Source organism: Cavia porcellus, unplaced genomic scaffold (assembly GCF_034190915.1).
Source record: "Cavia porcellus strain 051 isolate PalLab524CR breed Dunkin Hartley unplaced genomic scaffold, mCavPor4.1 scaffold_17, whole genome shotgun sequence".
NCBI classification, from domain to species: Eukaryota; Metazoa; Chordata; class Mammalia; order Rodentia; family Caviidae; genus Cavia; species Cavia porcellus.
This window is the reverse complement of record NW_026947500.1, coordinates 25867551-26001767: the sequence shown is the minus strand read 5'-3', so window position 1 is coordinate 26001767 and position 134217 is coordinate 25867551. Positions and strand designations below refer to the sequence as shown.

The 134217-nt window shown below is 51.4% G+C and overlaps 12 protein-coding genes and 1 long non-coding RNA gene across 30 annotated transcripts; 8 read left to right on the top strand and 5 right to left on the bottom strand.

The window, feature by feature from the left end:
• Positions 1 to 623: 623 nt before the first annotated feature.
• Positions 624 to 10081, top strand: Tmem134 (transmembrane protein 134). Of its 7 annotated transcripts, none has more exons than XM_023564419.2 (7): positions 628 to 895; positions 1735 to 1799; positions 2243 to 2380; positions 2501 to 2577; positions 4498 to 4542; positions 4714 to 4737; positions 4811 to 5176. In XM_023564419.2, exons 1-7 carry the CDS (start codon positions 722 to 724, stop codon positions 4891 to 4893), a joined length of 606 nt encoding a protein of 201 aa, XP_023420187.1. In that variant the 5' UTR covers positions 628 to 721; the 3' UTR covers positions 4894 to 5176. The 7 variants fall into 7 exon arrangements, with proteins under 7 accessions (XP_023420189.1, XP_023420188.1, XP_023420187.1 ...); XM_023564418.2 differs by having other exon boundaries at positions 633 to 895; positions 4684 to 4737; XM_023564417.2 differs by having other exon boundaries at positions 635 to 895; positions 4681 to 4737.
• On the bottom strand, positions 7201 to 24502 carry Cabp4 (calcium binding protein 4). Of its 2 annotated transcripts, XM_063227625.1 has the most exons (7): positions 24304 to 24502; positions 13807 to 14059; positions 13426 to 13456; positions 13211 to 13354; positions 12030 to 12139; positions 11560 to 11707; positions 7201 to 11475 (listed from the first exon to the last, which is right to left on the bottom strand). In XM_063227625.1, the coding sequence occupies exons 1-7, from the start codon at positions 24321 to 24323 to the stop codon at positions 11447 to 11449; spliced, it is 735 nt and encodes a 244-aa protein (XP_063083695.1). In that variant the 5' UTR covers positions 24324 to 24502; the 3' UTR covers positions 7201 to 11446. The 2 variants fall into 2 exon arrangements, with proteins under 2 accessions (XP_063083695.1, XP_003468342.1); XM_003468294.4 differs by lacking the exon at positions 24304 to 24502 and having other exon boundaries at positions 13807 to 14338.
• On the top strand, positions 14349 to 20366 carry Gpr152 (G protein-coupled receptor 152). The gene is made up of 2 exons (XM_003468105.4): positions 14349 to 15020; positions 17062 to 20366. Exon 2 carries the CDS (start codon positions 17101 to 17103, stop codon positions 18499 to 18501), a length of 1401 nt encoding a protein of 466 aa, XP_003468153.1. The 5' UTR covers positions 14349 to 15020; positions 17062 to 17100; the 3' UTR covers positions 18502 to 20366.
• Coro1b (coronin 1B) lies at positions 22488 to 27735 on the top strand. Of its 2 annotated transcripts, none has more exons than XM_003468293.5 (11): positions 22488 to 22626; positions 23368 to 23570; positions 23931 to 24053; positions 24147 to 24276; positions 24502 to 24683; positions 24770 to 24889; positions 25494 to 25598; positions 25671 to 25816; positions 26062 to 26119; positions 26830 to 27099; positions 27244 to 27735. In XM_003468293.5, the coding sequence occupies exons 2-11, from the start codon at positions 23370 to 23372 to the stop codon at positions 27367 to 27369; spliced, it is 1461 nt and encodes a 486-aa protein (XP_003468341.1). In that variant the 5' UTR covers positions 22488 to 22626; positions 23368 to 23369; the 3' UTR covers positions 27370 to 27735. The 2 variants fall into 2 exon arrangements, with proteins under 2 accessions (XP_003468341.1, XP_013006280.1); XM_013150826.3 differs by having other exon boundaries at positions 22534 to 22633.
• Positions 27736 to 27919: 184 nt separating this feature from the next.
• Positions 27920 to 30669, top strand: Ptprcap (protein tyrosine phosphatase receptor type C associated protein). Its single transcript, XM_003468104.4, has 2 exons — positions 27920 to 28208; positions 29766 to 30669. Exons 1-2 carry the CDS (start codon positions 28206 to 28208, stop codon positions 30330 to 30332), a joined length of 570 nt encoding a protein of 189 aa, XP_003468152.2. The 5' UTR covers positions 27920 to 28205; the 3' UTR covers positions 30333 to 30669.
• A 314-nt stretch (positions 30670 to 30983) lies between these two features.
• Rps6kb2 (ribosomal protein S6 kinase B2) lies at positions 30984 to 37432 on the bottom strand. Of its 2 annotated transcripts, none has more exons than XM_005003024.3 (15): positions 37074 to 37432; positions 36710 to 36750; positions 36491 to 36611; positions 36141 to 36209; positions 34692 to 34803; positions 33362 to 33419; positions 33182 to 33282; positions 32990 to 33080; positions 32818 to 32908; positions 32603 to 32710; positions 32125 to 32187; positions 31967 to 32044; positions 31774 to 31881; positions 31561 to 31673; positions 30984 to 31411 (listed from the first exon to the last, which is right to left on the bottom strand). In XM_005003024.3, exons 1-15 carry the CDS (start codon positions 37224 to 37226, stop codon positions 31225 to 31227), a joined length of 1494 nt encoding a protein of 497 aa, XP_005003081.1. In that variant the 5' UTR covers positions 37227 to 37432; the 3' UTR covers positions 30984 to 31224. The 2 variants fall into 2 exon arrangements, with proteins under 2 accessions (XP_005003081.1, XP_003468340.2); XM_003468292.5 differs by having other exon boundaries at positions 34656 to 34803; positions 37074 to 37305.
• Positions 37433 to 37508: 76 nt separating this feature from the next.
• Positions 37509 to 46046, top strand: LOC134470899 (uncharacterized). The gene is made up of 2 exons (XR_010040105.1): positions 37509 to 37639; positions 42925 to 46046. It is a non-coding gene; the product is annotated as an uncharacterized LOC134470899 (long non-coding RNA).
• On the bottom strand, positions 38503 to 48321 carry Carns1 (carnosine synthase 1). Of its 3 annotated transcripts, XM_063227600.1 has the most exons (11): positions 48194 to 48271; positions 47790 to 47808; positions 47002 to 47066; positions 46326 to 46599; positions 45567 to 45656; positions 44830 to 45317; positions 44419 to 44593; positions 44244 to 44329; positions 43357 to 43588; positions 42985 to 43265; positions 38503 to 40848 (listed from the first exon to the last, which is right to left on the bottom strand). In XM_063227600.1, exons 3-11 carry the CDS (start codon positions 47005 to 47007, stop codon positions 39622 to 39624), a joined length of 2859 nt encoding a protein of 952 aa, XP_063083670.1. In that variant the 5' UTR covers positions 47008 to 47066; positions 47790 to 47808; positions 48194 to 48271; the 3' UTR covers positions 38503 to 39621. The 3 variants fall into 3 exon arrangements, with proteins under 3 accessions (XP_063083670.1, XP_063083669.1, XP_005003079.1); XM_063227599.1 differs by having other exon boundaries at positions 44830 to 45656; positions 48194 to 48273; XM_005003022.4 differs by lacking the exon at positions 47002 to 47066 and having other exon boundaries at positions 44830 to 45656; positions 48194 to 48321.
• A 10080-nt stretch (positions 48322 to 58401) lies between these two features.
• Tbc1d10c (TBC1 domain family member 10C) lies at positions 58402 to 64263 on the bottom strand. Of its 3 annotated transcripts, none has more exons than XM_003468291.4 (10): positions 64189 to 64263; positions 63782 to 63960; positions 62998 to 63097; positions 62702 to 62809; positions 62462 to 62568; positions 62148 to 62262; positions 61529 to 61594; positions 61222 to 61411; positions 59377 to 59531; positions 58402 to 59077 (listed from the first exon to the last, which is right to left on the bottom strand). In XM_003468291.4, the coding sequence occupies exons 2-10, from the start codon at positions 63931 to 63933 to the stop codon at positions 58736 to 58738; spliced, it is 1335 nt and encodes a 444-aa protein (XP_003468339.1). In that variant the 5' UTR covers positions 63934 to 63960; positions 64189 to 64263; the 3' UTR covers positions 58402 to 58735. The 3 variants fall into 3 exon arrangements, with proteins under 3 accessions (XP_003468339.1, XP_063083690.1, XP_063083688.1); XM_063227620.1 differs by having other exon boundaries at positions 64207 to 64225; XM_063227618.1 differs by lacking the exon at positions 64189 to 64263 and having other exon boundaries at positions 63782 to 64175.
• A 942-nt stretch (positions 64264 to 65205) lies between these two features.
• Positions 65206 to 68361, top strand: Ppp1ca (protein phosphatase 1 catalytic subunit alpha). Its single transcript, XM_003468289.5, has 7 exons — positions 65206 to 65368; positions 65827 to 65958; positions 66104 to 66334; positions 66871 to 66975; positions 67406 to 67629; positions 67712 to 67846; positions 67917 to 68361. Exons 1-7 carry the CDS (start codon positions 65314 to 65316, stop codon positions 68025 to 68027), a joined length of 993 nt encoding a protein of 330 aa, XP_003468337.1. The 5' UTR covers positions 65206 to 65313; the 3' UTR covers positions 68028 to 68361.
• On the bottom strand, positions 68138 to 133362 carry Rad9a (RAD9 checkpoint clamp component A). Of its 3 annotated transcripts, XM_063227621.1 has the most exons (12): positions 133213 to 133362; positions 126946 to 127107; positions 73385 to 73455; positions 72807 to 72935; positions 72365 to 72479; positions 72180 to 72279; positions 70681 to 70790; positions 70477 to 70586; positions 70334 to 70398; positions 70112 to 70249; positions 69165 to 69351; positions 68138 to 69074 (listed from the first exon to the last, which is right to left on the bottom strand). In XM_063227621.1, the coding sequence occupies exons 2-12, from the start codon at positions 127103 to 127105 to the stop codon at positions 68979 to 68981; spliced, it is 1281 nt and encodes a 426-aa protein (XP_063083691.1). In that variant the 5' UTR covers positions 127106 to 127107; positions 133213 to 133362; the 3' UTR covers positions 68138 to 68978. The 3 variants fall into 3 exon arrangements, with proteins under 3 accessions (XP_063083691.1, XP_003468336.1, XP_063083692.1); XM_003468288.5 differs by lacking the exons at positions 126946 to 127107; positions 133213 to 133362 and adding an exon at positions 73536 to 75768; XM_063227622.1 differs by lacking the exons at positions 126946 to 127107; positions 133213 to 133362 and adding an exon at positions 73536 to 75781 and having other exon boundaries at positions 70334 to 70586.
• Clcf1 (cardiotrophin like cytokine factor 1) lies at positions 86230 to 96868 on the top strand. 2 transcript variants are annotated; one of them, XM_003468287.4, is made up of 3 exons: positions 86230 to 87285; positions 93478 to 93644; positions 95450 to 96868. In XM_003468287.4, the coding sequence occupies exons 1-3, from the start codon at positions 87108 to 87110 to the stop codon at positions 95942 to 95944; spliced, it is 840 nt and encodes a 279-aa protein (XP_003468335.3). In that variant the 5' UTR covers positions 86230 to 87107; the 3' UTR covers positions 95945 to 96868. The 2 variants fall into 2 exon arrangements, with proteins under 2 accessions (XP_003468335.3, XP_013006277.2); XM_013150823.3 differs by lacking the exon at positions 86230 to 87285 and adding an exon at positions 87828 to 87922.
• On the top strand, positions 105118 to 106921 carry Pold4 (DNA polymerase delta 4, accessory subunit). 2 transcript variants are annotated; one of them, XM_013150824.2, is made up of 4 exons: positions 105118 to 105438; positions 105624 to 105713; positions 105950 to 106061; positions 106511 to 106921. In XM_013150824.2, the coding sequence occupies exons 1-4, from the start codon at positions 105399 to 105401 to the stop codon at positions 106533 to 106535; spliced, it is 267 nt and encodes an 88-aa protein (XP_013006278.1). In that variant the 5' UTR covers positions 105118 to 105398; the 3' UTR covers positions 106536 to 106921. The 2 variants fall into 2 exon arrangements, with proteins under 2 accessions (XP_013006278.1, XP_003468150.1); XM_003468102.5 differs by having other exon boundaries at positions 105125 to 105387.
• Positions 133363 to 134217: the final 855 nt, after the last annotated feature.

The following is a 134217-nucleotide window of genomic DNA, read 5'->3' as shown; positions in this document are numbered from 1 at the left end:
CTTAATCTTCAAATGCGCCTCCAGCCCTGATGCCTTCTCACCTGCACCTATTCCCTGGAGGGCCCAATCCTGTCTGACTGCCTAATATATTTCTACCTTATTTAGCTGTCTATAAGAGCAACACAAGTGTGTGTGTAACACAGATAGAAAAAGATATAATTCAAAAGATCACTTTTATTGCTGTATGGAGACTGGCCTGGAGGACTGTGAAAGTCACATAAACTCTGAACCTCAGTTTCCACATCTGCTAAATCGCCAAAAAAAACACCCACCCACCTAGGGCCTTGGTGCGGTGGGTAAACCGTCTGTTCCAGCAGTTTTCTTTGGCACTGGAGGATCGGGCTGGGAAGTTCGCCTCTCGGGTCTGGGTTACTGGAGCTCCCCCGGCCTTTTGAGACCACGTGGGGCCTGAGGATCGCAAAGGAGCGCGGCACCGGCGGTCGCTTGCCGAGGTGGCCGCTGGGCGGCGCCGCGGGCCTGGCCGGCTCCAGTCAAGAAGCAGCCCTGCCACCAGTCGGCTCGGCACTCGGCAGTTCTGGTCTGGAGAGGATTGGCAGGGGCGGGACCGTTGTGAGGGGCGGAGCCTCTGCCGGGGCGCCAGCCAGTCGGGCTCCAGAGGCGCCGGCGCGGAGGCGGGACCCGCGCGTGGGGGCGGGGCCGCGGCCCCCTGGGCGGTGAGCGCAGATGGCGGCGGCGCAGGGCGTCTGAGCGGGCGGGGGCCATGAGCGCCGCCCGGTCCCAGTTTAGCATCGATGACGCCTTCGAGCTGTCCCTGGAGGACGCGGGTCCTGGGCCAGAGTCCAGCGGGGCGGCCCGCTTCGGGCCGCTGCACTTCGAGCGCCGGGCTCGGTTCGAGGCTGCTGACGAAGACAAGCAGTCCCGACTACGCTATCAGGTGAAGGGCCCGGCCCACCTCACCCCTGCCCCAGGCCGGGCCCTGGAGAACCTCAGCTGGGGGAGACTCTGCCTAGAGGCCCCAGCTGGAGCGGGAGACCGCCCTCGATGTGACCCCCCCCGATCCAGATCCGTGCTCAGACCCGGTCAGCTTTGATTTCTGGAGCCAGCCAGCCCTGGAGAGACCGGCTCTGCTGCTTGGGAGCTCATCTCCCAGCCACAGTGGCGAGCTCTCCTGGAGTCCCGCGCATCCTGGGGGCTGAGCCCTCGCCCCCAAAGGCTTGGAGAGCCCTTCTATATCAGAACCAGGCAGAGCATCTCTGAAATCTAGGAACATGTATCTCCTTTTCTGCTCTGAAGTCCGCATCCCATTTCCTCTGAGCTGGAGGCTCCCGCTCATGACAACTCTGCTCACGTCCCTTGACTCCCACTGAACAGGAAATCCTCATTTTCCCAGGAAGCCACCACTACTAGAATCCTTTTTCTGGGCACCCATACCAGATTCCTGTGCCCTTAACCTGGGAATTTTGGGCCTTTCCCTACCACCCCTAATCCAAAGCTACTTTGCTGGGCCCCTGAAATGACATCCTCAGAACTTCAGAGGTCACCTACCCCAGGGAACCCTCCACCGACTCCTTCTGACCCCTGCTGTCCAATTCCCCTACCATTCCTACCTGGGTTTCGGTTTCTATGAATCATCAAACCCGTTCTTCTGGGAGGGTGGAGGGCCAGGTGAGCAGCTGCCAGGTGGCCAGAAAAACAGCTTTCCAGTCTCCCCAAGAGGGGAGTGAGAAAGGGCCTGAGGCCAGCCACCCCTCTGAACCCTGTGTTCTGGAACAGAACCTGCAGAATGATGAAGATGTAGCCCAGCCTTCTCCGGAACCAGATGGGGGAGTCTGCACCAGGTCAGGGCCAGGTGGGGACCCATCCTGTACCCTGAGCTCCATGGCCCTAGTTTCTGTCCACAAGGGCTTACCAGTGCATGATCCCAGTACACTTAGCTCTCCTATTCTGTCCTGTAAGGATTCCTAGCTCCACACCCATCTTGGGGTCTCCTGTCCAGCATGCTCATCCTCTTACCCTAGTGCCTGATCTCCCCACTCCCCCAACCCCTTCCAGATCTTAATGCTGTAGGAACCCTTAACCTGGCCTGGCCTACCCTCCCCTGCCTCCCTACAGGTCATCTGTGCTGCAGGAAACCCTAGCTTTCATTCCTAGTGTTCCTCCACCCCTAGCCCTGCAGAACTCCCGTTTTTGAATGCATCATTCCCTGTGCCCTCTCTGAGCCCTCAGTCCTTTGAAGGGCCATCCTTTGACCCTGCACCCATCCACATACATACTTCTTCAGGATCTCCTTCTTTGCTTCCCCCTGCCCCTCACTGGGCCTGTCCTGCAGGGATTCTGGCCGAACATCCATCCGCAGTTCCCAGTGGTCTTTTAGTACCATCAGCAGCACCACCCAGCGCTCCTACAATGCCTGCTGCAGGTGAGACCTTCTTAGAATGAGTCCCAGACTCTGAGTACTACTGGCCAATCAGCCATGACACTTCTCCCACCCCACCCCCCTTCACCTTTTTTGTACTCACCCTGCTCTCCTCCCACCCAGCTGGACCCAACATCCTCTCATCCAGAAGAACTGCAGGGTAGTGCTGGCCTCCTTCCTGCTCCTGCTGCTGGGACTGGGTGAGTACCCTGAGGGCCGTGGCCTCCCCTCCCTCCTTCTGTGTAGGCTGTTTCCCCCTGGTTCAGTGAGCATCTCGAGAGTTACAGGTGAGGGTTTGAGAAGGACAAACCCAGGCTCCTAGTCAGCCATTTACACAGACCACAGAACAGAACCTGAACCAGTGCTCTGAAGACTCTTTAAAGCTTAACCTGCTTAATCCATCAGGAGACCAAACAGTTACTGCTGTTTATTCTGTGTCCACTTTAGCTTTACAAAGGTCACTCACTAAATAAGAGGCAGGGCCTAGAACCTGTGTATAGAGGCAGGTGCTGAGAGCTGTGGGTGTCCCTGTGACCAGGATGCTGAGCACCTGCTAGCTCCATCCAGAGGCTGGTCACTTCCTCTTCTTTCTGGAGTCTGAGAGCTGACCAGGACTTGTTTCCTCCTCCATTGCTCAGATGCGAATACTGAGGTCTAGAGCAGGCCAGTCTCATAGCCAGATGTCTCTGACTGCCAGGCTCGTCATCCTGTGGAACAGAGGAGGCAGGGTCCCAGGGAGGATCTAGGATTGTGGTGAAGAAGGCCCTTTAAAGAAGGACTAGCTGTGGTTCTGCTCTAGCTCCCCCTCTTCCCATCTTCAGGAAAGTCAAAGCCAGCCAGGCTCCCTGGGCCAGAAAGCCCCACCCCAGCTCTAGGTGTCCGGGGCTCGAGGAAGCTACTGCTGCCCAGTACCACTGCATGTCAGATACCAGTGACACTGGCCATGGGCACTCACTCTCTTCAGCCCAACGAAGTGGCACCATTCCAGCTTCTACATAAGGACATGAGGCACTTGCTGATAGAGGGGCTTCTCAAGCTGCAGCTAGGAAGTAGGTGCGCTGGGATTTAAACCCACATTCACGGCTACAAGCCTGGGAGCCACCAGGAGCCCTTGCAGGAATTAAAGATGCCTCCTCTGAGAGGGCAGAGCACATAGCCCTAGTCAGGGTGCAAGGAGTGAGCTTGGGTCCCTTTCTGGAGTACTCTGCTGCACACAAAGCACGTGGTGGCCCTTTAAGCCTCCAGGCTGTATCCCTCCCCTTGCTGTATCTCCCCCCATCTTCCTATAACTGTGGACCCAGGAGTCTGGGTCTGAAAAGCAGACCCTACCTGACCTCTTTAGCTTCTCCAACATCAGTCATCCTTGCCCGGGGCTCCAGGCCCTACCAGATTCCTGTAGCCTAATCTCTTCTTGCCCAGTCTGTCCTTTTAGACAGGTCCAGTTCCCTCCGGCCTCTGGGCCTTTGCCATGTTGGGTCTAGAATTCTGTCTGCCTGAGGATGCCCACAGCAAAGCCTCTAAAGTCAGACAGTCTTGGCAAAGTGACTTCCTGTCTGTGCCTCAGTTTCCTTTTATGCCTGATTCCTTCTGTCAGAGTGATTAATAAGACAGTGTATGCAACATGCTTAGCCTGTTGCCTGGCATTCCTGGTGAACAGAGTCAGAGTCAACCATGATTGCTCTTGTCACTGTGGCCCATTCTCCATGTAGATGTCACTTCCCCCATGCAGCCCCTCTGTGGTCCTCTGGCCTCTCACACCATATCCTGATCACCTGCATTATAGCCTTGGAATTCTTGGTGATGCTTTTACTAAGCAAGAGCCACAGGGCCTGGGGCATACCTGCCTTTCACAATGGAATTCGCAATACCAGTTGTGCAGGACCGGTTCCATAAGTGTTTACTGAATGACTTAAGCCCATACCGGAGCAGAAGTCTCTTCTTTCACAAACATGTACTAGGGTCTCCAAGTGCCCTGCTCTGAAAACACTGAGCTTGGTGAGCTTCCTAGGGAGGTGGGCGGGGTCTCTGCTCAGGCCTAGTCTGGGGTTGGGGGTGGAAAGCCCAGCCCTCACCCAGAGTCCTCCCCGACTCCGTCCAATGGTGGCCCCATCTCTGTGCAGTGCTGATCCTGGTCGGCGTGGGATTGGAGGTGGCCCCCTCGCCAGGTAAGCACTCCCGACCTGTGCCCACAGGTCCTTGGCAAACCAGCCCCCTCCCAGAAAGAATCCACTTCTTTCAGCCCAGAAGGAGGCTGGCCCAGCGGTTCGGAGCCTCCCCCCATGAGCCACCACCTCTCCCCCCAGCAGGTGTCTCTAGCGCCATCTTTTTCGTGCCAGGCTTCCTGTTGCTGATCCCTGGAGGTGAGAGGGGGCCCCCTGTGCAGGCTGGGGGACTGGGTGGGGCCTCAAGTGCTGACAGGCTCCACCCCCACAGTCTACCACGTGATCTTCATCTACTGCGCTGTGAAGGGCCACCGAGGCTTCCAGTTCTTCTACCTGCCCTACTTTGAGAAGTGAGCCTCACCCGGATGGCCAGACACCCGTGATTCAAGCCCTGGGACACTGTGTCACCTCCATGGGGTGCTCCTCGGACCCTTCACCTGTTGTGCTGGCCCCATCTCAAAATCAGGTCCTCCAGGAGTGTTGCAATGCCAGCCCCCTCGGGAGTTTGCTCAGGAAGTTTGGGGGTGCAGGCCCCACTGGGAACACCACTCCTCTCTTGCTCTGTGCCTTAACATATTCTCAGGCCTGGGGGCAACAGGGGTGTTACTTTGTGCTAATAAAAAGATAGTTAATTCCATTAGGGACAATTAAGCTTTCCTGTTCCACCATTTCTGGCCCAGCCCTGGGAATGAAGGGTGTCACTGACCTCCCCATGAATGTTTAGACAGCTCTGATGCTTGAGACTTGCTCAAGATCGTGACATTCTAAGGACAGAGCCAGGACAAGAAGAGGCGCTTTCAACCTCCCCTACCCCCCAGCTCTGGGTTCGGAGGACACTGTCTGCCTAGGAAGGTAGCTCCAGCACCTATCCTGGTAGCCCTGGCCAAGGGCACTCAGATGACGTAGGGCTGGGGCCTGGAGGTTGCTATCCTGGTTCCAGCCTGGCTCTGGGGCCTTGGGCTGCCCCAGTCAGCCCTGAATGTGGGCCAGGAGGAGGCCTAGGCCAGCCCCTCCCCCCACTGCCCTACTTCCCCAGCTAGAGGTTGAGAGAATCAGGGGGCAGAGGGCATCCTGGCAGAGAGCCTCCGTGATCCAAAACACTTGGAGCCAAGAACATCAGAAATGGGTCATCTTGAATTTTCAGAAAATTGAAATACCTCCAAATCTCAGGAACCAAGAAATAGAATCTTTAGGAACCCAGAAATCTGAGCTCATAATAGCAACCATTTGTCAGGCCTTGTGGTAAACCCTGAACCCAGGCCGTGTAATGGAATCCCTAACTAGCTCAATCTATCTCATTTTACGTGTGATTTTTTTGGTGCCAAGGATCAAGCCCAAGTCCTATGCACTGAGCTATATCCCCAGCCCTGTTTTATATTTTGAGACAGAATCTTGTTAAGTCACTAATTTGTCCAGGCTGGTCTTGAACTAGTGATCCTCCTGTTTCAGTCTCCTAGAGTGCTGGGATTACAGGTGTGCATCACCAAACCTGGATCTCAACTCCATTACAAGGAGGAGGGGCCTGAGGCCCAAGAGGGGACCCCATTTTACAGAATAAGCACTGACTTGCCCAAAGACAGCCAGTGGGCCACTGACAGAAACTTAACCAGGCCCCTCCCATGACTGGAGGAGCAGGAGAGGGGAACCAGACCCTGGCCTGGAGCCCCTGAGGAGCATTCCGTCTCCTAATGAAAGCTGAAGTCCCACTAGACAGGGACCGCCCACCGAGTGCCAGCTCCAGAGTGGTGGGCACCTTTAGAACCCCCATGCGTTTGTTGAATGGTCACCCAAGCCTCTTACTCCTACTCTCCTGAACCATTCCGCCTCAGCACCCCACTACCACACTTTGGGGGGCCCCTTTTGGATGCAAGAACTCCTTAGCCAGTGGTACCCAAACTAGCTGTGGGCAAGAACCTATTTACATCCCTCATCTTTCATGGACCAACACTTCTGCAAGAAAATAAAAGAAACAGTAATATAGAGAATCCAAATCACCCCCCCCCCCAGCACGCACCCCTGCACCTGCACTGGTGTTGAACCCATGGCCTTTGCATTGAGCTACATCCCCAGTTTTTTGGGGTTTTTTTTTTTTGTTTTGTTTTTTTGGTACCAGGAATCAACTCAGGACCTTGCACTTGCCAGGCAGGCACTTGTGCCTGCAGAGCTATATCTCTGGCCCCCATTTTTTTTGTTTGCTTGTTCATTTTGAGACGGGATCCCACTTAAATCACTAAATTTCCCAGCCTGTGTTTGAAGCCTCCCAAGTGCTGGGATTGCAGATGTGTGCCACCCACCCAACTCAGGCTCACCATTTCGATTCTCAGAGTAGTCCCGTCAAAATCACATTGCAATAAATGTAAACAAAACAGACATGAAAAAGAAAAATTACAGCTGGGCATGGTGGCACACACCTGTAATCCCTATACTCGGGAAGCTGAGGCAGGAGGATCACCTTGAATTCAAGGCCAGCCTGGGCTACGTAAAAAGTTCAAGGGCAACCTGAATTGCATATCAAGACCTTGTCTCAAAAATAAATAAGTAAGGGGCTGGGGATTTAGCTCAGTGGCATAAACGCCTGCCTTGTAAAGCAGGCAGTCGTGAGTTCGATCCCTGGTACCGATAAAAAGGAAAAAGACAAAAAAATAAGTAAGTAAATAGCTATTTTTTTTTGTCTTTTTCCTTTATTGAAAAGTGAGCAGCAGACAGGCAGTTAATAGAGTCACTACGAATACTTTTTCTCATTCCATAATCTTTGGTGTTGGAGTCTGAACCCAGGGCCTCAAGCATGCTAGGCAAACGCTCTGCTGCTGAGCTACTTCCCCAGCTCTCATTTTACAACCTCAGCCAAACAGTTATTCCGGAAGTGGTGAGTCACAATGTACCAGAGTCAGCAAATACAGGCCACAGCATGGATTTTCTATGTTGTAATAGGTGGGGAATACTCAAAGTATAAGACAGCAGTATAGGCTGGGCATGGTGCTACCATGGAGGCTGAGGCAGGACGGCTTGAATTCAAGGCCAGCCTGAACTGCGTAGTGAGACCTTGTCTCAAAAATAAAATAAAAGGTAACAAGGGTTCATGGCATGTAAAATTATTTAAGCTCCAAATTTCAATGTTTTGTGAAGTTTATTAAATTTTCAGCATGCTGACACCTATTTGTTTAAAATGTTGACCATGACAGCTTTGCTTTACAAATGTAACAGCAGCATTGAGTGAACAGTTGTGACACACCTCAGTGGACCCTGACATGATGTTTGAAGCCTGAAATATTTACTAGAGAAAAAAAAAAGTAGGGGCCGGGGGTATAGCTCAGCGGTACGGTGCCTGCCTGGCAAGCACAAAGTCCTGAGTTTGATTCTGGGTTCAAAAAAAAAGTTTCCCAATCTAGTTATCCACTCCAGATATCAACACTTACAAAATGCTCGGGTTTTGTTACAAAGTGAGCTCAGTACCAGGAACTGCATAGGGAGACCTTGTCTCAAAAAGACAAAAAAAAAAAAAAAGTACTTAGGTGGTTTTTTGTTTGTTTTGTTTTTGTGTGGTGTTGGGGACTGAGCCCAGGGAGCGCTAAATTATACCTCCAGCCCTCTACATTTTTTCCCCCTTAGTACTAGGGCTTGAGCCTTTGTTGTCTTTTTTGGTACAGGGGATCAAACTCATAACCTACACTAGCAAGGTGGATGCTTAGGTCGGTGAGCTAAATCCCTGGCTCTTGAGCATTTCTATTGTTTATTTTGAGATGGTTTTATTAAGTCACTGAATAGCCTGCACTGAGTTTAAACTTCCAATCCAGCCTCAGCCTCCCAGGGCACTGGGATTACAGGTGTGTGCCACCATGGTCGGCAAGTTTGGCAGGGAAGGGAGGCAGCACTGGGGACTGAAGTCAGGATTTTTACACTGGACTACAGCCCCTGCTTTTCTTTTCTTTTTTTTTTTTTAGCTTTTAAAAATTTCAAAACAAGGTCTCTAAATTGTCTAGGTTGGCCTTTGATTTGCCATCCTCCGGCCTCAGCCTCTCAAATAGGTAGGATTACAGACATGCATCCCCATCATACCTAGCTCAATGCCTAAGTTTAAATGATTTTTGGGTTTTGGTGGTTTTTTTTTTTTTTTTTTTTGTGCTCAAGATTGAACCTAGGGGGCTGGGGATTTAGCTCAGCGGCATAAGCGCCTGCCTTGCAAGCAGGCAGTCATGAGTTCGATCCCTGGTACCAATAAAAACGAAAAAAAAAAAAAAAAAAGGATTGAACCCAGCCCTTTTCCCCACTAGGCAAGAACTCTATAACCAGCTACACTGCAGCCCATGGTTTGAAATTTTTTTTTTTTTTTTTGGTTTTTTTGAGACAGGGTCTCACTATGCAGTTCAGGCTGGCCCAGGCTGGTCTCGAACTCACAATGATCCTCCTGCCTCAGCCTCCCTAGTGCTGGGATTACAAACGTGAGCCACCACACCCAGCCACGGTTTGAATTTTTTTCACTAATTTATCTAATACTGGTCTGGATTGACAGCAACACTTTTCAGGGAATGATAACAATCTAAACTCTAATATATATTGTAAATCTATTGTATATTGTATATATCACAATTTGAGGATACATTAATAGGAAGGTGTAACCCAGGTGTAGTGGTAAATATCAGCAATCTAGCAGCTAAAGTAGAATCTTGAGCTGGGTGTGGTGGTGCATGTCTGTAATCCCAGCTCTCAAGAGGCTGAGGCAGGAGGATCATTGTAAATTAGAGACCAGTTTGAGCTACAAAGTGAGTCCAAGGCCAGCCTGAACTGCATAGTGAGACCTTGTCTCAAAAACACACCAAAAAAAAAGTAGAAAGGTCTTGAGTTCAAGGCCAGGTTGAACCATACAGTAAGACCCTTCTGTCTCAAGAAAAAGGAGGAGAAGGAGGAAAAGAAGGAAGAGGAAGAGGAAGAGAGGAGAGGGAGGAAAAGGGATGAGTGAGAGGAAGGAGAATTTCCTTAGGGAACAGTGCCTTACTTTTTGTTGTGTTTTGTTTTGAGACAATGTCTAACTATGAAGGCCAGCCTGGCTTTGAACTCCCCTGCCTCACCCTCCCAAGTGCTGAAATTACAGCTGTGAAACACCATGTCCCTCTGTACCGTCTTTTTTTGATTAATCTTGATAGTCTCTTTTCCAAGCCATCGCTTTCCCCTTCTAGTGGCCATATGCTTTGAGCGTGTCTCCTACAACCTCGACTCAGCTATGAAACGGAGCCTGACCTCTGCCCTTCTGTATCTGTCCCTGTAGGAGAACCCCTGGTGTGTAGCTGGGCACGTGACCTTCCAGATAAAGACTACATTTCCCAGTATCCTTGCCAAGCAGGCAAGTGATACGCTCTGCTTCATGGATATAAGTGGCCTTACTTCACACTGTAACCTTTTATTCTTTTTTATTGACCTCCATCCTACCACCAGGAAAACAGACAAACCTTAGGAAGGCAGGACAGCTAGCCAGGAACCTGAGTCCTTGAAGAAGACACCACATACAGACTTACTGTGGAAATAAATTTCTATTCTGGTAAAGGCATCATTTGTTTTATTTTGGTGTCTGTTACAAGAAATACAACCTAACAGGGATACTTTATTTTTGGAACTAGAGCTCTCTGACCTTTTGTGTCTGTTTGGTTCTTTTAGGGTTTGTTTTGTTTTGCTTTGTTTGAGATAGGATCTTGCCTTGTAGTTCAGATTGGCCTCAAACTCCAGGCAATCCTCCTGACTCAGCTTCCTCAATGCTAGGATTATGAGCATGTACTTTTTGTTTTGGGACTGAGGAAATCCAAGATCTTCACCCCAAGCTATGTACCCAGCCTTCATTTGTTTTAAATTTTGAGGTGAAGTCTCACTAAATTTCTAAACTGCTTAAACTGTGTTCAAATTTATAATTCTCCTGCCTCGGTCTCCCAGGGTATTGGGAGTAACAGGTTTGTGCCACCAAATCTAGCTGACTCTGACTTTTTTTTTTTTTTTTTTTTTAGACAGGGTCTCATTATCTAGTTCAGGCTGGACTTAAACTCACTTTGTAGCTCAAAATGGCCTCAAACTCCTAGTGATCTTCCTGCCTCAGCCTCCCTCATGGCAAGATTATAGGTGTGCACTATGCCCAGCCACTAATCAGTCGGCCAATGAAATCTGAAGTTAATCAACCTCTCTTTCTTTAGGACAACAACAAAAAAAGATTTCCACATGTCTAAAGCATCCTTTCCCCTCTTTCTCTTCTTTTGTCTCTGGGATTTATATCCACTTAAGACCCTAAATATCTGTTCCCTCAAACCTTCTCAGGCTGGTTTGTGGAAATGTTTTTTCACTCCCCTTTCCAGGAACAGGGCAGCACTATGAGGCCCTGGAATGGATCCAGATATTAATTTCTTGCCATTTAGACTATATGGGACTGTGGGCCTCCCAGGCCCCCAAGCCTTTCTCCAGATCTGAAACCCCCTCGGGGTCAGCCCCCTCTACAACTCCAGCCTTGGTCTTTGGGACCTAGGCTCCTCCCTTTCAAGTTCACTTTGTGTAAGTAGTGAGAGGAGGCCGGCCACCCTCTCAGTTCACTGTGTTACTATGGATCCCCCCAATTGTCCCTACTTGAATACTTCCAGCACCAGGGAGGGAGCTTTCTACCTGCCAAGGGTGCAGAGAGATCGAGGACTTGCTCACAATGTGGACTGGTGGATGCTTGAGCATACATTTTCTCCAGGTCACTCAAGCAGTGGGTGGGTGGTGAGGGTGAAGACAGGCAGGTGACTTCACAGACAGATTCTAGAGCAAGACGCTGCCCAGGGTAGAAGGATTCTGGGGACTGCTAGGTCTCTGCCATCCTGGAACCTCCTTGCATGCAGCCTGGTCCTGGTGGTATCTCGGGCCACAGTGACAACAGGTCCTCCCTGCAGGTGTCTCAGTGGGTAGACAACATCATCACAAACTCTGGGGAAGAGAGGGACAAGGTTTGGGCCAGCCCAGGTTCGGGGACTGCAGGAAGTGCTGGAGGGACAGGAGGAGCGGACTCACCATCAAAGTCTATGGTGCCATCCCCATTGAGGTCTATGTCTCGAAGCATCTCATCCAGTTCTGTCCCCTCCAGAGGTTCCCCCAGCAGAGCGGGTGCTACCTGCCTCAGCTCCGCCACAGTGATTCTTCCATCCTGGTCCTTGTCAAACTAGGAACCAGGCAGGGCTCAGTCACTACCACCTCAAGGTGCCTCTGTACCCAACTCCATTCTTGACACAGCCTGTAGGCAAGATGCTCCCACCACCATCCTGCCCCACACACTTCAGGCTTCCCTATCCTCCTATGCCAAGATGGTGCCCGCTGCTCCATAAATGTCCCCACTGGGAAGGAGCTGAACTCTTTTTGCCCATCCCTAGGCCTGGGGCCTCCACCTGCAGGGCTCTGGGCTTCTAAAGACAGAAGCCCCAGTCTCCCAGGGAGGACGCTCTTCAGCCATGCCACCCACTGCCCACCCCCTCCACAGGCCACACCTCTCGGAAGGCAATGCGCAGCTCCCGCACCCCCAGCATATGTGCCGTCTCCTCTCTCAGCTTTGGGCCTATCAGCTCCAGGAACTCCTCGAAGTCCACAAAGCCACCCACTGTGGACCCAGGAAAGGAAGTCACAGAGGAAGGCAACTCCCCCTCCACCCACCATGCTCTGCATCCAGAAGAGGCACCCTTGACCCCACCCACAGAGGAGTGGAAGGCCTGATTCCCAAACCCAGGGCTGCTGGAGGGGCTTTGGGACCAGGTGTGCAAAAAGAGGCCAGGCTCCGAAGCAGACAACCCAGATTCAAATCCTGGTTCCAATACCAGGACACACATGACCTTAGGTAACTTATCAACCTCCTTTTCTCATCCTAGGATGGGTCTGATACCTACTCTGCATGCTGCTGTGGGGTTCACAGCCCAGCAGGGGACAGAGAGTGGCCCCAGGTGAGCAGGCCACAAAACACCAGTGGCCAGGCAACAACTTTGGGGTGAACAAAAGGAGCTGGACACCAAATAGCCACAGCCACTGTAAACTTTGTGCCCATTTCAGAAATTGTGAGAAAAACCACAGGTGTCCCAAAAGGAAGGGAATCTGATATTGGCCTCAGGACAAACCAGCCAATGATAACCACACAAGGGCTGCTCAGCACTCAGGTCAGGGCTCCGTTACCCAGGCCTCACTGGGCCTCCGGAGACTGGATTCCTGGTGACTCTGACCAAGGCAGCTACCACCAGGGTACAGTGAGTGAGGCACAGTGAGAGAGAAGAGGGACAGCCCTTTGGCACCGAGTTACAATGAACTGGAGGCTGCGACCAGAGGCAGGTGGAAAGCCTGAAGGTATACAGAGGCGAGACCCGCTTCTCAAGGTCCCCCTTAACCCAAGCCCACTTCTATATCACCCTGCAGCCATCCTTGCCCATCTTGCCGCACCAACAGCTGGAGCTCGGACTGAGCATCCCTGCATCTGACGGGACCCATGTTCCTGCCAGTACCTCCTAAACTGTCACTCTTGCCTGCTTCCACTTTCACTGCCAAAAGACTCCTAGAAATCCCTTCTTGCCACCACTTAGCCCCCTGAACCAGGAGGGTGCCCATGCACTGAAAGGACCAGAGCCAGCCTGCCCTGCCCCACCCTGCACAGCCGGCCACCCCCGCCCTGTGGGGCTCAGACACTTACTGCGCATCTTCACATGCTGGGCAACTTCGAGGAGCTCCATTTCGGTGGGCATGTACCCCAGTGTCCGCATACAGTCGCCCAGCTCCCGGTGGCCGATATAGCCATCCTGGTCAGTGTCAAACTCCTCGAAGGCAGCCTGCAGCTCTGCAAGGGGAGGGAGGTCAGACCAGGTGGCCAGGCCCAGGGACACCTCCAGGCCCCCAGCAACCACTCACCTTCCAGCTCCTCGGGGCCCAGCTCACGGTCCTGCAGGAAGATGGACCAGCATGTCCTCAAGACCAGCCACAGCTCTGTCCTTCCTCCTCCAGTCCCTGCCTAGGCTGGCCTGCGCAGGGCCAGCTCACAGTGCAGGCAAAGTTCCATTCTCCTGGCCACTCCCCAACAGCAGAGAACTTCCTTGGCATCCCAGAACCCTGAGGCCCAGCTCGGCCCACTGTGCTGGAGGCCTAAGCCCCACCCCCACAGTGTAGGCTCCCCCAGGCTGGGCCAGAAGGGCAGAAGATCCAGGCAGTTAGGAGCAGGAGGGCTGAGACTGAGGCACGGATTCCACCCCCACCCCACCCCCAGCCCACAGCCCAGCCCAGGTTCCCCCTGACCTTCCCAAATATGCGGTTGAGCAGGGGCCCATAGGTCCTCTGAGCAGCATCCTGCTGGGGGTCAGAACGATGCCGGTGGGATTGGCGGCGAGAGGTTGGCCCAGAGGGCGCTGGTGATGGCTCTCCTTTCTTCTCTTCTGTCCTTGAAGGCTTTTTGCTGCTCCTCGAGGCCTCAGGATCCTGGACAGAGGTTTGCTCCCCAGCACTGCCCTTCCGGGACCCTTGGGACTTCTTTTCTTTCTTGCTCTTCCTCCTGGCCAGAGGGGGGCCCTCAGCACCACTGCCCAGAGACACAGCCTCTGCAGGGGGCTTCTGGGAGCTGGGGCCTGAGCCTGGACTGTGCTCTGTGGCCATGCGGGAGACACAGCCAGACCGAGGCCACAGCTCCCCAAGCACCTTTGGCTCTCAGGAGCCCCAAAGCTGCTTAGGTGCCCAGTCTTCCAGGTGATTGCCTGGGATCAGGCCCTGAGGGCGATTAGGGTAAGTGAGGTAGGCAGCTCAGGACCTAATCCCTGCCTTCTGCCCTGAATGTGTCACCAGAACAGTCCTCAGCAGCAAAGGGTGCCAGGACACCATTGCTGCTATGAACTTCAGGCTCCAGCTTGGCCACTCCTCAGCTAGGAGACCCAGTCAGTTCTCTGAGTCTCAGTTTTCTCATCTATACGATGGGGAACATTACTAAAGAGCTGCATTCTCAGCCCAGCTCTATGACAGCCAGGACTCAGCCGAGCAAAGAGCACCGAGGAAGACTTCTCAGGCAGGGGATGAGCACAGGCCTCTTACAGCCTAGCGCCACCCTCTCCAGGGGTGACATCCTGGATGGGGCCAAGAGCCTGCGAGACTCAGAAGGAGGCCACAGCACAGAGGTCTCAAATGCTGACTGAGAGGCAAGGGTGCTGTCGGAGGAAGTGGACTCTGGGGAGCACACAGCACATCCTGAGCTGGAGGGGCCCTGGGTGGGGAGAGGGCTCAGCCGTCTGACCCTATAAGCATGGAGGGCCCTGACTGGTCACTTGGCCCTACTGGGCCAGGGTTAGGGTTTCCCAGAGAGCAGCCCCATGAATGATTGATGTCCTCTCAGCTTGGGTTTCCTGCCCTGCCGCCTCTGTGTCTCCAGGTGCCATGCTGCAAGCCCCTGTAGGGGGCCAGGCGGGTGGCTGGGCCACTGGGCAGGCCAGCACGCCTCACTTCCAGCCAGCGGCCTGTGCCTCAAGGTAAGCCAGGTGTCACACTGGGACTTGGGGGAGGGTGCCCAGGTCTTTGATTTAAGGGACTCTGCTGAACCAAGAGCCTGAGGGTTGGGAGGCACAGGGGCTCATGGCCTGGTGTCTGCAACCACGGGCCCAAGCAGGATTCAGCCATGCTGTGGCATCGTGTCCCTTTCCTGGCTGCCCTGTAAGGCCTTCCTCCCCACTCAGAGGGACACTGCATCCGGGGAAGGTGGGGTGGAGACAGTAGACTTGTTGGGTCCTGGGCATGGGTGCCCCCAGACCACCTTGCCCTCATCACCTGCTGGTCCCTCTCCCCTCTTCTCTATTTAGTAGCTCTAGGGGACAAGTAATGGCACCTGTTCCCGAGCTCTGGGAGCAGGAAAGAGGCACAGGTGAGCTAAAGAGGCAAGAGCTGCTCCCAGACCAGGCTACTTGGGGTTCAGACCTCACCCCAAATTTCTGAGCCACCCTCTCTGAAGGGCCAGAGCGTCTGCTGCCAGCCACCTTTCAGACTCTTTAACCCAGAACCCTTCCGTCTTAGAATTTTAACACTTGAATCCAAGGCCATCGGGCATAAAAGGGGTTTATGAAGAGGTGACAAATTCATTTTTGTTTTTTGAGACAGGGACTCACTGTGCAGTTCAGGATGATGTTGAATGCAATATGTAGCCCAAACTGGCCTTGAACTCACAGGGTCCACCTGCCTCAGTGCCCCCACCAAGTGCTAGGATCACAGGCATGCACCACCATGCCCAGCTCTGAGTGGTTTTCAGACTGTAGTCCCTGGAGTTCTAAGAGTACTGTAGTCCCTGGAGTTCTGGCTTTTAATATGACACCACCTTTCAGTTCACATAGAAATTTCACTCTACTTTTTTTTTTTTTTTTTCAACAGGCTCTCACTGTGCAGCTTAGACTGGCCTTTAACTCAGTATGTAGCTCAGGCTGGCTTCGAACACATGTGATTTTCTTGTCATGGCCTTCCAAGTGCTAGGACTACAGGCATGCACCACCACATCCAGCCCACTAGACTTTATTTAAACAAGATTCACAAGCTTACCAATACTTTTAAAAGTCTCCAGTTTAAAGGGCTGGGGATTTAGCTTAGCGGCATAAGTGCCTGCCTGGCCAGTGTGAGGTTGTGAGTTCAATCCCCAGTACTGAAAAAAAAAAAAAAAAAAAAAAAAGTCCCCAGTTTAGTCTACTTGGATACAGATTTCATGTGATACAATGGTTAAGTCTGGGTTTTTTTTTTTAATCTGGGTTTGGGTCCTGGAACTGACTTTCCTTCTTATGACCTTAAGCAAATTACTGATTAGGTGAGGCTTCTGCTCCTTCCCTTGTAAAATCAGTTGTAGAACCACGTAAGGTCATCTATTTAAAATCCTTGGCAATTGCTCAGCAAGTGCAAGGTCATGAGTTCGATCCCTGGTACCAAAGAGGAAAAAAAAAAAATCCCTGGCAAGGACTGGGGATGTAGCTCAGAGACAGAGTGCTTGCCTAACACAAGACCCTGAGTTCAATCCCTAGTACCACCACAAAAAGAAAAAAAAAAACCATAAAAATAAATAAATAAGGGCTGGGGATTTAGCTCAGCGGTATAAGCACCTGCCTGGCAAGCATAAGGTCCTGAGTTTGACACCCCGATACCAAAAAAATAAAACCCCTGCCCCACCAAAGCTACATATGTTGGTATACCAGTAACCCCAGCACTCAGGAGGCTGAAGCTGGAAAATCACCATGAGTCTGAGGCCAATCTGGACTACACAGTGAGTTCAAGGCTAGCCCAAACTACATAGTGAGACCTTGGCTCAAAAAAAAGGTGGGGAGGGCAGGGATGTAGCTCGGTAGCACAACCACCTGCCTGGCAAGTATAATGTCCTGGGTTGGATTTCCAATACCAAAAACAAAACCAAAAAACTCCCTGGTGCAGGCCAACTTCCCAAAAGGTGACAACAGCAGCCCTAAGAGGGACAGTGATTTGCCCGGAGATGTACTGCACTCTCTCCTTCATGCTCAGTCATTCCTGCATCCATTCATTCACCAGGCACCCAGTCCGTGTCCAGCAGTACACTGGGGACTCCCAATGGACACTGCTATGGAAGCCAACTTGGGCGCTGCTGGCCTTGGGCCCCGCACAGAGCTCGAGGATGAGGACTACTACCCTCAGGGTGGCTGGGACACAGTATTCCTTGTGGCCCTCCTGCTCCTGGGGCTGCCAGCTAATGGGCTGATGGCATGGCTGGCTGGCTCACAGGCCCGGCATGGGACGGGTACAAGGCTGGCCCTGCTTCTGCTCAGCCTGGCCCTCTCCGACTTTTTGTTCCTGGCAGCAGCATCCTTTCAGATCTTGGAGATCCAGCATGGAGGGCACTGGCCACTGGGGACAGCTGCCTGCCGCTTCTACTACTTCCTGTGGGCTGTGTCCTACTCCTCTGGCCTCTTCCTGCTGGCAGCCCTCAGCCTGGACCGCTGCCTGCTGGCACTGTGCCCACGCTGGTACCCTGGGCGCCGCCCAGCCCGCCTACCCCTCTGGGTCTGCTCCGGGGTCTGGGTGCTGGCCACACTCTTCAGTGTGCCCTGGCTGATTTTCCCTGAGGCCACCATCTGGTGGTACGATCTGGTCATTTGCCTGGACTTCTGGGACAGCGAAGAGCTGCCCCTGAGGATGCTTGAGATCCTGGGAGGCTTCCTGCCATTCCTCCTGCTATTCGTCTGCCATGTGCTCACCCAGGCTGCAGCCTGCCGGGTCTGCTGCCGCCGCCAGCCTCAGCCCTCAGCCTGTCATGGTTTTGCTCGCGTGGCTAAGACCATTTTGTCGGCCTATGTGGTCCTGCGACTGCCGTATCAACTGGCACAGCTACTCTATCTGGCCTTCCTATGGGACATCTACCCCGGTTACCTGCTCTGGGAGGCCCTGGTCTACTCGGACTACCTGATCTTACTCAACAGCTGCCTGAGTCCTTTCCTCTGCCTCATGGCCAGCACTAACCTTAGAGCCCTGCTGCGCACCATGCTTTCCTCCTTTGCTGCAGCTCTCTGCGAGGAGCAGCCAGGTGGTTTCACACCGGCTGAGCCACAGACACAGGTGGCCTCTCAGAGCCCAGCGCTAACAGCAGAGGCCCAGACACCCCCTCCCCTGACCCAACCTCAGGTGAACCCCACGGCCCAGCTGCCCCTGAGTCCCGTGGCCCAACCTCAGGTGAACCCCACGGCCCAGCCGCCCCTGGATCCTGTGGCTCAATCTCAGGTGAACCCCCCGGCCCAGCCACCATTGGATGATACGGTCCAGCCACAGTCGAGCACAGAGGCCCAGTCCTCTGGTGCTGCTACTGAAACCACCAGGCCCTGTGAGGAAGCTTCCTTCAGCCCATCTCTAGATCCTTCATCTGAGGCCTCTGCGAGCCCAGCAATGCCGGCGGTCCCCGAAGGAGAAAGCCCTGGAAGTGCTCCACCAACAGAGACCCCCAATGCAGGCCCCACATGAGGATCTAAGAAGGCCAGGCCTGCCAGGGCAGCAGAAAAGCCAGAGGGAGTGGAGGAACCAGCCAGTTGGAGAGGCAGGAATTGCAGAGAACATCACTGTTGAAAACCCCACCAAGTCCTCTGACCTGGAAGAACTACAAAGGGAAAGTGAAATGAAGCAGCCAAAGGTCCCACAGGGTTAGTGTCAGCATCCACTGCCCCGTCCTGTCATGCTCTTCCATGGTTGCTGCCAACGCATAGTCACCCAATAGCCTCCTGAGCCATCTCTGATGGTGTCCTGCTTAGTTCTGTCCTCCAGTACCTCAGAAGCCGCCTCCTCTGTACTTTGGTCCTGCTGGAGGAAGATAGTAGGTCAAGCCTGGACACAGGGACAACAAAAAGAAAAATCCCTGCAGAAAAAGGAGCCCACCAAGAGCTGTAGCTCCAAGCAGAAGCCAGAGGCCCCAGTGGCCCATGGGCTGGCCTGGCCTGGCCAAGCCCTCTCTAACAGTACCCTGTCCCAGAAGACAGTGAGGCCAGTGTAAGATTTCCCTCAGCAAGGAAGCTGGAGAAGAGGCAAAAGTGGCCAAGCCTGGATTCAAATCTACTTCTGTGACGCCTTTCCTGGGTGACTCAGGACAGACTACTTTAGAGTTCCTGTTTTGTGGGCTATTTTGAGGATTAAATGAGGGAGCATATGAGGTACCCCCAAAGGAGCCATGTAGCTGGGGATCAGGGAGGAGATGTCCTCTCCATCAAGGGCATACAGAGATAGCCCTTAGGATGGCTGGCTGGAGGCAGGTGGGAGAGCCACCCCCTGGCCAGAGCACCTGGGCTGCTATGACTGGCCTAGGCTGCAGACACGTAGGTGGCCTGAGAGATCGTGGTGCTTGGACCTCTGCATCCTGCGGGGCAGCGAGGGGTTGGCAAGAGACTTCAAAGCCTGATTCCATTCGTCACCTGCCCCCAAACCTCCCAGGGAAGGCTGCACAGATTCTCTAGAGGGGCTGCAGGTAGAGGGTGCACTAGACCCAACCTCACCCAGCTAAGCTTAAGGGCACAGTGTAGAAGTTATCTGAGTGCACCAGTGGCCCCAGAAAGGGCAAAGGTTCCCAGAGGTCACCAAGCTTCTATCAGGCAGAGCCAGCTTCTTGACAACTGCAGAGACTGCCAGAAAAAAGAGGAAGCACTGCAAGCCTGTTCCCCATCTCCTGCCCCTAGTGTCCAAGACCACAGTCCCTACCCCACTCCCCCCACACAGTCCTTTCCCACTAGTTCAGCACTGGGATCTGCAGCAGCTGCGAGATGCCCTCCCCAGCAGGTATAATGAAAGTGGCATTTTATATGCTGCCCTTCCCAAGATTGTACCATTGTAAAAAGGTGGCATGCAGTTTGGGCAGCTGGGTGTGGTGCAGTGAAATCTGGGTTTGAGTCCTAGCTTCCTCTTGGCCTCAGTGTTTGCCTATGTCAATTCAGGATAATGTTTTTCTTGTCAGGTAGCAGGTTGTGGTTATTATCAGAGCCAAACATAGGAAGGGCATGGATTACAGGGACTAAGACAGGTGAGAGAGGGATTGCTGGGCAGATGTGAGTTATTTGAACCTATTCATCCAATAAGTATTTACTGAGCCCATGCTAGTCCTGATGCCTCTCTGGCTGGCCCTCCCTTTTAGAGATACACAGGTGAGGTTGAGGTTGTGATCTCTGGTGCTCCAAAAGAGTTATCTGAATCTTGACTCTAATATTCACTGTGTGTAAACTTTAGCAAAATTCTTGGTTTCTTTGGAACTCAGTTGCCAATCTGTAAAATGGAGATCATAACTGATTAATCTCTATGAAGTGTTTGGATCTTTATCAAATATACAATAAGTGTTCAATCACTGTTAACCCTTAGTTTGATTGTACCCGTGGGCACCCCTGGCCCAAGCCAGGCGTGAGACCAGTATAGGCCAGAGCCTGTGTGACAGGTAGACGCCTGCCAGGTTTTATTCCTCCTCCCTCACTTTTCCCGTTTTATTTTTTGAGGCATACACTCGCTGGGGACAGGACTTGGACTTCTGTCCCCCTTTTTCCTGGCAATGGTCCCAAAGCTTTTCAACATGGAGAGCAGATCAGTGAATAAAACCTCGGCACCAGCCATCTGCCTTGAGGACTGAGCCAACCCTACCGCCAAGGTCCCAAAGGAGACTCTCACTTATAGTGCGTAATTGCTATCCAAGAAAAACACTAGACCCTGAAGTGACCTGTGTGACAGAGAGAATTTTCCCAGAGTTTCACAAAGGAGGCTTATGTTGGAAGAAACAGGGCCTTCAAGCCTCCCACATCATCCCAGCACTCAGCTACTTTTGCTTTCTGGGAGACTCCTTCCATCCTTCTCTAAGGGAAAGACCCTCCCCTCTGTTCCAGAGGGGCCAGATGTTGATTCTGAAGATTTTTTTTTTTTTTTGTCTTTTTCATTTTTTATCGGTACCAGGGATTGAACTCACGACTGCCTGCTTGGAAGGCAGGCGCTTATGCCGCTGAGCTAAATCCCCAGCCCCTGATTCTGAAGATTTTTAACGCTACATTCAGGGATGCCACTCGTTCACCCGCTCAACCTGTACAAAGGGATCACTTGCTGGGTACTGGGTCCCTTTCCGGAAGCTGAGTGTTGAGTTGGGGGAAGGCAAAATCCTTGCCCTCAAGTTATTGACATCCTAGCAGGGAGAAGCATCTGATGATCCAACAGTGATCAAAAACAATGCAGTGGGAACAAGGAAGGGCCAGAGAGTGGGTGAGAGGGATGTCAGGGAGAGCCCCAAGGGAGGTAACAGGTGAGGAGAGACATGGGGTAAGTTGAGGTCTAGAGTCTTTTCAAGACCCAGGAGGAAAGCTTGCAGCCAAAGGGAGGGAACAGGATGCCCTGTCCTGGGGTAGGGGGTTGTTCAGGGATGGGAGAGGTCAGTATCATTGGGCCACAGGCCGGAAGAGGACAGTGGAGGTGCAAGAGGTGTTGGGTAGGGGTCAGACAGGTAGGGTGGCTGGAAAGACAAGGCGGCTGAGGATTGTGTCTCAATCAAGCCGTTGATGGGTTGGGAAGGGAGGCCACCCAGGCTGGTGTGGGCTTTAAACAGACTCTCCTCTGCTGCATCTGGTCCCCACATTCCTGCCTGGCCAGCCTAGGGTTTATGGAGAGCACTGGGAAATGTAAGGACTTTGAAACCAGATAAAGAGTGAACACTAGCTGTGTGCCCTCAGGGAAACACCTGCCCTCTCTGAGCCTGTCTCCTCCCAGGGTGGAGAGGGAATGAGATGAGACACAAGCCAGCCTACCCTCCAACACACAGCCGGGCTCCTTTTCTCTGCCTGTCTTTGCTCTTTTCCTTTTCGTTCTGGGAAAAGGACCCTGCCATCACCTCCTGGTCACTCAGGGTAGTAAATGCCTAAGAGGATAGGAGGGAGCCAGTGCCCTGAACCATGGACTTAAAAGTGGATCCCACAAGGACACCGAAGGCCCCGCGGTCAGATTGGGTGGGGTTGGTTGATCTGGGGAGGCCAGGCTGGGCTCCTTGTTAGAGAAAAAAAAGAGGCTCCGCATAGATGGTCCAGGGAGCAAAGGAAGCTGCAAGGGATCTGCAGCCCTCAATAAAGAGCCTGGCAGGACCCACGGCGTCCACGTGAAGAATGGAACCACTGGACCTTTCCCTGTCTCCTTCCAACGTTGCTTTACTTAGTCGACTTGTCCACGTAGACACCACCTGGAGGAGGCGGGGACAGTTACAGGGTGCCTTAGGGGCGCGCAGTCCGGATGGGGATTGGCAGGTTTGGCTTCATCCTAACCCCGCAACTCCTGTGCATGTCCTTGAACCTTGACCCTTGCTCCAGCCGCTGCAGGGTAACTTTTCACTTTTGGTGGAGAAGCTTTGGACCTAGCCTCTTCGGGGTGGGGCCCCTGCTGGCCCCGCCCCAGTCCCCCTTGACTCCGCCCAACTATTTCGGCGGTCCCACCCCCCGCGCGCGCGCGTGACTCGGCCCCGCCTCTCCAGCCCCTGCCCGGCCCCCTCCCCCGCCCTCGCTCCTCTGTCACTTCCTGATTCCCGCTTCCTGCTTCCCAGAGATCGGGATCCCAAGCAGTCCGAGGCCGCCGCCACAGCCCCCGGCACTCCCGGTGAGCGGTGAGCGGGAAACGGGGCGGGACCCGGCTGGGATCTCGGGCGAGGGCGGGGCCCGGGGAGGGGGGCTGCAAGTTGGAGGAGCACTGTCTCTCCCTTGCGCCCCACCCTCAGTCCTAGCTCCCCTTGGACGTCCAGCCTCTTCTCCTGAGCCAGGGTCCCTAGAAGTTGGGTCCCTGTTTCACCTTGGACCGTGCTCTGAGGTAGATCTGGGATGCTCGGCAACTGGCAGCGTCGTTTTGACCCCTGCTGCGTCCGGCCAAGGCCCCCGGGCCGGCGTTCCTGCAGCTCCCTGCACCTTTCCTGGGACTCAGAACTGGGGCCTAAAGCGTCCTCCAGCAGGCAGACCTTTCCTGCCTCCTGCCCTTCATGCATCCTCCAAATTTCTGGGCAGGAGAGGCAGCGCCGAACCGCCCCGGACCTAAAGAGTTATGCCTTCTTGGGGGGGGGGGCACCACAGCAGAGATGGGGGAGGGTCCAAGGAAAGTTCCTCAAAGCCACTCAGAACTCAGCGATGGCGCGCCCTAGAGATCCGTGCATTTACCCCTGCACATCGGTGCCTGTGGGAGGCAGCCTTTGTCTGCGCCTGTGACCCTGCTCTGTGACTGGGGAAACTGAGACCCAGGCTGGTTCTAATAACCAGCTTTGTTGCACCCTCTCCACCTCCCATCATGCAGCCCAGGGAGCGGTCAGGTCGCTGTGACAACAAGGTGATTCCCCACCTCTCTGCCCTGCAGACATGTCCTTCCGAAAAGTAGTACGGCAGAGCAAATTCCGGCATGTGTTTGGGCAGCCAGTCAAGAATGACCAGTGCTACGAGGACATTCGAGTGTCCCGTGTTACCTGGGACAGCACTTTCTGCGCAGTGAACCCCAAGTTCCTGGCTGTGATTGTAGAGGCCAGCGGTGGGGGTGCCTTTATGGTGCTCCCCCTGAACAAGGTGGGTCCCATCAAGGCTGGGAGGAGGGCTGGAGGGAAGACAGCAGGCACCTGAGCCACTCCTGTGAACTTTCTGCGTACCTCAGAGGCCTGCCTCGTTTGTCCCCTTCCTGCTGGCCACATATTATGATCCATATTTACTGCCCAGGAGGTGTGATCGAAGGTGCCAAAGTGTTTATTGCCACTGAGTCAGAGACAGAGGCTGCAGACATTTCCTGCTTATCTAGGAGGGCGGGATTGGGCACTGTCACATCTGGAGCACCAGTGATCCAGGCTCAGTACATCATCCTACTCCCAGGAGGGGACTGAGGCTCTGGAGAGACAAAGCACAGCCATTCTCACTATGCCTCCATTCCTGCAGACGGGCCGCATTGACAAGGCCTATCCGACAGTGTGCGGGCATACAGGACCTGTCCTAGACATTGACTGGTGTCCCCACAATGATGAAGTCATTGCCAGCGGCTCAGAGGACTGCACAGTCATGGTGAGCGCAGGGCTATTCGGACCAGGGTCTCAGGCATGGCTGGAGGCTGCTGGTAGCAGAGGCCTCAGCCCGACATCCCCATCCCTCCTGCAGGTGTGGCAGATCCCAGAGAATGGTCTGGTTTCCCCACTGACAGAGCCAGTGGTGGTGCTGGAGGGGCACACCAAGCGCGTGGGTATCATCACCTGGCACCCCACCGCCCGCAATGTGCTGCTCAGTGCAGGTCTGCGCTGCTCCCTACCCATCTTACCCCTCTAGCCCCCTCTGCATATGCAGCTCTGGAACATCCTTGCAGCCTCTTCCAGGTCCATCTGACAGATAGGGAAGCTGAGACCTGCAGCAGTTAAGAGAGTTGCTTCAGTCCCGGGGGAGTGGACAGTTAGGTCTGGCAGGCTGATGGCCCCCACCTGCCTGCCCAGGTCTAAGCTGACGGCCCTCTACCTGCCAGGCTGCGACAATGTGGTGCTCATCTGGAATGTGGGCACTGCAGAGGAGCTGTACCGCCTGGACACCCTGCACCCCGACCTCATCTACAACGTCAGCTGGAACCGCAACGGGAGCCTCTTCTGCACAGCATGCAAAGACAAGCGCATGCGCATCATCGACCCCCGCAGAGGCACCCTGGTGGCAGTATGTGGCCCCAGAGGGTGAAGATGGCAGTGGACAGGCCTGGGGTCTTGATCAGGGTGCTGTACTGACCACGTGTCCCTCCCCAGGAGCGGGAGAAAGCCCATGAGGGGGCTCGGCCCATGCGGGCCATCTTCTTGGCGGACGGCAAGGTGTTCACGACAGGCTTCAGCCGCATGAGCGAGCGGCAGCTGGCGCTCTGGGACCCAGTGAGTGGCCGCGATCAGCCTAAGGGGGCAGGCTTGAGACTGGGCCTACTCTGGCAGCATCGTCCAGGACCAGGCTGGCAGGGGTCACCATGGAGAGGACTGGCCCCAGAACCATGCCACTCTCTCCTGATCCTACCCTGTGCTCTCTGGCCTTCCCTGAGGCTCCCCTATCATCTCTGTATCTTTGCTACCCTGCTCCTGCTGATAGAAGGCCCTGTGTGAACCACTCAGCTGGTGTTTAAGAACCAATGCACAGGTTCCTCTTTCAGGAGAGCCCTTTCCACAAAGCGCTCTGTCCTACAGCTATGTTTATGCACAGTAACCAGGGCCTCTCTAAGGCAGAGATGGAGTGCCTGTGGTCCCCAGCATGTGCTCAGTGGCCTGCATAGAGTCTTAAGGCCTAGGGGAGGATGGAAAAGTAGGACCACAGAAGTGGAAAGAATCCCTTGATGGGTCACACTGCGTGGGTGGAGGCAAGGAGGTAGGAGAGAATCCCCTTCGTCTTGGGGCAGCGCTGGCTTGCATGTGAAGCTGCTTAATACCAGTCTTGATCGGGGTTTGAAAGGACAATTGTGGCTTGACCTGACTGCTCTCCATGTACCAGGAAAACCTTGAGGAGCCTATGGCCCTGCAGGAGCTGGACTCAAGCAACGGCGCCCTGCTGCCCTTCTACGATCCCGACACCAGTGTGGTCTATGTTTGTGGCAAGGTGGGGCTTGGCACAGCTGGTGGGAATAAGGGAGGTTTTGTGGTTTGAGCGCTGAGCTCTGTGCCCCTACAGGGTGATTCCAGCATCAGGTACTTTGAGATCACTAATGAGCCGCCCTATATCCACTTCCTGAACACATTCACCAGCAAGGAGCCCCAGAGGGGCATGGGCAGCATGCCCAAGCGGGGCTTGGAGGTCAACAAGTGTGAGATTGCCCGGTAAGGGGATGGGATTCATTCTGAGGCTGGACCTGGGGATGGGTCAGGATGGGGGCAGGGGGTTAAACCCAGGGCATCCAGGGTGAAATGTCACAGAGGGGTCCAAGTGTCAGGGCCCAGTCTATAGGAACCCTTGAGGCCACAAAGGTACCTAGAGTCAGCCTGTGGAAGGCTGGGTGAAGCTGGAAGTGGAGGCTGGGGGCTGCTAGGAGAGCTCTGCTTATGGGGCCTCCTCCCTTTCCCAGGTTCTACAAACTGCATGAGCGAAAGTGTGAGCCCATTGTCATGACTGTGCCAAGAAAGGTGAGGCCGCCTGCTTCTGGAACCCATTTGCTTTCTTCTCTAGTACATATTAGTGATGGGCCAAACGCATGAGAGGATGCAGTGGGTGGGCTGGACAGATGCCAGCATGCACTCGTACCCGGAAGGTAGATGGGGGCTGAGCAGGATGACACAGGGCTAGCTGGGGTCTGTCCCAGAGGAACTGGGAATGGAACGAGGGACGAGAGGTCTGGCTGTCATGGAGAGTTCCATGAGGACAGCCAGGCCACATGGGCTTTGGCATCAGATGCCAAGTGTCTCTGACACACTTCCATTATTCTCCAGCTGACATTTGCTGAGCGTTTCATTCAGTGTGCCAGGCACATCTGGGTGCAGAGCAGGGTGGGGACTAATAGAACCTGCTCCAACAGCTTAGTTCATGGGGCCCAAATGGGGCTCGCAGGATCCCACAAAGCCACATAGTTGGGACCTGCGGTTTGCAATCAAGAGTGGTGACAGCCCTGCTCAGGAGGGTTGGGGATATTGCAGAGGGAGCTGTTGGTATCCAGAAGGGAAGTGAAATGGCAGATTTGAGGTCACTCAGGGCCAGGCCATTAGAGGCTAGGTTAACAGAATGTCAACCCAGGGCCCCGAGGGAAGTGAGAAAGTGGCCACACAGGGTCCAGCTGTGAGCACCTTGGTGGGAGGACCCCCTGTCCCCCAGCTCATCTTGACTTCTACCTGCTGCGCAGTCTGACCTCTTCCAGGATGATCTGTATCCTGACACGGCCGGGCCTGAGGCGGCCCTGGAGGCTGAAGAGTGGGTGAGCGGGCAGGATGCTGACCCCATCCTGATCTCACTGCGGGAGGCCTACGTGCCCAGCAAACCGCGAGACCTGAAAGTCAGCCGACGCAATGTGTTATCTGACAGCCGGCCAGCCAGCTCCAGCCGGCCTGGCACCTCCACATCTACTGCCACCCCCGCCGTTGCCACCCCCAGTGGCAGCCTCACAGGGGCTGAGGTACATGCTCCCTAGTCAGGGTGATACTGGGGCCTGGGTGCCGACCCAGTCTGTGTGTGCCTCTTTGAACCTAAGTCCTCTGTCTGGTGGTTACTTTGAGGAGAGTTGTAGCTGCTGGCCACTGACTTCCTGTTGTCCCTGCAGGAGGCTGGGAAGCTGGAAGAAATCCTGCAGAAGCTTCGGGCGTTGCAGGCACTGATCAAGGAGCAGGGGGACCGTATCACTCGCCTGGAGGAACAGCTTGGCCGCATGGAGAATGGGGATGCGTAGGACCATGGCCCTTGGATCTACCCCCTTGATGCATACCCTCTTTCATCCCCTTCTCACTCGGCTTCTGCTGGCAGGTCACGCACTGGCTGCTGACTGATCAAGGACCTCTGTGGCAGGTCAGGGCCAGTTTGTACCTGACCGGGCCCAGGGCCCAGGCTGGAGTCACTGCCTAGCTGTGGTCACTGTTACTGTGGAGGATTTTTATACCACGGTCAGCTTGCTTATACTCTGAGGGACCATCTCCCCACCACTCCTCCCAGCCTCCTCACCCCGCAACTCCTCCCAGCCTCCCCACCTCCCATCCCCAGAGGAAGTGGCAGGGATGAGCTCTATATTTTCATTCCAAATAAAATTTTCTTTCTAAAACCCTGGCTTGACTGGCTGCTGCAAGCATGGGTCTGAGAAGGAAAATTGGGAAACCTGGGGACAAATGAGCATGGAAGTCATGAGTGTGAGAGGCCTGGGGACCCCGAGTAACCACACAACTCCCCTAAATCCCATCAGGCAAAGAAACTGAGGCAGAAGACTTACAGACCTGTCTACAGTTTCATCAGCTTTGAGCTGGACGCCTATTTCCTCCTTTTGGAGGCCTGGTGAGGCCCATGGCCCAAGCCTCACCAGAGAAGTTTGTGAGAATTTGATGTGGGCTGGAATGGTCCCGAGAGGCCCAGGTCCCACCAGGGTCCTGTGGCAGGCAAAAGCGGGTTGGGTATTGTGAACAGGAAGCGGAAGTGTTGGGTGGATAACCCCCCTAGCTGCAGTCGAGAGCTCCGGAGCTCACTTCTCAGCACATCTAGAGCCAGAAGTGGGCGCCCTGGGAGGAGGCCAGTAGACTGATGGTGAGTGTTAGGGCCTGCTGCTTTCTTGGGGCAGAGGCAGGGGCCGGGGGTTCCAGATTGGGGCTGGAATGTGCAGAAGGACTTCCCAGCTAGGACCCGGAGGCACAGAAAGGCAAGACCCAGGCCGAGCATCATCGGGCAGAAGCCGGGTCCAACTCAGAGCTGGGCTCCCTGGGACTCAAGAGTCCTCCGGCCCCCACTCCGAGTCCAGCCCTGAGGCCCCTGGGATAGAGCCTCACCTGGTCATCTCAGGAGCTGGACTCCAGCATGGCTCCTGCTGTGTCTCTGGGGCCTGGAGGCTGAGGGAAGGGCCATACTCACACCCTCCCCCTTCCCCTACACGCTCCACCTGCTTGTTCCAACCGCAGGCTTCCTCTGCCAGCTGCACCGGGCCGCCCCCAGCCCCAGCCCTGCTCTCTTGGGGCCCTCGGGACGGGCTGCTAAGCGGAAACTACAGTAGCTGTGGGAGGAAGAGGGGCCTCAGGGACCCCCATCCCAGGTCCCAGCCACGCAGAGGCCTGGGGTCTCTTCTTTGTTCACCCAGATCCCTCTATCCCAGCTCTGAGTCAGCACTGATGCCAGCTACTCAGGCCCCTTCTTTCCCTTCTTTCTCCTCTTACCAACCCTCCTACCCCAGGTGGGCAGTTTTGACACATTCTGCCTGTTTTTTTGGTTTCTGGAGACAGGGTTTTGCTCTGTAGTTTAGACTGTCTTGAACTTACTCAGGCTGATTTTCAGCTTGTGGGAGTCCTGCCTTCAGCCTCCCAAGTGCTGGGATTACAGGCATGAGGCATTTTTTGTCTCTTTTCTTTTCGGTACCAGGGATGGAACTGTCAAACACATGCTTATGCCACTGAGCTAAACCCCTGGCCCTTTTCCTGGTCTTTGAATGACAGTTTCACTGTGCAGTTCAGGCTGCCTTTGACCTCATTTTGTTGCCCAGGGTGACCTTGAATTCACAAGAGTCCTCCTGCCTCAGCCTCCCACATTCTGGGATTGTAGGCATTGCAGTATTGTGCCCAGCTAGCCTATATTTCTTGAGCATCTACTTTGTACCAGGTATTAGGTTTAGGTCTGTAGATCCCACAAATGTCTTCCTACAGCTTATTCTGATTAGGGAGGTGAGGTGAGGCAGACCCATATCTTGTGTACAATGGAGAAAATAGAGCAGGTTAGTGGGTCTGGAGAGTGCAGGGTGGGTAGACTACTGCAATAAACAGGAGTTAGCAATCAAGGTCATACTGGGTCTCCCGGGAGGTGAGCACGCAGCCATGTGGCTCTCAGATTTGTGGAATTCCAAGCCAAGAAGGGCCGGTGTGAAGGCCTCGGGCAGGAGCAGGCTGAAGGAAGCAAGGAATGAGGTGTGGGGCCAAGGTCAGGGTTCGAGGCAGATCACACTGAGCCAAGGCCTTGACTAAATAAAGACTGGAGCTTTTCGGCTCGACTGCTTCCATTTTGGTAGGGGTGACTGAGGAGCTTCTCAGTGGGGAATAGAAATTGATTTTGGTCACTCATCCAACTCCACACCAGGTGACAGTCCCAACCTGTCTCCTACAGGCTGTATTCTATGCCCTTGGGTTTGGGTTGCTGGTGACCCTGCCAGGAACTCTGGCCTCCGGGGACAGCGTGGGCTCCAGTTCGGTGACTGTTGTCCTCCTGCTGCTGCTATTCCTCCTGCTGCTCGCTGGCCTGGTCCTGGCCTGGCACCGCCTCAGCCGTGACTCGGGGGGCTACTACCACCCGGCCCGCCTGGGCACTGAGCTGTGGGGCCGTACCCAACGCCTGTTCTGGGCCAGCCCTCCAGGCCACTGGCTTCAGACCCAATTTCAGTTGGGGTCACCACACAACGCAGAGGGGCAAGAGGACGTACAGGATGCAGAAGATGAAGATGGTGTGGAGGAGGCTGAACCCCAGGAAGACAAGCAACAGCGCTGCAGAGCAGAAGCGCACCCAGAACAGGCCTTGGGGTGCACCGAGGAAGCACTCAACACTGATGCTGAACGGGGCTCAGGAGGCAGCGCTGAGGCCCTGCTGAGTGACCTGCATGCCTTCTCAGGCAGTGCAGCATGGGATGACAGCACTGGGGCCGCAGGGGCCCAGGGCCTCCATGTCACTGCACTATAGGAGCCAGCCTTGGTGTCCCAGCCCTGTCGTGGCATCTACTGCACCTCTGCTTCCCAAGCTGTCATGGTGGCAAACAACTACCGGGGATCTGTCATCGTCACTCCAACTCCCACGTGGAGTACCTCAGACCCCTTTCAGGTCCCAAGTCTGTGCAGCCCCAACCCCTCTATAAGGCTATCCCCCACCCGTGCCCTGGGCAGCCATTTGAAAGCAATGCCCTCCCCTGCTGCTTGATCCTAGCAATTGGTGATAGCACACTCTGGTAGGAAATGCTAATACATTTTACTGTACGAGAAATGGTACTAAGTTCCCTATTAAATTTACACTTAAGTTCAAATTACCTGTTTTAAAATGTACTGATTTCAGGGCTAAAGTATTATTACTTGGAAACTGCGTATGTGGAAAAACTGGCCTTTGAGCTTATTGAACGAAGACTATTGGATCAGAAACCTACGGGAGTACTTTAATCATTTTAGTGACAGAATAATAAATGATCCTGGTGACTCCATCGAATTTTATGAAACTGCAATCAAGCTAGTTAGATTAACCTAGAAGTATCATCTGTGACCCTGTAGTGTCCCCTCGCCACCCTGAGCAGGGGCTGCTCTTGGAATGACCACCTAATCCCAGACTCCAACAGAAGCCAGTCAATGCCATGATTCAGGTCTTTAATTCTACAATTAAATTCAGGTCCCTCCCAGTGGGACCCTGCTGGCAGCAGTCAAAGCCAGCTGCCTCCATGCGCATGATTCTGGGCCTCTGTCACCCAGGCAAAGACATGCTCCTTCCTGTCCTGCAGACACACCCCAATTTGTGGAGCGGCCAGGGTCTGGCTGTCCTTGCAGCCCACAGGGAAAGGGCCTCTAGGTTGCCCTCACCCATATCCATCCTCCTAGCGCCCAGGACGCCCACGGCCCTTCTTGGACTTCTTGGTCCCTGAGGGGGGACGGATGGGGAGAGGAGCAGTGCTTGAGGGTAGTGGCGGTGGTGGTGGCAGGAGTGGAGGTAGAGGAGGTTCCATGGGTTCTGGTGGACCTGGGCTGGGCCGGAATCCCTCGAAGGGAGAGAACTTGAGGGGACTGCAAAAGGAAACCAAGGCACAGTCAGAGCCCCCAGGCCCTGCAGGGTCTGAGCTGACCAAAAGCTATGGCCAAGGCCCCCCAAACCTGCGGCCTCCTGTCACTAAAGCCCCCTGTACAGCCACCCACCCACCTCTGCAGCCTGGTACCTGATTGGGGTCCGAGGACTGCTGTTGAGGCGCCGTGGGGAACGCAGCTTGGGCTGGAAGGAGAAGCCCTCTTTGATGCTGTCCAGCACTGAAGGGGCCACATATGTGAAGCCCTGGGGGGAGATGTTGGGCCAGTTGATGTTCAGTGTCCGCCACTCCTTAGCCACCATCCCTGCCTTGGTCCCCACGGTCCTTGGGTCCCGGGGCCCTTACCAGGAAGGCCTGATTAGCGCTCTCACTGAGGGCCGTGTCGTCTGGGCTGTCTACTGGCGTCTGCCGTGTGAAGCGGGTGTCAAACTGACTCACATCTTCCTCTGACTGCTGTGGACAGATCCACATGGGAAGGGTGAGGGAGTCTGAGGCGTGGGGGCTCCACCTGCCACAGGGCCACAGGACCGGCACTTACCAGACTTGGCCTGAAAGGGGGATCCACGCGGCGGGCCAGGAGATCATCCCAATTGATGTGCCGGAAGAAGGGGTGCCTCTGAGGGTAGAGAGCATTCTCAAACATGCCAACTGTTCACCTTTTCTGGCTCCCTCCCCTCCTTCTGGTCCCAGACTCACCTGCACATCAGCAGCATCCCCTAGGCCACCCCCAATCCGTTGGCTGGGATTCCGCTTCAAAAACTGTGGGACCGAGGCAGAAGGGAGGGCTTGGGGGAGGTACTATCACCTAGCTTGGGGTGGCTGGGGGAAGACAAGGTTAGGGGGTGCCCTGTAGGATGGCCTCCACTTACTGAGCCTCAGGCTTGGGTACAATGGTACCTTCTCCATGAAGCCTTTCCTGGCATTACCCTCAATACCTCGAGTCAGGATCCAATGCCAAGTCCTGAAGGAGTCCTCCCCTCCCATGCACACCAGCTGCTGGCCCCCTGGTGGAATTGGCTACCTTACTTCCTGATTATAAACTAGATGTAGGCTTGTCTACGGAAATCAGATGGTCTGGCAAAGCTGAGGCTTGGGCACACTGCACAGGCCAATGGCATTTAGGGACATACACAGAGTGGCCAGCAGGGTAAAGCCTTGGCAGGAGGGTCCCTACCTTTTTAACAAGGTCCCGGGCATCTGGGGTGAGGTAGGGGGGCAGCACCAGCTTCCCCTTGATGATCTTATCCATGGTCTTTTTCCGGTTCTCTGCAGTGAAGGGTGGCTAGAGGAGGCAGAAGGTGAGGGGAGCCTGGTGGCCTCCACCAGGTCCTGCCCCTGCTGGGAAGGGGCTCTCCCACACCACCCCTCTCCCAAGGAGGCTGGACTTGCCGATCCAGTGAGCATGTCGTACATCAGGGCCCCCAGGCTCCACCAGTCCACTGCCCGGTTGTGGCCACTGCGCACCAGAATCTCAGGGGCCCTGGGGGCCGGGAGGAACTGTCAGTCAGGCCAGGCCCCTCTGGCTATCCTCCCGACCACAGGCCAGCCAGGTGCTACTTACATGTACTCAATGGTGCCACAGAAGGTGTGAGTCACGGCACCCTCATGAATGGACTCCTTGCACAGTCCAAAGTCCGTCAGTTTGATGTGGCCTGAGGAAGAATAGCAGAGGATGGTCAAGGCCACCTAGCTGTGGCTCCCAGCCTCTCCCTGAACCCCCAGCAGCTGCACAGCAGTGTGCTCACAGGCGCACCCTGGCTGTTGAGCATGATATTTTCAGGCTTGAGGTCTCGGTAAATGATGCCTTGGGAGTGGAGATGGCCCAGAGCCAAGGTGATCTCAGCTAGGTAGAAGCTGCAGAGAGACAGGACAGTGTGAAGGGGTGGAGGAAGAGCCAGGTACCCTTGGGGAGAGAGACAAACTTTACACCCACCAGGCCGTGTCTTCCAGAAAGATGCCTTCTCGCTCTAGATGTGTGAAGAGCTCACCCCCTGCAACACAAACACATCAGAGGCTGTGTGCTAGGACTGGTCCTGCCACTGACTTTGAGTTTTGGTTTCTTCTTGGGAAAAAGGAGGCTTATAAACCCCACCCTACCTGCCTCCCAGAGCTGCCGTGGGGATTCAATTCAATTCAGCAAACATCTACCGCCGCCTATTCGGTGCCTGGCCCTGTGCTGGGTGAAGCTGGGGGCAGAGATGAGGAGACCCAGCCATTGCCCTCAGGATGCTCAGTCTGATGGGGAGACAGACACGCACACATTGCTCTAGGACACCAGACAGAGGCAACAGCTCTGAGAGCTTTGCCCAAAGAACCTCGGGATGGAGACAGCACGGATGAAGTAAATCCCAACAAGAGACAGAATGCGGGGTGGCTGTGGGGCTTCTCAGGGTGCTGAGATGGAAGGGAAGAACGCAGCACACACAGGTAGCAGCTCCCAGATCGCAGGTGGTACAGGGAGAGAGGTGGGAAGTGCAGACCTGAGCTATTTCATGGTGAGCAGGGTTGATGGGCCAGGCCAAGGAGGCCAGGCTTGTCTGGGTAGTTAACAGACTCAGAATGAGAGTCAGTTTTGGTGGACAGGAATGGCAGCACACACCTGTAATCTTAGCACTTGAGGGGGCTGAGGCAGGAGGATCACTGTGAGTTCAAGGCCAGCCTGGGTAGCAACTAAGTTCAAAACTGGCCTGAATTACACAGCAAGACCCTGCCTCCAAAAAAAAAAAAAAAAAAAAAAAAAAGTAGAGAATGACCCTGAAAGCTAGAGACACCAGAAAGTAGGGGAGCTGGGGTTGAGTGTAGAAACAACTGTGATCACTCCACATACACACACACACACACACACACACACACACACACACACCCCAAAATACAGTAGAAAGGACGGACAACACTAAAGAGGATGCAGGTAGATGAAGCCCAAACCACATGCAGGGCACACAAGGAACGAGGACAGAATGAGAAGGGGTTGCAGAAGTAGACAAAACCACCCTCTTGTCTTCTATCCCAATTCCCACCATTCCCATCCACCCCTAACACAGGCAAGGGACACACTAGGCACTAGACAGATGTTTGCTGAATGAACGAACGAATGAATGAATGAACAAATGGATAGTGGGTGGTGGTGGATGTGGGGGTCCCTTAGCCTTTCAAGCTTCCCTTGAGCACCCAGCACTGCCTGCATTGGTCCTTAGCCACCCACAACCCAACTGGACCCACATGCATACCACTGAGGCACTCCAGGATGAGGTAGAGTTTGCCACCTGTCTGAAAGGCATAGGCCAGTTCCACGATGAAAGGGTGCTTCACTGACTCTAGAATGTTCCGCTCAGCCCGTGTGTGTGCTGTGTCCTTGGCATTGCGCACAATTTTGGCCTTGAAAAGCAAAAATGAGTTAGAAGGTAGGGCACCACCGCACCTGGAGCTCTTTACTCGAGCCATTACTCTCTGTTGTTACTGTTCTGTGTCCTCTTTCATTGTTTTGCAGCAGAAAGCTCAACCCTGAACATACTGCAAAAATGTGGCTGTGCTACAAGATCCTAATAACCTCAATGAATGCCAACATAATACACCATAAACACAAGCTAAGATTAACAAGAATGAAAAGGGAAAAAGGAGAACTAGAGGAGAGAGGGAGGGAGAGGGAAGGGGATTTAAAAGAGAGAGAGCCAGGTGTGGCAGTGCCGGCCTACAACCCCAGCACTCAGGAGGCTGAGGCAGGAGGACTACTATGAGTTTGGGGCCAGCCTGAAACACACAGCCAGACCCTGTCTCAAAAAGAACAAAACAAATTGGCACTGTCAGCCTCTGGACTCAAGGTCTGCACAACCACAGAGCTGCAGTGATGTCATGAATGATTCCTCCCAGTGATCATCCCAGTGATCATAGTACTGGGTGCCAATAGGCAAAAGCCCCTTATCTAGAGCCCTCCCCGGATCTCTACAGAAATACCTGGCCAGGACAAAAGACAAGTGAAATTTCTTAAAGGTCAGTGATCCACAACAGCTAAGTATTCTACATAAGGTTCTTGGCTCTGATCCATTGCCCTTCTGCCATCTTTGGTCATTTCACTGACTTTCTTCATAGTTCTGCTGCTGTCACCAACCATCATTTTCAGGGTCTTGTTTATCCTCTAACATGGTGTTTCTCAAACTGGACATTATTGACACCTTGGAGTAGACAATTCCTGGGTACTATGTTTAGCAGCATCCTTTGTCTTTTCCTACTGGATTTCAACAGCACTTCTTTTCAATCAAAACTCTGTCATCAGGCGTAACGGCGCACGCCTATAATCCCGACAGTGAGGAGACTGAAGCAGGAGGACTGCTGTGAGTTTGAGGTCAGCCTGGGATATACAGTGAGTTCAAGATCAGCATGAACTACACAGAAACACCTTATCTCAAAAAACTTAAAAAAAAAAAAAAAAGGATTGCTGAAAGTTCAAGACCAGTCTGAACTACACAGCAAGACTCTGTCTCAGAAAAAACAAAACAAAAAATTGTCCAAAGATTGACAAACGTCTCCTAGAAAGCAAAACTGCCCTCACTTGGGAATTACTACAAAACAATATACATCACAATAGCTAACAAGCTAGCAAATTCTGAGCACAGAGAGCTTTTCCTCCACCATGTTTACTGCTATCCTCCAAATTCTGCGACAGTGTGCAAGAGATGATGGCCACCCCATACTTGCTGGCTGAGCAAATGACTCACCTTCCTCAGCACTTTCATGGCATATATTTTCCCCAAGTTAGTGCCTTGCACCTTTCGCACCTGGAACACCTGTAGGGCAAGGAAGACAGGATCAACTTCCCTCCCCACATCCTATCTTTAAGAAGCCCCACCCTCAAGCTCTATCACTGGGACAGAGAGGCCCAGGCTTACTCAAGGGTGGGGCAGTAAACTTCTTCAATCCCATTCTAGGAGAATCTGCCCTTCCTTCCTCTCTGCTAAAAGCTCTGAAGCCTACCGGAAGCTCTGCTGATTTACAGTTCTAATCTCTGTTGAGAACCTCAGTCTGCCTCATGGTGGGAGTTGACACCACGGGGCAGGGGTACCAGTACCTTGCCGTAGCCTCCTTTCCCCAGCACTCGCAGCAGTTCAAAGCAGTGAGGCCCGATGCGCTCTGGGCCGCGGTTCACACTGGACTCCGTCAGCTCCACCTCCTCATAGTGTCCCACAGGCCTATGGACACAAGAGGTGAATGGGGGACAAGGCTCCAATGCTTCCTAATTCCCCTTCCCTAGTTCATTCCCCCGTCCCCCATTAAGACCCTCACTCACTCCAGGCCAGCAGCCTTCAATTCGGCAAGGGGACACACGTCCTGCGGGAAACCGAGGGGTAAGAGGCAAGGGAGGTGCCTGAATCCCTCCTCTACCCCCAAGTTACGCTGTTTGGCTCAGGGATGGGAAAAGGCAGAAAAAGGGCAAGGGTTGAGGCGCAGAGATCGCAGGTAGAAAAGGGAGAATCAGAGCCAGCGGCTGGGGTCTGAAAGAGAAGGCGGGTCTGAGCTTCAGTGCCGCTGGATCTTGCAAAGATCCAGGTATGCAGAAGTCGAAGCCCACTCCAGCTGTGTAGAACCGAGGCTCGGGCTCGGCCAGATGACAGGCTGGGCTTTAGTCCATAGCGATGGGGTGGAGCACTCACCGCTGGGCTGAACTCTGGATCGCCTTCGCCCTCGCTCCCTTCCTCTGTCTCCAAGTCCAGATCAAATACGGCCGCCATGGCCGCGCCGGCCCCGCGGGCCTCTCGGCCCGGACCTGGCCGAGCTCTGACTGACAGCCCTAAGCCTCGGCCCATACGTTATCACTTTGCGACTGCGGGCGCGCGCCAATGACCTAAAGTTGCACTGCCGTCTTTGGGGCAGGTAGCTTTAGCCAGCGGGCAAAAACATGGCGCCTATTGCACGGCCTCTTGGGAGTTGTAGTCGCAGAGCACTGGGCTGTATATCCTGCAGCCTGTAGATCGCGCTTTCGTGAACCGACTCTTCTCAGCACCATGCTTGGGGTCGGCACTGAGCAGGAGGTTCCCTTTTGGGCGCAGGAGAGCGTATGAATGTGGATGGGCAGTGTCAGAGGTGCGCGAAGGTATAAGTGTAAATGCAATCCTCAGCTCTCTGCTCCTCAGCTCCTCTGCTGGAGCTGTGCACTTCCAGGCTGGCGGGGCAGAGAGAGGCAAAAATCCTGCCTGTTTCTTCTGTTTGCTTCTGCAAGGTAAGTAGTTGCGTTAGAGACTCTTTAATGTGCTTCTGGTCAGACATTTGCTGAGTGACCAGTTTACTGTTGAGCTGTTACTAGGCTCTTGTCTTTAAGAGTGTGGGGCTCCCAAATATGTTTTTATTTTTGTTTTTGAGGCAGGGTCTTGTTATATAGGTCAGACTGGCCTCAAACTCACAGCAATCCTGCCTCAGTCTCCTAAGTGCCGGGATTACAGATGTGCACCACTATGCCCTGCTATATATGGGCTTTCTTCAATTTAAGCACATTTAGTAATTGAATTGCCTAGTAGAGATGTAATAAATGCACTTTGTAAAACTTGGTTGAAAGAAACTGGATTTGTTCAATGAAAGAGTTAACATGCCAAACTTGGTCTGTAATTTCAGATTGGGGATGAATTCATGCTGAATGGGGCCAGTGAGGAAGGGGTTTGCGGGCCAGACCAGGCCTTGGTTGAGTTCTAGTAGTTAGAGACTGTCTGCCTTTTAATTGTATATGTAGGCTGGATATGAACTCAGATGGATAGAAGTCAGGGGTCTACAGGCTGATAGAGGGTTATCTTGGATGCAACCTCTGGTTGTAATCCCACCAAAGGAGATTCTCAGGTTTGGGCCCTGATGTGGGTATAGGACAGGCCCCTGCCAAAGGTCAGACCAGAGGCCCAGCCAGTGGAGTGGTTTTCTCCTAGCCCCTACCCATCTCTTCCTCCCCAGTCCCTGTCCCCCTCACAAACAACCCCACCCTTAGTCCCACCTAGCTGAGCCTAGGAAGAGCTGTCCAGTCCAAGAACCCAAACTGCCAACATTTCACTAGCTGAGCCTAGGAAGAGCTGTCCAGTCCAAGAACCCAAACTGCCAACATTTCACTAGTCCATAAGCCTTTATTTGGGAAGGGATGCCAGGGGACTGTCCACAGTTCCTGTGCTGTGTAGACAGTGCTTGAAGCAACTTCCCTGAATGAAGCAGGCAGTGCTGACACCCTCTGCCAATGCTAGTTAGATGTTTTAAAGGCCAAAGCACTGATGCTTGGTGGAGAAGGTATATGGTACACAGGAGGAGAGAGGACAGTATTCATAAGCTCAGAGCTGTTTGTATTGAGGGCAGAGAGGTGAGGGGCCTAGAAGCTGAGCAGGCATGTAAGACTTAGTAAATGTGGGAACCTGACCGTGGCCATTGTGTCCATATCCACAGTGGAAAGACCTTGAGGACAGTCATTTTTCCTCTCCGAGCCTGTTTCCTCATCTGGAGAGTAGAGGCAATAATATCTGTGTGGAAGTATGAGAGAAGGTGATTGCTCCTGGCCACAAGCCACCTGCGTCCACTTCTCAGGCCAGTTGAGTCAGAGGCATTGCCAGAAAGTTTTCATCGGACTCTTGAACTGCCCTAGCATATGGATAAGAAGACAAGCATTTAAATCTCAGCTTGTCCTGGATTTGTTCAAGGAGGGTGGCCCAAGGTTGTCTTCTGTATGTGGCAGGAATAGAGACAACCCTGAGAGGGTAGAGAAGAGGGCTTGGGTTTGGGTCCACTCCCATTTGGAGTGGGCAGTTGCAATGTGCATGGGTAACACCTACTACTTCTCCAGGGCTAGAGTCCTGGGGCAGCTGTGTGCTGGACTGAAGCCTTTAAGAGTACAACAGGCGGGGGCTGGGGATTTAGCTCAGCAGCATAAGCACCTTCCTTGCAAGTGTGCGGTTGTGAGTTCGATCCCTGGTACCGATAAAAACGAAAAAGACCAAATAAACAACAACAAAAAGAGTACAACAGGCCCCCCACACGCACACTTGTTTTAGGCCCTTTAGCCCAGGAGGATTTGGTGTTAACATGGCCCTACTGCTCTGGAGCAAACCTGAGGCATGGGAGTGGGCCAGGCTGGGGTTAAAGTGGGGTGACAGGGAGAGAGACAGAGAGGACACCAGCAAGTAGAGGGCACTACAACCCCTCCCTTTAGCACTTCATCCCTGCCCCCTGGCTCCAGTGCTATTTGAAATGAGATAGGAAGTGAGCAACTGGGTAGTTGGGCCCGTCAATACCCAGGCCCTGGCAGAGGCCCAGCAGGCGAAGGCGGGCCTCAGCGGGGCTGGACCCAGCACAGGCCACACTGCAGTAGGGCTCCTCATACTCGCCAGGCACCAGGGCCTCCTCCAGCATATTGAGGCGCAGTAGGCCCTGGTCATGCAGAGCCTGCAGGGTCTCTCGGCTTGCTGTGGAACTCAATGCCTGCAGGTGCTGAGACACCAGGCACATGACGCCCACCAGGTGACCACGGGCATGGGGATGGGTGGGCAGGGCAGGTCGCAGACCACAGGCCACCATTGCAGCAGCCAGCAGCAGATCCACACCATAGAGCTCCAGGATCCAGTCGCGCAGGTAGAAACCACCCATGCGGGGGTTGATCTCAATGAGCCGAGGCCCAGCTCCAGTCAGCTTGAGCTCCACATTGAAGACGCCATCAAGCAGCCCGCAACCCAGACAGCAGCGGAAGGCTGCCTGTACCATCTGTGCCTCCTGCTCCGGTGCCAGCCCTGTGGGCATACAGGCTGCTGTCTCTGTGAAGCCAGGCAGCCTTGTGGGGCCATTGTCAGAGACAAATGCGGCCAGCAGCCGCCCACCAAACACCACCAGGTCCACATCATGCTCTGTCCCCTCAACAAACTCCATCAGCAGCATGGCATTGCCCCAGCCCAGCCCAATGCCTGGATGGTCAGCCTCGCCCTGCAAGTCACGGGTGATTCGGGAAAAGTGCTCATGGCACTGTGAGGCATCCTCCACCAGCTGCACGCCTACTGCACCTGCACCAAACTCCAGCTTCATCACACCTGGCAGGGGCACCTGATGAACAGCCCTCTCCACATCTGCCTCGCTTTCCAGAGGGCAGCAGGCCACAGCATGGAGGGAGGGCGCAGGCCACGGCGGGCCGTGATGGCGAGACAGGTGCAGCTGAGTGCGGCTTTTCTGCTTAGCCAGGCACATGGCAGCTGGAGGGCAGCAGGGCAAACCCAGCTCCCGGCAGAGTAGGGCTGTGAGCACCAGGCAGTCATCCCAGTAGGAGAAACAGCCATCTAGCTGCAGACCACGTGCTCGCACCAGCTCTGCCAGCAGGCGCGCATTCTCCTCATCCCTCCGGTGGTCTGTCACATCAAAGTGGATAAAAGTCTGCACCAGCTGAGACGCAAAGTGGTTGGGGTCGGACTCTACCAGGTGCAGCTGCAGAAACCACAGGAGGACAGGACACCCTGATCAGCGTCTGCTAGGTGCAGAGGAGACTGGATGCACCTTAGGATGTGGTTCCAGCCCTCAAGGGAGATGGATTGATAAATACTAGCTTTTTGGTAATTTTTTTTTAGACAGGCTCTCACTTTATAAAGAAGGCTGGCCTTGAACTCACTATGCAGCCCAGGCTGGCCTTAAACTTTGAGATCCTCCTGCCTCAATCTCCCCAGTGCTGGGATTATAGGTGCATGCCACTTAGCCTTGTTGAATGTTGATGACTGATTAAATGGGAGACCTATCCCAGCTTGGGGGTAGGAAAGGGAAGCATCCTGAAGGAGACAAAGCTAAACTGGATCTGAAGAATAAGTATCAGTCAAAAAGAGGCAGTTTCGAAAGATAGCTGCAGAGGGAAAGGGCAAGGAGTGTATGTGTGAGAGCTCAGCAGTGCATTCCCACAGGCAGCCACACTGCAGGACTTGCAAGGAGCCAACAGGGTTGGGATTCGGGACAGGCAGTTTGGTCTCCATTGACACCAAAGGTACCACGTAAGTTTCCTGCGGGTTCTGTATTCTCAAACCTTGTGGCCCATGGTGATGACACACACACACAAAACAGCTGAGACTCAGGGCAGAGGCAGCCACTGATGGGAAGAGAGGCGGCTATCTGCACAGTAACCCTTGGTGTCAGAGCAAGCAGCATTCCAGCTAGAGAAAACACCATGTGATGTGGAGCAAGCAGGCAGGAGAAGGCTATGGGGGCCTTCCAGGAAGGGGGGTGCCACTGCGGAGTGCAGAGGAGGCCATTGGCAGGCTAGGGCTAGCATGAAAAGGTCCCAGATTTTGGTTTTGGTTTTATTTTTTCAGTACTGGGGATTGAACCGAGGCCCTCTGCACTGAGCTACATCCCCAGCCCTTTTCTATTTAGGGACATGGTCTTGCTGAATCACTAAATTTCCAGGGTCGGTTTGAATTGTGATCCTCCTGCCTCAGGCTCCCAGAGTTCTGGGATTATAGCCCTGTGCCACCACACCCAACCATTTTCTTATCTGTTCAATAGGAATAAAAATGTCTACTTACCTGGTTTGCTGCAGATTCTATAATGGAACCCACTGTTGTAAACCTGATCGAGAATCTTTAATATGCTCCCCAGCACTCTCTGTGGGCCCTGGGTGCCCAGGGCAGGAATGCAACCTCAAAATGACTGCCTGTCCTTTGCTCAGAACAGAGCAAAGTCCTTTAGACCAGCATTTAAAACTTGAGTTCAACTACTGTGCCTCTTTATGATAGCCCACCCTTATGTGGTAGCGTGTGTTTTTTGTTTTTATTTTTTCTCTGCCCAAACTTGCTCTGCAGAGGCCATTTTCCTACTCTTTTGGTTTTTGTTTCTAGCTATAATAAATGTGAAGCTTTGCCAACATTAAAAAAAACATCAACATGAAAATGGCCAGGGGTGGTGATGCATGCCTGTGATCCCAGCACTCAGGAGGCTACGGCAGGAGGATCTCCACATGTTCTGAGGCCAGCCTTGGCTACATAGAGAGTTCAAGGCCAGTTTGGACAACATAGAGAGACCCTGTCTCAATCCTCTCTCCAAACAAACAAACAAACAAACAAACTGGGCTCGAACCAATGGAGTGGTGGTGCACACTTATAATTCTAGCATCTGGGAAAGCTGAAGCAGTATTTGAACCCAGCATAGACAATTTACCTTGTCTCAAAATTTAAATAATAGTAAAAAATTTAAATAATAATAATAATGAATGGGCTGTGGGTGTAGCTCAATGTGAAACCCCAAAGTCAACATTATTACAAAAACAAAACCAACTTGGGTTCTGGAACTAACCCTAAATGTTGCCCTTGTTCCTTGCCTGTCCCAGGCCACCTACCTGGCATCTTCCCTCCCTCCCTCATCAGTGGCTACCTTTATGTAGCCCTGGTGGATCATTAGGGATTTAATTACGTAACCCAAAGCAAGGCATCAAAATCTGCCTCTCCCTGGCAAAAACACCCTATCCCTAGCGCAGCTACTGTAGTTCCGACCCAGAGGCCAACCCCGCCCCCTTCGTTCCAGGCTCCACCCCTACCCACGCCTTGACCACTCAGGCCGGGAGTAGGGCCTGGCGCCGCCCACCTTGAGCCCGTAGTCTCGCGCCGCCTCCCACACGAACTTCTTGCTGACGCCGCCGGCGCCGACCAGCAGCAGCTGCTTTCCTTCCATGAGGTAACGCGCTGAGCGCCGGAGCATGGTCTCCACCAGCGGCGCAGCCGCCGCCTCCTCGGCCGCCAAACCCAGGCGAGGCGCGGCCCACAGCCCCTCGAGCGTGCCGCACGCCTCCAAACACAGGCTGCTGTTCAGCTCTAGAGCCACTGGGGTCAGCGCGCGCCCGGACACTGTCAGCGCGAAGTCCACGCCTAGGCCAGGCGAGGATGCTGCTCAGCGCGGACGGCCCCAGTCTGGGCCCCAGCAGCTCAGCCCTCCCGCCTGCTGCACGCCCGCGCTCACCGAGGAAGTCCGTGCAAGCCCGGCGCCCACCGCGCTGCTCGGCGCTCAGGCCAGCCTCCAAGGCCAGCACCGCGGCCAGCACGGCCTCAGCTGCCTCCTTGACGCGCTGCCTCACAGCTGCTACCTGTGCTGCTTCACTCAGGCCACACTGGGCCAGCGCCACCTCCAGAGTCCTCGGCAGGGAGTTCTGGTGCCGCGGAGGCCGATCCTCACGACCTACTCCGCACACCACCTAGACAGGTTGCTGTGACTCAAGGGGCTAGACTGCGAGGAGTGTCCCAAGGGACTTCCTCTTTGAAGTCCCCCTGCCTCAGGCACACCTCCCAAGAACCAGTGGGTATTCAGGAAACTCCATTCTCCAACATGACACTCCAGGCCTCGGACCCTACCCTACCCTACCGAGGGTCAGCTAGAGTCCCTGCTCCCTGCTTGCTCTATCTGCTGCAGTCACCCTGCTGTGTTCTAGCATGTCCCCCAGAAGCTTCTCCTCCACTGGGGCACTAGCTTAGTTGAATGCTTCTCTCTAGCTTGACCCAGAGACTGAGCTCTGTAGCTTGGAGGTACCCCCTCCCCCCAGGGCTTCAGGCCTTGGAGATTTATCAGAATCCCAGGTCAGCCTCTTCTGTGAGTAGGAGCTCTCTGAGAAAACAGCCCCCCTCCTCCTGGGCCCCAACATGGGGCTCTACACAGGGGCAGGCAAGGGCTTCTGGTGCAGGAGGACTCAAGATGGAGTGTCACACTCAGGGCATTGGTAACCAGAATTTCCAAAAAAATGTTTTCCTGTCTACCCAGAGACTGGGCAGGGCCCTCATCAGATCAGTGGGACTGGGCTTGCGTATGAGGGATAGGGTTACCCGTATCTGTGCCCCCACCTCCACCCCACTCACCTTGCTCAGTAGGGGCCTATCACCCTGAGTTCGACACACCACAGTACAGATGCGCACAGCCATTTCTCGGCTGGGTGAGGGACCTCCTGGGTGAAGAGGTAGAGGTCTAAATCCAGCAGAAAGTCCAAGAAGCCATGCCATGCTCCCACCTCTAACTGGTACAGGTGCCTCTCACCTGGGAAGGGCAGCTGGGCAGGTGGACACATAGCCTCCACCAGGACACTCTCCTCTTCCTCCAGCTTCTCCAGCAGTGCCAGCACTGTGTCCACCACAGCATCCAGCTCCACCCGTGGGTGCAGACACAAAGCCTGCCGCCCCCGCCAGCGCCAGCCACTGGGCTTCACAGCCACCTACAGCAGGAAGGGGAAAAGGGCCTCCTCGACACCACCCCATGTACCTGCTAGGTGGGATATTTATGCCACTGAGGCCGAGACTAAACAGGTAAGAGGACAGGGTGTTGCCCCATCTCTGGGGCAGTGGCAGAGCTAAACGTTAGGGACAGCTTCCCATTAGGACTTGGGAACCACTCATGGGTCCCCTCCTGCTGGCACCTACACAGACCTCAGGGTGGGCAGGAGCCTATTACCTGCACGGCATCACCTAGAGCCTCGGACTGCAGAAAGGCCCCTACTTCCTCTGTCACCAGTGTTTCCTGGCCCTCTTTGCCACTCAGCTCCACCAGCCGTAGTCCTGGGCTGGCGTCCCCTCCCTGCAGCAGCCCTGGAGGCTTGTAGGTGAAAGCCAGGGTAGCTGGCACGGCCACACAGCCCTGCTGGGACAGCAACTGCCTCATCAGCAGCCGGTCCTCCAGCAGCCGGGCCAGCTCCACTGAGGCTCCTGTGGGGCAAGTCAGATTGCGGGCCAGCTCTGCTGCCTCCCGGCCCCTGCCAGCACCCAGCCCCAGGCCTGCCAGGAAGTAGGTGGCACGTCGTGGGGGGACAAAGTCATCCAGGAATGTCAGGCCCCCTGGGTAGAAGCTCACAGCCTTGGAGACCAGCAGGGCCGCCTCACCCAGCTGCCCTGATGCTGGCACCTTCATCAGCCAGGCTGGGGACAGGCAGAGGAGCATGTTTCCTGTAGGCAGAGGGGGGCAGGTGGCTGGCCAGGGAAGGCTTATGTCCCCAGCGCCCAACACCTCCAGCCTGGCCTTTATGCTGCAGAGGAGACAGTTCTTCCCAGAACCCACCCCTGTTGAGAGTGGGGCAGCTGGTCCCGTGGAATGCAGGCAGTTGCCAAGGCTGGTGGGTATTTTGGGATGTGGCTGGGCCAAAGGGCGGGGCTGCCCTTTCCTTAGCAGGGTGGAGAATTTGGGCACACACTCACCCGGGCTCTGGACCCCACCCTCCAGCAACACAGACAGAAAGGTGCTGGGGGATCCCAGAATGCACAAGGTCACCTCGGCACCAGGGCAACCTCGGGGGAAGAGACATTGCCAAGCTCACCAGGGGCTCCCCTTGCTACCTCTCTGCCCACCACCTCCAACCCCCACTCTCATCCTTGGGCCCCCAGGTCCTTCTCAGTGATCAGACTAGAAGAGTACAGGGGGCAAGAGGAGCTGTCTGCCTCCTAGGCCCCATGAGGCTGCTCCCTTTCTCTGCAGCTGGTTGGGCTGGGTGATGGAGACCTGGCTCTAGCCTGGGCTCTGAATTCTCTGTGACCTTGGAAGGGCCACCATTTCTGTGAGCTGTTTCCCAGACTGTACCATGGGAGCGAGTCTCTGCTTCTTATGTATTCTAGATGTGAACCTACTGTGTACACAAAATCATTTGTGGCTACACAATAAAACATAAAGTAGGAGAGGAATTTTGGGGTCCCAGTGTTTAGTTGCCTCCACAGCCTCTCCCAAGACATTTCTTGAGAAGCTCTGGCTCTACAGAACATAGTTTGCAAATCTCAGGTAGTATATGGGGGTAGGGGGTGGAGACCCCTGACCTCTGACTTCACTGACACCAGATGTCCTTTGTCTTCAGATGGAACTAGAGCCTAGGGAAGGGGCCAACCTCTGCAAGGACGGGGAGCAACTGGACTGAAGATCCTTCTCTGACCCCCAGGGATACCCCCCTCCATGGAGCCCTTGGGCACCTGTGTGGGGCACCTGGCTTCGGTCTTGAGTCTCCGGGAGCCCAGCTTGCTGCAGACAGCTCTGCAGGAGGCTGTAGTAGTAGACAGTCCAGGCCCTCGCCTCGGCCCCCTCAGGGGAGCCTTTGCAGTCCAGGCCCACATCCTGGCGCCAGGAGCCAGGGAAGCAGCTGATGGGCGGCAGGCCAGAGCCCTCTCTCTCTGGGCTCTCCTCTCCATCCAGGTCCTTGGAGCCCAAGGGGCGGTCCCACTCAGGACCCAGTGGATCCAGGGAAAGCTGGAGGGGAGGTGGGCAGAAGTGGTAGGACTTGGGCAGGGTGGGCAGAGGAGTACATGAAGTTAACCAATAGTGTGAGTTGTAATGTTCAAGGGCCCTGAACAGGAAAGAGTTGGGGCAGAGGCGAGAGACCAAGGGACCGGTGTGGGAAGAGTGCTTTGTAAACTGTCAGGTGTGGTGCCTGGCTGGGAGAGCGGGAACCAATGGCCTGCCGGGTGGATCAGGAACTAAGCATCCTGCACCAGGGCTAGCCCACCTTGGTTCACAGGGGCAGAGCTTTTTCTCTGTTTTGTTCACTGAAGCAAGCCCAAACAGTACTCCAGACGGTACCTGACACACAGTAAATCCTCCATAAATATTTGCTGACTGAAGAATTGACGAATGAGCATAACAACCACTTACAGGCATTCGTTTCTCTCTGGGTTCAGCGCCCCATCTGGCAACTTGGAGTTTGCTACCACCTAACACTGTAAATGAATGTCTTTCACTGTTCTCAAGTAGGCACTGGAGACCTGCTATGCACCAGCCCTGGGTAAGGCGCTGGAGGAGAAGGCTTGTGCCCTCTTTCCAGGTGCCTGGAATCCTGGGACTGCAGGAAATCCTATACTCCTGCCCTCTCAGAGGCTGGCTGCCTCCTACATAGGGCTACTGGATGCCTCAGTGTGACCCAGGTGGGGACACTTACTCCTTGCAGTTCCCTGGCTTGGAGAAGGCCTGGTTTCTGCCCTGTCCCACCCTTGGGGTGCCCATGAGGCCAGGGACTTGATTAACAGCATGGTGTGGCCAGGACACAAGCACTCCTCTGGGCCTCGGACCTGGGCTTAGATCCCAGCTGGCCAGGGCAAGCTCTGGGGCTCTGTGCCTCTCCTAGAAGGGGATTCCCTGATGGCCAGAGCTGCAGGCTCACTGCTGCGTCCTCAAACCTACAATGGTGCAAGCTGCACAGCTGGCACTTAGCAGATGTGTAATGACTGCCAAGGGGCTGACAGTGCCCGCTTTCCAGGGTTGACGGGACAGATGAGGGCCTGGCACATGGAGCGAGGGTCAAGAGGTTGGAGCTGGTCACAGTTCTGAGCCGTCCACTTAGGGCAGTCCTCAGGGCTAAGCCTCTGGATGCCAGTTATTGCCTTCTGGGCCCTCCCTCTACCCAGGGACTTGGGCCGTTGGCGGAGGGGCCACAGGGGACTCACCATCTTGCAGGTGGAAAGTCTGGGGGTCAGAAACAAAGCCAGAAATCAGGGCCAGCCAGGTCCCTTCCTTACCTTCCAGCCCCTAAGGCTTTGGGATGGTGACACCCTACACTCCTCCTCAGTCCTGTCCCCACTGGGAGATGACCATTATTTCCATCCCCGCCCCACCCCGCAGAGAAAGAGGGACTTCCTTTACAGACCCCAAGCATCACGCACCCGGGTTTCTTTATCTCCAGTTGCCCTGGCTCAGCCCTTTCTACGGAGGACGCCCGGGATCTCTGAGCGCACTGGGTTAGTATAGAGGATCCCGCTGTGGGCACAGGGGCTCAGGGTCCCTGTCCCGCCGCCCCTGCCCCGCAGCCCCCCTCCCTGGCTCCCCCGGGGCAGGGCCGGAGCCGGGGTACCTGCGGGCAGCTCGGGCAGCGTTGGCTCTGAAGGGATCTGTGTGAGCGGGCGTGCAGGCTGCGGCAGCACAGCTCCAGCCTAGCACAACATCACCTTATATAGCTTGCCAGCCTGATGCGTGCTCAGTGAAGGGCGGGGCGGCGTCAGGCTAGCCGCCCGGCCCCGCCTCCTTGTTCCTGGCCAGCATAAGCAGCAGGGGTAGAAGGGATGGCACTTGGATGGCAGGTGGTGCCGGAGCTGGTCAGGGAGAGACAGTCTACCGGACAGCAGGAATCTGCAGAGACACGGACCAAGTCCTGACAGGGTCAGGGGCCAAGGGACAAGGACTGTCAGAAGACAGACCCCATGACGGAAAAGAGAGAAAAACAGATGGAAGGAAGGGCAGGGGCAGGGAAGGGGAGGTGCAGGCAGAGCCTGGTACTAGAACCGCCCTGGGGGTGGGGTGCCAGATTGCCAGGCGGGGCGAGGTCCGAATTCCTGCTGTTTGCTAGAGCTTGAGCTCTCCCCACACCCAGCCCTGCAGTTACTGTTCCAGCAAGGAACGCCTGACCCTCAAAGCACTCCTGGGCGAGGATCTCTGTACATGCCTAGAAGGGAGCAGCCTGGAGCAAAGGTGCCAGCAGCCAAAGCGGGTGTGATGTCTACAGGATCCACTGTGTCCATCAAGGCCACCCACATGCAGTGTTCTCAAGAACACACACTCAGGTGCACCCCCAGACACGAGGCTCTCACCATCTCTTCTAGTGTATCAGCAGTGGATTCCAGTTCTAACTCTGGAGGCAGGACCTGAGCATCTCTCCCTTTCTAATCTGAAGCAAAACTCACTTTCCTTCTGCCTTAAGTGGGGCTATTCCCCATCCTACAGGGCTGGGCGGCACAAGCTGTCCTGTCCTTATGATTCTTCCTCTGACACCCCACCTTCAGACTCTCCTCAACCCCCACTGTCTCCAAAAACATGCTTGGTTGGGAGAAGATGTTGAGGCGCCTGGCAGCTTTGGAATCCTTCCTGCAGACCCACCTCTGTCTACCTCTGCAGAGGCTCTGAGAGGGGAAATGCTTTATCCCTGGCCCTCCAGTCCAATTCACACTACCTTCCCAAACTGAGTAAGGCTGCGGTGGGCTCTCCCCGTCACTGCCCAGGCTCCTGGCACAAGGTGCAGCCACCCCACACGACCTGCCACCTTGCTGCCTGTGTGGCCTGAGATAGAGATTCCATTGTGGCTGTCATCCAAGAGTATGAGCTTTGACATTTAATGGGCCAAGCAACGTCTAGGGACTCAGTGTTCTCATCTTCAAGTGGGGATAATCTTGCATATGTAGCACAGGCTTAGCTGGGTAAGGGTGCCTGGTGGTGACTGAGCACTTTGGTTCCATCAGCAATATCAGAAATTCTTTCTTTTTTGGTTTGTATTGAAGCATGGTCTCATTATTGTATTCCAGATTGGCCTTGAACTCATTATGCAGCCCAGCTGGCCTTGAACTCGCAGCAGTTCTCCTGTCTTACCCTCCCAAGTGCCACACCTCACCTATCCACAATATTTCTTGACCTTGTCAGGCAGTGCATAAGGACTGCATGTGTGGTTCTCCCTTAGTCCTTAACAGTATGGGGTAGCAGTTATGATACTCTGCCTTTACTCAGAGAGCAGTTGGGCCTCAGAGATGTTGTGTGGTTTGTCCAAGGCCACACAACTGGTAAGAGGCAGAATGTGAATGTATGTAATAGTCAAAAGATTCCAGACATTCAACACAAGGACATATTAAAAACTTAAAGAAAAGAAACCTAAAAACCTATAAAGGAAAGTCCATTAGAATCATAGCAAACTTCCCAACGCAAACCCTCAAATCAAGAAGAGCTTGGAATAAAGTATTTCAAGCCCTACAAGAAAACAACCTCTGGGGCTGGGGATTTAGCTCAGTGGCATAAGCGCCTGCCTTGCAAGTAGGCAGTCGTGAGTTGGATCCCCGCTACTGATAAAGAGAAAAAAGAAAGAAAACAACCTCTAATCCAGATTTTTTTTTTTATCGGTACCAGGGATCGAACTCACGACTGCCTGCTTGCCAGGAAGGTACTTATGCTGCTGAGCAAAATCCCCAGCCCCTAATCCAGATTGATGTACCCCACAAACTGTCTTTCAAAACTGATGGAGAAATAAGATGCTTTCATGCTAACAGCTGAAGAAAATCATGACCACCAAATCAACAGTCCAAAATGTTCTGATGGACATTCTAAAAAGAGACCACAAGGACTATAACTCCATGAACTCCATCAGAATGAATCCACTAGGCAAAGCAAGCAATTAAAATGGGGGGGGCCAACAACAAGAAAAATAATCCTTAAATCAATATACATCAGTTATAACCATCAATATTAATGGTCTCAATTCACCAATCAAAAGAAACAGACTGGCAGAATGGATCAAGAAGCAAATCCAATAATATGCTGTATACAAAAAACAATTTAAATTCAAAAAGAATTTCACAGACTTTTGAAAGTCAAAGGATGGAAACAACACTCTATGTGACAGAAACCCAGAAAAAAGCAAGAGTAGTTATTCTATTTGCAGACAAAGTAGATTTCAAGCCAAGACTGAAGACAAAGAAGAGCACTATATATATATATATATATATATATATATATATATATTTTTTTTTTTTTTTTTTTTTTTAAAGAATAGTCAAGTGCAGTAGTGAGAAGGGGGAAAGAGTAGAACAAGGGATCACTATATTCTTGTAAAGGGAACAATCCAAGAGGAAGAGATAACAATTATAAATATAGATGCACCAAATACCAGCTCACCCAACTATATAAAATAAATATTAATGGACATGAAAAATAAGCACAATACATTTATAATATGGGACCTCAGTATCCCACTGTCACCAATATACTGATTGACTAGACAAAAAAAATTCAACGAAGAAATACCAGAACTGAATCAAACTTTTGAACAAATGGATTTAGTAGAAGTCTGCAGTGTTCTAGCCCACATCAGAATACATATTCTTCTCACCTGCACATGGGATGTTCTCCAAAGCAGAACACATACTAGCTCATAGAATATGCTTAAATGCAAAGGAATAGAAATTATCCCATACATGCCAGGTTTGGTGGTGCACTCCTGTAATCCCAGCACTTGGGAGGCTGAGATAGGAGGATCATTGCAAGTTTGAGACCAGCCTGGGCTACAAAGTGAGCCCAAGGCTAGCCTGAACCACATAGCAAGATCCTACCTCAAAAAGACAAAAAAAAAAAAAAAAAAAGAAAAGAAAAGAAAAGAAAAAAGGAATTATTCCATACATATTATCAGATCATAGTGCAATGAAATTGGAAATCAATGCCCAAAGAAAACATAAGAACTTCATAAACACATGGAAATTAAATAATACACTCCTGAATACAGAGGAGGTATGACTTAATTTCACAGATGAAATTTAAAGAAAAAAATAGACAGCTTCTACAATTAAATGATAATGCCAATACAGTACACCATAACTTATGGGATGCAGTGAAAGCAGTCTAATAAAAGAAATTTAGAACAGTGAAGTCCCATGTTAGAAAACCAGAGTGAGCTCAAATAAAAAACTTAATGTTGAACCTCAAGGTTCTAGAAAAAGAAGAGAAAGTCAAGCCCAAAATTCATGTAAGGGAAGAAATTATAAAGATCAGAGGAAAAATTAATGCAATGGAGAATGCAAAGGAAACAAGACAATCAATGAATTGCTGGGTGTGGTGGCCTATGCTAGCACTCAGAAGGCTGAAGCAGGAGGACCCCTGGAAGTTTGAGGCCAGTCTGGGCTACAGTGAATTCAAGGGTACTGTGAACTGTATGGTAAAACTCTGTCTCAAAAAAAAAAAATTAAACAATTGAAGAGTTGGTTCTTTAAAAGATTAAATAAATTGACAAACTTTTAACCAACTGTATCAAAAAAGAGAAAGGTATTAGGAATTAAAAGGGTGAAATCATAATAGATTCTACAGAAATCCAGAAGGTAATCAATACTTACTTTGAGAACATATATTCTAATAAGATGGAACACACAGAAGAAATGGAAAGATTCCCAGATACATATGAATTACCAAAGTTAAATCAAGAAGATATAAAAATTCAAAATAAACTAGTATCAGTCAATGAAATTGAAGATTAATTAAAAATCTACCAATAAAGAAAAGCCCAGGCCTGATGGATTCACTGCTAAATTCTACAAGAAATTTGGAGATCTAATGTCACTACTTCTCAAACTCTTTAATGAAATTGAAAGCAATACTCCCAAATTCATTCCTGGAAGCATTACTCTAATACCAAAATCAGAGAAGGAACCAATCAAAAAGAGACAACTATAGGCCAATCTCTCTTTTTTAATAGACACAGAAATCCTTAATAAGATAACAAACAGAATGCAGCAAATCATCAATATTATACACCATGATGGAGTAGAATTCATTTCAGGGATGGTGCAGCATATACAAATCAATAAATGTAATACTCCGTATTAACAAAGGCAAGGACACAAACCATGTGATCATCTCAATACATGCAGAAAAAGCATTTACAAAGTCCAACACCCATTCATGATAAAAAAAAAAAACAACCTACAGAAAATTGAAATAGATGATCTTTGTCTCAATCTGATAAAAGCCATCTGATGAAAACCAACAGCCAACATCATACTAAATGGACAAAAATTGAAAGCTTGCACTGTAAAATCAGGAATAACACAATGATGTCCATTGTTACCACGCTATTCAACATAATTCTGGAAACATTAACCAGAGCAATTAGAGAGGAGAAAAAAATAAAAGGAATAATGATAGGAAAAGAAGTTAAATTATTATTTGAGGATGCCATGAATACCCCCAAAGACTCCACCAAAAGACTTTTAGATTTAACAACCAAATCAGTAGCATAGCTCAATACAATAGCCTTCAAAAATCAATAGTCATTAGCCTTCCTGTACATTAAAAACAAATTGAGAGAAAACTTTGGGAAACACCACTTTTCACACTAGCATCCGAAAACATGAAAGACCTAGGAATCAACCTAATGAAGAATATAAAAGACTTTTATGTTGAAAACAACAGTACTCTAAGGAAAGAGACTGGCTGGGGATTTAGCTCAGTGGCATAAGCACCTGCCTAGCAAGCACGAGGTCATGAGTATTTGGTATTAAAAAACCAAATTGAAAAAGGAGACTAAAGAGAATATCAGGGGCTGGGGATTTAGCTCAGCAGCATAAGCCTTGCAAGCAGGCAGTTGTGAGTTCGATCCCTGGTACCGATAAAAAGGAAAAAGAAAAAAAAAGAGAGAGAATATCAGCAAATGGAGACACACCTCTTGTTCTTGGGTAGGAAGAACCAATATAGTAAATATGGCCATACTTCCAAAATTGTTACACAGATTTAATCCCGATGAAAATACCAATAGCATACCTCACAGATGTAAAGAAAACAATTCTAAAATTATTTAGAACCAGAAGAGACTTAGAATATTCTGGGCAACTAAAGGCAAGGCAGGAGTCATCACTATTCCTGACTTGAAATTATACTATGAAGCCACTGATAAAGATAGCCTGATACTGACAAAAAAAAACAGACCCAAGAATCAATGGAACAGATTAGAAGATGCAGATGGAGAAACAACTCCAAATATGCTCAATCACCTTACCTTTGACAAAGGTACCAAACACCTTCACTGGAAGAAAGATGTCCTCTTTAATAAATGGTGCTGGAAAAACTGGCTTTCCACATGCCAAGTATTAAAACTAGACCCATGTCTTTCACCATGCACTAAACTAAAATCAAAATAGATCGAAGATCTAAATATTAAAATAGAAACACTAAGCTGGGCATGGTGGCACATACTTGTGATTCCAGATCTTGGGAGGCTGAGGCAATAGGATAGTTGCAAGTTTAACAGTAGCTTGGACTACAAAGTGAGCTCAAGGCCACCCTAACCTGTGTAGTGAGACTCTATCTCAAAAAAAAAAAAAAAAAAAAAAAGAGTAAATCTGCTGGAAGATAGAATAGCTAGAATTCTTGAAGACACTGATATAGGCAAAGACTTTCTGAACAAAATCTCAGTCAAACAGGAAGTATCACAAAGAATCAACAGCTGGGATCTCATCTTATTAAAAAGTTTCTGCATAATAAAAAAAGCTACCAATGACCAGGGATTTAGCTCAGTGGTGTAAGTGCCTGCCTGACGAGCGCAAGGTCGTGGAGTCCGATCCCTGGTACAAAAAAAAAAAAAAAAAAAAAAAGAACAAAGAACAACTAATTTTAAAAAAGCCATCAACAGAGTGAAGAGACAACCCACATAGTTGGAAAGATTTTTGCCAGCTGGTCCTCAGACCAAGGATCTAGAATATATAAAAAACAAAAAAATCACACACTCCCAAATTTAAGACCCAATCCAAAAATAGACATCTGAAATAGACACTTCTCAGATGAGGTAGAAATGAGAAATAAATATATGAGAAAATGTTCAACCTTGCTTATCATTCAAAACATACAAATTAAAACAACTCATAACAAATTTAACACATTAAATTAGTGGTGCAAGTGTAGACCTGGTGCAACCACTGTGATAACTGGTGTGAAGATTCCTCAAAAAACTAAAACTAGAGGTTCCATTCAACCCAGTTGTTCCCCTTCTTGATATGTTCCTGACAGAATTAAAAGCATCACACCATAGCAATATATGCACACCCATGTTTATAGCAGCCTAGTTTGTAATAGCTAAGCCTTGGAAATAGCAAATGCTCATTAACAAATAAATGGATCGATTAGATACATAAATATATAGATATATATACTCAGCCATAAAGAAAGTTTGAGACATTTCTAGCTAAATGAATGTCCTAGCTAAAATGATGCTCATCCTGTTCAGTGAAATAAATTGGACACATGTTTAAATATTGCATTGTTTCTCTGGTGAAAGAAAAGGAAGGTGTAAATAAGGACTAAAATGTATAACAGACACTGGGAAATGGGAAGAAAATGTTCAAGTGAGAGGGGGAAAGGAAGGAAAGGACAAGAAAAAAATGGAAACAGCTTTTGTAAACAAGCAGGGGAAAAGGGGTCAAAGGAAGGCATGGGATAAGAGGAGCAGCAAGATATATCATTCAGAGGAATAAATTCTCTATGATGGATGTTATCATTATGATTATATAATAACCAAACATACCAATAAAATTTCAAAAAATTTTAAAAAGAGGCAGAATGTGTGCATACAGACACAGAGCACACTGGAGCTGGGCCCCTGCCAGCCACCCTGGCTTGGTATCAATGCGCTGGTGTTTCCTTGTGGGTGATTAGAATGCTGAGAAGAGCCAGGTGTAGTGGCTCATGCCTGTAATCCCAGCATTGGAGAGGCTGAGGCAGGAGGATTATTCCAAGTCTCAGACCAACCTGGGTTACAAAGTGAGCTCAAGGCCAGCCTGAACTGCATAGGGAGACCCTGTCTCAAAAAAAAAAAAAAAAAAAAAAAAATATGTCTTTACTTTAATTACAAAGGTGGGAGACTGAAGGGGAAGAGAAATGAATCCATTAACAGCTTCAGGTCAAGCCAACAAAAGACTGTTCTGTGTTGCTGATTCTCTGTTGAGAATTTTGCCTTTGAGCTGCAGGAGTGGAATCATGAAGGTGCCATGGAAGTTTAAGAGCACAGCAATCAAAGGCAGTGGCACTCCCTATGGACTGGTCCGGTTCCACCTACAGCCAGGTAGATTCAGTGTACAGGATTCATGCTATCCTTTCCCCCGAGTTTTCACTATAAAATACCCTGGCTCTTTAGATATGGTGGGCATTTTCCAGCTACTCCCTAGCCATCTTGCTGCTGGCCTCAGGACTTGCTCTGGCACCTGCCTTTTTTCAGGCAAGCAGTCGTAATACCTTGACAAACTGTTTTGTACCTGTGTCTCAAAAGTTTTGCTTGAACAAGGAAAATCAGGGCTGGGTAACTGCAGTCCAGCCCAGGGCACTGAGACTTGGGGCAGGTGGGCAGGACTAAGCTGGGCTAAATCCAGAGCTAAGCTGGGCCACGTGGGGTAGGGCAAGGTGACACATCTTTTTGCTTCTGCTGCTGCCCAGCAGGACTGAATCGTAGCTCTAACAATGACTCTGGGAGGGAGGTGGGATGAGAGGCCAGCCTGGGAGCTCCTCTCAGGCTTTCTGTGTAGGAGAAAGCTGAGGCCCAGGGAGGGTGAGAGGGCCCTGCTTCGCAGCTTTCACGGGGCATCCACAGCTGGCCTCTGAGAGCCTAGCAGAGTCCCATCCATCTCTCTCCTGTGCAGGGTGATCCAAGGTGGGCTTGTTTGCCTTTCTGTTCTTCTGTGTGCCCAGCTTCAATACCCACAAATCCAATGCTCTTGGATATGTTGCTTCCTCCTCTGAGCCCTTTTCCAAGCAGATTCTTTCCTCCCACTCCAGACAGGTTTATAGGGAGCTGCTGGGTTGGCCAAGTGTGACTGTGCAGGTTGCTCACTGCACAGCAGCTCCCCAAAGGCCGTACTATGTACCCTAGCAGGACTGCATGCTGCCTGGAGGGAGGGCATCTTTTTCCAACTAGAGCAAAGGTGCTGCTATGGTTAGCACAGGGCCCTTGTGAAGGTGGGCATAGCAGTGTGAACAGAAGGAGACAGCCAGTTCTCTCCTGCTCAGCTTCCAAGGGAATGGCTGACAGTGGGACCTGCAGGACAAAAGGACACCCCAGGAAATGTTTCCCTAAATAGCAAAGTCAGTGACTTCACCCCAGCTGAAGGGGTCTCCTGGAAACTACGTCCTCCTAGAATCTGTGCCCAGCCTGAGCTACAGCCACACTGCCTACCCGGTTCATGATGGCACAGCCCAGGGCTGAAGCTGTGGTGTTCTTGCTCTCCTGGTCTCCCGAAGGGCTGAGCTGTGGAAAGCAGGAAGCAGTGGGTGGGCTCCTTCCTCCTTACTACCGTGCCTGAGAGGCCCCTTTAGACCCTGCTCCAGAGCCAAGCCAGCATCTAGAGCTCTCTGTCTTCCAGCCTGCTCTGCCTCTCCCCCTGGCCTTGGGCTGGAGTCTTAACCACTCCCAGGCTCCTTTTCTCTGGAAAAGCTACTAGGCCACCTGTAGGTAGATGAGACTGCATGTCTGAGAAAGGCTTATGAATTTCAGGTGAGGGGATTATCATTAAGCTACAGGTATCCCAGTGGGTGGGGAGGAGCCTGGAAATCCTCTAGGTCTTAACTCACAGGACCCCAGCTGCTGCCCTGCACACAGGAGGGCTGGGACCTGAGCTGGCACAGGATTGGGGGTGGAAGGTAGAAGCAGGAGAGAGCACCCCTCCAGGAGGGCAGGCCAAAGCAAGTACCTAGAGGGAGATGGGGCAGCTTAAAGTGCTGCAAGGGTAGGAGCAGAGGTGAACCTTGGGTCCCCCATGGGCAGGGAGGCTTTGACCAAGTTTGTTCACTCTTGATCCAGGCTCCACTGGGGGCCGTGATAATGTCTCAGCGCTGCTGTGGGAACGGGCACACTGAACACTCTACCTTTTATCCCCCAGGGAAGCATGGGCCTCCAGCTGCTTGCTGCTGGTACTCTGCCCATTACACACCTATAGCAGGCTGGTGAGCTACAGGGAGGCAGGGCGACTGGGGATGGACACTATGGGGACACATGCCTGCATCATAACCAGCCCTACTGGCTTGATGATGGCTCCTGTCCCAGGCACCCATGGGGGCAATTAGTAAGTGTGAGAAGGAGTTTCCATGGTGGCGGTCCCGAGGGGGTACACCAAGGCTTAGGGAGGAACAAGGGCTGGCAGGGCCTTTCTCCTTTGTCTTGGACACAGTAGGCCTTTGTTCGTGCCTGGCTCTGACAGATGGGATCAGGGGCATGGGTGGGGGGAATGACTTGAGTTAAGAGTTCCCCCACCCAGGGATTCCTGACCAGCCTGGGGGAAGGGCAAAGAGGGGCCAAATAGCGGCTAGAGCCCCAATGAGCCCAGCCTCCATTGGGAAGCTCTCCTCGGCATGGCCCAAAGCCTTACCTGCCCCCGAGGGGTTGGGGTAAGGCAGCTTATAATTGTTCTTGCTGGTAAACACCTTCCCCAGCAGCCAATGGACAGCCTTGTCATGTCCCAGGGCAGGACTAGGGCTGGCCCAGGGGAGGACTGGACTAGAGGGGAAGGGGCAGCCATCCAGGGTTGTAGGGAGGGCATTTGATCCAACTCCATCCAGGCATCTGCTCAGTCAGACTTTATTCCAGAACTCTCAGCAGCCCCGGCAGTCCCTGAGCCCAGCCAGCAGTGTGCGCACCCCTTCAGTGCCCGCTTTAATACTGCTACTAGATAGCTGGTGGTGGCCAATCTGAGTCCCTACAAGCCCCACCCTGTGACCTCCCTTGTGCCTGACACAGTACATAAAGTAGGGGAATGTCTCCTTCCTCAGGGTGTGGTCCTTGCTGGGAACGGAAGCAAATTACCAAATCCCAACAGTAAAGTGCAGTGCCCATTTGCAGGCTAGCATTAGCCATTCAGGTGATTGTTGACTGGGGGGCATTGAGTCCACAGTACTCTCAGAAACGGGTGTCTAGGAAGGAGCTTCTATGTGGTCTGGGAGTGCCCTCTATGGGGGGTCCTCGGGGCCGAGTCAGCAGGCCATGGAAAGTCTTGCCACGGGTCTGGGGTTTGCGTCTCGGTGGCCTGGGCTCCTCTGGGGGCTGTACCACAATTCGGGGGATCTCGGGCTTGGCACCTCCTTGAGCTCCTGCTAACTGCTGGGCTTCAAAGATGGCTTGAGCCCCTGGAAGGCGTGCCTGTGGCTGAGGGGGTGGCCCAGGTGATGACTTGGGCAGCCGGGCCAGCTGGACCCTGGTCTCTCGCTGTAGGTCTTGCTCTGAGACAGCTACACCGTGTACCTGTAGGAAGCAGTTGATGCTGAGTTTTCCTGGCCTGGAGTGGGGGCAGGAAACCCAGAGGTCCCTGCCAGGCAGGCAGTACACAGCTCCAGGAAGTGGCTGAGGGCTGAGGGACTTGCAGACAGCCTTGCTGGGGGAGCCACGGAGAGCTTGCTGAGCTCTGGGGTTTTCACATTCGCTGCAGCTCAGCCGGCAGGAACTGAGCCTGGTTTTCACTTTAGCTTCCTGATCTGTGACTTGTTTTCCTCGTTATACAACAGGGGCTAGGCCTTCGAGGGGAGCAAGCAGGTGGCACCTACCTGGGGCATGAAGACCTCCTCCTGTAGCTGGGCAGGGGGGATGGCTCGAAGGGCACCAAGTGTCTCCAAGAGCCCTGGGCAGGCCATGCGCTGCTCTGTGGTACCCAGGGCCAGGCGCACCAGCGTCAGCCCCACACGAAAAAGCACCTTAGCACCTGCAGATCAGATGTGGGGTAGGGCTCATCGACTGGGAGGCCAGCTCTATGCCTTAGCTCTGCACCTGCCCTCAGCCATACTCTGACCACCTCCTGCCCCACCCATGACTTAGGCCAGGAGTAATGTCTGAGAGAGACTGCAGTCTAGGGGTGAGGGCACCTGCTCTGGCCAAGTCAGTCCCAGAGTCCCACACACTTCCAGAGAAAGTAACCTGCCAGGAGCCAGATGCTACAGCCACCCTTATCCAGAGCCTTCTCTGGGCCTCACACTCTTCCTTCTCCATGAGGAAAGGGGAAACTGCTGAGTGGGTACCTGTCAAGGCCTTTCCAGTTTGAGTCTGTGATCCTTGGTTTCTAGAAAGATTCCAGGCAGAGCATCTTTCACCCTTAAACCACAGCGCAGTGCGCATGTGCATACATGCTCACTCACACAACAGTCCTGGAGCCTCAATCCCTTCCTGGCAACCTCTGATCCTCTGAATGAGACTAATGACAACTGGGACTTGCAAAGGGACAACACAGCTAATGTCATCACTGCTACTAAAAGGAGACTCCACAATACATGCCCTCAGGTGGAGGAGGCAGGGATCGGCTCAGCCACCACAAATGGTCCCAGCTTGGAGGTCTGAGGCTGGAGGGGACATAGATGGTGACTTGGGACACCTTAGCCAGAGCTCTAAGCCAGCAAGGAGTTCTCCCCTCTGTGTGAAAGGCATAAAGCTGGCTGGGCACATAGCAGGTGCTCAGTAGATGTAACGAATTTCTAGTGTTTTTAAGGTGCAGCTTTTGGACACCACATATAGAACAGAATGAGAGGGGTTACTGATGGGCAGGAGATATCAAGGAAGAGTCCCGGAGACCCAAGGGTCAGCTCAGCTCTGCCTTGATGCCCCTCCTGCTCTTTGCCCCCAGCATCTACCTCTCTGACTTCACTTCCGCAGGCCCATCCTTCTGCATCAGCTTCCACAGTGGCTCCACCTGTGCCCCTAGAGCTGGCACCCAGGACCTCCTGAACGTGAGGCAGTCTACCACTAAGCGTTCCTATGGCTACGATTTTCTCCTCCTCTTCCTCCTCCTTTTCTTCTTCTTCTTTTTCCTCTCTCTCTCTCTCTCTGTCTCTCTCTCTGTGCTGGGGATGGAACATGGGGCTTACTGACCTGCTCTACCACTGTGTCACATCCCCCAGAAACATCTTTAAAAACAGCAATTACTTCCCGCTATTCTCCTGATACTCTCTGTCACATCTCTTGTTTTATTTTCTTCATGGCACTTTGTTAATTTGTACCACTGCCTTCCATCCCCATCACCACCAGAAGGAAGGTCTCACATACAAGTGTTTGTGGCTCTGGAGCCCCAGGGGCTGGTGCCTGAGGGTGCAGGCTCTGAGGAGCACTTCCTATCAGGGTGGAGCCCTCAGATTGCAGGTGCTGTGATCTCCCAGGTCCTCCCCTCAACCTCCCGGGGAAGCCTCCCCAGCCACAGCCCTGCCCAGGGCCTTCTTGCTTGGCCTTCCTAGGGTGCTCCTCATTGTGGGGTGGGGGCTCCCACACATTACACTCATGGCTGTTTTCTCCAGATCTCAGAGGGATTAGGAGCAGCAGTTCCTGGGTACAGAGAACTTGGAGCTGGTCAGCTAGCTCCCCAGGACACCCCAAGGCTCCCGGACCAACCGCAGGGCTGCCCCACTCACCCTCGCTGAGAAAGGCATCCCAGATGCGCAGCACTGTGGGGAAAGGCAGGGAGCGGGCGAAGAGGCACAGGAACCACTCAGGGAGGTAGAGCAGGGGCCCGACGCCCACCTGCTGTAGGTGCTTGTGAATGCGCGGGAGCAGCCGCCGAAGCAGGGCCATGAACACCTCGGCGTCCAGCTGCACAGCCTCCTGTGGCCATGTTCATCAGCCCAGCTGGCTGTTGCCACCCAGCGCCTCCTCTCCCAAACCCGGGGCTTTGGCCCTCCTCAGGCCCCCACACATCCTGCGCCCGTCTCAGCCTCTTACCATGTGGGGCCCGTAGTAGCCAGGGAGGTAGACCTCACAGATCTGCACCAGGCACCAGAAGGCCTCCTGGGTGGGAAGGCACATGCCAGTGAGTGCTCACCGAGGAAGGGACATGGGGCAGGAATCTGGAGTCAGAGCCACTCCTAAACTGCTCAGTGCCTGGGGAGGCTCTCACCAAAGCCCCTCCTCTTCTACAACTAAGGTCTACTTGCAGGTTTAGGGATTGGAAGTCACAAGGCTCAGTGTGCTAGACTTGAAGGTCACAGAGTCACTGAGCAAGAGTTGGGGATGGGTCCTAAAGTTCAAGTCCAGGATTCCTGGGGTCACTAGGGTCAGAGCTCACAGTCACAGGGTCCAGAATGAAGGCAAAGTGAAAACATCAGATTCTTAGGTCCTTAGGATAAGGGTTCCAAATTTTTAGAGTCAAGATCATTAGACTTGAAAAATCACTGAAGTTAGTGGTCACAAGATCCTGGGTCACTGGACGGGGTCTAGAAGTAAAGGATCCCAGAGTTCCTGAGACTAGGCTGGGGTGAGGCAGGGGTCTCATGGGACCAGAGCTCAGGATCACAGGGGTCAAGGTCATTAGGGATGGAGGGTGAGGATGAAGTTCACTCACCTCTGGGGGCAGGTGCATGAGCAGCACAGCTGCTACAGGGCCCTGGGCCTGGCAGTAGCCCTGTTCCGGCCGATACAGGGTGTAAGCCTTCAGAACCTGGAGGAGCCCCTGCTGCCTGTGTCAGAAGACCCCATTAGGAGCTAGTCCTCCAGGCACCCCTTCCCCACCCTTTGTGGCTTCCGCTCAAGCTGAAGCCACCTCTGGGCCTTGCTGGGTTCCCTGGAAAGCAAAGATGTAAAGCTAGTATAGGGAAGCTAGGCAGAAGCATCTAGTGAGGGAAGTCCTGGGGTTCCTGGGTGTCACTGGCCTCATACCCATGACCCTGGGGTGACACAAACATCTCATGCAGAGGGAACTGGCGGTGCAGGTCCCTGCCAATGGTTTCCATCCACTGAGGGTCTCCTGGGGCTTCTGCCAGCTCCTGTGGATGGGCAGGCAGATAGGGATGGGCTCCAGGTAGCAAGAAACTCTGGGCAGGAGACGTGGGACTCTTTTTTTTTTTTCTTAACCAAGTCAACAAAGAAAATAGGTGGGATTCTTGCCAACTCCCTCACCTGATACATGCCAGGGCTGTTCTTCTGACGCACTTGAGCCCCACACAGCAGGGGCCAGCAGCGGGCCCGCAAGGCTGAGGGGATGCCTTTCCGGCACTGGATCTTTACCTGTGGGCAAGCCCGAGGGGCTCCATTAAGCAGTCTATTTGTTCCACTTGGCAGGTTCCAAACACAACCTCCCCTCAGCCAGGGGCCAGCAGGGGATACTGGGTCATAGCATGGGTGAATTTTGCTAAGGCACTTTAGGGGCACAGGGGAAGGAGCCAAAAGGACCTGGAAAGATCCACTCTCCTCACCTTCTTGTACCGTCGAGACATAGTTTTCTCCCAGTGTGAGGTCATCTCCACCCACTTCATCTCACGCTGGCGAATGAGGTCTGCAGGGGGGTAACCTGGCCTGGGGACACACGGCAGTTATCCTGGTACTGGCAGCTGCTTCCTACAGCCCATGCCTGCTCCTTCCAGGTTACCCAAGTGAATGAACCCAGCATCTGGCCCTGGGGATCTCTGAGGAGTTTAGGGATGACCTGTGACCCACAGCTGCCAAATGCTGTCACAGGGACAGGAAAGGATGTGGCTACAATATGGGCAGAAGCAGGAGAGACTGGGTGAGTGGGTGTCCCTTGGGGGAGGGTCTGGCTGGCTGGCACCCAGGAGAAGGAAAGCTTGTAGGGTGCAGCCCTGGACTGGAAGCCAGGAGTCTGCTTTTGTCTCTCATCTGCTGTGTGACCCTGAGCAAGTTTCTGTCTCTGGACTTGTTTTCCTGTTGTACACTGGAGAAGGGAAGGGGAGTTCTATGATTTGGACCTGAGGTTGCTGGGCAAGGGGGTAAAGGAGGAAAGCTGTTCAGGCCCAGGGATGGGTGCAAACCCTTGAAGGCTGGCATAAGAGAGACATACCCGAGCCTTGCCTACACCATCCTCCCACCTTGGGTTTTCCCGGGAGCCTAGAGGAAGTCCCTAAGCAGGTCCCTGCACCTGGATCCTCCTCGTACCAAGTTGGGCCTCACTGCAAAATTCAATTCCCAGTCTCCATTTCGGGGGCTGACCCCTACCCCCATCCCCATTTCTGCCCAACTTACCCTGGCTCCAGTGAGCTGCCCCCAATGAAGCCATAGCGGTCCGCCTGGCGGTATGGCCCAGGCCCACTCAGCTCTGAGTCGGACCCCAATGAGCTGGAATCATCTTGAGGCTCAGAAGTCTGTACCAGGTCCTCCCCCAGGGCCTGGGCCATGGTGCCCCAGATCCCTGATGCCACCGGCTGCAAGGTATGGGGAGAGCCAGAATGAGGGCACCTCTGCTTGGGGCCTGGGTTCCCAGCCAGCCAGTTCCAGGCCCTCAACCCTGGCTGTGGAGTCAGAGAGATTAACTTTCAGGGTATCTGCCCAGCCCACTATGTGCTCTCTTTTACTGGGGAGTGGGCTGGGCCCTGAAGGGACAGAAAGACCAGGCCCAGCCCACCGCCACTGTGCCCTCAAGTTTGGCTCACCTCCCTGCCGCACCTCACCTCCTCCTCTCACTTCCTCTTTAGACTTGGCTTCAACAACCCCCTGGGGGCCCCTCCCAAGTGTATGGGGGGGTCACCCTTCCTCTCAGAGGCTCTTCCGGCCTACCCCAGCACCCCTGAGCCACAGGCTCCTCCCACCTTCCCCTGTGCTGGGTGTGATGGGTCCCACCCTGTCAGAGGTATAGAGACCCAGCCAGCTGCCTCAAAGTTTAAGGTTACGCACATGTAAAACAATGAACTCAGGGTTCCAATAAGACTTACAATATTTGACTTTTTTTTTAAAGCAGGGTCTCCCTATGCAGTTCAAGCTGGCCTTGACTTCACTATGTAACCGAGGCTGGCCTCGAACTGGCAGGGATCCTCCTGCCTCAGCCTCCTCAGTGCTGGGATTACAAGCATGCTCCACCATGCCCAGCCTACTACGGAATTTATATTTTGCTTATTTATTTTTTGTTGTTTTGAGACAGTCTCATTATGCAATCTAGGCTGGACTCCTGTCTCAACCTCCTGAATGCTGGGTTTAGAGGCATGTGCCACTATGCACGGCTAAAATTTATACTTTAAAAAATTAACTGAGCAGAAAAAAAAATTGAGCAGGCAATGTGGACCAAAATATACTGAGTTCAGTGGCAGATATCCTAGGGACTGGTCAACAGTCTGGGGAGCCACGGACACCCAACTGTCCAGCCTCTGGCTATCTCTGAATCTCGGGCTAGTGGTGGTCAGCCTCTGAAAGAGAAAAACAACTTTCCAGTGTTTCCGGCCCCAAATCTTCGGAGCAGGGCTGGGTAACTGCTTAAGAGCAGAGCCAGCCTCAGACCCTGCCCCTTCAAACCCTGCCCTGAAAAGCCCCGCCCACCACATATCCTTTAACCAGCCACGCCCATCTCCCGCAGTCCCCGCCCCCAGACCGCCGCAGCCGCTACGCTTCCACTCCAGCAGAGGCGCTAGAAGGCGAGAACGGCTGGGAGGGCGGTCGAGGAGGCGGGGCGGTGGGCCAGAGGCGGGCTGGGGCGGACGGAAGGAGATCCAGGCCGGAAGGAGGCTGCGGGAGGGCGGGAGGCAGGAGCGGGCCCGGAGCTGCTGGGTCGGAGCGGCGGCGCCGCCATGTCCGACAGCGAGAAGCTCAACCTGGACTCTATCATCGGGCGTCTGTTGGAAGGTTGGCCGGGGTGGGGAAGGGCCGCGCCCTGGCCCCCAGCCCGGCCCGGAAGTGGCCGCGGGCGGGCCTGAGCGTCCCGGGCCAGCCTTGACTGGGCGGGGACGGGCCACAAGGTCCCGTGGTTGCAGCTCCCCCACCGTGGGCGCGTCTCAGAGGTCTGGGTCACGCTCCGGCAGACGGAGTAGCCCCCTCCTGGGCCAGGGGCGCAGGGTGACCTGGGCTCGAGGTGAGACACGTATAAAGCCTACCCGAGGAGTCCTCTGGTATGAGATTTTGGGTGATTAGCCCTACTCACAGTCCCCTTGGAGAGCTCCCAGGGTTGTTGGCGTCTTGTCTTGGGAGGCTCAGTAACAACTGCCCTTAGGCGAGAAAGGGCTCAGTCTTCCCCAGAGGTCCCCATGGGACCACCTGTGTCGCCCACCAGGGGCTAGGAACCTGACATCCCATCCCACTCCCAGTGCAGGGCTCGCGGCCTGGCAAGAATGTACAGCTGACAGAGAACGAGATCCGTGGTCTGTGCCTCAAATCCCGAGAGATTTTCCTGAGCCAGCCCATTCTTCTGGAGCTGGAGGCCCCCCTCAAGATCTGTGGTGAGCCTCTGCCCAGGCACCTTTGGCTTCCTGAAAGTGGCATCACCCCCAGAGTTCCTGGATTTCCTCCTTCTTTGAGCCCAATCCTAGCCCTAGGTTCAAGTTTACACCTTGCACCTAGCTTACCAGATGCCCTGGGTCACAGGTGATATCCACGGCCAGTATTACGACCTTCTGCGGCTGTTCGAGTACGGCGGCTTCCCTCCAGAGAGCAACTACCTCTTCCTGGGGGACTATGTAGATCGAGGAAAGCAGTCTTTGGAGACCATCTGCCTGTTGCTGGCCTATAAGATCAAGTACCCTGAGAATTTTTTCCTTCTCCGAGGGAACCATGAGTGTGCCAGCATCAACCGTATCTATGGTTTCTACGATGAATGTGAGTGATCTGGGTGTTGAGGGCTCCCTGGGGTTGGAAACTGCATGCTCTGCTCAGCATGGAGCCCTGATGGACTGCAAGCTAGTCAGTTAGTGTCTCTGTCCTGCCCTCCCTGGTCTGGGGCCTGACACTCGGGAACAGGTACGGCCAATAGATGCTGCTGGTGACACTTTTCTCCAGGACATCCATTTCTTGAGCTCTTACATGCCTATGTAGATCAGTCTGTGCTGGCCTGAAGTAGAGAAAAACTAGACTTGGTTTTGGCCTGGGCCTATGGGATGGAGGTGGGTGCCAATGCTGACACTGGGCCAGATTGGAACTTGGATTCCTCTGGACTCAGATGCTTTAGAATTACTCCCAGAAGGCTGGAGTGTGGGGGCAGGGGCTTGAGCCTTCCTTGCCTTCCATTCTCTTCTCCCAGCTACCTGTATTCCTGGAAGGCCCAGAGAGCCAGGATAAGGGTGGACTGGGCTGAGCTGAGCTGAGCTGAGCTGAGCTCTGCTCCCCATGAGCCATCATCTTCTTCCTCTGGGCAGGCAAGAGACGCTACAACATCAAATTATGGAAAACCTTCACTGACTGCTTCAATTGCCTGCCCATTGCTGCCATTGTGGATGAGAAAATCTTCTGTTGCCATGGAGGTGAGGGTGGTTGTGGGGCACTTGGTGAGAGAATGCCCAGGCCACATATCCCAGGGTCCTGGAGCAAAACTGCTAGACTTTTAAGGAGCTCTCCTTGGGTCTCCTCTTGGATGTCAGTTCTTGCCGGAAATCACCCCTGCATTCATTAGGGTGCCCTCTTTCCTGTTGTGGCATTCAGTATCCTGCGTGGAATTCAGTTGTCTCCTTTCTCTGGGGAGTGCTGCACTATCTGAAGGCAGCAGGGACATCTCTGTACTTGTATTTGGGATTTGAAAAGCCCTGGGGGGATAAATTCTGCCTGCCTGGGCTCCAAGGGGTCCAGGAGAAGGGTCAAGTGGTGGTGTGAATGGTAAGGCTGATTCCCAAAGGCTTTCTGGAGGAGGAGGGGTTCTTGTTTTGAGGCTTGAAGTGTCTACCTTGTTTTCTCCAGGCTTGTCCCCAGACTTGCAGTCCATGGAACAGATTCGGCGCATCATGCGGCCCACAGATGTGCCTGACCAAGGCCTGCTGTGCGACCTGCTGTGGTCTGACCCCGACAAGGACGTGCAGGGCTGGGGCGAGAATGACCGCGGAGTCTCCTTTACCTTTGGGGCTGAGGTGGTGGCCAAGTTTCTGCACAAGCATGACTTGGACCTTATCTGCCGGGCACATCAGGTGGGCTGGCAATCCTGGGTCATGGCTGAAAGGGTGGATGGGCAGACCAGACTTGGACCTGAGTGCTCCTGTCTTTTCTCAGGTGGTAGAAGATGGGTATGAGTTCTTTGCCAAGCGGCAGCTGGTAACACTGTTCTCAGCTCCTAATTACTGTGGCGAATTTGACAACGCTGGCGCCATGATGAGTGTGGACGAGACCCTCATGTGCTCCTTCCAGGTGGGCCCTGCAGACATGGCTGGTGGGCCCTGCAGCGCAGCAAGAGCCTGACCAACTTTTTCTCTTTCAGATCCTCAAGCCCGCTGACAAGAACAAGGGGAAGTATGGGCAGTTCAGTGGCCTGAACCCTGGAGGCCGACCTATTACCCCACCCCGCAACTCCGCCAAAGCCAAGAAATAACCTCTGTGCCACCCCTGTACCCCAGATGGATTATAAAAACAAATCATGCTGCCACTGGGGGTCACAAAGGCCCCTCAAGCCCTCCCATCATGGGGGACACGGAGCCTTGGTGTATTTTTCTTTTTTAATAAATCAATAGCAGCGTCCAATCCCCCAGGGCTTCCTCCCACCCACAACTGTGGTGGCTGCAGGTGGGATCCTGGGGCTGAGGCTGCAGCTCAGGGCAATGGCAGGCCAGACTGTGGGTTTCCAGCTGTGCTCGGTCACAGGGCTGGCAGCAGGATCCTGGGGCAACCCATCTGGTCTCTTGAATAAAAGTCAAAGCTGGATTCTCGCCATGGCCTCTTGTCTCCCTCTTCCTTAACACTGGGCCTGGCAGCCCTTCTCCCCACAGCCATTTGGGAGGTCAAACTTGCTGGGCACAGGCCCAGCCAGGATAACCCCAGGCACTAGTCAGGTCCAGAGGCTCTTAGAATTTCAAGCCAGAGCCAAAGAGTATTGGGAAAGCCAGGAAAGTCTGTGCCAGCCTTGGGGATTCCAGAGTGTGGGTGCTGCTTGACGGAGGGGCGGCCCATGATTAGCAGAGGTGGGTCAGCAGCAGTTCGGCCCTAACTGTGATTTTCCCAGGGAGCTGAGTCTAAGCAGGTTGGGCTGGAGACTCTATGGTAAATGACAGGTGAGATACCTTCTGTCAGGTGGCAGCTTGGCACCAGGCCTGGAAAGAGACATGATTGATTATAGGATTGGGCGGGGGTGACAAGATGGAGGTCAGACACGGCCAGCCAGGCAGCTCTGCAATTGACAGCCAGCAACGGTAGCCTTTTGGGAAGGAACAGAACAGCCAGCACAGCCCTTCTCTCACCCCCACCCCCTAGCACCAAAACCTAGCCCTGCCACACTGGCTGGGGCTTCTAGTCCACAGCTTTAGGACACAGACTTCAGGTCCATTCTTCAGCCTTCACCATCACTGTCTTCAGCCAGCACAGGGCTGGGACCCTGGGGAGAGTGTGTGGGGGCTAAGATGGAGCCAAAGAACAGCGAACGGAACTGGAAAGAGAACAGAGGAGACAAAAGTGAGCTTTGGAGGCTTGGTCCTTCCTCACCTCCTGTCCCTGCTCCCCACCCTCCAGCGGCTACCTTCTTGGGTGGGGGAGTCCCAGGCACTGGACTGGGCTCAGCTTCGTTGTCCTCTTCCTCTGAGTGGGGGCCAGGCATAAGGGAAACGGAGGGCAGTGCCCGAGAGCCCTCACTGCCTACAGTGGTTTCCATGGCAATCATGTAAGAGTCAATGTCATCATTGGCAAAATTATCCTGGTAGGGTGTGCTGTAGGCAGAAACAGAGTATCAGCAAGAAATAGGGAAAGAAGTGGGAGTATTCTGGCAGGCTGCACTTCAGAGGGCTCTGGGGCCTCCAGACCACTGGTGAGCTCTTGGTTTTATGACTTCCTGATTTGGTTGGGGAGGAAAGGATGCAGGAGTTTAGTGGGGGCTTCCTGGAAAGGGTAGGTCTGCAATCCTTTTGATCACAGTTCAGGTAGAAGCCTCAGGGAGGCATCCTAAGCACTATTTAGTTTAGTTGGGGGAGGGGAAGACCAAGTCTTCTGAGCAGGCCACACGGGGCCCTGGCCCCCACCTTCCCAAGGGATAGGAGCTGGAATGCACTGTACCCCAGGGATCCATTGGGCAGGAGGCCAGACTAAACTTCCTCTGCTTCCACTACACTGGGCCCATCCTCAACCCACCTGCCCTTCCAGCCACCTGTTTCCCCCAGCCCAGGCGGCTCCTTGCCTCCCAACAGCTCTTTCCCTCCTTGGCCTGGAAGGAGGCTCAGAGGAGAGACCCCAGCCAGAGAAGGAAGCCAGTAGGACCTTGGGGAGGCTTCCCTGGGTGGGAGGGATCTCTGAATACAGCTGACCATGAAGGCTGAGCCTGCAGAGGCTCTGTAGAGCTAGGAATTGAAAGGAAGTGAGAGAGAGAAAGAGAGAGAGAGTGAGAGTGGACTGTGTGTGGGGAAGGTATGGAAGTGGCAGAAGATGCAGGTTGGCACGTAAACAGATGGAGAAGTGGGTGGGTGATGCCCTCACCTGTGACTCTGTAGCTGGGGCATGGGCTGGTGGTGCTTGGAGGAGCTCAGGTCCTGTGTAGGGGGGTCCAGCTCTAAGAGTGTGGCCAAGACAAAGTGGCCATCCAGCAGAGAATCCTCAATGCTGAAGATGGCTGGCCTGAGCAAGAGAAGCTAAGTTATTCTCTGTTTAGTTTCTAGCACCCCAGAACAATTCCTCATCCTGTCCCAGGCTGAGAATTACCTGCCTGGAGCATCAAAGTGAATGCTAACAGGCAAATTTGCTGACTCTGCAAAGCTCAGGAGGCCCTGGGAGGGAAGAAGATCAGTGAGAGCCTGGGATGGGCAGAAGGGCGGGGTGGGTAGTGGGAGAACAGAGGAGCTTACCCGGAATTCTTTGAGGCAGAAAGTGATACCCATTCCTTCTGGGGCCTGCAACTGCTGGAAATCCTCCTCCCCAATGCTCATCTCAGTCACCATGGCCTTGGAGGTGCTCTCTGTGGGGCCAGGTACAGGAGGAACCAGGGCTTCTGGGTCCTGGGATCCAATTCCCACATCTACTCCATCCCGGGACCTGACTACCTCTCTCACCTGCCTCCTCCTCTTGGTAGCTGCGCAGGATGACCCGGCGACCACGGCCAATGCCCAGTGTCACTTCAGCCAGTGCAGGAGGAAAGGGCAGCACAGCCTCACCCAGGATCCTGTGAGGACACAGCATCATGCCTAAGGCTCACCCTGCCAGAGGCTTTGCTCTCAGAAATCCTGAAGCAGGGCAGTGACACACACCTGTGCCTGTAGCAGACAGCCTTGTGCACCCTGGGAAGTACAGGACAGGATGAGCATGATGGGGAAGTGGCAAGTGGCCATGCAGGGCTAGAATACCACATTCATACCATCCCTAGAAACCCAATCCTCAGAGCCCTTAAATCCTTGTCTTCTAAGAATTCACACTGCTAAGTTAGTATTTACAAATAAAATATCATTTGGAGCTTACCTTAAGATACCTTGGAACAGAAACTAACATCTATTTCTTTCTTTTTTTTTTTTTTTTTTAGACAGGGTCTCGGTGCAGTTCAAGCTGGTCTTGAACTGACTTTGCAGCCCAAGTTGAACTCAAACTTGCAAAAATCCTCCTGCCTAAGCCTCCTGAGTGCTGGGGTTACAGGGTTACACACCTGGCTTTTTTTTTTTTGGTGTCGGGGATCAAACTCCTGACCTCACACTTGCCAAGCAAGCTCTTATGCCACTGAGCTAACTCCTCGGCCCTACTTACCCAGCTCTTTAATTTCTATATGTATTTGAAATTATCCATAAAAAAGAATCAATTTGTTCATTTTTAAAAACAGAGAGAAAAACATGTCTCAAATGCAAAATAAGGTGGCAGCCTTTCCTCCTTTTCTTATCAAAGGAGTCCTAATCACTGCTGGCTCCACAGAATCCAGGTCGCTATCAGGACCTGAAGGGACCTTCAGTCACCAGGACACACGTACTATACTTTGGGCTTGCTGAATGTAAGCAAACCCAGTTCAGGGTGCCCACTCCTCTCTGCCTTTGTGCCTTTGCCTTGGCTGTACTGCCCATTCCCTTGGCCCTGCCCAGTTCCACCCTCACAGTTGACTATTAGCAGCCCTCTTGAATCCTCACCTCCCCACTCAGCTTCCTGCCTTGACTTAGAAATTACAGAAGTTAGGAGAGGCTTCCCTTGAATGGGGACACCCCCCAGGAAGATGATTAGGCAGAGAAGCTCTTTGAACCCCAAGGGTAAGGACAGACCTTCAAGGTTACTCAGGTCGGACAAGAAAGGTGATGGCCAGCCACAGATGCACTCTTTGAGAAGAGGAATCAGAACGAGTAGTAAGGAAGAGTGAGGGCAGGCTCCCACAGACAATGAGGGGAATAGGACAAGGGGGCACCTGCCCCTTCTCCACACCAGCCCCTGCTTTTAGAGCATCAGGTTAGGACCCATGGGCAAAGCGAGGCTTATAGAAACCCTGCAGGAGGATGAACCAGGTTTCTTCTTAGTTCACCCTGGGAGCCCCAAAGAAGGAAGAAAGAGAACCAAGCTGAGCTTGCAGCCAGAGTGTGCTCACCGTGCAGGAGCGCGGAGCACATGGGGGCACGAGGCTAGATTGAAGACGGCCTGCAGGGATTCACAGTCCTGGAAGGACAGGTTGTGAGTCTTCCTCACTCCTGCATAGGCAGACAGGGTTCTCAGTGGGCCTCACCCACTTCCCCAAATCCCAAGGACCCCTTGACTGGTCAGCTGCCTACTCACCATACTTGCAGTGCAGCTGGACCACCAAGCAGCTACTCCTGTCATTAAGGGAGATGCAGCATTTTTCCACAGTCTTCTCCAGCATCGCCAGAGAGCGGAAGATGGACAGGAAGGACTGAGAGAAAAAGGGACATAAGCCTAGCACTGTGTCTCCCAGCCAGCTCTCGCATCCTATGCGGGCTCACCAATACCCTGGTACGTAACACAGAAGAAGAGGCAGACTTCCAGGGCTTTTTCACATTGTTCCCTCTGCCTAGCTCAAATGTCACCACTCTCTCCAGGCCCCTGGTGTCAACAGTGCTCCCTATAGCTCCCATTATTCTTTGTGGATGCCCTCACTGGATTCTAAATAGAGCTGCTACTCCCAGGCAGCATCTGCAGAGTGCTCCCGCAGTGCCCCAGAGTGGGGCGTTGCCAGCTGCTGCTGAGAAGAAGGTCTCACCTTCATCAGGATCTTGCAGCGCAGCAGGTCCTGCCCAGGGGTAGAGGGCTGGTACTGCTGGAAGAAGAGCGGGGCAAAAAGGAAGCAGGCATAGGCAGATCGAGATGAGTTCACCGTCCGGAGGGAGAGCTGGGCCACAAAAGAAGGGAAGGGGACACTTAGGACAGAAGCAGGCCCAGCCCTCTGGCTTAATTTTGGTCACATTTGCCCCCTGGTAATCCCAGGTGCTCCCACTTCAGCATCTGTTGAAACTCTACGCCCCCTTGGAGTCAGTCAGTGGTTTCTCCAGCCCTTGTAGTCTCCCTCTGTACTGCTCTCCCACCACCGCGGCTTAGTATGTCCCTCCCTTCCCCTAGTTATCTGAATCTGCTGTCACCCTCGAGTTGCCACTGGCCACTACAGGAGGAGAAACTGCGCTCCATGCACACTCCGCCTGGGTCGAAGACAGGGCCCAGGGTGATGCTCCAACAGCCAGGGAGCAAACTCCGAATTTGCCCAGGGTCATTCTGCCCAGAGCGGGTAACAGTTAGCCCAGACTCCGGGCTGCAATCCGCCCACCCCCATGCCCAGTTCCTCACCCCATCGTCCAAGGGTTCCAGGTAGAGCTCGTCCCCAATGCGGGACAGGGAGTGGACGGCCTTGCCCAGCACTGTGGGGACAAAAGCACAGACGTTAGGCTGGTACCTCAGGGTAGCTCACGTGCCCGCCTCCAGGCCGGCTCAAACTCACCCTTCACGTTGCTGCCCGTCACCACACACTTCATGCTGCCTCCAGCACCGCATCCGGGCTTGGCTTAGAACGGGGCTGAGAGCGGCGAGGGTGGGGGAGCTGGCCGCAGCTCACTCCAGCGCGCGGTATCAGTAGCCACCGCCGGTGCTCCAGCTTCCCTTCCCGCGCACCGCCCCCGATCAGCCCCTCCTCCGCTTCCTTATTGGACCACACTCTGGCGTCTCCGTCACGTGAGAAAAACGCTCACCGGCTCCGCCGTCACGTGAGGGTCTCCGCTCCCGGGGCCGGCTTCGTCATGTGACCCGGAAGTTGGGTGCCAGCGCCTTTTTCCGAGCCTCCGCTTCCAGGTGCGTCCCTGGCTTCTGCGAACTGGGCTGCTGGGCAGGAGCGTTAACGGGCCGCGCACCAGAGCGCGCAGGGCCAAGAGGATGCACTCGAGGGCGCCAACTGCCTCTGCGATGGAAGTCAGAGCTGGAGGGGCGGGCCCTCCTAGGACATTCCGTTCACAATTCTTGGGCGTCTGTCGGGGGATACACGGTCGAAATACGATCGTCCTCACCTAGTCTGGGCCGGCGCCGACTCGGACGCCAGCAGCAGCCACCAGCTCCCAAAGGTGGTTGCTGCAGGAGTCAAGAGTCGGAAAGGGGCTGTTCTTTCTGATTTCAAGAATCCGATATTGATTCTCTAAATTGATACTTGGAGAAAGGACAAGGTTCTGTGAGCAGAACGGGGTTGAAGGGTGCACCTAACAGAGGGACAAGCAAGAGCGAGGCTCAGCAGTGCCTCGGGCTCCGCCACATGAAGAAGGAAGCGGGTCTGTGAGCCTTGCTGCAAAGCGGTGGGGGTACTCCGACACGAGCGGCACGACTGGCAAGGCCTGTAGACTGTTGAGGAGGGATCATAGTTCTGTGTTTCGTATAGACCTCAGAACTTTTTCACAGGAACACTTCACTCCGCTTAAGTCTTCGCCTTGCTAGGGGCACTGTGTGGGAGGGAAGTCCTGAAGACCCTGGCTGGGCCGGTATTCTCCACAGCAGCATGCTTTGTGGTTCTCCGAAGAGCCCGCTTATACCATGCCTCTCCGGTCTTGCTGGTAGGCCGAGTTTGTCGTAGTTCTTTGCCTCCAGATCCACTTTGGTTTCAGTTTACTTCGCCTTCAGTCTTTGCCCCTTGCCCAGAGCCCCGCAGGAAGAAGTTGCTTTGCTTTTCCAAAGTGACCAGTGTAAATGGTAGCCCTTTACCTAGACCTTATCCTTGACTCTTCCTTCCCTTTCCCCTGCCCCTCTGATCCTTTAGTGGGTCCTGACTGCTTCACCTCTCAAACAGATGGCAATGTGGCCCTCCTCCTACATCTCCTTGGCAACCACAGGGCTTGACCCACATTCTCTCACCTGGATGGCTACATCAGTTCTCAGTGATCCTGTGTCTCCACCCTGCCCCTGCCAATTCACTCCACAGCAAGACTGACGTTCCCAAACTGGGGGTGGTGACACCCACCTTTATTTGGCTTCAATCCCAGCTACTCAGGATGCTGAGATAGGATCATAAATTCAAAGCCAGGTTGGGTAATTTAGCAAGGATCTGCCTCAAAACAAAGGGTTTGGAATATAACTTCAGTGGTAGAGTGCTTACCTAGTTTGCACAAAGCCCTGAGCTCAGTCTACTGTAGTGGGGAAAAAAAAAGTGACCTTCCCAAAACACTGTCCCATGCCTCTCTCTCTTGTTTACATGCTCCAGTGGTTGCTACAAAACCCTGGTCAACCCTGAACCTGCAAGGTCCAGGTCCCACTCATCTCACTGTCTCCTCCCTTGAACCCATTTTCTCTTGGGTTTTGCACATGCTGTTCCCCTCATGTGACTTTCCCATTTCTCAAATGTGGCTGCTTCTCATTGGCTCGGCTGTACCTGTCCCTCCTCAGCTCTGCTTGTTGCCTCTCTTCAGTTCTGCCACCATGATGCTTATCACCTTAAGATTATTTCGCATGTTCCTTATTCAGCAACTGTCTTTACCATTATGATGCCAGCTTCCCATCAGCAGGGATCATATCCTTTTTGTTTGCTGCTAAACCTTTGTACCTCACATGGGTTCTGGTTTTCAGTAGATGATTATTAAACATACTAAATTAATAAAGGCATGAACCATATAAAATTGAGCTGCTGCCAAGTCACTCAGTGTAATGGTGAAACAAATAACCTCAGCTCAGCTTCCAGCCTTTTGTCTACAGTGCCACCTTCCCCTGTACAGTAGCTGTCCCCATACTGTTTAAAAAAAAAAAAAAAAAAGCCTTACAGGCCTTATACTGGCACATGCCTGTAATCCCAGTGCTCAGAAGCTGATGTAAAAGGATCACCGTGGGGCTGGGGATTTAGCTCAGCGGCATAAGCGCCTGCCTTGCAAGCAGGCAGCCATAAGTTCGATCCCCGGTACCGATAAAAAAAAAAAAAAAAAAAAGAAAAAGAAAAGAGGATCACCGTGAGTTCCTGGCCAGCCTGAGCTACACAGTGAATTTAAGGCCAGGCTGAACTACGTAGTGAGACCCTACCTCAAAAAACCAAAAATGCTGGGGATGTAGCTCAATGGCACGGTACCTCCCTGGCAAGCACAGGATCCTGAGTTCAATTCCCAGTACAAAAATAAATAAAACAACTTTATTTTTTTTGTCTTTTTCATTTTTATCGGTACCAGGGATCGAACTCACGACTGCCTGCTTGCAAGGCAGGCGCTTATGCCACTGAGCTAAATCTCCAGCCCCCTTAAATAAAACAACTTTAGCAGCTCCTGGTGGCACACACCTTAACACTTGGAGGCTAAGGAAGTAGGATGACAAGGTCAAACCCAGCCTGAGCAACTTCTTGGCATTCTGTCTCAAAATAAAGTAGAAAAAAAAAGGTGGGGGTGGGGAACCTGGGGATGTGGCTCAGTACAAGATTCTTGGGTTTGATCCCCAGTACCACAAAAACAAAACAAGAAACTGCCACAGCCTTAGCAATTCAGTCCTTACCATTTTTTCCTTTCCACTGTGGCCTTCCTACCTGCATGGCCACTGCTAAACAGCCTGATCACAAGGCAGGAAAGGAGAAGGTTTCCATTAGTCACATTTCTGCTCCTGACACCTCTAGGGTTACAGAGACCTGTCACGCTGAAGTCTCTGGCCACAATGAGAGGGGAAGGCAGACACAAACATGTTTGGGGCTCCTAATGAGTCTGTCCTCAATCAGCCTCCCACCTCTTGCCAAAAGTGGGAAATAATGTGAATCTTCTGCAAGGTTTAGCAACCAGAAAGTGCCAGAGTCAGGAGCCAGTAAGTTTGGGTTTCCTGTCTGGGATTCAGCACCCACTTGCTGTGTGATTTTGCACACGTCCTCCCTGCTTCAGGCTGCCCCTTCATCTGTGCACTGTGCTCAGAGAGGATAACAGGACATGCACTGAAACCCAGTCCAACTTGATAGAAAGGCTGGGAGGCTCCCAGGGAGACGCTGGACTTCTCGGTGCCCTTACCCACCTGCAGTGCTAGAGAGGGGCTGGAGCTGGTGTCCTGCTCCCTGCTTCCCCACCCCAGGCTGTGGAGCTGGAAGGAGCTCAGGCAGGCTTGCAGCTGTCATATCCAGTAATGCACTCCCGGCCCAGAAGGGAAGACGCACAGGGGAAGGAAGAGCTCAGAGCTCCATTGGGAATTGGGTTGGGCAGAAGATAGATACAGGGACCCAAAGAAAACTTGGGTCTCTGCTAAAGGACAGGAGACCTGGGTATAGTTCCAGCCCTATTTATAGGTGACCTCAGGCAAACTAGGGGGTGTCTCTTTTCTATTTTATTTTATTTTATTTTGGACAGGGTAGCCCAAGCTGGTGTTGAACTCAGGGTCATCCTCCTGCCTTAGCCTTAGCTGGGATTATAGGTGAGCACCACCACATCTAGCATATCAGGATTTTTTCAAGCCCCAAGTTCATGCCCCATATTAGAGGCATGTCTGGAGGGTGACAGAGAATGGAAGAAGGTAGTGACCATTTCAAATTTTTAAAATACTTATCTGTTGGTAAATTTCCCTTTTTTGGTCCACTAATTTTCACCCCAGTGGTTGGTTATGGCAGAAGTCAAAGCCTGGGACCTTGGTATTCAGGAATTCACTCATTCAACACATACTGGACACACTTCTAGTATGAGAAACAGAATGGGACAAAGGTCCTTGCTCTCATGGGTTTCTACCCTGGTGGGAAGAGACAGTCATCAAGATGAATGAGTCAGTCATATGGTACACAGGGTGGCAGATGGTGTGGGAAGAAAGCAAGCCCAAAGAGAAAGAGGGCTGTTGGGAGAACTCTAAGCAGCATTGCTTGGGTGGCCTTGCTGAGCAGTAGATATTTGCCCAAAGACTAGTGGGAGGGAAGGGGATGTGCCATGCAGACATCTGAAGAGGAGTGGTATGGGTAGAGGGGATAGCCAGTGCCAAGATTCTGAGTGGGAGTTTGTCCAACCAGGGCAGAGTCAAGGTTCCTGAGGTGAAAGGGGGCTGCAGGCTGCTGAGGGAAACTGACACACATCAAAGAATCACTGTATTAGCTTTCCTCAGCAGAGACACAGTATTTATCATTTTCTTGTTTCAGCACAGTTTCTAGGATTCAGTCCATGGCCACCCAGCTCCGAGGCAGAAATGGCATAGAGAAAGGCCTGACAGAGGGAAAGCAACTCAATCCATGGCAGCCAGGAAGCAGAGAAGTGGAGAGTAGGAACAAGCTAGAGAGCTTCCAGGTGGTACCCCAGTGATACCCCCTCCAACTGGGCCTCACCTAATAGCACATTTAGCTACTGTCTCATCAATTAATTAATTCACTGATGAGTATAATGCTCCCATAATCCAATCACCTTCCAAAAGCCTCACTTCTGAACACAATGAGACTTTGGATGGATGTTTAGGATCTAAATCCTAAGAATCACCAAAGTCAACAGGAAGTTACACCTTGGAGAAATGACCATTTGGGCTATGGGAACATGCCATTGGGCAGACTTGGTATGTGTGTGCGCACAGTGGTGGGGAGAGTTCCTGGAAGAACAACTGGGAGGAGACAAGGCTTTGAGGATGAGTTGACCAGAAAAACACATTCACGGAGGAGTTGGTGAGAATGATGTCCCGTACAACCCTCCTCAGAGACATATGAACATAGGTGGGATTACTACTGGTAAGGGTTTTATCAGAACGGCGTAATAAAAGGCAGAGGAGTTTGGGGGGTGAGAGTTCACTGCAGTTTGTTTTGATATAATAAGTGCACACAAGGGAATGGTATTTGCGTGCTTATTCTGAGGTAACGGTGTCTTTGAGTGTCTGGGCACCTGGCTGGTGGGGTACCATGTGGCCTGCTTGTGATGTGTTGTGATACACCAGGTGCTGTCGGCCCCCCACTGTCAAGTCCTGCCCAGGCCCTTCTTGTTCCCTGACATTTCTCTAACAATCAGCATAACATTGAGATTATTGTAGTGGTTTAAAATGTCTGTGCTGAATGACTGAAGGGTATGAATTCACAAGTGTTACAAGCCAGGTGTGTCTGCAGAGGTGCGGGATGAGACTCCATCTGCCGACCTGCCGAGATCTGACTGCTGGCTCCCTTACTTACAAGTTGTATAAAAATGGACGTTGCCTGGGGCTGGGGATTTAGCTCAGCGGCATAAGCGCCTGCCTTGCAAGCAGGCAGTCGTGAGTTTGATCCCTGGTACTGATCAAAACGAAAAAGACCAAAAAAAAAAAAAAAATATTGGACGTTGCCACTGTTCTCTAGGCCTCAGAGTCCCAATCTGTAAATCAGAAGAAATAACAGTCTCTGGCTCGAAAGGGTCACTGTGAGGATTCATTTAGTTCACATTGCAAAGCTCTCTATATCTGCTGTTGGCATTGCTGTTCCAGTGGTGGCAGTGTCCTCCCCTCCGGCCCCAGAATCATAGTTGCCTCTCATCAGAACTGGAGACAGACAATTAGCTTGGGTGAAGCCAAGGCAGACCAGAAACGCCAGTGAAAAGTCTCCCCAGCAAAACAGTGAAACAACCTGGTGCAGAGAAACTGGAAAATCCCCCGAGAAGAGTTACCCCAAGGGAAGGTGGCTCAGAAGGAAGACTCCCATCCCTGAGCCGCACCACATATGGCCCCATGACGCTGGCCCAAAGAGTCCTGGCTTCTCAAGGAGAATGAGAGTGGTTCACTTCCTCACAGCTGCTGAGGCTGAGATGGGAGAACATGTGTCCATTTTGCTCAATACTGTATACAACGAAGGACCCGTTCTGTTCAGTCGGCAGGGCTGGAGGTAGAGGGGAGATGTGCTGGAATTTTTTAAACCCACAGTGGGGATGGGAAAGGGGAAGCTCAGGCTTGTTCACCAAAACCTGGCATGCTGGAATTACAGGGCCCCCTTGGAGCGCAAGTGAGGTAAGTTTAGGACAAATCAAAGGCAGCATGCTTCACCCAGCAGGGGAGGACACCGATGGAACTCATTACCCCAAGATGTGGTCTCGGCTGGAAATATAAATAGCTTCACAAAAGGTTTAGATAAATCCATGGATGACAGCTCCATTCATGAGTTAGAAGAGGAAGGAGGCTGTTTGAGGCCTTTGGCCCCACTCCCCACCCAAGGCATCAGGGAGGTGACCTGGCCTCACTAAGACCACCCTCGGCTCCCCTGCTAGAGGCAGGCTTCTGGCCTCGGAACCCCAGGAGTGTTCCTGTGGGCTTGCATTCCTGTAGGCTAGAGCCTGGCTCCAGTCCCTGGGCCCTCTTCTCAATTTCCCCATCTCCTATTCCTGGGGACAAGGGCACCACCAGCGCTGGGCAAAGCACCTTGGCCTGGCTATCCCCTTAGGGACCAGCAGAGGGAGACAGATACCGTGTGCAGCCCTAGCTCTCTGCACGGACCGGGTTGACTGCCTGGGTAGGGTCAAGCAAGCCTCCTTGAATGCCATCTCTGTGCAATTTTTGCAAGGCCTCACAGGGGAAAGGATCAGAGAAGGCACCTTCTTGGCTGTGAGGGGCTTACCACAGCAGAGATGGGAGCAGGGAGGAGTTTTCAGGAACTAGAGGCAGGGAGGGGAGGGGGCTACTAATTACAAGCAGAATAGTTCTGGAGTCAGGCTGCCTGCCTCTGTGACTTTATGCTAGTTGTATAATTGTACCTCAGTTTCCCCACAGTTAGATGGCAACTACAGGAGGACTGTGAAATTGTGTGAATTATTTAAATGTTCAGTTCCAGTACTAGGCAAGAAGTAAGTGCTCAGTAAAGACCAGCCACATCTTACATGGGCAGGGAGACCAAAAATCTTTCCCATATGGTTGGCACTTTGCAGCTCACAGAAACCCTTTCATTTCATTGTCTCATCTGAGTCTCACCACAACCCCTAGAAAGAGGGTTACTTGTAAGTGGTGGATCTGGGCTTTCTAAAATTTCCTGCAAGCTAGAGGTTGGAGAAGGCCTGCTCCACTTGCTCTGGCCTGCTCTGAGCCATTTAGCAGGTTGCCAACATCTGGTTAGTACTGAAGTTACCTTGTTCTTTGTCCCACAGCCTGCACAAACATAGTGGGGAGACTGTATCTTTGTAGATCCAGGCTAGTGCTTTAGGAAGCTTCTGGAAGGTGACTGGATTCCCAGGTGTGGATGCCAGCTCCCTCTGCCCTAGTCCTGTGCTTCTTCCAGGTGTAGCCTTCCTCTTCTGTGCAAAGCCTCCATGCTCCTCTGTGAAGTCTTCCTGCACATCTCCTCCTTTATGTACCCCAGTTTTTTGCTTTTTTTTTTTTTTTTTTGTCCCCAGGATAAACTCACTTGCACTTGCCTAGCAGGCACTTATGCTGCTGAGCTATATCCCCAGCCTCAAGTACCCTTCTTAAAGTCCTGTCTTATTTAACAAAGTTTGCAACCACTAATGGCTGGAACTTTGCAGATGCTTGGTTAGGGACCATGAGGAGAAAGAGTATATTGTGCACCTATCATCCCTAGTATAGAGAGCTCAGAAGTGAAGGAGTACAGTGACTTGCTCGAGGTCCTGCAGCTGTTAAAGGAGAAGCAAGCCCTCTTTCTCTGGTCTCTAAGCCTACAATGCTCCCAAACCTGCGAGGGGATGGAGAGGGAGAGAAAGGAGAGCAGGGCAGTGACTCAGCAGGGCAGGATAAGGATCTTCCAGCCCAGGGAGAGGTAACCCCACTCCTCTGCCAGGGGAGACAGAGTCACAGAGCCTGCGGCATGGGTTGGTCAGGGCAATGGAACATCCTGGGAGAGTGGCAGGCTCCTGGTGGGCAAGGGAGGAGTCAAGCCCCTGGGGGTATCCATTCTGCTTCCTCCCTCTTCACACACCCATCATTCAGATACCTTAGCTAATGGAGAAAGGCTGAGTGGTATACTGGAGAAGTGGCAGCAGAACCTGATGCCTCCTAGTGTCCCTCTGGCTTCAGAGGGGAAGAAAGGGGTTGTCCTTGAGCTGGGCCAGGTGTGGGAGGAAGACCCAGTGCAGGGCAGGGCTGTTGCTCAGGTAAGAGGAGCCCTCTGCCCTGGGGTTTCCACTGACATCACAGCCAGCTCAGGGTGAGACAGGGCTCTCTGGGCTCCTACTTGCTGGAGGGAAAGGGAAAGTGCCCACTCTCCCGCCCTCCTCCTGCCCTCAGTGCCCTGGCCTGCACACACAGGTACACACATGTACCCTGCAAGATGTGCGCATGTGCTGCTGGAAAGGAGGGCTCCTCTTAGGGATGCAGAATCCCAGGAGGTGTCCTGGGCTAGGCCTCTGAAGTGGACTGAGGGCCTCGCTTTGCCAACTCGATAGTATAGCCTCCTGGAAGCAGAGGAACCCTTTGCTCTGCTTGTGTTGGTGAGTGGTCATCTAACTCCTAGCTCATGAGTTGAATGCTTATTCCACGGTTCCAAAAGCCCTGTTAATGGAATCCAGAATCTGAGCTGAGCTCTCCAGCGGTCTCAGGGTTTGGCCTCTTGCCGATACAGGAAGGCCAAATGAGGTACCTGGCCCAGTGTCACACACAGTCAGTTCACATTAGTTGGGAGGGGGAGAGCCCAGGTTACTCTCTTTTCCAGGTACTAGAGGACCTTTCCAGTCCCCAGGAATACCTAAAAGAATGACATGTCACTGAGGTCAAGCAGTGCTGGCTTCCAGTCCTGGTTCTGTTCCTTACAGGTTGTGTGACTTTAAAGACTTCTCAGTTTCCTCATGTAGAAATAAGGTAATGGCTCCTATCTTCTTCTTGTTTGTTTGTTGAGAAGGGGCCCTGCTATATAGTTCAGGCTGGCCTGGAATTTACTGTGTAGCCCAGGATGGCCTCAAACATGCAGTGATCCTCCTGCCTCATATTCCTGAGTGTTAAGATTAAATGTGTGTCACCATACCCAGTCCCCAGCAACTATTTTGTAGAATTCTTGTAAAGATGAAATGAAATGGCACCTGAAAAGCCACAGCACTATACCCCTGGGGAGGAGCACAGTCCATTCAAACTGTTATTATTTAAGTAGAGCTAACTGGGCTGGGGATTTAGCTCAGCAGCATAAGCACCTGCCTTGCAAGCAGGCAGTCATGAGTTCGATCCCTGGTACCAATAAAAATGAAAAAGACCAAAAAAAAAAAAAAATTAAGTAGAAAGGTAACTGTCAGTGAAAATTACCAGCAAGGCAGCAGGCTACCAGGGACCTGAAAGCTCCTTCTGTCCCACCTAGTGGTGAGGGAGCCAGCCCTACTTTTCTACCCTGTGGCCCCCTAGGGCTTCTCTTTGTGTCCCCAGCACCTCCACAGGAGGCACTCAAGGATGTCTGATGAGTGAATGTCCCTTCACACCTCTGTGGAATCGCCCAACCCCTAGTTCAGGAACCCAGACCTTCCCTGGGCTAACATCTCTTCAAATGGTGGTTGCAGGACCTGGTGTTTGGGGCTACCTGGAACACTTTCCCTAGGGATGTGAGTTATGGGACAAAGGAGGGAAAGGAGACAAGGGAGAAGGGATGGGAGGGAGAAGTGGGACATTAGCCAGCTTCTGAGCCAACACTGACTCACCTCCACTCCTTGGAGGGCAGCTCAGTCATCACCTGGTGGCAGCTTTGCCCCCCACCATGCCATACCTCTAGGGCTTCTCTTTTATGGATGCTAAGCCTCACCTCGGAGTCTGGAAGGCCAGAGAAGGTGACAAACTAGCGTCCCCTTCATCAGCCCACTGAGTACCTGAATACTGCCAATATCCTGTGGAGAAGAGGGCAATGCTGGTTATAGAGAGGCAGGGACAGGCTTGTTCACAAGTGGCCAACTAGAAGCCAGGTATTCTGACTCCCAGCCTGGCTCCCTGCTGTGAAGGGAGCGGTGTGGGCAGTGCCCTGTATGACCCTCCCTGCTCAGTACACTACGTTTCTACCTGAAGCTCCCCCTTCTCCACTAGCTCTTCTTTCACATCTTCCTTGGCCCTAAAGGCACTGTGCCTACCACCTGTGGCCAATCTCCAGCATGAGACATCTCACGTCTGCAACCTTGTGTTCCAAGCCTGAAATTCTCAAAGGGTTTTCCTCATCCCATCTTTTATAGGATTAGCACCCAGTAGGGACAGAGAAAGTTCCTATATGTCCCATAGGATGGATAGGATGTTTCTTTCTCCTTAAGGATGCTATCCGGAGATAAGGAGTGTCTCCTCCAGCTCCTGCTCTACCCACTAGCACTCCCAGGTTTTTGGAGCTGGAAGGGCCCTAACAAGGTTCTGTTTGAGAGCCTCTGGGGAGGGGGACCTTTTCTGAGTCTTCCAGCCACCAATCACCTATCCCTGTGTTGGTTCCTAGAGATGCCACTCCTGGCTTCATCACTTCTTCCTTCTCACCCAAATTCCAGCAGCCCACCCGCCTTGGGGATTTGGCAGAGTAAGGTACAGTCTTTGCTTCAGCCCCCACCCCACCCAAACTGGCAGCTCCTAGCCTGCTGCCTTTGCCCAGACATGGCAAAGGGGCACTGGCAGCTTGGAGATGGAGTTTATTTTCCCCTTGGCAGTATGGAGAGGGGGAGGGGAGAAGCTTGGCCCCCACTGGGTGAGGGGAGAGGACAGGGAGGCAAGTCTAGACAGGACACCAGGCTGAGGGAGAATGTGACTTTCCCAGCTTGTGGGGGTCACTGGATTAAGAAAAACGGACCTGGGCACTGTGCGTAAAGCCAGTTGTCCTATCCTTACCTGGCCCGGGTCTGCCAGAGGTGCAGCCCTGTTCCTGTGGACCCATGTTTGGAGACTCCAAGGCCAACATCTGCTGCAGCCAGCTGAGGCAAAGCTGCAGAGCCCAGCTCCACTGCACACTCCGCTCTTCCTCCTCACCAGGGTCTTCCCTCTGGCTCCTTCAGCTCCAGTCTCCTCCCCAAGTTCTTGCTCCCACCCATTTGCCTTTGTGTCTCCTCTTTCCTACCCTGGTCCCTTCTTCTTTCTCCCTCCTCTTCCCTTTGTCCTCCCCCCACTTCAGCTCCCTCTTCCCCCTTCTCTCCCAGCCCCCTCCTCCTCTGCATTGGGGCTGCTTTCCCCCTGACTCAGCAAGGTGCTTTATAAGGTGCTGAGGGGCTCAGCCAAATCCAAACCACATTGTCTGTGCAGCCTTTCACCAGGAGCAAGCTGCAGGGCTGCACAGCAAGGAGTAGGGTGCAAACTTCTCCCCTTCTCCCTTATCCTATCCCCTTCCCTCCCTGGCTCCCTCTCTTGGAAAGGGTGGACTGTTAGGGGGACCTCCCAGAGTAGCCTCAGTGCCAGTCACCCATGGCCGTCTGCCTTCTTGACCTTGGCGTGGGTATCAAAAAATTGTTGGGCTCACAGGGGAAGAACGTCATTGAAACTCCAGAGTCCTGGCTGGTGGGGGTGGACGTTAGCGGGTGGAGTGGAGAGATGGAGGAGGGAGGCCCTGAGCACTTTTCGCAAGGGCCCCTCCAAGGCACTTTTCATCAGAGCCAGGCTACTGATGCTCCAGAAAGTCCCCTGCCCCCCACCTAGACTAGTTCTCCATCCCCAGCCCATTTTCTCTTTTTAGAAAAAAAAAAAAAAAAAAAAAAAAAGGAAGGAAAGAGAAAGGAAGAAAGGGAGAGGGGGGAAACAAGGAGAAACAACCCCACAACAAAGTCTGTCCCACTCCAGTGAGGTAATTGAAAACAAACTTCTTCCCCCCCCCCCTCAGTTCTCCTGTGCAGAAAAGGGAAGAGCTGCCCTGGGAACCCAGCCCTGGTCATCGATGATGTCTACTATGACCTACAGGCTGGAGGGCTGGTGTCAGCCTGGCAGAGTGCCCTCCTTTTCCAGGGGCAGCGGCAGGAATGGGAGATGAGGCCACTCCAGAGACAGAAGCATCACCTTCCAGGTCTGTCTACCACCGCCTTCTTCCCCTTTCAAACAACAGATAAACAACAAAACAACAAAGCAACTTATTACTAAATGATTTAATTGGTGGAATGCTTCTAGAGAATCCAGGACTTGGGGACCAAATGACTGTCCCCCTAGAAAAACCGCAAAGTGGGGCTGTCTACAAGCCCCAGATGACAGCTGTTTCCTCTGCACTCACTCACTCTCCCTGGCAGCCCTTTAGAGAGGGAGGAAGGAGACCCTCCAGGGAGGGTCTAGGCTTATGGGTCCCCTAGGTCTCCGCCCAGCAAGTCCCAACTGAGGCCAAAGGGGAGGAAGGAGGGAGAGCACTCCACAGCCAAACCACCCCTACCTCACCACCGGAAAAACCAACAACCCAAAACCCCAAAGGCAGGAGGATGCCAAACGTCTCGATGGGGAAGCATTTCACAGACCGGACTGGATGGGATGCCTGGACTGTCCATGGCCTCAAATCTGCACATTCTCGCTGAGTCACCAGCGATGCCTCTGGTGTTGAAACTGGTCCGATGCCTCGTGCTGATTAATGAATCGCAAATCCCCCACCCATGTGCACTCTCCTTGGTCACTGGGAAGAATGGAGAACCTTGTGAACTCAAGGGAGAAGCTGGGCATTGGGCCCTGGTGCCTTCTTCCTCCCCCCAGGGACATTGTGAGCTGGTTAGTCACCTGCCCCAGCCCCTGGCGCCTCACTTAGCTCTAGCTTTTGGAAATGGGACAAGTGGCGGGACAATGGGCAAGGGGGGCGGTCAGCCCAGACAAAGGGCAACAGGAAAAACACCATCACTTGCTCCGTGGCCAGCTCGCTGGCATTTGGGAGAATGTGTCATTGCTTTTATTCGAGGGTGAGGGGGACGAAAGGTTAGAGATGAAGCTGAGGTAGGGTGGGCCCAGGAATCCCAAACTAGGCAGGAGCTGGGGGCAGGCGTCCCTAGCTGACATCAAGGGAGAAGCCCATGGCTCCTTCATCAGCGCTAGCTCCCAGCCCTGGCTCTGGGGAGTCTGCAGACGGACCCATGCCCTCCCTGCCCCCTCCCCCAGGAGGCCCAGGGTGGTACCGCCACAGCCTCTCCTCACCTCAACCCCCCCTCAGTGTTGTGGGAGGGAGAGGAGCCCCAGAAGCCCTCCCTTCCCGCTTCCCCCTCCTCCCCCCACCCCGGGGAGGCTGCTACAATTTGTGGTTACAGCTTTACACGTCAGAAAAAAAAAAAAAGTTTGCAGAATGTCCCACACCGAAAAAAAAAATCCGAAACCGAAGGAAAAAAACCTGCGAGTGGGCCTGGCGGATGGGATTATTAAAGCTTCGCCGGAGCCGCGGCTCGCCCTCCCACTCCGCCAGCCTCTGGGAGAGGAGCCGCACCCGGCCGGCCCGGCCCCCAGCCCCATGGACCTCCGAGCAGGTAGGAGCCAGGCATCCGAGGCCCTGGCCCCCGCCCCCGCCCGGCAGCCGCAAGATCCGGTTCCCGTCCTCTCCCCCATCCCAGGGAGCCCTACGCCGGGGCCCGGTTGAGGAGCGGGTCTCGGGCTGGGGGAGGCACGGCTGGGCGCCCTCGAGAGGGGCCGGGCGGGGACGCGGCATTCCTGGAGTCCGCAGCGCGGGGCCAGGAGTGGCCGGGAGTGCAGCAGGGAGCTCAGACGGCCGCCGACCTGGGGAGGCGGCAACCTGAGTCCCGCCGAGACGGGTCCCAGGGAACCGGCGGACAGAGTCCGGGCGAGCGAGTCCAAGGAGGGGAGCGAGGCAGCCGGGGGAGACGCGGTGCGAGGGAGGGGATCGGAGAGAGGAAGAGGGCGGGCGAGGCAGGGGGAGCCGGGCCGGGCTGGACCGGCGGGGGGCGAAGGGAGGCCGACACCTCGGGCCGTTCTCCCTCCCTGGCCCGCCGGGAGGGGAAGGCGGGCGGGAGAGGAGGGCGGGCGGGAGACGGAGAGGAGGGCGGAGGGCAGAGGGAGCCTGGCTGGGCCGCGGGACTCGCAGTGGCTCGCTGCGCACGGCGCGGCCGGAGCCCTCCATGCTACCCGCGGCCGAGGAGCCAGCGGCAGGTAGGGGCCGGGTGCAGAGCGACAGATGGCAGCGAGCCCCTGGCCCGCCAGCCTGGGAGTGATTACCGCGGGGGGCGGGCGCAGCCCGGCCGGACCCGGCAGGAAAAAGTCTGTCACCGGCCGGGAGCGGCGGGCGCCGCTGGTAGCAGCGGGAACGGCCACTCGGCCCGGCGGCTCACGGAGGAGGGCAGACTGGGCAGAGCTGCGGCGCGGGAAAGGGCAATGGCCGGGCCGAGCCCGGAGTCCCGAGCCCCACACTGGGGACCCGGCCCCCGCCCCCGCCGGGAAGGGAGCGACCGGGCGGGAGCGGGCGAGGGGCGGGGCTGGGGGCGCCGGGGCCACACAGGGGGAAGGCGCCACTGCCGCCGGGAGGGGTCCGGGAGCCAGAGGTCACGGCCGCGGAGGGAGGGCCGAGTGGCCAGTGGCCACCGCTACACAGTTCCTGGGCTGAGCAAACCTCAAGTCCCGCCAGCGTCCTGGCTCGGCCGTCCCACCTTCCTTTCTGGCAACTCCACACTGGGCTCCAAGCCTTCCCTTCAGAAGCCTGGTCCCAGAGGTCCCGGAACTCTCCCGGGCAGGGACAGGGCAGGGGCAGGAGGGCGCATGGCAGTGGGATGCGTGAGCCTCTGTGAGAGGCTGGGGCTGGCTCTCTCCTATTGGACTAGGGGACATCTGTGGACTTTTACTGCCCCTGACGGACCTCCACCCCTTCTGAGCACACCATCCCTTTTATGGTACACAGGTTCATAGTTTTCTAACAGACCACATACGCTCCCCCAACTAACTCAAAGATTTCAGCTGCCCTGGAGCCAAAAGGTCAACCAAGGAAGGAAACAGGTAGAGGTGGCAGCGACTGTCACTGGTCAGTCCCAAAGGTGTTCACTCCCTCCCAACTGTAGTGAAGGTTCCCCCTCGGCCACCATCATCTGCCCCATTCACACTTGGGCATGGCAACCTCTACACAACCAGCAACTGACACTTCACATTCCTCCCCACAATCTCACCTGCCACCTGCCTGTTCACACCCTGGCTCCTGCCACCCTGTCTGGCCCCTCCCATACCCTCATGCACACTCCTGATAGCACTAGCCTTTTCCAGCTGCCCCCAACACACTTGCCTGGGATAGTTTTCTTTGCTTTTCCCCGGTCTCTGGCTTCAGCTGGGCGCTCAGCTTCCCTGGCCTTCACCCTCATCTCCCTGAGCACACCCAGGGCCCTCTTGTGGCACAGACAGGAACCTTCTTCTATCCAGAGCCCAACTCCTGTCCCGGTGAGGGACTTCACAAGCCAGGGGCTGGCCCACCCTTTGCTTCTTTCTCCCTGGACATGGGTTTCTTGTTATTTGAGCTGGAAGAGAAGGGCAGAGGGGGACGCTGGAGACGACAGAAGAGACAGAGCCCCATGTTTCACCTAGGAGGACCTCTAAGGTGCATGGTGCAGCCTCCTCATGCAAGTTATCAGTTATCATGGCACAGCTGGGTCTCCTGACTTCCAGGCTAAGCAGTTTGGGTCAGAAGGAACCAAACCAGGGACAGGGAAGAAGGTAAAGACAAAAGAGAGATGCCAGGCATGGCAGTGCATGCCTGTAATAACTCTGGAGGATGTGGTAGGAAGACTGCAACAAGTTCAGAGCTAGCCTAGGCTATATAGTGAGTTCAAGGCAAGCCTGGACTACATAGAGACCCTATCTCAAAAAACAGACAGACTAAAAAAAAAAAAAAAAAAAAAGAACAGTTTGGCCTATCTAGCAAGAGTGTCTCAAAAAACAAAACAGAAGGGGCTGGGGATTTAGCTCAGCGGCATAAGCGCCTGCCTTGCAAGCAGACAGTCGTGAGTTTGATCCCTGGTACCAATAAAAAAGAAAAAAAAAAAAACAGAACAAAAAAAGAAAAGAAGAGAGGAGAGGGCATCCAGAGCAGACAGTGGAAAAAGCTGGGTTTCTGTGGGCCTCCCTGGGCAAGCAGGTTAGGAAGCACCTGTGGTACTGTATCCTACAACCCCACTGCCTGGACTTCACACCATTAATGTACATACCACCCCCTAGGTCACTCCATCCCAAGTTTCTCTCAAGAGACCCCTCCAACGTCACCTATGTACTGGTCCTGTTCTGGCCTGAGAGCTGGGCCTTCTGGTTTCTTTAATTAGCCCAGCCTTTGGCCATTGCTGAAACTTGGCAGGGCCTCCCTGGCCTCAATATTTAGGGATTACAGCTTAGTCCCTGGTCCCAGGTGCAGAGTCTCCACCCCAGCCACCCTGGACATCTGTGCTGCAGAGCTCCAACACCCTCACTAAGTGTGGTCAGCCTAGAGGACAGGCAGAGACTAAGGGGCAGATGGCTTAAGATGCGTACATGGGTATGCCTGCCTGTGTAGCATGTTGGGGTGGCCCTGCGCTTGCTTGGGCTAAGACAATGTGTGTGTGTGTTCGTGAGGGGCCTCAGTTCCCAGGGCCCAGGGATCTGGATGGAATTAGGGACTGGCCCTGGTGGGGGCCAGGATTGAGAAGGGGGCTGCAGCAGGAAATGTGAGCTGCACTCATTAGCTCCTCACGTGCTCAGCTGGATTTATAAACACGAGGAGACGGGGATGTAAACAATCAGTGGGCAGCAGCCAGAGGCAGAGCTGGGGCTAGGGTGGGCCGGGGGGGCCAGGGCTGGAGGAGGGGCCTGTGACATGGCCCCACGGCGGGGTTCACCTGCACACCACAACGTAGAAAGGAGAATGGCTGAGGGCCCTAGGAAGCCCACTGCACACTCCTCTCCAGGGCCAAGGGAGCCCCCCAGCTGCCCCGGGCTCTGGCGCTCACTACTCTCAGGTGTTTCTCTCCCAGGTGGCTTTTAGCTCTGCTGCCTGAGACATGGGCACATCTTGTCCAGCAAGGCGACTGTTATAGTCAAGGGCAGAGCCCTGTCCTTCCACCTGCCCTTTCTCCTCCCGGCCTCCTCTCCCTGTGAGTCCTGAGATTCCCTGCCTCTTTCTGTTTCTCTCTCAGCCAGTCAGCTCCTTCTCCTTGCTTGCCTGCTCCCCCCACCCCAGCCTGCAGTGACACAGTTACCTCAGAACTGAAATATTCCTGGAAACACCGGCCTTGTCTGGTTAATTTCATGAGCCGTTTTTTCTGTCCAGATGATGTAGCTCTTGTTTATTCAAAGATTTCTCCCCCTGCTGTCCCTGTGTAGGGAGCAGGTCCCAGGGATGTCCCACAGGGCCCAGGAGGGTAAGGGGAAAACTGCAGGGCTGAACCCCTTACCATGGGACAGACAGACAAAGACCAGTCCCAGGACTCTGGGTGACAGAACTCTCTGGACCAGGGGCGGGTAAAAAGGCTAGCACCATCTCTGAATTCTGCTTCAGTGGGACCTTGGAATTGCTACTAACTTTGAGCAAGGACAGATTCCATCACCCTGAAAGCTACCTCAAGGCTGGAAGGGCCACTGCTGCCTCTGCTTTCAGCAGGTCTCCAGGCTCCAAAACTAACCCTCTGTGGGACACACAGGATCCTGGAGGGCAGTTGGCCAGATCTCAGACTGAGGATAGCCCAGGGCTTCATGCAGAGGAGAAGGGTCTGGAAGGGTCTTTGGACATGTGGATCAGGGAAGGGAAAAGAACTGAGTCAGGCGGGAGCAGGCAATGAAAAGGAGACAGGAAGGAGATTTCAGGAGGAGGAATGACAGCCTGCAAGTGGAAGAGGACAGTGAAACCTGTTTCCTGGGGAGTAGTTAAGTGTCTCACCTTGCTGATCTTGCTCTGTAGCCTACACTTACACACTTACCATGAGCCCTTCACCCAAAAGAGCAGGGCCCCAGCCAGTGGTACCCCCACTCCATCAGGAAATCCAAGCAGCCTGGCATCTGCGAGAAGTCTATACTGACTAGCTGAGCCACCTCAAAAAACATCCCCTGCCCTCTGTGAGGACCTTTTATTTATTGATTGATATTTTATATTTATCGACCTCAGGACCTTGTGCTTGCCAGGCAGGTACTTATGCCATTGAGCTATATCCCTGGCACTGTAAGGTCTTTTCAGACTGTTCAGGATCCTAACCTTCTCTTTAAGGCCTAGAGGCAACTCCAAACCCTAGCCTAAGTGTAAGTATAATCAAATTATTAAACCTAGGCAGTTAAAAAAAAAACAAAAAAACAAAACTATTAGGGGCTGGAGATTTAGCTCAGCGGTGTAAGCGCCTGCCTTGCAAGCAGGCAGTTGTGAGTTTAATCCCTGGTACCGATAAAAAGGAAAAAGACAAAAAAAAAAACCTAGGCAGTTTATTTCTGTCAAAGAACCACATTACTTTTTTTTTTTTTTTTTTTTGGTCTTTTTCGTTTTTATCGGTACCAGGGATCAAACTCACGACTGCCTGCTTGCAAGACAGGCGCTTATGCTGCTGAGCTAAATCCCCAGCCCCAAGAACCACATTATTATAGAAAAATTTGGAAGTATATAATACAAACTAGAGAAAAGAAGCCACTTGACTAGTACCTATCCGAGCTTAAAACCCAAACTAGCCCTGCTCCTTTCTGACATGTCAAGCATCACCTCATCTAACATCTAAATCAACAAATTCACAAACCTTAATCCTAGCTAACCATCTGCCTGCCCAAACAAAACCACATCCCCCTGGTGGACTCAAACCTCAACCACACTCAATCAACCTAATCCCAAGTCTAAACTACTTTGAAATGTTAAAAGTAACCTAGTCCTTAACCCTAACCTAGCCCTACCCTGGTCCTATCCTAAATGTGCACCTAATCCTGACCTTGGGCTTCACCTAAAAGCCAATTAGCATTTTTCCCTCGAGCTCATGGACCTTCTGACAGCATAGACCCAAGTCTCTGGACGTTCTGGGATGTTCTAGTCCCTCATTGTCTTCAGCTGACAAGCACAGCTCACAACTCATCAAACGCACTTCTCTCCCTTTTGTGTCCTCCTCCATCATTGCCGGCATTGCCCCAGATGACAATGCTGCAGATCTCCACACTGCCATTCGTCCCTGAGGGGACACAAAATTGTCAATCTCACTTCTTCTCATACTTCTCACACCCAAGAGCCATATCCCAGCATATACCCACATGACTCCCTAAGCCAGCCCCATGTGTGTCCTTCAACCCTGGCGGTCTAGTGTGTCATGCTGACATGTGCTGTTTCCTACCTCTCGGCTCCCACCAAGCTACAAGGGGCTAGGAGGCTGGGAGTGGAGCTAGGGTGCACCTGGAACCCAGCATACTGACCTGTACTCCCTAGGCCTGGCCTGCCTTCTGCACATACACATTAGCACACAGAGTGACATACATGCAAAGACTCGGCTGACACAGATATACTCTTAAATACCTGCTGAAAGACATACAAATACACAGTCTCATCCCCTCCCTCCCTCTCTCTCTTTCTCTGTCTCTCTGGCCAGGAGCATTTCTTCTCCATTTTTTCTGCCTCCCGTCTGGTGTCTGGCCCTACCTCCGCCCCCCAGTCCAGAATGGGGACAGACACCTGAGGGGCTGCCAGCTGCTTTTCCACTTGGGCCTGATCCCACCCTCATGCTTCTTGCTCATCCTGTCCACAGGGGACTCGTGGGGGATGTTAGCTTGCCTGTGCACGGTGCTCTGGCACCTCCCTGCAGTGCCAGCTCTCAATCGCACAGGGGACCCAGGGCCTGGCCCCTCCATCCAGAAAACTTATGACCTCACCCGCTACCTGGAGCACCAACTCCGCAGCTTGGCTGGGACCTACGTGAGTATCCAGTTTAGGAGTCTGGGCATTGTGTCTGGGCAAAGTGTGAGCAAAAGAGTTAGGGGAAGAGAGAGCTGATGGTGGAAGGGTCCTGCTGAATGATGAAGGGGGTGATGAGGAAGGGCCCTTTGGCTCCTGGCAGTCTCCCTGTCTCACCCATCTCCTGCCCTTCCCTCTTAGGTGCCCCCCCACTCCCCATCCCTGGCCCCAGGACTAGGCATGTGGGCAGGCCTCGCACCCGCCTTGGCCCATTGCCCCACTGGCTGCCAGCCCAGCCGCCCGCCTCCCCCTGGGGGCTGGGGAAGTCTCTTCTGTTTACACCGTGTTGTGGTGTCTCTTGCACGGGTGGGGCTGGGTGGGGATGGAGGGGCCCCACCTCCCATGCCTGTGTTCCAGCTCGCCTCTGCCCCCAGACCTGGGGCCCTGCTGCTTTGGACCCATGGGCCTCACTGTCTGCCTCTCCCATTCTAGCCAGGCCTCTTAGGGGGTCAGTGGGAGGGGGCTGCAGAGAACCCAGGCCAATAGTGGCAGGGGGTTCAGGGTGTGGAGGGTAGTTGTGCCATATGGATTTGGCAGTGGTCTAAAGGTGTTCAGGGAGCCCAGGAGAGAAGGAAGAAGGGTCAGAAGAGCCAAGGACCATGGGGAACCAGCCCCCTCTTCCCGTGTTCCTCTTCCACATCCCAGACCCTACTCTGGAGCCAGGGAAGGAAAAGGGAGGAGGGTGGCGGGGGAGCTGGCTCCAGCCCCAGGATACACCGAGGAAATTAGTTTGTCTCTGTGCTTGTCAGCGTGTGAACCTCCCCCTGGGCCCTTGCCTATCCCAAGCCTCGCCCCTCTTCTCTCTTTCCATCCTAGTTCCACATCTCCCACATCCCTTCCCTGGGCCCCAGGCCATTCCCCTGAGGGTTGCCAAGGCTCTTGCCCTTTTCCCTACACCACACTGTCTTCCACCCTCCTGCCCCCTTATGAGCTAGCCTCAGTTCCTTCTGCAGTCCTGCTCATAGCAATGATCCCACCTTGGGGTGCTAATGAGTACCCTTCTATTCCCTGTCCCTTTAGCCAGAGGGACCAGGTGTGCTCCTCTGCCTGTGATACTGTCTTTCCTCTCTCCACTTTCCTTGTACAGAAAACCTTTGCTGGACTCTGCTTCCCCCTCTAATTCCCGACCCTTTTTCTCTCCTGGCCTCCCCTGCCAAATTTCTCAAAGGAGTGGTCTACACCCTCTGCCTCCACTTCCTCTCCACCCACTCACTCCTTAACCCCCTGCAATCTGGCTTCCAGGCCACGCAACGGTTCTCTCCCAGGTCGTCAAACATCTCCTCACCAAACCCTGACAGCATTTTCTAAGCCTCCTTCTCCTTGCTGTTTTGCAGCCGCACTGTGGAGCACTGCTGCCTTCTTGAGCTCCTCTTCCTTGGCCTCTGCACTCTCCTGGGCCATCTTCTACCTCTCCAGCCTGGCCTCCTGGCTCCTCGTGACCCTTCTTCTTCTCTCTGCCCTGTGGTGGGCACTCGCCCAAGGCTTGCCCACTCAGCCAGTCAGCACGTCCTTCCTCAGTGGCTCCTGCGTGGTTTTCTCTTTCTACACTTCTCCATAGGAAAGCTCATCACCCTCACTGCTTCAACTGTCACCTCCATGCAAATGGCATCCTTGGAAAAACTTAGGGAGACCCACAGAGAGGCCAGTGTGCAAACAGGGCCAGTGTCAGGGGACATGTGAAATAGAAGCTTTGGGGGCAGGTATCTCCTCAGTGTACACTGGCTGCTCTGCCCTCCTCCTTCCCCATCGCCCTCTCCTTTTCACAGCTGAACTACCTGGGGCCTCCTTTCAATGAGCCTGACTTCAATCCACCTCGGCTGGGGGCAGAGACTCTGCCCAGGGCCACTGTCAACTTGGATGTATGGCGAAGCCTCAATGACAAACTACGGTTGACCCAGAACTATGAGGCCTATAGCCACCTCCTGTGTTACTTGCGTGGCCTCAACCGTCAGGCTGCCACAGCGGAGCTGCGCCGCAGCCTGGCCCATTTCTGTACCAGCCTCCAGGGCCTGCTGGGAAGCATCGCAGGAGTCATGGCAGCTCTGGGTTACCCGCTGCCCCAGCCTCTGCCAGGAACTGAGCCCACTTGGGCCCCTGGCCCTGCCCACAGCGACTTCCTCCAGAAGATGGATGACTTCTGGCTGCTGAAGGAGCTGCAGACCTGGCTGTGGCGCTCGGCCAAGGACTTCAACCGGCTTAAGAAGAAAATGCAGCCTCCAGCAGCTGCGGTCACCCTACACCTGGAGGCCCATGGCTTCTGATCTCTGACCTTTACTATATCCCCCTTTCCCCTTCAAGTCCTGCTCCCACTCTGGGAGGAAGAAACCTATATGCCAATACTTGTTGAGCTGGGAGACAGACAGAGGGAGCCTGTCCCTGCCTGGCCTTGGACGGGGTGTGGTATGATAAGCCTCATCTGCTCACCTCCCAGAGTCCTACGGGTCTGGAGAAGAGGTGCATAGGCACCATTCTGTTTTCAGAGGTAATGCTCAAGGGAATGGAAGGCTCTCACCACTCCTGCTTCCTGCCCTCCCAGCTCCTCCTGCAACATTTCAGGAAGCACACGTGAAAGGCAAGGGTAGGGGCCACCATGCCCATGTGCCTTTCTGAGGGGAAGCCCCTTGGCTGCCCTCGCCCCTCTGGATGGATGTTGCTCTTCTACCCTGGTAACTCTGCACATCCAGTTCAGGAAACATGGCTATGAGTCTAAACAAGAAGAGATGGGAGAAAAATGGAAGAGGTGGCCTGTACTAGAGGTGGCCTAGAAGCCAGAAGAGGGTGTACTGACAAAGAAGAACAGGGACAGACAAGACCCAGCAGTCACCAAGGCAGTCAGTGGCACAGGGTGGCAAAAAAAAGCGCCACATCGTGCATCAGGACCTTGCCTTGAATTTTCTTGCCGGCATCAAGGTACCTCCTATACCACCTTCCCCAGGGTATCTGTGGCTGCCCGGGCTGCGGAAGGTAGCTGCGGGCTCAGCCACGGGTTTCCTGAAAGTTTACATTGCAGTAGCATTGTGGGGTGTGGGGGCAGCTCTCCCAGGCCCTGCTCCCCCAGCCCCACCCACTCATGACTCTTAAGTTTGTTGTATTAATATTTATTTATTTGGAGATGTTATTTATTAGATGATATTTATTGCAGAATTTCTATTCTTGTATTAACAAATAAAATGCTTGCCCCAAAATTTAGTGTCTTTGACTTGCCTGGCCCCCTGGGGCACATGGTGGTGCTCCTAGTTCCCACAGCCCCCAGCCCTGCTCCCCAGAGGAGGTGCAAGAGCACTTGAGGGAACAGCTCTCCTCTCCAGCCCTGAGGCATCGTGTCACCTAGCACCTCCTCTTCCCAACCGTACCACGTCTCCGTCCCAAGTAACTCTCTGTTACTTGTTCTTTTGCTTTTGGCCTTTCTTCTTTACCTACAACACTTCCAGAAGCACACAGGAGAGACAAGGGGCAGGGGCCACCACAGCATGTACCTTGCTGAGGAGAAGCATATTCAAGAGAAAGAGAAGTAGTAAGAATGTGATAGATGCTATTTGAGGGGTGACCTAAGCTCAAATCCGTTCCATAGGCTGCTAGCTGAATGACCTTAGATGAATGAAATCTTTTTTTTTTTTTCTTTAAAGCCAGTCAAATTTAGCAGTGGGGTGTGGTATACCAACTTTAGTGACACTAATGTTAATAAGTTCTGATAACCTACTGCCATTGGGCCAGCCGATGAATGAAATCTTCTAGCCACCCATTTCTCCATCTGTAAAATGGGAATAATTAAATATCCTTATAAGATGGCTGGAAAAGGTAACAGAAACAATAAAGGTAAAGATGCTTGGGCTGGTAGTGGTGACTGTAATTACAGATTGTAATGACAGATTATTTAGGACATGTCTCTCATGCCACTGGGTAAATTAATGGGTTCACTGATCCCACATAACACATGTATACTTTATATGGGTCTCCCAAAATAAGGCCTTAAGCAAGGAAATGACAGATAACAGTAATGTCAGTCAGTTGACAAACTTTATAAAAGATTTAATTACCTACCCATCACTACTAATTGATACATGAGAGCAAAAAAAAAAAAAAAAAAAAAAATCCAGAAACAACTTGGCTCCTGCCCTCACAGAACTTGCAGCCTGTGTAGGAAGAAAAGATTTCCTGGGGCTGGGGATTTAGCTCAGCGGCATAAGCGCCTGCCTTGCAAGCAGGCAGTCGTGAGTTCGATCCCCGGTACCGATAAAAAGGAAAAAGACAAAAAAAAAAAAAAAAAAAAAAAAGATTTCCTTAAATAATGAGGTTTGAAAGTAGGCAGTGTAGAGGAGGAGGTACTCAGAAGTCCACAAGCCAGTAGAAAAAAATCACAGAGTGTAGGTGCAAGAGCTACTAGACCTGCTTGTGGGCCAGCCAGTCTCTGTGGAATGTCCCAGTATCACTTGGCCCAAGTGGAACATGCATCACTTACATAGGCTGAGACATCTGTCCAGGCATGGCCAGGGATACCTGCAAGCCCTCTCCTAGCCTAACAAGACAGAAAGAAGAAAGTGTTTGAGCTGTTACCATGCATGGGCAAATGTGTCATGGCCTGGTCTATGCAAAACACTAAGCAAGGGGCTGTAAGGAAGACAGCAGACAAGGATGGTGGGTCCTGTTCTCATGGAGCATATACATTACTACACTGCTTAATGCAGAATTTTGGGGATAGACTCTGACTCTTTGTTTTCTATTCCAGTACCTCATTCAGGCTCCAGTTTAAAGGTGTTCTACACAGGGTGAGGTGATGCACACTTGTAATCTCAGCACCGGGGAGGCCAAGGCAGGATTGTCATGAGTTTGAGGCCAGCCTGGGCTACACAGTGAGTTCAAGACCAGCCTGAACTATATAGCAAGACCTTATCTCATACATTCCCCCTAAATAAAAAAATGTTCTAAATGTTCATGGGGGCTGGGGATTTAGCTCAGTGGCATAAGCATCTGCCTAGCAAGCATGAGGTCATGAGTTTGATCCCTGGTACAAAAAAAAAGTTCCCTTAGTGTATAGAATAATCTAGAAAAGACATGCTTGTAGTCCTGACTACCTAACAGCTGGGGCAGAAGGATTAAAAGTTGAAGACCAGTTTGGGGAACTTGGTGAGATCTGGTCTCAAAAAAACAAAAAACACAAAAACAAAAGGTGGGGTGGGCTTGCCTAGCCTACATGAAGCCTTGAGTACCGTCTCAATGCTGGCCAAATGTGGTGGTCCATGCCTGGGATTCCAGCACTTGCGAGTCTGAGGCAGGTGTATCACTGCAAGCTTGAGGCCAGTCTGGGTTACATAGTGTGTTCAAGGTCACCGTGAACTACACAGCAAGACCTTGATGAAAAAAAAAAAAAAAAGAAGAATGAATACCTCCTCCAAATGCTAGGGTACAAGGCAAAGCATCTAGTGAAATGAAGGCCCTAGGCTGGAATTGCTAGAGGAGAAAGCAATATCCAGGGCCATCACCATATTTCCAGTCCCTGGCACACAGAGAGTGCTCAGTGTCACTTTTTGCACAAATGCACCAGAAGGGATTTAATACCAGCCTGGGAGGAGGCCAGAATCCAGAAAGGTGCAGAGGAGGCAGGATGGAGGTCGATTATGCCTGTTTGCTTCCTTTTCATGTGGGTAGTGTCTTCAGGGTAGGATCCAGGATTGTTCATCTTTGCATCCTGACAGCATTTTAGCACAATGCCTAGTACTGTAATGTCCTTGTTAATTTGATTTAAACTGATTTAATGAGTTCAAAACAAGAGTGTTTTAGAAGTTGAGAGAAGAATTGGAAGGAGGCAGTCTCAGATGCCCTCCAGGAACTGGGAGAAGACTATGGAGATAAATCTACTGGCTTTGGTGGTTAGGAAGTCACAGGGTAGGAAAGTGGATGACAGGCAGACACAAAAGTATGAGACCAAGAAGGATATGGTGTGAGAGGAGGAAATAACATTTCCTCTGAGTTTGGTGTAAAGAGAAGATATCAGGCAACCTGGTCCAGACCCCTTTTGTCTCTCTCAGACAGAAGCTTTCTTTCTCTCAATAAATATATTCTACTAAAATAAAATAAAATAAAAATATAAAGAGAAGATATCTAAACATCTATTGTGGAGTGAGGTGATAGTGGCTGGAGAAGACTGGAGAGGTAAGGAGACAACGAGAGGAAAAGCCAAAGGCTTGCTGGGCAGCCATAAAGGAGAACCAGAGAATGCCAGCAGACTTATTTGGGTGAGGTAGTTTGAGGGAGAATCTCACTATGTAGCAGGCTTATCTTGAACTTGCTTACGTAGCCCAGACTGGCTTTGAACTCATGGTGATCCTCCTCCTGAGTGGTGAGATTACAGGTGTGTGCCACCATGCCTGGAGAACAGACCTATCTTTATTAGGAGCCCATTTGGCATGAACTGTGACCTTTCCTACTAAGCCTGAGGTGGCCAAAGGCAGTAATAGAGTGAAGAGGGCATTTTCCAAGGCTGAGGACCGGTGAGGTAGGAACAGCAGAGTATTAAGGGATTCTACAACACTAGGAACTGTTATGTTGACTGAACCACTGAGCCACAAGGTGCAGGCAGGATAGGCAGTAGAGAAAAACAAGAAGGAAGCTGATTAGAGAGTGATACATGCAGGGAGTATTGGAGTTCTCTGTCATAAGGGTGCAAAGGGTGTGCCTTGGAGCACGAGCAGAGAGGGCACTTAAGAGACTGAAGTCCCCCCTCCTCCATCCAGGTTACTTAACCACTGAGCTACAACCCCAGCTCTTCTTGTGCTTACCTAGCAAGCACTTGAATCACTGAGCTAAATCCCTGGCCCCAGGTTTTTGGTATTGATTTTTTTTTTTGAGATGGCCTTGAACTCACTATTTTTCAAATCTATTTTATTTTAAAGAGAGAGGAAAAAGAAACAAAATTTCAAAACAATAATTAGGGGTAACAATGGTATATACATTGCACATTATTATCTTCAAATCAGTTACTCTGAATATAAGATATCTGCATTTAATTGTCTGAACAATACTAGCACAAACCTTTTAGAGCTTGAATTCTTCAACTCTCCCCCAAATAGCTCATAATCACAGCAACAGGGGTATAGGTCCGTCCTCTGAGTTGTTGCACTGTGTTCCACAGGGTAAAATTTCTGTAACCATTGGACAGGAAGCCCTTGCTAAATGATAGGTCACTAGTGTTTTTGGTGCACCTGTCATTGGTTCTCTAAATACAACTGCCTCAAGAGATATGATGAGTTCTCTCAGGCTACCTAGGTTTTACCCCTTAAGTATGGCTTTAGCTGGGCGTTGGTGGCACACTCCTGTAATCCCAGCACCTGGGAGGCTGTGGCCTTAGAGCCAGGAGTCTATGTATCCAGAGGTCAGATATTAATCAACATTACCTGAGGCTCTGCAGTGTGTGTAGGGCATTATTTCTAGAACGCCTCTGCCCTACTCCAGGCTAAAAAGGAGGAAGAAGGGAGAGAATGTAGATTAGAAACCGGTCATTTTGGTGTCTGAAAGTACACTTGAGTTTGAGAAAACAAACACAACCCTGTCCATTGGGAGAGGTGACAATTGCCTGGAGGGTAGCAGTGGGTACAGAGGAGGCAGAATGGGAGGTGGCAACCATCAGACCTTGATGCAAAACTGACCCAACATCTAGGATTTAGGATGTGAGGAGGCTCATTCCAGCGTGCCCCACCACTCATCACATTACCACAGCCCAGGCCCGGTCCTGAGAATGGGGAAAGCACCCAGAGGCCCCTGTTCTCTTTAGCCTAAAAAGCAGGGGCTAGTGATGCAGGCCTGGCTGCGTGCTCTGATGGGCAGCTTCCTCTTAGCTCCCACTTCTCTGGAGCCACAACTGTTGATGCCTTTGTCTCTTCAACTCTTGAGCTCCCTGACTCAGCCTGGTACACAGCAGGAGACAAAGCTCTAGTCAGTGGGTGGTGGGGCCTGTGAAAACACTCTGAAGTCCCTTGGACTCTCAGCCTCTAGGTTCCTTGGCCTAGACCTCACTGGTTCAGGGGTCACCTCTATGCTCTTCCCAACTTATCCTGACCTCCCAGGCTGGCTGAAGGGGGAAGCCGGTGTTAGTTAAGATCTTCTTTCCAGCTAGACAAAGTCTGACACCTGGTGGCCAAGGTGAGGAATGGCCTCTAGACCCCCTTTCAAATCTTCCAATATTTATCCAGGACTAGGATGGCCTAGGTAAATGAAAAGGGGACCAGAAAAAGTGCAGAAGATGGCAGAGGCAGGGAAGAAGGCACACTAGAGACCAAGGGGGAGCCTTTCCTTTTCTCCAGCTTCTTCCTTTTAAGCCCACCAAGCCAGAGAATCTGGATCAGGATTGAAAGAATCTGGTCCACAGGGTACAGAATGGGGCCAGGGTGTATGTTCAGTTGGCACTTGAGGGTGTTCATCTGGCAGCCCAGAATCCCCTGATACCCAGCTCAGGGTGGGTGGCAGTGTCAGAGGGACTGAGGAAGGGGGATGCTCCAGAGAGGAGAGCAGAGCTGAATATGCCCTACAGCCCTCTGGGGCACAGGCAGCTACTTCCTCCCCTTTCCCAGTTTTACCTGGCTCTCCTCACAAGCTCCATGATGAGCTAGGGGAGAGAAAAAGGCCTTAAGAGCACGTGCAATTGCTACTCCTCCATCCTGCCTCATCATCTAAGCTCAGCCTGAGCTAAACCAGGGCTGATCCCCCTTTCCCTAGAGCAGTCAGCAATGGTCCTCAACCCCCAGGAAGGCACTGGGTTTCTCTTTCAGTTTTTCATTCCTGGGATCCTCAGAACTTTCAACTTGGCCTTGAAGCAAAAACATGAGGTATTCCCAACATGCAAAGCTTACTCTTAAGGGTCCCTTCACCAGTCTGTGGTGTCAGGGCTGAAACAAAGAACATATATGTGAGCATCTGAGCACTCCCCAAAGGAGAGAACTTGGCTCCATACTCAGAGCCTGGCCTGGACTCCACTCAAAGGCCTGGACTGTGATAGGCCCAGGAAGCCGCTTAAGCAGGAAGGGAAGAGGGTTCTAGACAGAAAGGATATCAGGGAGGAAAGGGGTTGGAGAGTAAATGAGGAAAGACCTAAGGTGTGACAGGTTGAGGGCCCAGACTGATTTCTGGAATCCCTTACGGGTCCAGATGCTGAGTGAAGAAGGATCTTAGAAGGTCAGGCATGGTTCCAAATTCCCTATATGCCAACTATTCCACTGGGGTGCAGTACTACTGTCATCTGACTAGGAGAGGAGAACATGCTGGCTGGGGAGTGTCCCTTCAACCCCAGGCCAGAAGGCCAGTCTTAGCAGTTCTGTGCTCATGCTGATCACTGTGTCTGTCTTTCTGGGGCCCGGGTGAGGAGCTAAAGCTCACAGGAGACATCTTCTGGGCTGAGTGGGAGAGATTAGCTTGCCCTGAGCTTGACAGAGCTGGGGGAAACAGGCAGGGACAGAGGCTGGTCACTGAGGCATCCACAGAGTAGGTCAGGGTGCCAGTGGCTGCCACGGGGAGAAAGAAATAGGCCGAGGCAGTGGTGGGAGCTGCTGCGGCTGCCCAGGGCATACCCCATTTCACGCTCCCTGGGCGGTGGCAGGCCCCACGGCTATCAGCTTTCAGGGGTGGGAGGAACCAGGAATGAGGAGGGGTCTGCCCCACCCACTGCTCTCTATTCCCTCAAGGCTCTGTGGACTCAGGTGGTAGGTGCCATACACTTGTGAAAACAGCCCAAGAGCCCCTCACAGAGGCTCTTCAGGGATGGGCGGTCTGTTGCACAGCCTGGGTGCTGTGTCTCTACCAAGCAAGCACTCAGTGCCTACCTAGACCCAGCAACTTCCCAAACTGATGGAAGGGGCCTCTCTACTGTACTGTTCAACTCAGCAGAGACCTTTCCACCTGGATGTGCGTTCTGCTTAGCCTAAGAGGCAGATGGGGAGATTAGACTACCAGAGCCAAAACAACAAAGGAGGGAGGGGCCCTCTGTGCTGTACACACACGGCTTCTTCCTTCTTAGCCTTGGCACCTTGATGAAGCTGATGGGTTGAGTTAGACAAGAACAGGACCCCTAATACACAACTGCTCTTCCCCTCTGGTGGTCTCCTCTCCAAACCATTCTCCTCTATTCCAAGATCCCAGACCTGCAAAAAAACAGAAAGGCAGAAGCCTTTGAGCAAGCACTGGCCCATGTACCCCGGAAGGAAGAATCGGATGGGATTTCTAGAGGGTGATTAGTGCTGGGCTGGTCCCAGTGCTGGTTCCCAGACTCCTACTGGCCAGCACTTTTGCCTGCTGCCAGGAAGTTGGTGAGGGGGAGGTGAGAGTAGGGGTGAGTCAGCGATGACAAGAGCCCTAGAGACAAAGGTCATGGGTGGAGAACTGAGACACATTGTTTACAGCAGCCCACCTCTTCCAAAAGGCCTTTGATGCTAATCCTCTTGTGGCTCCACGGAGCTCTGACCCACCCTTTCTCTCTTTTCTGTTAGGAATTACAGCTCACACACTGACAACTGTGAAGCCCCTCTACCTGTAACCTGTGAGCACAAAAAAGATTTTGGGGTCTGATGGGGGCCCCACTAAGCCTGTTAGCAATAGTATGTCTATGCTTCCTACTTTCAAAAAAATTTTTGATGTCTATTTTGAGTATGTGTGAAAGGCTTAGAAAAGTACTTGGCATGTGTAAGAGCACTATGAGGGTTAAGGTGATTGATATCTTATGCTTATACGCACAAGAGAGATATGGCCAGTGAAGAACTAGGGACCCAATCACATTATGATGGGGGACTACACATCTTCTGGCCTCCTGCTTGATATAGAATCTTCCTTACTAATCGGGCAGGCTGGGGCAGGCTGGGGCAGGCTGTGGGAGGGCCAACAAGGCAACAGCCTGACTGGACTAGGAGTGGGCAGTGTCTCTGGGCGCAGACTGTGAGAAAGGCGCTTTCAGAATGCATAGGCTTCTCCAGCCAGGTCTCCTGGAGTCAGTGAGGGTGGGGTAAGAGCTGGGAATGGAGCTGGGTTAGGCCAAACTCTTTCGGACCTCCAGATCTGCCCCCACAGTGCTCTGCAGCCAAAGGGTCAGAGTGGAAGGTTCCAGCTGGGCTCAGGGGAGTTACAAACCGGCCACGGGGATTAGTGAGGTTGAAAAGAACATTTGCCTAGCAAGGGAAAACGGGAAGTGAGAGGCTGAGGATAACGCTCCGCAAGTCCCCGGGGACCTATGTAGACCAATGGGGGTAAGAGTAGGTGGTGAAGTCTGGGGCATCTTGACAGGTCTCCCACCCTGGCCTAACCCCTCCTCCCCCAGAACACAGCTGGGCAGCTGCCCCGCCCTTCACCCTGTGGCTCCCGCTATTGGCTAGACTCAGGGCCCCGCCCCACAGAGGCGGCCTGCCATTGGCTTAGGGCTGTATGAGTGCGTTCTTGTGGGGGCGGGGGACAAGCGTCATTCTCTGGAACCTGGAGATTTCCTCTTTCGCTTGTCTGGGTCATCTTGTCTGCCCGTCGCTGGCCCATCTCTCTCTCTGGCCCCATCTCTCTCTGTGTCTCAGCAGCTGTCTCTCGCACGCCCGCTGGCCTGTTTCTTCCCCGCAGTCGCCTCCTCCTGCCTGGGTGGCCACCATGGGCCGGAAGCGGCTCATCACAGACTCCTACCCGGTTGTGAAGAGGAGGGAGGGACCCGCTGGGCACAGCAAGGGGGAGCTGGCACCAGAACTAGGTCTCTGAAGCATGGGGGTGGCAGAAGGACTGGAAACGCAGGGACCACATAGTAGGTGGGGGCCAGACGGAAGGGGAAGTGAGCACGTACTCTACTTCTGACCCAAGGTCTAAGGTCCTGTTGCTAAAGGACAGAGGCAAAGGGGTGGGGAGAGAGCCAGAAACAGTGGCACAACTATTGAGGCCAGGGCCAGGGCAAAGGCCTGAGCAGGCCTGAGGAGCAGCGTGTCATTGCAGGGGAAGAGCCCCAGCCCCCCAGCGAGGAACATGCAGAACTGGAGCTGCTGCGGCAGTTTGACCTGGCCTGGGAGTACGGGCCCTGCACAGGTGAGAATTCACCCTGCCCACCAAGCGCATCTCTGAGCCAGTCTTTCACCCACACATCTGAAAAATGACCCAGTATTATCCACAAGACACTGTTAATGTCTGACTCAGGCACTGCTTCTGAGGTTGGGGGCTGTGGAGGCTCTTGAGGACCCACACACACACACACACACCTTCTCTAGCCTGGACTGTTTTTCAATGCTCCTCGAGGCTTCTGAGTTTTCTTTGCACCCTGGCAGGGATCACACGGCTACAGCGCTGGCATAGAGCAAAGCAGATGGGCTTGGAGCCACCCCTGGAGGTGTGTCAGGTGCTGAAGAGCCACCCTGGAGACCCTCGCTTCCAATACAGGTCAGGACAGGCTGGATGGCTTTCAGGGAATACATGGGCTTCTCTAGGCACTGCTACCCTGCTGGCCTGGGTGGGGGCTCCCTTGGCCTAAGGGAGAAATGGACACAGGTGTGGGGGTCCTTGCTGAGCAGGCAAACAAGGTTCTCCAAGGTGCCAGTTTCAGGAAAATATGTTAACTCTTATCTCTGACATACTGGTGGGGGAAGGATGCATCTAGGGTCCAAGGAACTATTTAGTACTGAGGGGTTTGCCAAGACTATAGACAATAGCTAATAACTAGGGGTGGTTGGGCCAGGGATATAGCTTAGTGATACAGTGCCTGCTTGGCAAGTGTGAGGTTCTAAGTTCAATTCCTGGTACCAAAAAAGAAAAGAAAAGAACTGGGGGTGGTAAAATGCCATCACGGGACTTTTAACTGATTCTTTTTTTGGTATTCCTATCTTCCAAAGCCTTTGGCATCTCTATCCCTTTTGAGGTACCACCAGGCCATCCTGCCCTCGACACACTTGCTCGCTACTGAGAACTTCAGGAAAGAAGAAAACAACTAGTTTCTGCTGTTCAGCTCAGTTCTGCTATGAAAGACTATTTGGTAGCTGAGTCTGGAGGTATCAGCCCCTCCATCTAACCAGCAGACTCCAACAGCCTCCTCCGAGGCCTGTGCACCTCCAAGATGGACAGTGGTCACTGGGAATGAGGACCTGGCCATGACCTATGGTGTGGCAAAGCCTTGTGCAGAGCAGATGAATCAGAAGGCAAAGATGCACTTCCCACCAAACACTGGCAATCTGAGGGCAGGACTGGCTGAGCTCACAGGGCAAGGGGTTCACTACTGCTTACAATAAAGTACATTGAGTCTGAAATCCCGACCTCCATTCCCTTGATGTGGCCTTGCTTTGGTTGGCAGTCTCTGCCAAGTTAGTGGGCAGGACAGCCAGCAATACTCCTCTTTTCCAACCCTAACTGACCCAAAGTTATCTCTAGAGCTGATCAATCTCTAGTGCCCCCTAGTGGCACACAGGAGAACCACTGTAGGCACCTTCTACCAACCAGCAGGGAAAAACCTACTGGACTCGCAGGCCTAGTGTGGCCAGTGTTGGCCACCTCACAAACACGGGTGCTTTGGTAGAGAAGAATTCACTGTCTGGGGCCATGGATCATAAGTCCAGATGGACCTATGTATGCCCAGAAAACACCTCTGCTTCCCCTATCTGGGTACTTCTATCCAAAGCAAAGCAGAGAGTCTCAACTTGTAGGACCTGCTTCAGATAAGGCCACAGAGGGCCCTTAGAAGGGAAATAGCTGTTAGCAAGAACAATGCTTAGGGGACTGTGGGTCAGGGCACAACATGGAAAATGGATTCTGTCACCCTCTATGTGGCATAAATTGTTTTTTGTTTTAGACAGGGTCTTGCTATGTAGCCCAGGCTAGCCTCAAACTCACAAACCCATGCTGGATGGAGACAGCCCTACACATTTACTCCTTGCAAGCAGCCTAGAGAGGGGCCAAGTGCCTTGTTAGCCCCCATCCTACTGACTTTTAATGTGTTCTCTATTCCTCTTTAAAAATCTTTTGGTGGATTTTACAGAAAAGGAAGTTAAAGCCCAGAGAGGATAAGAAGAGCTATCCAAAAGCACACAGCAGGTAAGTGGTAGGGCAGACAACAGAAGCCACACAGTATCAGGCTCTTCCAGTTAACACCAGGCCCCTGCCCAGCACATGATGACATTTTTTTTTCCACTTGTTTTTGTTTTTGAGACAGGGTCTCCCTACAGAGTCTAGCCTTGAACTCACTATGTAACTCAGGCTGGTGTCAAACTCAAAGCAATCCTCCTGCCCTAGCCTCCAGAGTTCTGGGATTACAGGGTGCACCATCATGCTTGGCCTTCACACATGTTGTCTGCCAGGAACCAAAAGTCCCCATAGGGTGTTACTGATGGCAAAGGGATAGAAAAAACAAACATGGAAGATAAATGTGTCAGGCAGTGGTCAGTGGAAAGGAAAATCAGGATTAGGGACCACAGGGCACCAGACAATGCTAGAAGTGCTATTTCAGGAAAGTTGGGCACTCTGCCAAGGTGGGCATTTGAGCAAAGACTTAAAGTGAGGGTCAAGGCATACATCTGTATGTTCCAGACAGAAAAAACAAGGAGAAAGTCTTCACTGCAGGGTCATTTCCATCCTGTTTACACAACAGCGTAGAGGCCAGTGCAGCCAAGGTCAGGGAAGTAAGGGGTGGGCCACTGGGGCCACGCAGATGGCAAGCCATTCCCCATAGGGTCTTTCAGGCCATGATAAGAATTCAGGATTTTCTTCTGAGTGAGAGGGGAAGGCACTGGAGCACTTTAAACAATGACATCATTGAACTTACATTATGAAAACATGACTGCAGCTGTGGGAGAACAAACTGTGGCACTTGGGGGAAGACAGTAGCCAAGCAGCTCAGGAGACCGCTGGAGTCAGTCTGGCGAGAAGTGACAGTGATAGGCACCAGAATAGCGAGATAGAGGTGGTGACAAGTGGCCAGATTCTTTCTGTATTTTGAAGAGAGAGCTTGCTCATCTGGATTGAGGAATTTAAGATTTAGGATCCAAGGATAATTCTGCAGGTTTTGGCTTGAGTGACTGGAAGGACACAGCTTTCCTTGCTAAAGTAGAAGGACTGTAGGAAGGGAAGGTCAGGGTGGAGATCAAGAGTTTGGTTTTTGGACCTGCTGGAATTGAAGTGTCTGTGACATAATGCCGTTAGGATGGGTCTTTGTTAGAAGACACATAAGTGTAGCATGCTGCGGAGGTCCAGATTTGAGGTCTAACCTTGGGGATCTTTTAGATGGCATTTAAAGCCACAAGAGTGCAAGAGATTACTTGAGTGAATGTAGAAATAAGAACTGATCTAGGGACAGCCTAAGGTGGTCTATGCTCAGGCCAAGTAGAAGGCATGAAACAAATGAGATGAGAGCCGCCAATGAGGCCAGAGAAAGACCAGGGAGTGGAGGGGCTGGCAGAGGGCTTCAGGTCTCAGATGTTCCCAAGAGGCTGGTCAAGTGCCAGGCTGAGAACAGTCTGCTGGATTCAGTTGTGCAGAGATAAGTGGTGGCTTTGATAAGAGCAGTTTTGTGTAGTGATGGGTAACAGACGATCTGGACTGGCAGCAGAAGTACCAACTCGTTCAGGGATTTTTTACTGAATAGGGAGCAGAGAACTGGAGTGGTCACTAGAAAGGAGTGGGGTTAAGGGAGGTTTTGTTTGTCTTTTGTTTTAGATGCAGTGATAATGCAGCCCAGTCATACAGTAAAGAGAGTGTCCAACAGGAAGGGGGCATAATGCTGCAGAACACAGGGCAGCAGGCCCAGGAGTAAAGGTCAAGAGGACCAGGAACTAGGACACAGGGGAGGGTGCCTTCTGTAGGTGTCTCCACTGTGACAGGAAGGAGGCAGAGCAGGCACAGTAGTTGCGGGGAAGGGGCACTCTGGGGGATGGGAATATTTGAGAAGCAGATGTTTACCAAGAGCATGGCCCTTGGTGGCTCCCCATGCCATCTGCTGCGCTGCACATAAGGGCATGTTATTTACTCGAACTCTCAGAACAATTTCATCAGGGAAGCATTAGCTGTGTTTTACAGATAAGGAAACTGAGGCTGAGAGGAAATGTGCCTTGCTCAATCAGTAAACACCAGGGTGGGAGTTCACTGCCAAGCTGTCTCCCTATCTAGCCACTCCACACCTGTGCTCCAGATGCTTAAGATGGAGTTGCTGAGATAAGGCTTACATATGGGGAGAGTTAAAGACCCTTGTAATACAAGTGCTGCCCCAGGCAACCTAGGAGCACCACAGAGCCAAGTGTGAGGGTACTGGAAGGGAAAAGTGGGTGGGGCCACAGGGGCCTCCCTCATGCGCTGCAGAGACGATGGGTACCTCTCACTGTCCCCCTGACCCCCAAGTGCCCTGCCTCACTTGATCTGCACCCATTCCTGAGCTCATTGGATCCCTGCTTCCTGGACCTTCCCACCGTACAAAGGGTGCAGACCTGACACACTGAACATTCTTAGTAGCTTCATGTTTTATCTTTGAAATCTGCCAGTTTTGCACTCCGTGTTATGTCTAGAATAGATTGCTTCAACATAAAAACAGATACAATTAGATGTGTATGTGTGGCCTATGGCTGGCTTTGTTTGCCCCATGATACATCTGTCACATCCTAGCTCAGTCTGAGCAGCACTGCAGCAATACTTACAATGATTTTCCCAAAAGGAAATGCAAGTACACAGTATGGGTGGGCAGTGAATGGCACTCCAGATGGAGGACTGGGCTGAGCAGCTGGCATGGGTGGTCAGGGTAAGGTGTACTGGGCACAGAATGCACTTTAGGACCAATGCCACCAAAAGCTGGCACCTGAGCATTTATGTGTTTCCAACACTGGCCTATGTGCATTTTAGCCTCACTCTCAGCCCAGAAACAACTACAAAATTTCTTTTAAAAAAAATTTTTTTTTGAGACAGGGTCTTGCTATATAGGTCAGGTTGGCCTTGAACTCACTATGTATCCCAGGCTGGCCTTGAACTTTTGTTGATATCCTGCTTCAGCCTCCTGAGTGCTGGGATCATAAACAGGCATACAACATTTCTTATCCAATGATTTTTAAAGAGTAAATTCGGGGCATGATGGTACATACCTGTAATCCCAGCAACCAGGAGCCTGAGGCAAAAATTCGAGGCCAATCTAGGTTATCTAGGGAAACCCTGTGCCAAAAAAACTGAAAAGAGAGAGAGAGAGACAGAGACAGAGACAGAGAGAGAGAGAGAGAGAGAGAGAGAGGGAGAGAAAAGGGGGAATTTCAGGAGAGAAATTACACATGGCACAGTCACTCAACACGTGGGGTTTGACCCAAAGTCTGGGTGCGGAGCTGGTGCTCTTCTGTGTGTGTGTTGGATGAGTGATTCTGGGGAGAGAACATAAGTGTGCTCCACTGTTGAACTACATACCCAGCCCCTCCGCTTGTTTTCTTTTTGAGACAGTTTCGCTGTGCTGGCCTTGCACTCACAGTGATCCTCTTGCCTCAGCCTCCCAAGAGCTGGAATTATAAGCTAATGCCGCCATGCCCAGCTTCCCTTTTTTTCTCTTAAAATAGGACCTTGCCCATTTGTCCAGCTGGCTTCCACTTTGAGATCCTTCTGCCTCAGTCTCCTGAGTAGTTGGTATTATATAATATCAGTGAAGCTGGTTGGAGCCAAAATAGGCTCTTGAACCTTAGCCCAAGGAGCTTGTATCTGTATCTATGGTGATGGGAATGTTTCAGGACAAGAGAGATAAGATAAAAGAAATCATCCTGGAAAATCTGTCCGACCAGGCATGAAAGACAGACCAGGGGATAAAAGCTGTGGGCAAGAAGATGATGTGATTAGCTATTAAATATCTAAAACATGGGGTGGTAAGACCCTATCTTAGCAGATACAATGAGAAGATTAAGGAACAGTAAAAGATGGTGAAAAGAAAGCTGTCATGACTTGTGTCTGGGAGGGAAAGAATGGGGGGCATAAGATCTGACAAGTTTTGAGCTTGGATGGGTAAGAGAAAGCTGATGCTGTGCATGGGCAGAAAAAACAGAAACTGGGAGGGGGAGACAGGCTCAGTTTTACACATGCTCAGTTTGAGATGATGACAGGATATCCAAATGGAAACATCTGGTGTGCAATATAAACAGTTCAAGTTCAGCAGAGAGGGTAGCATCCAAGGGACAGCAGGGAATTACCTGCACAGCAGTGACCAGCATGAGAGTCATGAGAGACAGGAAGGGGGAAAATTGTCTCTGGAAGAAGGTGGAAGAAGATCGATTCAACCAGAAGGGAGTGGGGTCACAGTGGCAGGAGAACCAAGGTGGAGCAGTGCCACACAGGGTGACAGATGACTTCCCAAGTGGCCACTGAAGTGAGAGGCTACAGAGCTATCCAGGCAGATGCCCTTAGGAAGAATGTACAGGGGATAGGATGGATGGCCCGCCTTCATTCCACAGCCCCACTTCCCCTTCCTTCTCTCTTCCTGGTTTTGTGGTTCTCACTGGGATCTCTGGCTGCTGTGTTTACTGCCAGGCTACATCTGTCCTCAAGCGCCACACCAATCCTCTCTTTAACAGCTTGGGTGTGGCAGCATTTATTCACCCGCAGACAAATTTGTAGATAGTGTGAAGGCTTAAGGAGATAACCAAGAAACTAAGGGAAAAGAAGTTCCTGAATTAGTCTTGAAACAGCTTGAGGTAGATTTGGATCAACACTGCATCACGGATTTAAGAGATTTTTTTTCTCTTTAATGCAGTACCAGGGGCTAAATCCAGGGCCCTCACACTGAGCAACAGTCCTAGATCTCTTTTTTTAAACAGGGCTTGTTAAATTGCCCAGGCACTTGGAACTTGTGATCCCCTATCTCAGCATTCCAAGTAGCTAGGATTATAGATATGAGCCACCATCCCTGCCTGGTTTGGGACTCTTGCAATGATTCTTAGTTTTCAGTGTAGGTAGATCTCTAGTTCATTTACCTGAGTCCTCAACTAGAACACAGTAAGGCTGGGGATGTCACTCAATGGTACAGCACTTGATTATCACACATGAGGTCTTGGGTTCTACCCCCAGCATCACAAAAAGCAAACAAACACTTTGTGCTGGACCTGGCAGATGCAAGTGCTGAGAACCTCAGTTCTCAGTAGCGTCGGCTTCCCAGCAAGCACTCAAAGCTGGTCTTCCCCCTTCCCACTTCACTCCTGTCCACCTTTTGGCCTGGTAGTGCTCTCCAGCCTGTGAGAAACATTTAGATGAAAGTTGTGAGGGCCAGTCGGCTAAACTCGGTGAAACCCAAGCGCTAAGTCAAGTCTCTGTGGGGGTTGCAAGGCCTTGAGAGCTGCAGTCCTCTTTTCCTGAGGCCTCACCAAAACAAGCATCAGCGCTGACCAGATCAGAAGCAGGCGCTTTTCCATTTTGTGTCTCAAGGCTTTGCCTCTCCAGGCCACCACACCGAGTGTATCACGTCTGAGCTCCTCTGAGGCACAGAGTAGATGATCATCACATCTACCATTCAGAGAACTGCCTGGCCCATTTCTCCATGTGCTCTCAAAGGAGCCTGGCCAGGATTCCATCACAGTTCCACAACACTGGAGTATACACCTGTACAACTCCAAGAACATGTACATATCCTTTCCATCCATATCTAGAAGTTTATCCTAGAGATACATTTGTATGTGGGAAATAACATACGTAAGACTATTGATTATAGCATTCGTTGTAATAGCAAAGACTACAAACGGCCTAAAAGACTACCAATAAGGGAATGGCAAAGTTTTAGCACCCAGTGGACACAATACTGTGCAAGTCCGGGCATGGTGGTGTATCCCTGTATTTACAGCACTCAAAAGGCTGAGGCAGAAAGTTTGAGGTTAGCTGAGGCTATAGCCTGTGAGTTCAAGACCAGCCTGAACTGCATAGCTAGACTCGGTCTCAAAAAACCAAAACTAAGAAACAAAAAAGTACTGTGTGAATGTTCTAGGAAGCTCTTCATGTATTAGTATAGATTATAAACTTATTTTTGAAATATTCAGTTAAATGGGGGGAAAAGATTTACAAAACAGAGACCGGGGATATAGATCAGAGGCACGAGCACCTGCCTGGCAAATGCAAGGTCCTGAGTTGGATTCCTAGTACGAAAAGAAGAAAAGAAAAGATTTACAAAACTGTAAATATGCTACTATTTGGGGAAAATATGTGTGTGTAGGGCCAGGGGCACAGTTCAGCAGTAGAACACGTGTTATCATAAGTGAGACCTCTGGTTTGATCCCAGAAGTGTGCACATATACATGCATGCACACATGTACAAATGTGGGTGTCATTTGCCTGTATTATGCACATAGTATTGTATTATGCATCTGAAAAGGCACCTAAGAAAGTGATACCATTAGTTGTCTTTGAGAAGAAGGTAACTTAACAACAACAACAAAAAGGAGGAACTAAGATATATCATGCACAGGTGCAAATTCCCTACAACGAGTGTGATCATTATGCATAACTAAATTGTACCAATAAACTTTTTTTTGTTTTTTGAGACAGGGTCTCGTTGCGCAGCCCAGGCTGACCTTGCAGCTGAATTTGCAGCAATTCTGCTTCAGCATCCCAAGTGCCCGATAAACTTAATTGTAATTTTTTTAAAAAAAGAGAAGGAGAAAACCTGGTAGCTTAGGAACAAGGAAATTTTTCATTGAATAATATATTTTTAACCATGTAACTGAATCACCCATTCACTTACTAATCAATCAATAAGAGTCAGGCATGGTGACATACACCTATAATCCCAGCTGGCAGGCTGAGGCAGGATTGCTATGAGTTTGAGCCCAGCCTGAAATACCTTGTAAGACCCTACATCAAAAACAAAAAACAAAAAAAAATAAAAACATATCAGAAACAATTCTGATGTCATGCCCAACTGATGTTTTCAGGATTTTTTTTTTTTTTTTTTGTCTTTTTCATTTTTATCGGTACCGGGGATCAAACTCACGACCGCCTGCTTGCGAGGCAGGTGCTTACACCACTGAGCTAAATCCTCAGCCCCTTTTTTTGGTCTTTTTTGAAAGGCTTTTGGCCCAGGCTGGACACTGTAACTGGAACCAGGAAGCCCCTATCTCCCCCGCCCCTGGGAATTTACCTGTGACGCCGCCTTCCCCGCGCCTGGGAATTTGCTTATGGCGCCAAACTTAGGACCAATGGGCTACCCGTGCATCCCTGATGCTCCCTTAGGTTCCAACCCAAACTCAGGCTACTTACATACCCCTCACGACACGTGTCTGCCAGAGAGATCACTGGACTCCAGCGGTGGGGGGTGCCAGTCATCTCTCTCTGTGTTCTCACACCCAGTTGAGTCCCTCAGCCGATTCATGAACCGGATAACATCCTGGATTAATTCCGCGCTTTTTCTTCTTCCGAGACGTTTGACTTGTCACCAGCCACCTGCACTCACCATCGGCCAGATTGATTTCAGGTGAGCACTCTCCGGGGAACTCTTGGCACTGAGGGCTGCCCTAGTCGACTGTTCTCCCCGTTCAAGTGGGTCTGTGGCATTCTCACGTCCTTAGGACAGCCCAGGGCAGGGTTTTTTCTGGGCAAACCTGTGTCCACATTCTAAAATCTCTCACGTTCTTTGGTTTTGGATAGCCCAAAGCAGAGATTTTTGGACCGCCCACACTGAAAGGCCCTCACTTCCCTTAAAGCCTTGCATTTTCACAGGCAAAACTGTTACTGACCCCACGTGAACTCCACTCGTAAATTTCTCAGTGATGACTAGAATATATGAGTTTTGGAAACCTTAGCTGCTGTGTGACGCCACAGAACCAGTGATGGCTTGTTCTCTGGGCCATGGCTTTTTTTTTTCTTGCCTGAAGCAGTCAGGGAAAATAATAGGGAAACCTATTTTCTAACTCCCAAAAAACACCTTTACAATGTTTAATTTCCAATTTACATACTCTAAAAATTAAAAGTACCATAAAAACTAAACAATTAACTTTTTATTGCCGGGAGGTCTAGCCAACCTACCCATTTAGCGGCAATCGTTGGCCCAAGGAAGGAACATTTGACCCTTGCATTCTCAGAAACTTGTATGATTTCTGTCAGGCCGGCAACAAGTTATTAGAACTCCCTTATATTCAGGCCTTTCTTATTCTGAGAACACACCCGTCTCTCATTAAGTCTTGTGCTCCCACTCAGATACTTTTAGCTAACTCTACTGCGCTGCAAACTTCTCCGTCCTTCCCTCAGGATTCGCTTGACGACGTTCCTCTGGTGTTTTCCTGGCCGCCGCCTCCCTACCCCCAAAATGGTTCCTTGCTGTTATCTCCCGCTGTGCAATCATCTTCCCCTCCATGTGCCAGGACCCCTAATTCTCCCAGCAGCTCTAATCCCTCTGTGTCGCAGTTATCTCCCGCTGTGTGATCGTCTTCCCCTCCATCTCCCGGGACCCATAATTCTCCCAGCGGTTCTAATCCCTCTGTTAGTGCTTCCTCGAAGTCTCCAACTTCTTATTCTCCTGAGAATTCTCTATGCCCTACAGCATTCTCACCGCCTGCCCACCATACTAGGTCTCAATCACTATGTCCTTCTAGCAGGCCGCGTGATTGTTCAGCTTGCACCGGGAACAGTTGCCATGTTGCAACCCTCTGCCACGTGACAGGGTACCACCATGTTCGGATGAGTCACATGGCCAATGGGTGTCGCCATGTTCGGAGGGCTCGTGGTCAATGGGCGCCCCCTTGTAGCTCCTCTTGTGAACAGCAACAGCCGTCCTGTTCGGTCCACATGACGGTTGCCGATAGCAATCCTCTCGCTGCAAGGCACACAGTGAGACGCCATCTGCCTGTGTTTCCTCGTCCCAGGGTGAGTGGCAGCTGCTCTGTAGCTGCTCTAAAGATAATTGCTTACATGCATCTACCAGGCGGATAGCTGCCCAATGGCTCTCTCCCCCACATTCTTCTCCTGAGGCTCTGCTATCACTTCGAGAACAAGCTGGCCCTGAGGGGCTGGTCAATATCCATGTACCTTTTTCCCTTTCGGATCTATCCCAGATTACCCATAAATTAGGTAGCTTCTCTGTTGACCCACAGAATTATATCAGATAATTTGAATTTATTACTAATTGTTATGATTTACATTTTAAAGATGTTTATGTGATTTTAAATACCACCCTTAGCTCACAAGAGTGAAATCAGCTGTGGCAGGCAGCTCGAGAAGAAGCTGATCGCAGGCATAGGGCAAACATCACTGAAAACGACCCTGGGCCTGTAGCTGTGCCAGACCAAGATCCTGACTGGAACTATCAGAATGGACAAGGTTCAAAAAATTACATAAGATGATTGAGTGTCGATTGTGGGCCTTAATAAGATTGTTCACAAGCATACTAACTACAACAAGCTTTTAGAACAGGTCCAGGAGGCTAATGAAAATCCGGCTGTGTTTTTAAATTGGCCTCGGGAAACCTTAATCAAGTATACTAATGTAAACCCAGACTCTCATGAAGGGATGATTGTTGTTAACTCTTATTTTATTTCACAGTCTGCTCCTGATATTCGTGCAAAATTACAAAAGGTTGAACATGGCCCTCAAACTCCATAAGGGGATCTACTTAAATTAGCCTTCCGTATCTTCAACAATAGAGATAAGATTCAAAAAGAAGAAAAGCAAGCTCAAAAATTAAAGTTTGCTAAATATCAGTCTGACCTCTTAGCAGTGGCACTCGGAGCTCCCAAGACAAAATATCCACAACAAGATGTGGCTGCCCGAGTCCCGCCCGGACCGTGCTTCAAATGCAGCAAACAAGAACATTGGGCAAAAGACTGCCCTAACCCTGGCATTCCTCTTGGGCCCTGCCCATACTGCAACATTAAAGGGCATTGGAAGAGCGATTGTCTTAGCCACCAGCAAGCGGCTAGGCCATCTTCTAATCCCTTGCCCTCACAGGAGACTTCGTCAATGCCAGATTTGTCGCTGACTGACCTGCTTGGACTTGCTGTGGAAGATTGATGGGGCTCGGGGCTCACAGCCCCCACTCCAGTAACGTTGTTGGAGCCCCAAGTCTCACTGGAGGTCTCAGGCAAAATAATATCTCTGCTTGTGGATACGAGGACGACTTATAGTGTACTTCCTGAATTTTCAGGACCTTGTAGTAAGTCCTTGATTTCTGTTGTAGGCATTGACAGCCAGCCAAATCAACCTTTGCGGACTGGGCCTGTCCCATGTAGATTACAACTAAGATTGAGTGGCCCCCATCTGGTCTACTTGGCTACCCCTACATCAGTCAAAGTTGCTGGACTGCCATCCTGGTTTCACATCAGGCTAAGAGGTGCCCTCCCAGCCCTAAATCTGATCATTCTGAGTGGTTATCTCATCGTCTGTCGCCCACCTGTCTCCATCTCACAAAGGCCTCACAGCCACAGTTAACAGGCTAAGTCATGTTTTGTTATCCACTTTGGTTCCTAATTCCTTACATTCTATTAATGATCATTTTTACAGCAGGACTCTTTAACAGTATTGCCTACAGACTCCAACATCATGCATACCAGAGACAAGCCTTACTGACCTACTTCTTAACTTTTATGCTTTCAGATGGGAGAGTAATCACCTCTCATAACTTCACTCCTCCTAACCCCACATTTAATTTTTAGAATTATGCCTTACCGAGGAAATGTTCCTACCTCAACATGATCCTGATATAATGACATGTCTAAATCAAAGGCACCTTTCCTTCTACCTCACCTGGGTCCTTAAATATGACAGTGCCATGTCTCCTCATAACACCTTGTCTCTTTGTTTTTCCAGTCTAACATACGTTCATTCACCAGTGAAGTTGTCCTGGCTAAAACACCTGGCACCAGCTTCTACCTGGGCATCAACTGTCATCCCGTCGACTCCCCTAGGCTCCAGTACAGTGCCCTCTGCCAGCAGGAAGTAGTTAAAGAGAGAAATAAATCTTTGCCCCTTTTCATAATAATAATCATAAGACGGGATATGAAAGGCTTTTGGCCCAAGCCGGACACTGTACCTGGAACCAGGAAGCCCCTATCTCCCCCATCTTCCCGCCCCTGGGAATTTGCGCCTGGGAATGGCGCCAAACCTAGGACCAATGGGCTACCCATGCATCCCTGATGCCCCCTTAGGTTCCACCCCAAACTGAGGCTACTTACATACCCCCCATGCCACATGTCCGCTGGAGAGATCACAGGACTCCAGTGGTGGGGGGTGCCAGTAATCTCTCTCCGTGTTCTCAGAATAAAAGCCTCTTTTTGTTTTATACTTCTCATCTTTTAGAAATACTTTTCATCTTTTGGAAATAATCCTATCATTTTTGAGATAGGGTTTTGCTGTACAGTTCAGGCTGGCCTGCTTACTGAATAGCCCATATTAGCCTTGAACTCACAGTGATCCTCCTGCCTCAGCCTGCTGAGTGCTGGGATTACAGACATGTGCCACCACACTCAGCCAGCTGATGTAGTCAATGAATACTAAAAAAAAAAAAAAAAGAAAAAGAAAATACTAGCCGGGCATGGAGGCCCATGCCTGTAATCCCAGCACTCGGGAGGCTGAGGCAGGAGGATTGTTGCGAGTTTGAGACCGGGCCTGGGCTACAAAGTGAGCTCAAGACCAGCCTGAACTGCATAGCGAGACCCTGTCTCAAAAAAAGACAAAAAAAAAAAAAAAAAAGAAAATACTAAAGATAATGGAAACAGTTCCACTAAGGATAAAAGGCTACTGTGCCACATAATGCATTGATTTTGTGGCTACCTTGAATTCACAGATCTATACCCTTTGTACCACAGTCACTGGGAGGGAGGGAAGAGTCCTCCAGCTGTGTGTGGTAGGAAGGTTCAGTAGAACACTGACCCTGTGACTCAACAGCCCCACTTCTGGGAATTTACCCCCAAAGATTCGATTTAAAAGCACAAAACAACAAATGCACAAGCATGCTTCTTATGGCATTACTTGTAACAGCGATATTAGAAACAACCTATATTCCCGCTCAGCCCAGGAGACTGACTAAATAACTCAACCAGGGGGCCCTGTGTGACTAGAGAAGAAAAGGGAAGTTTTCACTAGCTGAGGGGGAGTTATTTCAAGGATAAATTATTAAATATGCAGTACACTACCTTTGCATACTACCTTGTTGTTGTGTATACATTTGAAAAAAGAAATAGTATAAACTAGAAACGAGCAAAGCTTTACTGTTGGGATAGGGAAGGATGAGGGGAAAAAGATGCAAATGAGTGTATTTTAAAATACAGTTCAGCTTGTGAACCACATATTTTACATATTTGGAGACAGTTTAACAAAATATATTTGTTTGGTGCTAGAGATTGAACCCAAGGGCTCATGTATGCTAGGCAAACACGCTACCACTGAGCTACATGGCTAGTCAATTTTTATTATTTTAGTTGCTCACAGGCTGCCTTTGAACTTGTGATCCTCCTACCTCAACCTCCCAAATAGCTGCGATTAAAACCATACAGCATCACACCTGGATAAAAGAGGTTTTAAAAGAAAATAAAGTTACTGAAAATAAACCAACAAATGAGCTGGGAGTGGTGGCATACACTCATAGGCAGAGGCAGGAGGATTCTAAGTTTGAGCCTAACCTGGACAATTTAGCAATTTAGCTAGGCCCTATCTGAAAAGAAAAGAAAAGAGTCGGTGATGTAGCTCAGTGTGACGGCCCTGGATTCAATTCCCAGTATTATCCTCCTCATAAAAAACAAAACAAAACAAAAATACAGTAACCAATTCACCTTACTACACAGAAAATTAATAATATAACCACAGAAAATAGGATGGAAGAATTCAAGTGAAATCTGGGGGTATAGCTCAGTGGCAGATCACTAGGTGAATTCAAACTCCATCATGGTGAGGCTGGGATTTAGCTCAGGGGGCTGGGGATTTAGCTCAGCGGCATAAGCGCCTGCCTTGCAAGCAGGCAGTTGTGAGTTTGATCCCTGGTACCGATAAAAAGGAAAAAGACCAAAAAAAAAAAAATTAACAACAACAACAACAAAAAATTAACAACAACAAAAAAAACTCCATCAAGGAAAAAAAGAAAAAAATTTTCAGATAGATTCAGGCACAGTGGCACATGTACGTAATCCCAGGGTTTGGGAGGCTGAGGCAGGAGGCTTGCTGTGAGTCTGAGTTTAGCCTGGGCTACTCAGTGAGTTCAAAGGCTGTCTGAACTACTTAGTGTGACCCTCTGTCTCAGGAAAAAAACAAAAACAAAAGGAAACTAGTAAATAACACTGAACTTTTCTTAGTAGGTTGTTGCTGATAATGCCATGTGTATAGTAACTTCAAAATTATTTGGCTATTTTTGTATTAAGGATAGGAAAAATGAATAGGTAAAGAGATGTTGTGAACCAGAGCATATGCTATGAAAAATGAAGAAAATCTCTTTTTTTTCAGTACCGGGAATCGAACTCACGACTGCCTACTTGCAAGGCAGGCGCTTATGCCACTGAGCTAAATCCCCAGCCCCCAAATGAAGAAAATCTATGGCATAAGGAGGTGAGGAAAAATCTCAAGTGTTGGGTTTGAACTGTAGATGTCAATATACAGATTTGTAAAAAAAAAAAAAAAATCAATTTCATTAAGGTATAATTTCTCTATGATAAAATTCCAGATTTTTTTTTTGTCTTTTTTTTTTTTTATCCGTACCGGTGATCGAACTCATGACTGCCTGCTTGCAAGACTGCCTGCTTGCAAGGCAGGTGCTTATGCCGCTGAGCTAAATCCCCAGCCCCAAAATTCCAGATTTTAAGTATGCAGTTTTAACAAATGTATACACCACTGTAACCACCAGTCCCTTTATGATCCAGAACAGTGACAGCGAACCTTCTAGAGCTTTTAGTGATATAAACAGTCCACTACAGCACGCATGCCAGAGACAGTTCCCCATCGCTGATCTAGAACATTCCCACAGCCTCCTTGGCTCCTATCTTACTCAATCCCGTTTCTATGATCAAAGATGTTTTCCCTGCTCTCCTTTTATATCAGTGCCTCCATGCAGCACACCCGCTTCTTCTACTCAGTCTGTGAGACTCACCCAGGTTGTGCATTAAGCACTTCATCACTCTGGGGGTGGGAGGGAGTGGCGGGAATAGAGGAATGTGGTTCCAGAGAGATGGGAACAGGGTGGCCGCCAGGAGAGGGGCCTTGCAGGAACCTTCTGCAAAACCTAAACCATGAAAAAGCTGGAAGGGAGGGTAGAGGAAAGGAAAAAAGAAACAAACAATGGGGAGAAACAGCTCTTCGCAGCAGCATGGTAGGTGGAGGACAGTAATTCTAGGCTGGTTCAGAGAGCCAGGTTAAATGAAACACAAGGTGCTCCTCTGACCAGACAGCCAGAGGCTCAGTGAGGCTTCTGTTGCGCAGGCCCCAGTCAGGCTGAAGGGTGTCACAGATTAGGTGGTTTGAACAACAAAAGTTAATTTTCTCACAATTCTGGAGAAGCCCAAGATCAAGGTATTGGTAGGGCTGATTCTTATTGAGAGCTACAAGGAAAAAACTGATCTGTCCTAGCTCTCTCTGTACTTGGCTTTTAAACTGCCATCTCTATATCCTCCTTCTTCTGTTCATGTCCGTGAGCACAAACTTTCTTTTTTTCATGACATTGGTCAATACTGGGTTTAGGGTCTGCCATAATGTCACACTGTTAACTTAATACTTTTTTTTTTTTTAATCGGTATCAGGGATCGAACTCACAACTGCAGGCTTGCAAGGCAGGTACTTATGCCACTGAGCTAAATCCCCAGCCCAACTTAATACTTCTATCAGGTTCTATCTCCAAATATTGTCACCTTCTGAGGTACTGAGGATTAGGATTTTAATGTAGTTTTTTTCTTCCTTTTTTGGTGCTGAGGATCGAGCCCAGGGCCTTGGGCATGCTAAGAATGTGGTCAATCATTGAGCTACACTCGTACTTCCTAATATACAAAATCTTGAGGGGAGGGACAGGACATAGTGTAGTCCATAACAAAGTCTGTCAGTTTGTTATTTGTTTTCTATTTGCCCTCTCCCCCATTTTTTTTGCTTTGTTTTTTTCTTGCATTCTTTTGAGGAATTGACTATAAGCAATATGTCTGCAAGTAATTCCATATGCAATATATATAATTATGTCTTTCAATATAATTATACATCAAATTATATGTATCAATTCTATATAATTATATAGAATATAATTATGATTATATTTTATTTTCTCTACTTAATTTTTTTGGCTATAACTTTAATTTATCTAGAGATTATAATATCCATTGCTAATTTGTCAGAGTCTAATTGCACTTCTTGACATTTCACAAAAGTAAGGAATTTATAACCATACAATTTTATTTACTCCTCCCTTTGTACTATTATAAAACACACTCCTCCATGTGTCATGAACTATACCTTATGCTAACTACTTTTGCTGTAAACAGTCATTTGTCTTCTGTGGGAATTAAGAAGAAAAAAGCTTTCTCTCCTATTTATCCAGGTATTTTCATTTCTGTGCCTCTTCCTTCCTTCCAACAGACCCAAGTTTCCAAATTTCTTCTTGGTCCGAATTAACTTCCTTCAGCATTTCTCACAGCACAAATCTGCCGGAACAAATTTCTTCATCTTGCATTTTCTAAAAACATCTTTATGTTTCTCCCTTGCTTTGAAGGATGTTTTCATTGAATATAGAACTCTTGACTGAAATTCTTTTCCTGTTAGCATTTTAACATATTTTTTTTAAAGCATCAGGGCTTTGTCTTTACGTTCTACTTTTTGAGACACAGTCTCACTATGTAGTCCAGGCTGGTCATGAACTCACTATTTAAGCCAGTCTGGCCTCAAACTCATGCTGGGATTGCAGGCGTGGCATGCGTCACCACACCTGTTAGCATTTTAAAGGTAATACCATTGTTCATGGCCCTTTCCTCTGCCAAACCATCTTCTTAAATATTATTTTAGGGCTGGGGATTTAGCTCAGCGGCATAAGCACCTGCCTTGCAAGCAGGCGGTCATGAGTTCGATCCTTGGTACCGATAAAAATGAAAGTGAAAAAGACAAAAAAAAAAAAAAAAAGAAAGAAAAACAAATCTTATTTTGAGCTTACCCAGTGGATTTTTTCAGGTATTGTCCAATACTGGTATTTTTTTATCTTTTTCTTTGTAGGGGAGGGTTAACTGGGGCTCGAATCCAAGGCTTTTACACAGAGGTATATTTCTAGCCCTCTTTTATTCTTTATTTTTGAGCCAAGGTCTTGCTAAATTGCCCAGGCTGGGCTGGAATTTGCAGTTCTCCTCCTATAAGTCTCCCAAGGTGCTGTGATTACAGGTGTGGGCTATTGGGCCCAGCTTGAAATTTCTTTTTGTTACAGTTTCAGTTTCTTTCCTTAGATTCCCACTAAGACTATCATATTTTCCCGTAAGTCCTTAATTGTATTTAGAGTGCTTTAAGGGATTGTTCACTAACTTCAACATCCGGGTCATTTCAGGGTATGTTTCCACTGACCACTTTTTTCCTAGTTATGGGTCATATTTTCTTCTTTCCTTGAATGACTAGTAGTTTTTAGGGTATGCTGGACTTGTCTGGAAAATACTTTCTTTTAAAGAACACTGAGTTTTGTTCTGTTGGGCAATTCATATCTAGCAATTCTCCTTAATCCAATTTTTTTTTTTTTTTTTTTTTTTTTTGTCTTTTTCCTTTTTACCGGTACTGGGGATCGAACTCACGACTGCCTGCTTTCAAGGCAGACGCTTATGCCGCTGAGCTAAACCCCCAGCCCCCCTTAATCCAATTTTTAAGACTTGATTTTAGGCCAAATTGAGAGTAGCCCTCTCTCTGTAGAAGGGATAGCAAAGAACTGATCCCATAATGAGCCTGATAGTAAATATTTTCAGCTTTTCAGGCTCTCTAGTCTGTCACTATGGTGTAAAATCAGACACTGATAATTTGTAAACAAATACTACCATTTTCCCCCTGTGGTGGGCAAGACTGCTCTAGCCACTGTCCTTTTGTGTGGCACAGTCTTCCTGGTGTCCCAGCCCAATGTCCAGGAGTTTAATAAAGCATTTTCACTCTGGTGAGGCCAGAACTCAGACTCTCCCAGCACTGTGTGAGCTGTGGTATCTCCATTCCATTCCTAGCCCAGCAGCAGCAGCAGCAACTCTGCCAGCTCACAGAGACCACGCATGTGTGCCGCCCAACCCTCACTTAAGGATGTGTAGAGAACCCACATGCAGACCCCAGGCATCTTCCCTGTGCAGAGCACCTATCTCTCTAGCCCTCTGTTTTGCAGTTTCCACATCTTGGGAGCCTTGTGGTTAGCACACTGTCTCAAGGCACAGATTTGAGGCCAGAGTTAACATAGGGTTGGCCTCAAGTACTTTTCTTCCGTAGTCAGTTTTGCTTGTTTTGTTTTGTTTTTGAGACAGGGTCCCACTATGTAGTTCAGGCAGACCTTGAATTCACTATGAAGTCCAGCCCTAGCCTCAAACTCCTAGTGATCCTCCTGCCTCAGCCTCCCAAGTGCTAGGATTATACGCATGCACCACGCCCAGCCTAGGTCTGCTTTGATGAAATCCAATGAGAATCCTCTTATATTTTACCCTGTTTTATAGTTGCATACAATTAGAGGGCTGTGTCAGAGCAGCAGGGAGGGGAGGAGGGAAGAGATGAGTAAACAGAACTGAAGAGGAAGGAGACTAAGGATGAGCAGGATGGCAATGTGGGCCAGTGGGGACTGTCAGCAAATTGTGCTGAGGTGACAGCCTGTGGGCCTCGCTGTAAGCCAGCCCTACCCACCATACAGGACCCAAGTGGGGCCAATTTCTGTTTACCGTCTTGGTTACCCAATAGATCTCAAAATAAACCTATCTGTTGCTCCCAAACTGCTTATTCTGTCCAGTGGCACTCACTTTACCTTCCAAAGTCCCGTCTCTGCGTTGAAAAGAGGTTCAGGTTGGGGACCTTTTAAGGACACAGATTTCAGTCCAGTATAAGAGTGTGTGGGAGGGGCTGGGGATTTAGCTCAGCGGCATAAGTGCCTGCCTTGTAAGCAGGCAGTCATGAGTTCGATCCCGGGTACCGATAAAAAGGAAAAAGACAAAAAAAAAAAAAAAAGCGTGTGGAAAGGGGGATGGGTCCTGGGATTTAGTTCAGCAGCATAAGCACCTGCCTTGCAAGCAGGTGGTCGTGAGTTTGATCCCTGGTACCGGAAAAAAGGAAAGAAAAAAAAAAAAAAAAAAAGAGCGTGTGGGAAGAAGAAGCAATCAGCCCATGGACAGAGCTGGTGGATCATCTGTCTGAGCCACAGACAGGGGGAAGCTGTGGAGAAGGGTGCTGGCCTTCCTAGGGTGAGAGCCAGACTGCCAAATCAAGAGCTGTGCTGCTCAGGGAGACAGGTGGCTACTTCCTGGGTAAGTCCAGCCAGCCACGAGTCTCCTCAAGCCAGATGGGGACAAAACATTTAAGATGCACATCACCAGTTTCCTCTCCTCACCCTACTCTCTTTCTAAGCCTAAACTAGCCTTCACAGCTGACTCTGGCTTCAGTTAGGCCAGCAGGTGGGGATCTCTGACCCACTTCAGCCTAGGCTGATACCTCCTTGTGTCCTCTTCTGTTATCTATACCTGTACCTCTGTGGCTCCCTGAGCTCTGTCAGGGTGTCAAGAGTCAGGTATGGCATTACTATCCATGCCCATCTCACCAGGCAAACTTTGCTGCCCCTGCTCACCCACTGGGGGAACAGCTTTCCTAGTCTTGGTCCCCTAGGGAGTCCTCTAGAACTCCCTAAAGTATCCCAGCTATCCAGGAAACCTACCTAGGTGAAGGCAAACCTAGCAGAACCAAGGGGAAGGGCATTTCATCTTGGATAGGACCTGTCACCATGAGAACAAATTGTTATCTAGCAACAGCATGAGAATGAGAGAGTCCTCTAACCTGTCTGGGTGACAGTCACTGGGTTGGGCTGGAAAGTCGTTTCTGGCTGAAACAGAAAAGAAGGAAAGGATATTTCAGGGTAGTGGAGGATTGTAACCTCCCTAGTGAGCAGATGGCATCCCTTCAGAAAGAATGGAGGCAGGAAAGGTTGCTGTCATTGAGGTCTTTGACCTATAAGCTAAGAACTCAGACCCTCCTATGGAAAAGTGAAAGTCACAATACAAGACCTTCCTGCTACTGCTTGACATTACACATAAGTGACAGTGCTTGGTAAATGGTAAAGGACAGTTATGCTCCAGAAGCCTGGTGACACAAGCTTCCATAGTAGTCACTGAGTCATCATAACTTCCTCTTAGGCACCAGGCTTAGGCTTCTCATAGCACTTAGCTGCAGAGGAGTCTTGACAAGCCCACCAGGCACTTACCTGAGGCAGTGGAGTGGCAGCAAATTATAGAGGCAGGATGAAAACTCAAGAGCAGGGCTTCAGCCCAGGCACAGGCTTTTGGAGGAGGGCAAGAACTTCCTTGGCTTGTCTCCAGAAAAAGAAGCACATTTGGTCCCCCGAAGGTCCCATACCATCCCATACCTAAGACAAAAAAATGCAGTCAGTTGTGCTCTACTCTCTTCCTGGTTGTACCCACCTATCCTCCCCCCAGCTTCCCTGCTTTGAGGGTGATTACATCTGCAGAGCAAGAGAGAAATCACTGGAGTCTAGACTTCTGATGAATTAAACAGGCCTTGTCCTCAATCGCCTGTACTTGTGTCCTCCTCAAGAGACACCTCTATTTGGGAACCTGGTGTAGGCCTCCTTTCTATCGTTTATTGCCTGCCTGTCTCTGAGGGCTCCCCTTACTGAAGGGCTTCTGAACAGGACTGGACAAGGGCAGGACTCCAAAAAAACAGTCTCAAGGTGGAGCTACTGAGTGAATTTCATTTCTTTGCAGCAGCTGCAAATCCCGGTAATCTACTGGCATGGTGGACATAGTTCCCCACTTCTATGTGAGTTACTGATGGGAAAGAAATGTCACTAGAGCTGGGTGAGTGGCATGTGCCTATAATCCCAGCACTTGGGAAGCTAGGGTAAGAGGACTGTTACAAGTTTGAGACCATCTTGAACTGCAGAGTGAATTCAAAGTCAGCCTGAACTACATAGTGAGACCTTGTCTCAAAAAAAAAAAAAAAAGAAGTCATGGGGATGAGTGGGCCATAGAAAAGGAGAAACAAAAATGAACACCAGAGTCTAAGGAGTATCCATTATTGGTCCTCAAGACCACTTCATGACCCTAGGCTTCCATTTCCTCCTCTTACGGTTCATCATCTCAGCTCAAAGAAGGAGGCTCACAGCCCCACCTCTCCATTTGTGCAATCTTGTTCCTTAGGCTCTTTGGCTGGTACTGCACTAAACAGGCCAATGATCCAACGTTTACCTTGTTATCATCCGCTTGTTCACATTCTTATGCTATAGAAGTGGCATAAAGAGGCACATGTGTCTAATAAAAAGGGGCTGGGGTAGAATAGAGACCCCGGCTGGTTCTTCTCTGTGGGAAAGCCACAGGCCCGACTTACTATTATGTACTGTGTTGCAATCATGTGGCAAGAAGGGAACAAAACACCGAGCAAAACCCAACTCCTGTCTTCTGGGGCCTTGCCCTCTCAGGGCTACAGACACTTCATGCAGCGCAAGGCTGTGGAAAGGGTGCTTTCAATATCTTTTCCTTCCTTCACTTATGCACATTTTCCATGAGCTCTGGGAGGCTCAAATGCTGGCTCATCCTCATTCCCTCATTACAGTGACTCAGCAGTGGCCTCTCCTGCTTCTGAGTCTCCCTAACAGAGTCATCTGGACTTCTCTTGCAATATATCACTTTCGGCTTGAATTACATATGTTCACTATGCATAATTAATCTCTATCAGACCCTATGTTTCTTTTCTTTTTTTGACCCATTTCTTAAAAGATTTTTTTACATGTTTGCAATATATAATAAACATCCATCATGGGGAATTTTTATATATATACACTCATCTTAGTTCTTTTTCTTTCCCCTAGCCTTCATCCATCTCTAGATCCTCTTCCCATCTGCAAAAGGTCTACATCCCTGTTTCCTGTCATCTAAAAAGATTGTTTTATATATCTGCAACCACTGATGGTGATATGCCAACCGCAATGGATTAAGAAGTGACTCACATGGGCTGGAGATTTAGCTCAGTGGTGCAAGCACCTGCCTGGCAAATGTGAGGTTGTGAGTTCAATCCCCCATACCAAAAAAAGAAAGAAAGAAAGAAATGCCTTGCACATTAGTAAAGCATGCTCCAGGGGGTGTCTGGGTGGGTGATGGAGATGTGACTTAGGATACTCTGTGGTCCCCCCACCTTCCTCTCTGAACAGTTCCCCTGCTCTGTTTCTCGGCTGCTACAAACTAAACAGCTTTGCTCAGCTACACCCTGTCTTGATGATGTTTCTACTGTGACTGACTGAATCCTCTGAAACCGTGAGCTAAGTTAAACCCTCCCTGAATTGTGGGTATCAGGTATCGTGTCTCAGAGATGAGAAGGCTAATACAACACCTTTCCATCCTTTGAATACTCAGCACAATGCTACTCATGGAACAGTTTTTTCATAAAAATGTTTGTTGGATGAAGGAAGAATTGTTAAATACAGACGTCCCAGATTAAAAGAAATGTATTCAACCTAAAGCTGTTTCATATGTGTTCACATTCTCTACAAATCTTAAGGAAGACACATGCCTATAATCCCAGCACTCGGAAGGCTGAGGCAGGAGGATGGTTGCAAGTGTGAGGCCAACCTGGGCTACTCAATGAGCTCAAGCCCAGCCTGAACTTCAGAGCGAGACACTGTCTCAAAAAGATGGGAAAAAATTCTTACTGAAGGGAAAGTATCTTCCCCATTAAATGCTGTTGGGTTTTGCATGCTCGCTAGATTGCTACATGGTAATGATACAACCCAGATCACAGGTGAAGCAACAGATACACTGGCCTTGAGTATCCAACCCTGGGTGAGAACACCCCAACTTCCCCATAAAAACTAGCCTATAAAACTATCTTGTCTAGGAGAATGAATTTGCCCAGAAACAAAGAAACTGACTTCAAACTATGGGAGAAGGAGCTGGCCATGGTGGCACATGCCTGTAATTTCAGGATTTGGGAGAATGAGGTGGAAGGATTGCCTTGAGTTCAAGGGCAGTCTAGGTTATATAATAAGTTCAAGGCCAATCTAAACCACCTAGTGAGATTCTGCCTCAAATAAATAGGAGAAGGGCTAAGGAATATTTTAATATGAAAACGTTATCAGAAATCTGAGACTTGGGTAGTACATACTATATGCAGACACTGGGCTAAATCTGTACCCTAATTCCAGTAAGATAAGATTTAACTAGCATGACTTTTCAGGATACTTGTAATATAAGCATTACCCAAAAATAAGCCCTAATTAAGATCATCAACCACACTGATACATTTAGTATGTCTGTTGCAGCACATGGCAGATGATTGAATTATAAAATAATATTAATACACAGTGAAATATAAATAATATTATTGACATTAAACATTATACTTAAAATGAGTATACTTAACAGACACTCATTTTAGTTTCAATATGTACTACTCATGTGTCTCCAGGACCCATACATTTAATTTTTTTTTTTTTTTTGTGGTACCAGCGATTGAATTCACGACCTCACACTTGCCAGGCAAGTGCTTATGCCGCTAAGCTAAATCCCGGTCCTGCAATTTTTTTTTTTTTTTTTTTGTACCAGGGATCAAACTCACAACTTGCATTTGTCAGAAAGGCACTTACACTGCTGAGCTAAATCTCGGGTCCCTAATTTTTTTTATAAAAGTAAAAAGTATTTTTGCTGAATTTTTATTTGTAAATACATAAGAAAAAATGTATATTACATAACTATTTGTAATATAAACAAACCAAAATGAATTTTCAAAACACTTAGCATAAAATTTCTTATAGCACTGATTACAAATTGGCATTTATAAACACCATATTGGATAGCAGTTTTTCTGTCCTTGCTTCTTGCATCTTTTGCTTTTGCTTTTGTCAGCAGGTTGTCAGAGCTCTTCTATAATAGGAATCTCCATTCCCAGCTTTTTTCTTTCTGAGATATGTTTCACTATGCAGTTCAGGCTGCCCTCAGAACTTGCAGCCTCTCAATTACACACCTGTTATCCCAGCATTTCTAGGATTTCTGCTGTAAGCTTTCATAGTTTTATGAACACTTTTAAAAATAGTCACTGGGGGGCTGGAGGTTTAGCTCAGTGGCATAAGCGCCTGCCTTGCAAGCAGGCAGTTGTGAGTTCGATCCCCGGTACCGGTAAAAAGGAAAAAGACAAATAAATAAATAAATAAATAAATAAAAATAGTTACTGTATAATGCACTTTTCAAAATGCATCGGGTCCTCAGGACCCATTTGTAGTAGCTGTGGGTTAAATGATAATATAAATTATAATTAGGTATTTGTAAATACCTAAACCATCCCCTTTAGACCAAAGGTAAACGCCTACATAAATAGGTGTACATGCCAAATGACCAGAGTATAGACACCTGATAGCATATGGACATGGCTGTAATATGAATCTTTGTAATTCAACATATTGTGTGTTATAATTGATACATTTAATATACTTATGTGAAATAAATGTGTCCTTAATTTTGGTTCCTGCAAGTTTTTTGGTCTCTTTTGTGTGGACTTTTTTTTTTTTTTTGGTACTGAGAATTGAACTCATGACCTCATGCTTGCCAGACAGGCGCTTATGCCGCTGAGCTAAATTCCTGGCACTTTTTTTGGTCTTTTTAAGACAGGATCTCACTATGCAGTTTAGGCTAGCCTTGAGCTTACAGCAATCCTCCTGTCTCAGCTTCCTGAGTGCTGGGATCACAGGTCTGTACTACCATGCCTGGCTTATCATTAACTGTCATCATTTTTGTTGCAATTCTTGTCTTGTAAGTCTTCAATTAACACAATTTAATGAAACTGTGAAGACTACTACACTAGGGGTTGTAACTTGAAGGGCTCATCAGATAAAATCACCAACAGTTGTGTGGCCAATGCACTATAAGCAGGGTATGTGGACAAGAAGCACTCATTTAAGGAAAACTCTCTTGGGAGGCTGAGGCAGAAAGATCACCATGAAACTGAGACCAGTCTGGGGGATACATAGTGAGACCCTTTCTCAAAAAAATCAAACCCCCAAAAACCAAAACAAGAGAGCTCTATTCCTAGACATGATATTGACTGGGGTCAATAGTTCTACAGGAAGTATAGCTGCAAAAATTTCAGGCCATGGCTGGGAATTTAGCTTAGCGGCCTAAGCACCTGCCTGGCAAGTGCGAGGTAGTGAGTTTGATCCCAAGTCCAAAAAAAAAAAAAAAAAAAAAAAAAAAATTCAGACCAGAATTCAGGGTTTAAAGAGCTATAAACAGATTTTCCAGAAGATGACAGGATTGTATTTCAATAAATGTATATTTTTGTACATAAAAAATAAGACATCCCCTAAAAATAAGCCCTATTCCATCTTTTGGAGCAAAAATTAATATGACTCGGTCTTATTTTCAGGGAAACATGGCACTTGCATTATCCAGCTTAACATTTAAGGTCATATCTGGTGGCAGACGTAGGAGGCTGGGGCAGGAGGGTTGCTACAAGTTCAAGACCAGCCTGGGCTACATAATGAGTTCAAAGCCAGCCTGAACAACATAGCAAGCCGATCTCAAAAGAAACAAACTGGGCCAGGGATAAAGCTCTGTGGCACAGCACCTGCCTGACAAGCATGAGGTCGTGAGTTTGATTCCTGGTACCAAAAGACAAAAACAAAGAAAAAACTCCAAAAAACCTGAAGTACTATTTTGAGGGGGGTTGTTTTGTACCAGAAATCAAACCCAGGGCCTCGTGCTTGGTAGACAGGCACTGCGCTGCTCAGCTACATCCTCTGCCTTCAGGCGGTATTATTGTTGTCACCAGTTTTCGGCTCAGGAGGTGTAAAATCTACCTAAAGTCACAAACCCATTTCTAACTCTACATCCCAAGCTGATATTCTTGCTCGAAATCATCCGTTTTCTTTCTTCGTGCACTTGCTACGTAATGAGGGGAAATAAACACAGCTGTAGGTAAGTAAAGTATACTTCTAGAAGGTATCTTAGGATCACCTGCTTCAAGCCCTTTATTTTACAGAGAAGAGAATTTGGGCTCAGCAAGATGAAGGGATTTCCTCTCTGGGTCACACAGAAGCAACGGAAGTCTGAAGCTCTGCAACACGGTTGCACTGGATACAAGAAATTCCAGTCCAAACCCCCTTTTGCGGTGTAGGGTGAGTGGCACTGAAGCCCAGAAGCGCTAAGAGCTGCCCCGGGTCTGCGGTCCGTGAGAGGCAGAGTCGGGTCCAGCCCCAGGCGAGCTTCTCGCCCTGCCCGCCGCCTTTCACCCGCTGCACAAACCATTTCCGGCCGGCTGCCCGCGCTCTACCCACGCCCTCGGACAGTACTAGTCGTCGGTCGCACCTGCCGAAGCCCAACACTGTCCTCGACCACCCGCGCCGATCCAAGCCCCTCCACCTCAGAGCGCCGCGGCCCCAGGAATGTTCGAACATTCGCAAGAATTCTGGAGTCAGGGCCGGCGTCCCCTCAAGTCCCCTATTTTGCCCCCTCAGTGGACTGCAGACCTCGTCACAGTGCCCGTGCTCCTCGGAAGGAGTATCGCCGGCTCTCAGTGGAGTCCAGGGGCCACAACTCTGTGGGAGAGGTTCCCATGGAAACGAGAGGACGCTGTTTGCGCCTGCGCGGATGCGCTAGACACGCTGGGAAATGTGGTTTCTGGGTTGTCACCAACGAATGAACGCAAGATGGCGCCCGAGCGTCGTGACGAACTTGATTGTCCAGCTCCTGGGTGCTGCCCTACTAAGGAAGGCTTGAAAGGTAGTTTTTCTGGACGGCCGTGGCGCTGAGGCGTCAGGGGTGCGGGGTAAAGGATCGTTTGATTTTGCCGTTTAAAGACGGCCTAACGAGGGATTCCCCTGTCTTGAGGAGAGTCGGCCGCCTCTGTAGCTCCCCTACCGGGAGCCGGCATCTGACAAAATATTTTGAAGGTAGGAGCTGGCCCGGGAGGATGCAAGTTCTTCCTTACAGCAAATGTGCAAGACGGGGCTGGGCGAACTTTGACATTGAGAGGTCCAATGAGGTGGTGTTTGAATGGGGACCCGGCGCGCGCGGGTGTGTGTGGGTGGAGTGGGGTGTGTCATCCTGGCCTTGTCTGGGGCAGTTCCAAAAGACCAGAGAGCTCCTTGGGAAGCACTGTGAAATCAGTGAGGTTTTTCTGTTTTTGTTTTTTCTTTTAATCAGTGAGTCCTGACTGCCCAGGAACCACCTTCTGCACTCGAGTTATCCTCCTAGACTAAGAATGTGGAAGCCTAGAACTGGGTTCAGATTGTTAAAAGGGTCAGTAGTTTACATCTCTGAGCCTCGATTTCTCTGTTTTTGAAAACAGCCTGGGCTACATAGAGAGGCTCAGACCAGCCAGAACTACATATCAAGACCCTGTCTCAAAAACAAAGCAACAGGGGGCTGGGGATTTAGCTCAGCGGCATAAGTGCCTGCGTAGCAGGCAGTCCTGAGTTCAATCCTCGGTACCAGTAAAAAGGAAAAAGACAAAAAACAAAGAAACAAACAAA

Excerpts from the sequence above, each read along its gene's own strand:
- Tmem134 (XM_023564417.2), top strand. The coding sequence starts at position 722 with ATGAGCGCCGCCCGGTCCCAGTTTAGCATCGATGACGCCTTCGAGCTG. Across the intron at positions 2,381-2,500 it reads TCCTACAATGCCTGCTGCAG|CTGGACCCAACATCCTCTCA; the intron begins GTGAGACCTTCT and ends CCTCCCACCCAG. Across the intron at positions 4,543-4,680 it reads GGAGGTGGCCCCCTCGCCAG|CAGGTGTCTCTAGCGCCATC; the intron begins GTAAGCACTCCC and ends CTCTCCCCCCAG.
- Cabp4 (XM_003468294.4), bottom strand. The coding sequence starts at position 14,160 with ATGGCCACAGAGCACAGTCCAGGCTCAGGCCCCAGCTCCCAGAAGCCC. Across the intron at positions 13,457-13,806 it reads TCAACCGCATATTTGGGAAG|GACCGTGAGCTGGGCCCCGA; the intron begins GTCAGGGGGAAC and ends ATCTTCCTGCAG. Across the intron at positions 11,708-12,029 it reads TGCGCATTGCCTTCCGAGAG|TTTGACAAGGACCAGGATGG; the intron begins GTGTGGCCTGTG and ends CCTGGTTCCTAG.
- Gpr152 (XM_003468105.4), top strand. The coding sequence starts at position 17,101 with ATGGACACTGCTATGGAAGCCAACTTGGGCGCTGCTGGCCTTGGGCCC.
- Coro1b (XM_003468293.5), top strand. The coding sequence starts at position 23,370 with ATGTCCTTCCGAAAAGTAGTACGGCAGAGCAAATTCCGGCATGTGTTT. Across the intron at positions 23,571-23,930 it reads TGGTGCTCCCCCTGAACAAG|ACGGGCCGCATTGACAAGGC; the intron begins GTGGGTCCCATC and ends CCATTCCTGCAG. Across the intron at positions 24,684-24,769 it reads GCAGAGGCACCCTGGTGGCA|GAGCGGGAGAAAGCCCATGA; the intron begins GTATGTGGCCCC and ends GTCCCTCCCCAG.
- Rps6kb2 (XM_003468292.5), bottom strand. The coding sequence starts at position 37,226 with ATGGGCCGAGGCTTAGGGCTGTCAGTCAGAGCTCGGCCAGGTCCGGGC. Across the intron at positions 33,283-33,361 it reads TTTCTGGAAGACACGGCCTG|CTTCTACCTAGCTGAGATCA; the intron begins GTGGGTGTAAAG and ends GTCTCTCTGCAG. Across the intron at positions 32,188-32,602 it reads CCCGGGACCTTGTTAAAAAG|TTTTTGAAGCGGAATCCCAG; the intron begins GTAGGGACCCTC and ends TCGGTCCCACAG.
- Carns1 (XM_063227599.1), bottom strand. Across the intron at positions 44,594-44,829 it reads CTCTAGGTGATGCCGTGCAG|GTGGCTGTGAAGCCCAGTGG; the intron begins GTAATAGGCTCC and ends TTCCTGCTGTAG. Across the intron at positions 44,330-44,418 it reads TGCCCAGCTGCCCTTCCCAG|GAGGTCCCTCACCCAGCCGA; the intron begins GTGAGAGGCACC and ends CTCTTCACCCAG.
- Tbc1d10c (XM_003468291.4), bottom strand. The coding sequence starts at position 63,933 with ATGGCCCAGGCCCTGGGGGAGGACCTGGTACAGACTTCTGAGCCTCAA. Across the intron at positions 63,098-63,781 it reads GGCAGCTCACTGGAGCCAGG|GCCAGGTTACCCCCCTGCAG; the intron begins GTAAGTTGGGCA and ends GTGTGTCCCCAG. Across the intron at positions 59,078-59,376 it reads AGGAGGTCTTCATGCCCCAG|GTACACGGTGTAGCTGTCTC; the intron begins GTAGGTGCCACC and ends TGCTTCCTACAG.
- Ppp1ca (XM_003468289.5), top strand. The coding sequence starts at position 65,314 with ATGTCCGACAGCGAGAAGCTCAACCTGGACTCTATCATCGGGCGTCTG. Across the intron at positions 65,959-66,103 it reads GGCCCCCCTCAAGATCTGTG|GTGATATCCACGGCCAGTAT; the intron begins GTGAGCCTCTGC and ends CCTGGGTCACAG. Across the intron at positions 67,847-67,916 it reads CCCTCATGTGCTCCTTCCAG|ATCCTCAAGCCCGCTGACAA; the intron begins GTGGGCCCTGCA and ends TTTCTCTTTCAG.
- Clcf1 (XM_003468287.4), top strand. The coding sequence starts at position 87,108 with ATGTCCCACACCGAAAAAAAAAATCCGAAACCGAAGGAAAAAAACCTG. Across the intron at positions 87,286-93,477 it reads CCCCATGGACCTCCGAGCAG|GGGACTCGTGGGGGATGTTA; the intron begins GTAGGAGCCAGG and ends TCCTGTCCACAG. Across the intron at positions 93,645-95,449 it reads GCAGCTTGGCTGGGACCTAC|CTGAACTACCTGGGGCCTCC; the intron begins GTGAGTATCCAG and ends TCCTTTTCACAG.
- Pold4 (XM_003468102.5), top strand. The coding sequence starts at position 105,291 with ATGGGCCGGAAGCGGCTCATCACAGACTCCTACCCGGTTGTGAAGAGG. Across the intron at positions 105,388-105,623 it reads GGAGCTGGCACCAGAACTAG|GGGAAGAGCCCCAGCCCCCC; the intron begins GTCTCTGAAGCA and ends GTGTCATTGCAG. Across the intron at positions 105,714-105,949 it reads GGAGTACGGGCCCTGCACAG|GGATCACACGGCTACAGCGC; the intron begins GTGAGAATTCAC and ends GCACCCTGGCAG.
- Rad9a (XM_063227621.1), bottom strand. The coding sequence starts at position 127,105 with ATGGGATGGTATGGGACCTTCGGGGGACCAAATGTGCTTCTTTTTCTG. Across the intron at positions 70,587-70,680 it reads CTACCAAGAGGAGGAGGCAG|AGAGCACCTCCAAGGCCATG; the intron begins GTGAGAGAGGTA and ends CTGGCCCCACAG. Across the intron at positions 69,075-69,164 it reads GGACTCCCCCACCCAAGAAG|TTCCGTTCGCTGTTCTTTGG; the intron begins GTAGCCGCTGGA and ends TTCTCTTTCCAG.